Source organism: Salmo salar, chromosome ssa19 (genome assembly GCF_905237065.1).
Source record: "Salmo salar chromosome ssa19, Ssal_v3.1, whole genome shotgun sequence".
Classification (NCBI taxonomy): domain Eukaryota; kingdom Metazoa; phylum Chordata; class Actinopteri; order Salmoniformes; family Salmonidae; genus Salmo; species Salmo salar.
The window spans coordinates 854,485-998,663 of NC_059460.1; the positions used below are offsets into that span (position 1 = coordinate 854,485).

General features: G+C 43.7%; 3 protein-coding genes and 2 long non-coding RNA genes across 13 annotated transcripts; 3 read left to right on the forward strand and 2 right to left on the reverse strand.

Annotated features, from left to right (window-relative positions):
- Positions 1 to 15,589: 15,589 nt before the first annotated feature.
- LOC106578257 (rhomboid-related protein 1) lies at positions 15,590 to 89,435 on the forward strand. Its single transcript, XM_014156915.2, has 8 exons — positions 15,590 to 16,061; positions 31,358 to 31,516; positions 44,273 to 44,497; positions 46,177 to 46,325; positions 46,558 to 46,670; positions 77,044 to 77,144; positions 83,884 to 83,944; positions 87,999 to 89,435. Exons 1-8 carry the CDS (start codon positions 16,023 to 16,025, stop codon positions 88,268 to 88,270), a joined length of 1,119 nt encoding a protein of 372 aa, XP_014012390.1. The 5' UTR covers positions 15,590 to 16,022; the 3' UTR covers positions 88,271 to 89,435.
- A 10,842-nt stretch (positions 89,436 to 100,277) lies between these two features.
- Positions 100,278 to 107,473, forward strand: LOC106578258 (GATOR complex protein WDR24). 5 transcript variants are annotated; one of them, XM_014156919.2, is made up of 12 exons: positions 100,278 to 100,501; positions 101,212 to 101,334; positions 101,845 to 101,920; positions 102,265 to 102,748; positions 102,991 to 103,168; positions 103,362 to 104,034; positions 104,583 to 104,692; positions 104,796 to 104,917; positions 105,546 to 105,668; positions 105,857 to 106,194; positions 106,474 to 106,658; positions 106,817 to 107,473. In XM_014156919.2, the coding sequence occupies exons 4-12, from the start codon at positions 102,268 to 102,270 to the stop codon at positions 106,983 to 106,985; spliced, it is 2,379 nt and encodes a 792-aa protein (XP_014012394.1). In that variant the 5' UTR covers positions 100,278 to 100,501; positions 101,212 to 101,334; positions 101,845 to 101,920; positions 102,265 to 102,267; the 3' UTR covers positions 106,986 to 107,473. The 5 variants fall into 5 exon arrangements, with proteins under 5 accessions (XP_014012394.1, XP_014012396.1, XP_014012392.1 ...); XM_014156921.2 differs by having other exon boundaries at positions 105,564 to 105,668; XM_014156917.2 differs by having other exon boundaries at positions 100,279 to 100,501; positions 101,212 to 101,380; positions 105,854 to 106,194.
- Positions 107,474 to 107,755: 282 nt separating this feature from the next.
- LOC106578261 (uncharacterized) lies at positions 107,756 to 112,082 on the reverse strand. Of its 4 annotated transcripts, none has more exons than XR_001322397.2 (4): positions 109,275 to 109,764; positions 108,991 to 109,188; positions 108,766 to 108,861; positions 107,756 to 108,465 (listed from the first exon to the last, which is right to left on the reverse strand). It is a non-coding gene; the product is annotated as an uncharacterized lncRNA (long non-coding RNA). The 4 variants fall into 4 exon arrangements; XR_001322398.2 differs by having other exon boundaries at positions 108,412 to 108,465; positions 108,766 to 108,879; positions 109,275 to 109,769; XR_001322396.2 differs by having other exon boundaries at positions 108,412 to 108,465; positions 108,766 to 109,188; positions 109,275 to 109,773.
- Positions 112,083 to 136,591: 24,509 nt separating this feature from the next.
- Positions 136,592 to 142,309, forward strand: LOC106578262 (histone H3.3A). Of its 2 annotated transcripts, none has more exons than XM_014156922.2 (4): positions 136,592 to 136,764; positions 137,340 to 137,486; positions 137,567 to 137,720; positions 141,273 to 142,309. In XM_014156922.2, exons 2-4 carry the CDS (start codon positions 137,359 to 137,361, stop codon positions 141,399 to 141,401), a joined length of 411 nt encoding a protein of 136 aa, XP_014012397.1. In that variant the 5' UTR covers positions 136,592 to 136,764; positions 137,340 to 137,358; the 3' UTR covers positions 141,402 to 142,309. The 2 variants fall into 2 exon arrangements, with proteins under 2 accessions (XP_014012397.1, XP_014012398.1); XM_014156923.2 differs by having other exon boundaries at positions 136,601 to 136,764; positions 137,322 to 137,486.
- Positions 142,020 to 144,149, reverse strand: LOC106578263 (uncharacterized). The gene is made up of 2 exons (XR_001322400.2): positions 143,995 to 144,149; positions 142,020 to 143,152 (listed from the first exon to the last, which is right to left on the reverse strand). It is a non-coding gene; the product is annotated as an uncharacterized lncRNA (long non-coding RNA).
- Positions 144,150 to 144,179: the final 30 nt, after the last annotated feature.

Consider the following 144,179-nt stretch of genomic DNA (forward strand, 5'->3'; position numbering starts at 1 on the left):
TTCACGAAATCTGTCAATTTTCATAAAAGAAACATGACTGTCTGATATTTGACGGGGTATTCGCTCAAGTGTGAGTGCGACAACTATCTATATTTATCCACCCTATCATTTAACATAGGGCGCATTGATGACATTCTTTTGTTCATTGGCTGGTAGGCTATAGGAGAGCCGACTGAACGACATGACTAATTTACGTGTGGATCATCACATATTTCCCAGAGCTATACATGTATAATGCACAGTGATATAGGCTACATTTGTTACAACAGGAAACATTCCAATTGGTTGTTTTTATTTTAGATTTTCATCTGATATATTTCCCCTGTAGCCTAAACGCCATCTTGGATCCCTTAGTCAATCTCCTACTACTTTTTTTGTTCATTTTCAGCTATAAGGGCTTTATGACTGCTTACAATCAATTAATTTTGACCTGTCATTTTCATTATTCTGAATTTCACATCAGAGCCACGTTGCAGTTAGTCCATAACGTCGCATAACACTGTTCAAAAAGGTTTAGGCTAGCAGGAGATATTTCCAGTTTGAACAATTACTCAAGTCGTAGAATATCTAGTTATGCCAATATGCTGCTAGTGTAGGCTATGTTCTATGTCATTTGAAAATGTTTTCAAAATATTTTGGAATACCCTGCAAGAGGGGCCTAGGCTGTACAGTTTTGCTGTATGCGCTCCCTCCTTCCCCCTTCTGACCCGCTCGTTCTTTCCTTCTCCCTCTCTCTGATGAGTAGCCTATGTGTGCGAGAGTATGAGTGAGTGAGTGCTCATGAGGGGACGCGCTAAATGAACGAATGAATGCGCGCGCACTGTGGTTCGGTAATATATTGAACATTCCTATTCACAGTGTTGTTGACGAGTGCCAGCCATTTGAGAGCAGAAGTGGTCGACCTCTTTCATGGCCTTCTTAATCGATATGTGTTTATTTATTTTCATTATGGTCACATAACACTTAAAAGTGTCGGGAGAAGGGTAGTTCTTCAGTCGGTGGTTATGCCTATTTTGGTTTGGTGCTGAAAACAGCACCCAAACGCACTTCTCGCACTAACAGACCACTCCCTCCCTTCACCGACAGAGGGACGTCTTTAATTAACAATGGGCGGACCGTTGTTGGGTCAACAGAACCATCGCATTTTTTTCTGTTGATTATCTTAACACTGTAATGGCGGTACTGAATCAGCAGTCAAAGCGCCAACCGTAGGATTTTAGAATCAATTAATTGTCCAAATGGCAACTGTAAATATGCCTTTACATGAATCTGTGTAGCTTATCGACAGGACGTCCATTTGTAACACCTCGCAATCATTGCATAATAGTGCCATATTTCGGTCTTTGCTCCCGTTTCTGTGTCAGTTGTGATTGTAAGATAGTTAATTTACAAATATGAATTAATATAGGTGATGATTGTTAGAATTATCGAATTATTAATAATAAGTACATTATTAGCTATGATTAATTATTATTATCAATGCTTATTATTGAAGGTGTATGCTTTACTTCCAGACATGAGCCACTTTTCAGACAGTGCAGGCTACTGATAACAAAACACAATTGACTCGTTATTCAGCATTTCATATATGACAACTCCCTGTCATGCCCATATACTGTATATACATTGAACAGAAATATAAACGCAACATGCAACAATTTCAAATATTTTTCTGAGTTACAGTTCATATAAAGAAATCAGTCAATTGAAATAAATTCATCAGGCCCTAATCTATGGATTTAACATGACTGGGAAAACAGATATGCATCAGTTGGTCACATATACCTTAAAAAAGGTAGGGGTGTGGATCAGAAAACCAGTCAGTATCTGGTGTGACCACCATTTGCCTCATGCAGCATGACAGCTCCTTCGCATAGATTTGACCACGCTGTTGATTGTGTCCTGTGGAATATTGTCCCACTCCTCTTCAATGGCTGTGCAAAGTTTCTGGATATTGGCAGGAAGTGGAACACGCTGTCGTGCACATCAATCCAGAGCATCCCAAACATGCTCAATGGGTGACATGTCTGGTGAGTATGCAGGCCATGGAAGAACTGGGAAATTTTCAGCTTCCAGGAATTGTGTACAGATCCTTACGACATGGGGCGGTTCATTATCATGCTGAAACATGAGGCAAATTCTCTAAAACAACATTGAAGCCGGCTTATGTTAGAGAAATGAGCATTCAATTCTCTGGCAACAGCTCTGGTGGACATTCCTGCAGTCAGCATGCCAATTGCACGCTCCCTCAAAACTTGAGACATCTATGGCATTGAATAGCATTCAAGAAACTGATTAAACAGCATGATCTTTACACAGGTGCATCTTGTGCTGGGGACAATAAAAGGCCACTCTAAAATGTGCAGTTTTGTCAGGTGGATGGATTATCCTGGCAAAGGAGAAATGCTCACTAACAGGGATGTAAACAAATTTGTGCACACAATTTGAGAGAAATAAGCTTTATGTACATTTCTGGGATTTTTTTTTCAGCTCATGAAACAGGGGACGAACACTTTACATGTTGTGTTTTTGTTCAGTGTAATAGCGACATAATGCAGTGCCTGCATGTTCTTAAAATAAAGTTCACAATACTTTAAGAAGTAGGTAAGTGAGGTCTAAAGTTGCACATAAAAGCCTACTTCAATATATTCGTAGAGGAGAACCACACATGTCCGAAATACTTTGTCTTAGTTAAGTCTAAATTCATCCGTTTGCCAACTAGTAATTTTAGCTTTTTAAAACCTCTCTGGTCCTGGCATGCAGCATTATGAGAAAAGTTGTTCTCCATGTTGCTCAAAGCTTGTGTGTTTATTCTGGATTGTTGCTATGGAACCATTGTCTTGGGGTCCAAAGCAAATACAGCAAAGGATCTATGTAGCGTACTTCTTTCTCTCTATGAAAAGCTTGCCATCTGAAACCCTCTTAACTGCAGATACTGTGTAGGATTCCTGCAGATTAAGTGAGTACAGATGAAAGTGTAGATTAAATTAACCATTTACTGGATGTTGCTGAAGGTGCAAGGGATGTATGAGGGTCTGGTTTGGGTTCAGGGTCTGTATGAGGGTTGAGAGTTGATGTTATGGTGTCCTCTTTGTTACATTATTGAGTGTACTTCAAACCGTATGTATTAGAAGAGGTGTCTATCTTGTTGATCCAGGCAGAGACAGCAACCAATGCTGTTGTGACCCACCCCCATACACTGTGAAACTATTTTGTTGTAATGTTTTGTCCTTAAACAGTTGTAGTGTGTTCACTCACACACATGCCGTTAGTGTGTTCCCTTTGACAGTTGTGACAACACATGGTTGTGTCTCTGTATGAGCAGGTGACGGAGAACAAGTACTCTGCTGACTGCAGCACAACACTCAAACACACACGCAATGCCACACAATGAGGAGAGTGTCCGTCTGAGCCAACAGAAGCACAGTGGTTTGTGGCCCACGCCAAGTCTCTCTTTGAAACGCTCTACCCTCCTGCTCCATAACTTCCCCGTCTCTCCCTGAGCTCAGTATTTAGATCAGCTAATTATTTCCACTGTGACAGCTGTGACCCCCTCCTCTCCTGACAGCCCCCTCATTGGACATAATGCACCTGTGTGCCTTCAGTCAAGCCAACAGACTTTGTCTGATCAAGGCTATTAGAGGCTATGCCTTTGATACATATTAAGAGTATAACCATTAACTTACTCTTTATTGCTTTTGAGTTGATGTCGGTCACCAGAAGTATGTTTGTTTCATTTCAGTTTAATGCTTAAATTGACTGTATTAGGACTGCTTTCAATTTGATCACATGCTGTAGCCATTCTATCATGGTCCTCTGATGGTATCACGATTTGACGAAAGGCCTTTAATCCTTTCATCGCTCAGCAGGCTTCTTTTTTCTGTCTAGGGCAGCTTACATCTTAGCGTACATCTTAGCGATAAATCATGGGTATTAAATACATTAGGCTACATTTTCTCCAGCTCTCAGTAAATTAATGCAGTATAGTTGTGTGGCTGAATGGTGTATTGTTTTTTAGACCAGCAGAAGCTGTCCAATACTTTTTTAAAGCTGGTCATGCAGATGAAGCCTACCTCTTTCTGCTCTGATTCAGTGTTAAGGTTAGATATTTTGGTCATATTTCACTGGAGCTTGAGGGATTATAAAACCATTATAACCTTTATAATTATTTTATAAACCTGTAGTTATTTACAGAGCCTAACAATGTCATGATGTGTGAGCATTGGTTAAGGTTCATACATGAAGCTTGTTTGGTGACTGACAGACTCACGACAGGTTTTAAATTGTAATTTATTTGTTTTCTTTCAAATACTTGAGGTGCACTTGATTCATATACTGTAGCTTCCTGATTTAATGGAACCAATGGGAAAAGTCCAACTCCGCCCATGCACCACAGGTATTTGAAGGAAAACAAATATTGTTTGGTCCCGGACTTTTCTCTACAGTTGGTCCTTGACGTTAACCCTTTTCACCAACAGATCGCAGCAGCCCCCTAATAGGGGCACCAGAACAGTAATTTACCCTAAGCCTACATATTGCTTACAGTACAGTCTAGGGTTCCCTTGCCACCTATATTATTCTCACCTGGGCAGTCCGGGTTTTAATCTTGTGCTAGAAGGAAGATGTGAGATAAACCAGTGTCTAGTTTTAGATAGGTGGCTCTATTTTCAGCTGGCGGTAAACTAGCCCAATTGTCAAAAGCACGTCTGTTGGCAATTTCAACCTTTTAAAGCCTGCACTCTGCTGTTTTCCAACATGTGCGCCAGGATTGGTAATGTAGGCTACCTGTTTTATATGAGCTGGCTTGCGCCGAGGTGGGAGGGGTGGCAATGTCTGAGGTGTGTCCTTAAAAATGTAAACCAAAGTGCCAATTTCAGACAGCACTGGTGGGGATATTTAAGACCAACCAAAAGCTGATCTTAGCAGTAACGCGGTTAGTTATGTTATGGCATGGATTTTGACAGCAGAAGCTCAGCCTATCCAACTCTAACGCACAGTGCCCATGTGCACACAGAACAAGAAATTTGCTTTTGGTGCCAGTAAACATAATATTTACAAACATAAAATACTTGTTTTTTCCCATTTCGTTTCATTTGATATAAAACCAACAATAGCCTCCCCTCCTCTCAGTGAGAGGAATGCATTGCCAAGTACTTAAGATAAAGGGTTTGAAATAGTTCTTAACCACCAAATCTTTATTAAAATATCAAGTTTGGGAGCAGAAAAACAGTGAGCTGACATCCGCTTTTTATCTATGTATTGTAGTGCCTACATTGTTTTAGCCAGCTCCCATTTTTTTTTAACGTAAAACCCCTCCAAAAGCTACATGTGTCTATATGTCCATCATGAAACGAAAGATGGTGACCCTTGTAATTAGAAGTTATTTTCCTGTAACAATTGCTTGTCTAACGTTTCATATGATTAAAAACCAAGCCCTCCGTAGGCTACTCTTGAAGACGATTTATGCTTGATCTGGAGGCGAAATCAAGCTCCATGCTGCAACGCCTTGCGCCCCCACCATTTTTTTTAAGACTGTGGAGGGCTCAGTATAGCTCCTTATAGCTCTGCATTGACATGATTGGTGGACAGTAGGTGGGCAGGGCCGGCTTATGGGCCTTAGGTGGCATGGACCGCCCTACCATACCTCGGTTGAATTCCAAACACTTAAAAGACACACCCTATCCCCTCAGCCCTCAAATTAAGTGGACTCTTCTGATGACATTCATGACGTCTGACGAGTATACACGTGCAGGGTAATAATGGGCGAGGGAGGAATGATTTTTAAATGGACCGCCCATACCCGGAAATTCACTCGTTCATCCCGCGATGATTGTGTTTTCAGCCACCAGCTTGTGGGTGCTTTATATGTGCTACAGTCAATTATGATTGTATGTCTACTTATATTAACTATATAATTATTAATATATGCCTACTGTATGATAGCTTGCAAATTAGCCTGCCTAGCTACTTCTGAAGAAGGAAAATGTTTTATTTGTACAATTTCCAAAAGCTAACCAAACAAAAACATCAATACTTTTATGAGATGTGTTTTTGCGTTAGTAGCACAATTTCTAACTTATTTACATACATTTTTACTTACACTTGTATGTTGACTCCATATTGATGGTGTCACGGGTGTCGTATAGAGTAGACCAAGGCGCAGTGGGTTGAGTGCTCATTTTGACGTTTATTTTAAATAACCACGAACACTTCACAAAACAAGAAAACGGACGACAACATAACAGTTTGCAGGCTAACCCTAGCAGTGCAAAACAACTACCCACAATACCCCATTTCAAATTACCCCTATACATAGGACCTTCAATCAGAGGCAACGAGGAACAGCTGCCTCCAATTGAAGGTCACATCAATAAACTGAACATAGAAATATACAACCTAGAACAAACATACACACATGGCCCAACAACCCCGAAACACTCTAAACAAATACCCCTTCTACATAAACACATAATCCACCAAACCCCGAAACACTCTAATCAAATACCCCCTGCCACGTCCTGACCAAACTACAATAACAAATAACCCCTTTACTGGTCAGGACGTGACAGTACCCCCCCAAATGCGCATACCCCGGATGCACCTCACAAAAAAAATAAACTACAAAAATGAACCCCCCAAACTAAAGGGAGGGAAGGGAGGGTGGCCACCGTCACCGACGGTTCTTGTGCTACACCCCCCCCCCTCCCCAACCCACCTATTATGGAGGTGGATCAGGCTCCGGCTTAAGTCCCCAACCTAACCTGTCCACCCCCACTGAAGGCTCAGGGCTAAGATGCGTTGCTGAAGACCTCGGGCTGATGCGCGTCTCCGGAGACCTCGGGCTGATGAGCGTCTCCGGAGACCTCGGGCTGATGAGCGTCTCGGCAGCCTCAGGGCTGGTGGGCGACTCGGCAGCCTCAGGGCTGGAGGGCGACTCGGCAGCCTCAGGGCTGGAGGGCGACTCGGCAGCCTCAGGGCTGGAGGGCGACTCGGCAGCCTCAGGGCTGGAGTGTGACTCGGCAGCCTCAGGGCTGGAGGGCGACTCGGCAGCCTCAGGGCTGGAGGGCGACTCGGCAGGCTCAGGGCTGGAGAGTGACTCTGGCTGCGCTGGTTCCGGACTGTAGGCCGTCTCACTCGGTTCCGGGCTGGAGGACGACTCGGCAGGCTCAGGGCTGGAGGGCGACTCGCCAGGCTCAGGGCTGGAGAGCGACTCGGCAGGCTCAGGGCTGGAGAGCGACTCTGGCTGCGCCGGTTCCGGACTGTAGGCCGTCTCACTCGGTTCCGGACTGTAGGCCGTCTCACTCGGTTCCGGACTGTAGGCCGTCTTACTCGGTTCCGGACTGTAGGCCGTCTCTCTCGGTTCCAGACTGTGGGCCATCTCTAGACAGTCTGGTACTGGAGATACCAGACTGGAGACACGCACCCCAAGGCTAGTGCGAGGAGCAGGAACAGGACGAGTTGGACTGGGCTGACGCACTGGAGGCCTGGTGCGTGGGGCTGGTACTGGAGGTACCAGACTGGAGACACGCACCCCAAGGCTAGTGCGAGGATCAGGAACAGGGCGTACTGGACTGGGCTGATGCACTGGAAGCCTGGTGCGTGGGGCTGGTACTGGAGGTATCAGACTAGGGACACGCACCACAGGGCTAGTGCGAGGAGCAGGAACAGGATGTACTGGACTGGGCTGACGCACTGGAAGCTTAGTGCGTGGGGCTGGTACTGGATACACTGGGCCCTGAATCACTACTGGAGGTCTGGAGCACACAACCCCTACTGGCTGATTGCTCACTCGAGCATGACACTTGCGAGGGGCTGGAATCACTCTCACCGGACTGTGCGTGCGCATGGGCGATGTCGTGCCCACTTCCGCATAGCACGGTGCTCTTCTGATCCGCTGCTGCCCATAATAAGCATGGGGATTTGACTTAGGGCTCACCCTTGGCCCAGCCAAACTACCCGTGTGCCCCCCCCCAAAAAATTATTGGGGTGCCTCTCGTGCTTCCCAATCGGCGCATATAAAGCTTCATACCGGCGCCGCTCCGCCTTGGCTGCCTCTATCTCCTCCGGTGGGCGACGGTATTCACCCGCCTGGTGCCATGGTCCAGCCCCGTCCAGAATTTCCTCCCATGTCCATGATTCATTGTAGTCAACATAATTCACCTGCTGCTCCTTCCCCCGCTGCTTGGTCTGTTGGTGGTGGGTAGTTCTGTCACGGGTGTCGTATAGAGTAGACCAAGGCGCAGTGGGTTGAGTGCTCATTTTGACGTTTATTTTAAATAACCACGAACACTTCACAAAACAAGAAAACGGACGACAACATAACAGTTTGCAGGCTAACCCTAGCAGTGCAAAACAACTACCCACAATACCCCATTTCAAATTACCCCTATACATAGAACCTTCAATCAGAGGCAACGAGGAACAGCTGCCTCCAATTGAAGGTCACATCAATTAACTGAACATAGAACTATACAACCTAGAACTAACATACACACATGGCCCAACAACCCCGAAACACTCTCAACAAATACCCCTTCTACATAAACACATAATCCACCAAACCCCGAAACACTCTAAACAAATACCCCCTGCCACGTCCTGACCAAACTACAATAACAAATAACCCCTTTACTGGTCAGGACGTGACAGGTGGAGGTTTTTAGTTTGGGCAGACTTTTCATAGCGGACGTACAATCATCATTTCAGGCAACGTTGCAAACTTCCCTTGCTTGGCTAATCATTTGGACCGACGACAAATATGGCCGCGGGGATTCCATCCAAAGGCATAAGGCCGAGGGCTGTCTACTTTGAGTTTGAACTGCAGCCCTCCTTGCCCATCCAAATAAAATATTGATGATTTATTTGACCTAGATAAGCTGCGACAGTAAAAGGCGCTGCATGGTCATTCTGACGTCTACATTGGCCGTGCAGCATTTATGATAATACAGCCTCTACCAGACGTCAGGGCATTCAGTGAGTTTGTTTGTATACAGGACCTCCCGCCCTCACCTACAGTCAACCAATAATCTCGATGCAGAGCTATATGGAGCCCTTTGTTAAAACATTTGAGAGGGACACAACAATGAGTACCGAGCTCAATTTGGCCTCTGCTTGCCTCTGGAGACTCCGCAATTGTGTCACACCATCCATACAGAGCTCCAACCACATTTTCGGTTTGGATCAAGCGTAAGAGTGAATTTATGCTTGATCCTAAAATGTGGTCGGAGGCGCCATATGGATCACCGTAAATGCTGTACGGCCAATGCAGAATGCAAATTGACCATGTAGCGCCTTTAAATTGGCGGAAAGAAGGAGTGAGGCTTGATTCAACTCACTAAACAAACCACTTTGGCCTGACACCAAAATGTTGAAACGTAGCATGATATTCTTAACAGTTCAGCACATCATTTGGGACTTGAACATTACAGAGATGTTACAGAGCAACACATATTCCATGTCTAAATCTGGGTGGTGGCAAAACCTCTCAACCATAGGCAATTCTTCATCCTGTAAAGAATAACTTCAATGCACTTTATGCTGCAAGAATGTGAGCTCAATCTCTCATCTGTTTGTGCTCTTCCTCCCTGTCACGTCCTGGCCAGTATATAAGGTTAATTGTTTTGTAGTTTGGTCAGGGCGTGGCAGGGGGTATTTGTTTTATGTGGTTCGGGGTGGTGTGTTTTGTGTAAAGGGTGTTTGATTTAGTAATTCCGGGTTTTGGTTTATGTTTAGTATTCTATGGTTAGTCTAGGTTGTGTGTTTCTATGTTTGGTTGATTGGGGTTGGGACTCTCAGTTGAAGGCAGGTGTTGTCTATCTGCCTTTGATTGAGAGTTCCATATATTAGGGTGTGTTTGTATGTGTGATTTGTGGGTGATTATTCTGTGTATAGCCTTGTGCCTTACCAGACTGTTTTTGTTGATCGTTCGTGTTTTTTGTTATTTTGTATGTTCGTTTTGAAAGATAATTAAAAATCAAGATGAGCATTCACGTACCTGCTGCGTTTTGGTCCTCATTCACCGACAACAGCCGCGACAGAATCACCCACCACCAAAGGACCAAGCAGCAGAGGAAGGAGCAGACGGAGTTCGAGTTGGACTGGCGGGAGAAGTGGACTTGGGAGGAAGTTCTGGACGGGGCCGGACCCTGGCATCAGGCTGGGGATTATCGACGCCCGCAGGGGGAAATTGAGGCAGCCAAGGCAGAGAGGCGGTGGTACGAGGCCAAGTACGCGCTGACGGAGAAGCACGAGAGGCACCCCCAAGAAAATTTTGGGGGGGGGCACACGGGTAGTTTGGCTAGGCGTAAGAAGAGCCGGAAGCCAGCTACTCGTGGTTATATGGAGGAGCGTATGGGGTGGAGAGCGCTATGTTTCGCTGAGGAGCGCACTATCTCACCCATACGCACGCACAGTCCGGTGCGCGTTATTCCAGCCCCTCGCAGGTGCCGTGCTAGAGCGGGCATCCAGCCTGGTAGGAGGATGCCTGCGCAGCGCATCTGGTCGCCGGTACGCCTCCGAGGACCAGGCTACCCAACTCCCGCTCTACGCACGGCTACCATCAGGCCCCTGCACAGCCCAGTCTGCCCTGTACGAGCACCCCGCTCGTACAGGGCTACTAGTTCCATCCAGCCAAGGCGGGTTGTGCAGGAGGTAAGATCTAGACCGGCTGTGCGCCTCCATAGCCCTGGGTTTCCAGCTCCTGTCTCTCGTGCGGACCCGGAAGTGCGTCAACCCAGTCCGACTCGTCCTGTTCCCGCTCCCGCACTAGCCTGGAGGTGCGTGTACATAATCTGGTAATCCCAGTACCAGCACCACGCACCAGGCTACAAGTGCGTCAACCCAGCCTCGCCAGTCAACAGTCATCATCAGAGCTGCCCGCCAGTCAACAGTCATCATCAGAGCTGCCCGCCAGTCAACAGTCATCGTCAGAGCTGCCCGCCAGTCAACAGTCATCGTCAGAGCTGCCCGCCAGTCAACAGTCATCGTCAGAGCTGCCCGCCAGTCAACAGTCATCGTCAGAGCTGCCCGCCAGTCAACAGTCATCGTCAGAGCTGCCCGCCAGTCAACAGTCATCGTCAGAGCTGCCCGCCAGTCAACAGTCATCGTCAGAGCTGCCCGCCAGTCAACCGTCATCGTCAGAGCTGCCCGCCAGTCAACAGTCATCGTCAGAGCTGCCCGCCAGTCAACAGTCATCGTCAGAGCTGCCCGCCAGTCAACAGTCATCGTCAGAGCTGCCCGCCAGTCAACAGTCATCGTCAGAGCTGCCCGCCAGTCAACAGTCGTCAGAGCTGCCCGCCAGTCAACAGTCGCCAGAGAGGTCAGACTGCGCTGAACTGCCGGAGTGGTCAGACTGCGCTGAACTGCCGGAGTGGCCAGACTGCGCTGAACTGCCGGAGTGGCCAGACTGCGCTGAACTGCCGGAGTGGCCAGACTGCGCTGAACTGCCGGAGTGGCCAGACTGCGCTGAACTGCCGGAGTGGCCAGACTGCGCTGAACTGCCGGAGTGGCCAGACTGCGCTGAACTGCCGGAGTGGCCAGACTGCGCTGAACTGCCGGAGTGGCCAGACTGCGCTGAACTGCCGGAGTGGCCAGACTGCGCTGAACTGCCGGAGTGGCCAGACTGCCCTGAACTGCCGGAGTGGCCAGACTGCCCTGAACTGCCGGAGTGGCCAGACTGCCCTGAACTGCCGGAGTGGCCAGACTGCCCAGACTGTCCCGAATTGCCAGACTGCCCAGACTGTCCCGAATTGCCAGACTGCCCAGACTGTCCCGAATTGCCAGACTGCCCAGACTGTCCCGAATTGCCAGACTGCCCAGACTGTCCCGAATTGCCAGACTGCCCAGACTCTCCCGAATTGCCAGACTGCCCCGACTGCCCCCGGCGATGCCAGAGTGGCCCGACAGCCTGGAACGGCCGGAGCCAGAGCCACCTCCAGAAATAGGTGGGTTGGGGAGGGGGTGTAGCACAGTGCCGTCGTTGACGGCAGCCACCCTCCCTTCCCTCCCTTTAGAAAAGGGGACTTTTTGTTGGTGTTGCTTGGGATTATTTTTTTGTTAAGGTGCTTCTGGGGTAGCACCTTTAAGGGGGGGTACTGTCACGTCCTGGCCAGTATATAAGGTTAATTGTTTTGTAGTTTGGTCAGGGCGTGGCAGGGGGTATTTGTTTTATGTGGTTCGGGGTGGTGTGTTTTGTGTAAAGGGTGTTTGATTTAGTAATTCCGGGTTTTGGTTTATGTTTAGTATTCTATGGTTAGTCTAGGTTGTGTGTTTCTATGTTTGGTTGATTGGGGTTGGGACTCTCAGTTGAAGGCAGGTGTTGTCTATCTGCCTTTGATTGAGAGTTCCATATATTAGGGTGTGTTTGTATGTGTGATTTGTGGGTGATTGTTCTGTGTTTCGCCTTGTGCCTTACCAGACTGTTTTTGTTGATCGTTCGTGTTTTTGTTATTTTGTATGTTCGTTTTGAAAGATAATTAAAAATCAAGATGAGCATTCACGTACCTGCTGCGTTTTGGTCCTCATTCACCGACAACAACTGCGACACTCCCCCTCTCTCACTTTCTTTCACTTGTTTTCACTTTCTAATCTTCCCCCCCATTCTCATCTCACTCTCTCCCTTGGTCCTTTTCTCTTTCCCTTGGTTTCACTCTCCTCTACTGCATCCTATCTCTCTCCTAATATCTCTCTCTCCCTCCATATTCATCCCTGGACATTGCATAAAATAGAGCACTTTGGACTAAAACTATGTCACATAGTGACCCGATTAATTTGGCTGTCATTTTCATCATACGGGTTATTCCCCACACTGCCCACTTACCATTGCCGGACATCTGAAGGCGAGATGGTCAAGCATTATCTACTGTACAGTACCAGTCAGAAGTTTGGACACACCTATTCGTTCAAGGTTTTTTCTTTTTTTTAAACTATTTTCTACATTGTAGAATAATAGTGAAGACATCATAACTATGAAATAACACATATGGAATCATGTTAAAACCAAAAAAGTGTTAAACAAATCAAAATATATTATCTATTTGAGATTCTTCAAAGTAGCCACCCTTTGCCTTCATGACAACTTTGCAAACTCTTGGCATTCTCTCAACCAGCTTCACCTGGAATGCTTTTCCAACATTCTTGAAGGAGTTCCCACATAAGCTGAGCACTTGTTGGCTGATTTTCCTTCACTTTGCGGTCCAACTCATTCCAAACCATCTCAACTGGGTTGAGGGTCGGATGATTGTGGAGGCCAGGTCATCTGATGCAGCACTCCATCAATCTCCTTCTTGGTCAAATAGCCCTTACAAGGCTGGAGGTGTGTTGGGTCATTGTCCTGTTGAAAAACAAATGATAGTCCCACTAAGAGCTAATCAGATAGGATGGCGTATCGCTGTACAATGCCGTGGTAGCCATACTGGTTAAGTGTGCCTTACATTTTTTTAAATCACTGACAGTGTCACCAGCAAAGCGCCATCACACCACCTCCTCCATACTTCACGTTGGGAACCACACATGCGGAGATCATCCGTTCACCTACTCTGCGTCTCACAAAGATACATGGTTATAAGTCCAAATTTGAGATTTTTGTTTATCAGGCAAAAGGACAGATTTCCACCGGTCTAATGTCCATTGCTGGTGTTTATTGGCCCAAGCAAGTCTCTTCTTCTTATTGGTGTTGTTTAGTAGTGGTTTCTTTGCAGCAATTTGACCATGAAGGCCTGATTCACGCAGTCTCCTCTGAACAGTTGATGTTGAGATGTGTCTGTTACTTGAAATCTGAAGCATTTATTTGGGCTGCAATCTGAGGTGCAGTTAACTCTAATGAACTTATCCTCATGCGGCAGAGGTAACTCTGGGTCTTCCTTTCCTGTGGCGGTCCTCATGAGAGCCAGTTTCGTCATATCGCTTGATGGTTTTTGCGACTGCACTTGAAGGCACACCTGTTAATTGAAATGCATTCCAGGTGATTACCTCATGAAGCTAGTTGAGGGAGTACCAAGAGTGTGCAAAGCTGTCATCAAGGCAAAGGGTGGCTACTTTGAATAATATAAAATATATTTGTTTAACACTTTTTTGCTTACTAAATGATTCCATATGTGTTATTTCATGAGTTTGATGTGTTCACTATTATTCTACAATGTAGAAAATAGTAAAAATAAAGAAGACCTTGAATGAGTAGGTGTGTCCAAACTTTTGACTGATACTGTATTCACCAAGACCTGGAGAGTCACAGTGTGTGGTGCAATTATGAGACAAACAGACAGAGAGCATCTGTCTTGTCACTGGGCCAGAGGCAGAGCATCATAGAACCTGGGAGTTGGCACTGGATCTGAGAGGGGACAGTGGACTAGACGGAGAGGGGATCCTGACCTGTTGTCACACATTGATGGCCTCATACACTGTCAGGTCATAGCTGAGCCACAGCAACCTTACTACAGCTTTCAATTGGAGCGAATACACCAGCTCACTTTATGAAGCAGGATTTACTGTATCCCCAGCCATCCTCATTGTCCTTAAGAGAAGTGGTTATGATGTATATGTAACAGTGTAGGTTCCGTCCCTCTCTTCGCCCCAACCTGGGCTCGAACCAGGGACCCTTGCACACATCAACAACTGACACCCCACGAAGCATCGTTACCCATCGCGCCACAAAAGCCGCGGCCCTTGCAACGCAAGGGGCAACCCTACTTCAAGTCTCAGAGCGAGTGACGTCACCGATTGAAACGCTATTAGCGCGCACCACCGCTAACTAACTAGCCATTTCACATCGGTTACATATACATGCATATGGAATAATAATGTGTTCTCTTCTAAGGAAATAGGTCTGGTAATGGCACTGCTCCTACCAGGGCTGCCCACACCAGGGGTTACGAGACGCCATTCAACAATCTGATGTTCTGACCTTATGTTCAGGTCCCCATACACCAGTTTCTTCGTAATTTACATTAATTATGCATGGGATTAACATAAAGGCTTTGTACTGGTTTTACTTATAATGATCAATTGTACACCAGGGATTTTTTCCCAAATGTTATTGCAGTTGTAGTCATTTATGCGATACCATGGCGGTGGAATTGGTATGCCATCCAAACTGTCTCTGTCAATAATGCATGCGTGTGTGTGTATGATTGCATGTGCTACAATATGTCTTCGTTTGTATGATCAGCGTAAAGGGGTACACAGGAAGGGTATTTCGTCATGGTTCTGTAAGTGTGCTTTAGTGTAATATTTGTGTGGTTCCTGTGTGCATCCGAGAGTGATGTATATTCCCGTTTCTGTTACAATGTGTGATAGGCCTGCATGTACTGTACATGTATGCATATATTCAGTCTGTTCACTAGTAGCTTCAGTGTTTTCTCTCTCTCTCTCTATCCGTGTGTATGTGTGTTAGATGTGCCTACGTGCATCCCTATCTGAGGCTGTGGTAGGCACACAGCCGCAGTGGAGCTCATCTTCTCTTCCTCTTCAAGACGCCCTCCTTGCAGTGTGGAAATGAGCTGCAGCCAGTTGCCCCTCCTGTTCCGGTTCCCATTGGCCGAGAGGAGCCACCTCCCTCCCCAGCCTCATTGGTATGCAGGCAGTGCAGTGTCAGTGAGGAGAGGAGAGAGGAAAGAGGGAGCAGTCAGTGCTGCAGGGCAGAGGTTAGCGAGGAGAGTGAGTGAATGAGAGCTGCTGAATCTGCTGTTTGCTTGTTTTGCTGGGCTGCCTCCTTTCCACACAACACTTGCACCACAGAATACCCTGCCACCACTACAGACGCTGCTGATTACCACGCTAGTTAGCCACGGCGCTAACAGGAGAGCAAGGGGCCACCAGGAATCAAGCTAGCCGGGTTTCTCCATCCTTTGAGCAGGGGACGTAGCCGTGTCGTGTAGTGGAGGGGGCTGACGCTACGATTTAGTCACCCGCTCCTACCTCCCCCAACCCCACTCCCCGTCCCCTTCTCCCCAACCACCACCGGCAGCCTGCTTGCTCCTCCCTATGCCCTTGTCCTCGGCGGGTCCTCTCAACTCCCTGGCCAGTATATGGATAGAAGCTCCCTGTTTCAGCTCATACAAGAGCAGGTAAGCGAGCAAAGCAGCGGCGAGAGGTTTCTATGGTTACCGTCTCCTGCCAGCAGCCAGCCGCACTCTTTCTATCTAGGGATGAAAGACAAGAGGCAGGTGTTAGAACTGCTGCTAGGGGAGGGGGGAAGGGGCATGTGGTATTGTGTTACTTTCAAAAATAATTTGTACTTTATTTTATTTAGTAATTATTGACTTTATTTATTGAATTGCGTTGTTGGTTAAGGGCTTGTAAGCATTTCATGGTAAGGTCTACCTACACCTGTTGTATTCGGCGCATGTGACAAATAAAATTTGATGTCGGCATCAAATCAAATTTTGTCACATGCGCCGAATACAAACCTTACCATGAAATGCTTACTTACAAGCCCTTAACCAACAATGCAGTTTTAATAAAATAGTCTTAATAAAATATTTACTAAATATTTTTATTTATTTAAATAAGTAACACAAAATAACCGAGTCGATACCGAGTCGATGTGCATCGGTACAGGTTAGTCGAGGTCATTTGTACATGTAGGTAGGGGTAAAGTGATAATAAACAGCAAGTAGCAGCAGTGTAAAAGCAAAGGGGGGGGGGTGTCAATGCAAGTAGTCCCTGTGGCCATTTGATTAATTGTTCAGCAGTCTTATGGCTTGGGGGTTGAAGCTGTTAAGGAGTCTTTTGGACCTGGACTTGGCGCTCCGGTACCGCTTGCCATGGGTGACTTGGGTGACTGAAGTATTGACCATTTTTTGGGCCCTTCCTCTGACACCGCCTAGTATATAGGTCCTGGATGTCAGGAAGCTTTTTTTTAATACTTTTACCCATTTTCTCGCCAATTTTGTGGTATCCAATTGGTAGTTACAGGCTTGTCTCATCGCTGCAACTCCCGTACGGACTTGAGAGAGGCGAAGGTCAAGAGCCTTGCGTCCTCCGAAGCACGACCCAACCAAGCCGCACTGCTTCTTGACACAATGCCCATTTAACCCGAAAGCCATCCACACGAATGTGTCAGTGGAAACACCGTACACCTGGCGACTGTGCCAGCGTGCATGCGCCCAGCCTGCCACAGGAGTCGCTAGAGGGCAATGGGACAAGGACATCCCTGCTGGCCAAACCCTCCCCTAAACCAGGCGACGCTGGGCCAATTGTGCGCCGCCCCATGGGTCTCCCGGTCGCGGCCGGCTGCGATAAAGCCTGGACTCAAACCAGGATCTCTAGTGGCACAGCCATTAACTGCGATCCAGTGCCTTAGACCACTGCGCCAGTCGGGAGGCCCTGTCTTCAGCAAACTTAATGATGGTCTTGCTTGGCCACACAGTTGTGGGTGAACAGAGAGTACAGGGGAGGACTAAGCACGCACCCCAGAGGGGCCCCCATGTTCAAGATCAGCGTATCATGTGTTGTTGCCTACCCTTACCACCTGGGGGCAGCCCATCTGGAAGTCCAGGATCCAGTTGCATAGGGAGGTGTTTAGTCCCAGGGTCCTTAGCTTAGTGATGAGCTTTGTGGGCACTATTGTGTTGAACGCTGAGCTGTAGTCAATGAACAGCATTCTCATGCACAGTACCAGTCAAAAGTTTGGACACACCTACCCATTCAAGGGTTTTTCTTTGTTTTTACTATTTTCTACATTGTAGAATAATAGTGAAGACATCGAACTATGAAATAACACATATGGAATCATGTAATAACCAAAAAAGTGTTCAACAAATCAAAATATGTTTTATATTTGAGATTCTTCAAAGTAGCCACCCTTTGCCTTGATGACAGCTTTGCACACTCTTGGCATTCTTTCAACCAGCTTCATGAGGTAGTCACCTGGAATGCATTTCAATTAACAGGTGTGCCTTGTTAAAAGTTAATTTGTGGAATTTCTTTCCTTAATGCGTTTGAGCCAATCGGTTGTGTTGTGACAAGGTAGGGGGGGTATACAGAAGATAGCCCTATTTGGTTAAAGACCAAGTCCATATTATGGCAAGAACAGTTCAAATAAGCAAAGAGAAACGACAGTCCATCATTACTTTAAGACATGAAGGTCAGTCAATACGGAAAATGTCAAGAACTTTTAAAGTTTCTTCAACGCAAATACCCTCAAGTGCTGTGATGAAACTGGCTCTCATGATCGCCACAGGAAAAGAAGACCCAGAGTTATCTCTGCTGCAGAGGATAAGGTCATTAGAGTTAACTGCACCTCAGATTGCAGCCCAAATAAGTAACCGACACATCTCAACATCAACTGTTCAAAGGCGACTGCGTGAATCAGGCCTTCATGGTTGAATAGCTGCAAAGAAACCACTACTAAAGGACACCAATAATAAGAAGAGACTTGATGGGCCAATAAACACGAGCAATGAACATTAGACCAGTGGAAATCTGTCCTTTTGCCTGATATGTCCAAATTTGAGATTTTTGTTCCAACCTCCGTGTCTTTGTGAGACGCAGAGTAGGTGAACGGATGATCTCCGCATGTGTGGTTCCCACTGTGAGGTATGGAGGAGGTGGTGTGGGGGTGCTTTGATGGTGACACTGTCTGTGATTTATTTAGAATTTAAGGCACCCTTAACCAGCATGGCTACCACAGCATTCTGCAGGGATACGCCATCCCATCTGGTTTGGGCTTAGTGGGACTATCATTTGTTTTTCAAAAGAACAATGACCCAAAACATACCTCTAGGCTGTGTAAGGGCTATTTGACCAAGAAGGAGATTGATGAAGTGCAGCATCAGATGACCTGGCCTCCACAATCACCCAACCTCAACCCAATTGAGATGGTTTGGGATGAGGTGGAAAAGCAGCCAACAAGTGCTCAACATATGTGGTAACTCCTTCAAGATTGTTGGAAAAATATTCTTCATGAAGCTGGTTAAGAGAATGCCATGAGTGTGCAAAGCTGTCATCAAGACAAATGGTGGCTACTTTGAAGAATCTAAAATCTAAAATATATTTTGATTTGTTTAACACTTTTTTGGGTACTACATGATTCCATATGTGTTATTCCATAGTTTTGATGTCTTCACTTTTATTCTACAGTGTAGGAAATAGTCAAAATAAAGAAAACCCTTGAATGAATAGGTGTGTCAACTTTTGACTGGTACTGTAAGTGTTCCTTTTTTCCAGGTGGGAAAGCTCTGCGTGGAGTGCGATTGAGGTTGTGTCATCTGTGGATCTGTTGGGGTGCTTTGCGAATTGGAGTGTGTCTAGGGTTTCCAGGATGAAGGTGTTGATGTGAGCCATGACTAGCCTTTCAAAGCACGTTATGGCTACCGACGTAAGTGCTACAGCGCGGTAGTCATTTAGGCAGGTTACCTTCGCTTTCTTGGGCACAGGGACTATGGTGGTCTGCTTGAAACATGTAGGTATTACAGACTCGGTCAGGGAGAGGTTGAAAATGTCAGTGAAGACAGTTGGTCCGTGCATGCTCTTAGTACATGTCCTGGTAATCCATTTGACTCTGCGGCCTTGTGAATATTGACTTGTTAAAAGGTCTTGCTCATATCGGCTACGGAGTGCGTGATGAACAGCTGGTTCTCTCATGCATGCGTCACTGTTGCTGGCCTCGAAGCGATCAAATAAGGCATTTATCCCATCTGGTAGGCGCAAGGCACTGGGCAGCTCGCAGCTGGGTTTCCCTTTGTAGGGTGTAATAGTTTGCAAGCCTTGCCACATCCGACGACCGTCAGAGCTGGTGTAGTAGGATTCAATCTTAGTCCTGTATTGACGCTTTGCCTGTTTGAAGGTTCGTCTGAGGGCATAGCGGGATTTCTTATAAGCCTCCGGATTAGTGTCCCGCTCTTTGAAAGCGGCAGCTCTAGCCTTTAGCTCGGTGCGGATGTTGCCTGTAATCCATGGCTTCTGGTTTGGATATGTATGTACAATCACTGTCGGGGCAACGTGGTCAATTCACTTATTGATGAAGCCAGTGACTGAGTTGGTATACTCCTCAATGACATTGGATGAATCCTGGAACATATTCCAGTCTGTGCTAGCAAAACAATCCTGTAGCGTAGCATCCGTGTCATCTGACCACTTCTGTATTGAGCTAGTCACTAGTACTTCCTGCTTAAGTTTTTTCTTGTACGCCAGAATCAGGAGGATAGAATTATGGTCAGATTTTCCAAATGGAGGGCGAGGGAGAGCCTTGTACGCGTCTATGTGTGTGGAGTAAAGGTGGTCTTGAGTACTCTGCCTCTGGCGAGCAATACCTCGAGACTACCTTAATATTAGACATCGCGCACCAGCTGTTATTGACAAATAGACTCACACCCTCACCCCTCGTCTTACCGGATGTAGCTGTTCTGTCCTGCCGATGCACGGAAAACCCAGCCAAATGTATATTATCTGTGTCGTCGTTCAGCCACAACTTGGTGAAACATAAACTATTACAGTTTTTAATATCTCGTTGGTAGGATAGTCTCGAACGGAGCTAATCCAGTTTATTCTCCAGTGATTGCACGTTGGCCAATAGAACGGATGGTAGAGGCGGGTTACCCACTCGCCAACGAATTCTCACAAGGCAACATGATCTCTGCCCCCTGTATTTATTTCCTTATTTTCTTCATGCCATGGGCCTTGTATGGGAGCAACATTATATCCTTCTTGTCACTCATTAAATAAAAAATCTTTGTCTAGTTCGAGGTGAGTAATCGCTGTTCTGATATCCAGAATCTCTTTTTGGTCGTAAGAGACGGTAGCATCAACATTATGTACAAAATTAAAAAAGGTCAGATCATGTGTCACAGTTTGTAGAGGTGGAAATGGCATGTTTTCCTGGTTTACCTGTGCAGCAGTGATAAGAATGAATGGTTAAACTCTGGATGAAATAGATTTAGTGTGAATGAATGGATTGTAGGAAGCAGTGGTCACGGGGTAATTTATCTGTAGATGGTTGGTCCTAACCTGATGATTTTACTGTAGTCAGTAGGGCAATCATCTGGGCACTAGCTTGTACCTATGTTGTTGTGTGCCATAGGTCTGTCTAGGTGTCTGGTATTTTTCCTATTCCTTGTGTATCTCAGACATATTGACAGATTTTCCTCTTGGTTACATAACAACCCAGGGGCAATGCTGTGCTTTGCAGTATCAAGATCCAGCACCAGTGGTGTAAAGTACTTCTTAAGTAGTTTTTGGGGGTATCTGTAATTTACTTTACTATTTATATTTGTGACTACTTTTACTTAACTACATTCCTAAAGAAAATAATGTACTTTTTACTCCATACATTTTCCCTGACACCCGAAGTACTCGTTACATTTTGAATGCCTTGCAGGACAAGAAAATGGTCCAAATCACACTTATCAAGAGAACATCCCTGGTCATCCCTACTGCCTCTGATCTGGCGGACTCAATCAACAAACATGTTTCGTTTGTAAATTATGTCTGACTGTTGGAGTGTGCCGCTGGGTATCCATAAATGTAAAAAAACTAGAAAATGGTGCTGTCTGGTTTGCTTTATATAAGGAATTGGGTTATTATATATATTTTTTTACATTTGATACTTAAAGATGCACTATGCAGAAATCGTTCTGCCATTTCCTGGTTACTAAAATTCTAATAGTTCGCCTAATTTCGGTTTATGTGACAAAACAAGCAGTCATTGTGTAGAAAATCATTATTCCATCTAAACCGCTGTGAAGTATATTTTCCATAACCAAAAATATTGTATATTCAGCAGTTAGAAGCTGGTGTAAATGACGCAAAAACTAAATTTCAGAACGGGAAGCATAGAAATAGGACACATTTCTTAGACTTGCCTTCAACTGGAATTAAAGGTCTATAACTCACATTTCTATATGAATTTGGTCAGGTCACTGAAAAAGTTATATATTGTAGCGTTATATTTTAGCAATTACATTTAGTTTTGATACTTAAGTATATTTAAAACCAAATCCTTTTAGACCTTACTCAAGTAGTATTTGACTTTCACTTTTACTTGAGTCATTTTCTATTAAGGTGTCTTTACTTTTACTCAAGTATGACAACTGGGTACTTTTTTCCACCATTGTCCAGCACAGGCTACAGCCTCAAGCACTCTTTTCAGGTCTCTCAGGAAGCATTTATTCAACTTTGAACATTTTTCAATTTTTTCAGTTTTAGTATTTAAAGCGTTTTGCTAGTTAAATCAAAGACTACTTTAATGTTTTTTTTTATCAATGTCTAATGTGCATCGTATCAATGTCTAATGTGCATCGTGCCACCCCCTCATCCCTCATTCACGTTATTGGCTGGCTGGACCAATCCACTGTTCTGTGGCACCAGCTGGGGATTTGGCTGATTGACAGATTGGGCACCGAGAGGGAGGCATCGATTATCTGCTGCAGGGTCTAAGGGTCACGAGTGGACCATCAGTAACACATTGATCAACAGACTTAGAGGTGCGTGCGTTTGTGGGTACCTGAAGTTCTCACAAGGATAGTAAAACAAGGAGAATTTGGACGTTAGTACATTTTGCCGATAACCAGGAAAATGTATTTTTTAGGCTTAGGGGTTAGGTTTAGGGTTTGGGATACAATTAGGGTTAGAATTAAGGTTAGGCCGGGCCTCCCGAGTGGTGCAGCGGTCTAAAGCACTGGATCGTAGTGCTAGATGCGTTACTACAGACCTGGGTTCATTCCCGGGCTGTGCCACAACCGGCCGTGGCTGGGAGTCCCATAGGACAGTGTACAATTGGCCCAGCGTAATCTGGGTTAGGGGAGGGTTTGGTCGGGGGGGCTTTACTTGGCTCATCGAGCTCTTGTGGCGGGCCGGGCGCCTGCAGGCTGACCCCATCGTCAGTTGAACGGAATTAAGGTTAGAAGTTAGGGTTAGTGGTTAGGTATAGTTTTAAAGTTAGGGGTTATGGTTAGGTTTAGGGAAAATATGATTTTGGATGGGAATCAATTCTTTGGTCGCCACAAGGATAGCAATACAAACTGGTGTGTGTGCGTGCTTGTTTTACCCTACCTTTTTTTCAATATTTGTGTGTGTGTGTGTGTGTGTGTGTGTGTGTGTGTGTGTTTATGTATGAGAAGAAGGTGAAAAGCCACCAAGGAATATTGTGTGAATATCAATGTGGTAAAAGGATGTCCTGTGGTCATGGTGGTGGTTTTCAAAGTTTTCGAGCAGCAGCATGCATAGTGAATCATTTATGAGCAATTCATTGAAGGTGCACAGGTAGAGGGAATTCTTTAGCTTTAATGTGTCTGGTTTCAATGGAGAAAAACTGTCTTTATGTTAGCCCGGGAAAGCAACGAAGTTGTGTGCATGTCAACATCTATTTATCCATAATGTGTGGCAGACCTCAACTTGAAAGTAGAGTAGACCAATATTTTCTCCCCTAAGAGATACTTGTTGTTCTTGTCTCCTCAAAATATCTCTGAAGGCTATATTTTCATAGGCTCAGATGTGTAGACATTCATGTAGGCCTAGATCAGCAGGTTGAGTTCATGTTGGTCTAGTCTCCTTTCACTCATATAGGGCTATGAGTGGAGTTGTGCTACATGTAGCTAGTTGCATGTACCTCTCATATTGGGCTGCTACATCAGACTGCAGCACGAGAGAGAGAGAGTAGCTACACGAGTGAGTTTTATTAGTCTTTGTCTGCAGGAGGTAGCAGCGCTGAGCTCAGGCTATTTCTGTCCCATGCAGGCACATACACTCACTGACTCAGACTCAGACTCATACTCTTAGCCTTGACAAACACAGACACACTCACACTTAATAAGGAAATTGGCAGCCAAAGCTCGAGCTCCACCATCACTGAGCCATGCAATCGTTAGTTGATTAATATCTCCTTTGCAATTCCCCTCTTTATCAGAGCTATTTTCACCTGCTAGATAAAGACTGATGATCTGAGGACAGTGTTATACAGTTTTGACGTGTATATATGCCAACCATAGCAAGGATGAGGTTCTTATTTTCCCTTTCATCGAGGTCTGATGCCATCAGCATGGTGCTTTTCATGCATAGCATTTGAGAAATGTCTCCTGCTGCTGTTTGTGTGACTGTGTGTCAAAGGGAGAAAATGTAGTCATGGATTCGACATGAATCAAGGAGTTTTGCTCTCTCTGTGTAGAGCGAGAGTAGAGACTAGAGAGAGAGAGAGAGAGAGAGAGAGCTGTTGTCGTGGCCTGACTGACACCATCTTGCAGTCAGTGCCACAGTAGCCTAGAATGCTGCTGATGTATAATAATTAGAGGGCCCAGTTGTCAAAGAACAGCAGTGGATCCTGGGGGCACTGGAGCTGATTCACTGCTTAGCTCAGACGCTGTCGCTATGGTAATACACTGCCACGCAAATATTACTGCAACACTGATACTACTCTCATACTACAGCAATACTCAGATGCTACATGTATACTACTACCGTGCTATCCTTGTACTCTGGTATGGAAATTAAGGATTTTGGGCACTGGCATAGCAGGCTAGTAGACCACAATTTTTACTAGCCCAGTCTGAAAAGTACTAGCGTTGCTTATACTACCCTGCTTATACTACAACACTACTACACCACTCTGATACTACTACATTACTTAAAATATTACTACACTTCTACAATGCTACATTACTACACTCATGCTACTACAGTACTACACTCTTACTACTACATAGATAGGTACTGCACAAATACTTACTGAAAGTACCTAGATTTGCTGTGTGACGTACTGTAGGCACACACAGACCCATCCATTTTAGTCTGGATGTGAGGATGTAGATCTTGCAATGTGGACAAACAAAGCTTCCTTTTTATTTAGGGCCAAGGTTCCCAGGTCAGGGTTTCCTCCCCCTCCCACTGTAGTGCTGGCCTCAGTTAAGTGACACCTGCTCTGGGGTTAGCCTCAGTGGCTGGTTGTCTGCTGACGGTAATAGTCTTGAGGGTTAACGACGTGATCTTTCCCCTGCAGTCAGCACAGCCGTCTCCTCCTCCTCCACACTATTTCATCCCCTTATCTTCATCCATCCCCTTCTACTTGCTCCCACCCTATTTTCTTCACTCCATCTTGTTTTTCTCTATTTTTGTTAACCCATTCACCCTCTTCATCCGCAGGTCCTGCTGTCACCCCCCCGACCCCTTAGCCCTCACCTCTTTCATCATCCCTTTTTCACCAGCCCATCCTTCTATCCATTCCTCTAATTATCTCTCCATCCATCTATGTCCTTCTTTCCCTACTCCAGTGCTCTCTACCCCCTCCTCTCTCAATCCCCCCTCGTAAAAGGGAAATGGGAAAGCTGTGACACACAGGAAACCCGTAACCATGGCGACGATGTGGCTTGTCAACGCATTATTATTCTCACACACACACACACACACACACACACACACACACACACACACACACACACACACACACACACACACACACACACACACACACACACACACACACACAGTCATGGACCCCACTACCCTTACTAAGAAAAAAAGGTGAAGCTTATAACCTAACGTTCATTCGTCTCTGTTTTCCTCACTGAATGTATTGATTGTTAATCATCATAATTACCAACAAGGACCAATCTTTCTTCACCTTCATTCTCAGCTCCCGTACTTGTGTAACACCCTTCCAGTAGAAGGTTAGGCAAATACTGTCTCTATTTACAGTATAGGCTACAGTTCAATTTGCAGTGTAAAACCCCACATGGTAACCGTGGCGATGTGACAATGACATATGGGGCCAGACAGTGATCAGACTTCGTGGCTCCTCTGTGTGCCCGGGTGAGAGATGGTGGAGAGGATCCTATTAGAATCTTGTGTGTGGAACTGTGGATGCAGAGCACCGGAGTGTGTCACAGACTTCTGATAGACTTGGACTGTTGGAGTGTGTTAGAGCCGTCTGACTGACTGAATGCTACACAGTGGTTGAGCAGTCTCTGACGTTCTCTCTTTTCCTCTATTTCTCTCGCTCTCCTCGCTCTCTATATACAGTGGCAAGAAAAAGTATGTGAACCCTTTGGAATTACCTGGATTTCTGCATAAATTGGTCATCAAATTTGATCTGATCTTCACAAACAATAAACAAACATAGTGTGCTTAAACTAATAACACACATATTATTGTATTTTTCTTGTCTATATTGAATACATAATTTAAACATTCACAGTGTAGGTTGGAAAAAGTATGTGAACCCCTAGGCTAATTGGAGTCAGGAGTCAACTAACCTGGAGTCGAATCAATGAGACGAGATTGTAGATTTTGGTTAGAGCTGCCTTGCCCTATAAAAAACACTCACAAAATTTGAGTTTCTATTCACAGGGAGCATTGCCTGATGTGAACCATGCCTTGAACAAAAGAGATCTCAGAAGACCTAAGATTAAGAATTGTTGACTTGCATAAAGCTGGAAAGGGTTACAAAGTATCACTAAAAGCATTGATGTTCATCAGTCCACGGTAAGACATTGTCTATAAATAGAAAAATTCAACACTGTTGCTACTCTCCCTAGGAGTGGCCGTCCTGCAAAGATGACTGCAAGAGCACAGTGCAGAATGTTCAATGAGGTTAAGAAGAATCCTAGAGTGTCAGCAGAAGACATACATAAATCTCTGGAACATGCTAACATCTCCGTTGACGAGTCTACGATACGTAAAACACTAAACAAGAATGGTGTTCATGGGAGGATACTACGGAAGAAGCCACTGCTGTCCAAAAAAAAACATTGCTGCACGTCTGAAGTTTGCACAAGTGCACCTTGATGTTCCACAGCGCTACTGGCAAAATATTTTGAGTTGTTTGGAAGGAACACAACACTATGTGTGGAGAAAAAAAGGCACAGCACACATGATGCTCCCTCCACCAAGTATGGTGGAGGGAGCATCATGGTTTGGGGCTGCCTCAGGCCCTGGACAGCTTGCTATCATCAACGGAAAAAGGAATTCCCAAGTTTATCAAGCCATTTTGCAGGAGAGTGTTAGGCTATCTGTCTGCCAATTGAAGCTCTACAGAAGTTGGGTGACGCAACAGGACAACAGCACAAATCACAGAAGTAAATCAACAACAGAATGGCTTCAACAGAGAAAAAAAATACGCCTTTTGGAGTTGCCCAGTCAGTCCTGACCTCAACCCGATTGAGATGCTGTGGCATGACCTCAAGAGCAGTTCACACCAAACATTCCAAGAATATTGCTGAACTGAAACAATTTTGTAAAGAGGAATGGTCCAAAATTCCTCCTGACCGTGCAGGTCTGATCCACAACTACAGAAAATGTTTGGTTGAGGTTTTTGATGCCAAAGGAGGGTCACCCAAATTGTATGACCAATTTATGCAGATATCCACATATTTCCAAAGGGTTCACATACTTTTTCTTGCAAATGTATCCATACCCCTCCCTCCCTCTCTCCCCATCCTATCATCCTAGCGCCCTACACTCAGCCTATGCAAAATGTTGGCCTTATCTGCAACCCTTCTTTCTCTCCCCAGGGGCAGAATAGGCTGTGTTTAAACAAACCTCTGTGAACACACAGTAAGGGGATTAAGTAAAAATAGATCTGGGACATTTTTTCTTTCTTGGTTCATTCTCATCCATGCATTTGCTTTAGCCGCATTTCAGGAAGCCACTTCCCAAGCTCAAGACTGTCAGGCCCAGCCAGCGAGGGGCCCCGGCATTCAGCCAATATTACTCAGTGTGTGATATGTTCGCGAGATGACTGAGAAGGGAGATGGCTCAGATTACTGATGTGTGTGTGTGTCCATGTGTGTATTTGTGTTCGTGTCGGTGTGTGTGTGTACTTTTGTATGGGCCTGTTGGGATGGAAAATGACTTCACAACAAAGTCTGTGATTGTGAAAACACAAGAATTTACAGTATTTGCTGTTAGCTCCCTACCATTTCAGAAGGCTGATAACATTTGGTTGCTTGCATCAACATGGCAAACATGCAGGGCCGGTTCCAGGCATAAGCGACATAAACGGTCACTTAGGGCCCCGGCCGCTAGGAGGGCCCCGGCCGCTAGGAGGCCCCCATCCTGAGAGTAAGAATAGTAGAACACACAAGGTGCAATTTCAAAATTTGTTTGTGCATCAGCAGTTTTTCTCTTATGTCAGTCACTGACAGTCACTCAATTAGCCCTGTCCGCTAACCATTTTTAGATTGGTAGTTAGTCTAGCAAGCTATCTAAACTTGTAGTAATCATGGCCGAATACTGACTGGGCACGCAAGGCACGTGCCCAGGGTCCCTGACCTCCAGGGAGCTCCATTTGATTTTGTTAGTCATTCTCACTCGGATATCATATTAACATGGCATAAGTCATTACAAAATGTGTAGAATTGCAGGAAAATAGCTTTTAAACCTGCCAACATTTTTCTCCGCCCATAGCAAAATGTGTACAACTTTCAAACAAAAATATGTCTCCCCATCGTCAAGAGGGGGGTCCACAAAAATGTTTTGCTGCGAGGTGGAGGGCCTCTCAACCAAATCTCGCTTAGGGCCTCCAAAAGGCTAAAGCCGGCCCTGCAAAAATGCTAGCATCTGACTCGAACCATGTTCAAAGCTAACACACTAGTATTTGACTGCTAATACCCCGCCCCTGACTAATAAATAAGTAACAAGAGACCTTGGGAGGGTGAGCAGTAGAAATGGAATTAAAGAGCTTCTTGTGTTCAATTAAACAGCCGTAAACGTTGCAGAAATCAGAGGAAAAGAACTCCACAAAGAGAGAGGGATCGACACACACACAAACACACTGTATCAGACACTCCCAGGGATTTTCTGATGAATCTTCTTTGTTCATGAGTTGAGCTGGCGAGCTGTAAACCTTGAGACTGCTACAGTAGAGACTGGCACTAGCAGGCTCAGTGTTTAACAGAACTACTCTACCCTCCTGAGGCAGCCAGGGAATGGCCTCTGCCTACTGAGTCATGGAGCCATCTATATTCAGAACGAGCGGATCTCCTCCTCCTATATTTACACAGACCAGCATGATACACACTGTGGGTGACTCCAGAGTGATGCAACTGCTGAAAGACCACTTTTCGGCCCTAGAGCAACAAGGAGCTGTTGGTTAACTCTCTTTTATCATTATATGAAACACAGAAATGCAGTAAAGACACAGCTAGACAGCCTAAAGAGAAACTAGAACAGGATATTAATGCGCCATCAAACAAATTAAATCTAATATAAAATAAATAAATAAATAAGAGACAATGGATAGATACAGTACAAACACAAAAACATACTAGAATGCGGGCTCACAGACACTGTACACCACACACACATACACACCCTATACTTAATGGGCCATTTTTAACCAGGCACTATTTCAGACTGCTAAACTCTGGCATTTTTATGACACTCCCTGCTTAAATCAATTACGGGGAGGCCGAGGCATGCAAGCATCAGCGGTAATAACCCATGGGGGCCTCACAGTGAGAGTGGTGATTCATGAAAACCACAATGATTTGTCCACAAATGCAAATGCAGTAGAACCCAACTCACTAACTCCAAAATGAAAGAAAAAGAGAATACAATGTATGTACAATGACATATGGTGTCAGCAGTGGGATTTCAGTCGTACAGATCACGGTGTACCAATAGAATGACCTGTTGGCCCATCTTTGTTATCAGTCCTGCCAATGCCTGTTGTTACCAGTCTGTTATTTTCTTTAGGCCTGCCCATTTAATTAGATAAAAACAGAACACAAGCCAGCTGTATTTTTGTCTAAGGCTCGTCTGATTCTTCTAATAATGTTCCCACTGACAATATGGTTTAATTAATGCTGCTCTTATTGACATTTTCTTCTCTCTTGGCTCTGTTGCTCGCCATTGTCCTGGCATGTCTGTGTAACCGATGTGAAATGGCTAGTTAGTTAGCAGTGGTGCGCGCTAATAGCGTTTCAATCAGTGACGTCACTCGCTCTGAGACTTGTAGTAGGGTTTCCCCTTGCGTTGCAAGGGCTGCGGCTTTTGTGGCGCGATGGGTAACGATGCTTCGATGGGTGTCAGTTGTTGATGTGTGCAAGGGTCCCTGGTTCGAGCCCGGGTTGGGGCGAAGAGAGGGACGGAACCTACACTGTTACATCTGTTGTGTCTCTGCTGTCGACTGTTGTCTATGGAATAGTTCAGCCCTACTCAATAGGTGACCTCCTGGATGAAATTGTATATATTTTTAAGATCCTGTCTGGCTTTTAATTTACTGTTGAGAATTGTAATAGTTGAATGCAGAAGGTGCAATTTTGAAATTTGGTGGTACATTAGCAGTTTTTATCATATGAACACACAAGACATGGCAAAATGTATAGAATTGCATGAAATTAGCTTTAAAACTGCAAAATTCTCTCTGCTAACGAGAGGTGTGAACAGTTTTTGTCATGGACAGTGTGTGTGTGTTAAAATTAGATGTGGCGCAGGTTGCTGAGGGGGCTGATCATTTCTGGGGGGGGGTCGCATGGGTTTCAAGGTGGGGGTTTGTTACTACGCCAATAAATGACTATATATCCATCCGGACATGGTACTGGTACCCTGTGTATATAGCCAAGTTATTGTTATTGTGTAGTTATTCCTCATTATCTTTCTATTATTTAAAAAAAATTCTCTCACTGTTGGGAGAGACTGTTTACAAAGCATATGACAAATAATATTTTACTTGATTTTACCTTTGCCACCTAGGAAATTTGTGTGACCAGGTGATTACTGATGCACTCATGAAGATTCATTCATACAGTATCTCTCTACATCACTGTCATAATCCGTGTATGTAGGTGGCAGGGAAGTCAGGCGCAGGAGAAACCAAAGTGGTTAAAAATTGAGTATTTCTTTTTTTTTAAACTAACTCCAAAACCAACGTACTCAATAATCCGGGTAAACAATAACCCGTCGCACACCGATACATAATCAACACGTACATAACATAACAAACAATCACCGACAAGGATATGAGGGGAAACAGAGGGTTAAATACACAACATGTAATTACTGGGATAAGAAACAGGTGTATAAGGAGACCAGACAAAACCAATGGAAAATGAAAAACTGATCAATGGTGGCTAGAAGACCGGTGACATCGATCGCCGAGCACCACCCGAACAAGGAGGGGCATCGACTTCGGCAGAAGTCGTGACAATCACTGCAGCGTATTGAGTGCAATGTGCTTTAAAAAAGTACAGCACATAAGATGCATTATGATTATGTATAACGGGAGGTAAAGAAAGAGAATCACTAATACTCAGGGATGAGGTAAATTCCCTTTTAAATAACAAGAATTTAAAAAATCTTCCATGAAAATAAATTCTGTGAATTTAAATGGAATTGAGCCCATTCTTGCTAATAGGCAATACTACTATCATCATCAACAGCAGCACTATTCTGGTCAGCCTGTACTGAGTGTTTGTTGTGTTGTGTTTTCCAGCTGGACCCAGACAACACCGGTTTCATCGCAGTGGAGAACTTCACCAGTTTGGTGGAGCACCATGAGCTGCAGCTGGACCCCTCCAAACTCGACATGCTGTTCGCCCTGGTGCAGAACAACGAGGATGGACAGGTGTGCTACCAGGAGCTCATTGAGCTGGTAAGTGGCTGAAAGGGTACACACACAGAAGCATGCACACACACACACACAGAGGCACATTCATACAGAAGAAGGCATAGTACACACACACGCAACAGAATTATTTGAGAAAGGTTAGATTTGCACACTCAAATTATTTAATGATAATACACACAAACACACAAGTGCGCCTCACACACACACACGCATACAGACATTCAAACTCATAATTCATAGCATGAGAATATCATGCACTTGTAGCGTAATGTACTGTATTATCTGGTGGTGGAGCAGAGGAGAAAACCTTGCCTCGATGTCTTCTGCTGAGCAGGGTTCTGAGTCTTGTGATGCTGCTAGGAGATCATAGACATCATTCTTATTCATTCCTCTCTACCTAACCTGTCTGTGTTTAGACCTGGTGTTCCTATTATGAATTAATGCAAAGCCTTTTAAAGGGGCTGAGGTGATTCTCAGCCCTGTGTAGCCACAGACCAGAGCATGTGTCTGCTCCTCCTCACAGCATACGGTGTAAGCAGCGGGATTAATTAAACGCAATGCAATTCCTGACATTTTCCCTTCTTTCCCACTGTGTTGCTCATGGTTTGTAATGAAAGCTTGAATTTCAAATTTTCAGGTCTCGCTTCTAGTGTGTGATCAGCAATGCAGATGCTCTCGCTGACATTTGAACCCATCCTTTACTTTACTCTCCTCCTTCTACCATCCACTCTTCCCTTTATGGATCTTCACGTCTATTCCTTCTGTTACTCCATCCATCCAAGGTGTGATACTCTTTCCTCCGACTACTCCCTTCTGCAGATATTATCCTCCTTTAATTGAACCCATTTTTTCTCAACGTGATCATACACCCCAGGGAGATTTATAGGGGGGACATCATTGACAGAATGTGACGGAGGACATTGCAGTGTTGTGTTCAAGACCACCTAAAGTGAGACCAAGCCAAGACAAAGACGGGAGCTAATCGAGTCTGAGTCAAAACCATGATTGTAATTGTCAGATCACCACAATAATAAGAGCTCAAAATGTACAGTATTTCAGTGTTAATATTTCAGTCGAAGATATAGATTCTTAATCCATTCAAATTTGTAAAAAATTAATTTAGCACTACAAATTATCACTAAACAAAACTGGTGTCAAATATATGTAAAAAAAATGTTACATTTTCTCAAATTTGCCCCAGTCTCCCCTACTAGTGGAACAAGAACATTTTGACAAGTGCAACAAGGTTTGAGGATATTTTTCAACAAAAGTAAAGGACAGTAAAGTTATGAGTAAAGTAGGAAGCATACTTTATAAATGTAGCATGAAAGAAGTGTGTATTTGGCCTGGCGAAGCGGTTTTATGTGTTGACTGAACTGGGGTTGATAATTATGAGTTTACTGCTCCGCTGGTCTCGTGAAGAAATGATGATCTTTGAATTATCGTTGCCCAAGACCGAGTCAAAATGTATCCGAGTCCAAGACAAGACCAAGACACTCAATATGTGGTCTCGAGACCGGACTCAAGACTAGTCTGTCTTGAGTATTTCCAGTTTAGGTCCTGAAGATAAAACCATAAAGGAAGGTTATGGCTATGGAGGCCAGGTCATCTGATGCAGCACTCCAACAATAAACCTAACCTCAACCCGATTGAGATGGTTTGGGTTGAGTTGGAAAAGCGCCAACAAGTGCTCAACATATGTGATAACTCCTTCAAGATTGTTGGAAAAATATTCTTCATGAAGCTGGTTGAGAGTGTGCAAAGCTGTCATCAAGACAAATGGTGGCTACTTTGAAGAATCTAAAATAGAATTTGATTTGTTTAACACTAAAATGTAAATGTTAAATGGTATTTTTTTGTTGGAAATTGCACCACTGCCATTATATTATCTCATCAAACGAATTTATTTCAATCAATCAAATTTATTCATAAAGAACTTTTTCCATCAGCCGATGTCACAAAGTGCTGTACAGAAACCCAGCCTAAAACTCCAAACAGCAAGCAATGCAGATGTAGAAGCACAGTGGCTAGGAAAAACTCCCTAGAAAGGTCAGAACCTAGGAAGAAACCTAGAGAGGAACCTGGCTCTGAGGGATGGCCAGTCCTCTTCTGGCTGTGCCGGGTGGAGATTATAACAACATGGCCAAGATGTTCAAACGTTCATAGATGACCAGCAGGGTCACGTGATGATGATAATAATAATCACAGTGGTTGTAGAGGGTGCAACAGGACAGCATCTCAGGAGTAAATGTCTGTTGGCTTTTCATAGCCGATCATTCAGAGTTAAAGACAGCAGATGCGGTAGAGAGAGAGTCCAAAACAGCAGGTCCGGGACAAGGTAGCACATCCAGTGAACATCTAGCCTGAGTTAAGACTTGAACAGGAAGATAGAACAACCTTGCCTAGGGAGATTGAGCAGTGTGTATGTGTGACAGTGTTTCTTTCGTGCTGTGTGTTTTCACATGTTTATTCACTGTACACTCTACATATAGTGCATTCGGAAAGTATTCAGACCCCCTGACTTTTTCTACATTTTGTTCCATTACAGCCTTGTTCTAAAATCGATTTAAAAAAATTCTCATCATTCTACGCACAATACCCCATAATTACAAAGCAAAAACAGGTGTTTGGAAATGTTAGCAAATGTATTAAAAACGTTATGCAGAAATACCGTATTTACATAAGTATTCAGACCGTTTGCCATGAGACTCGAAATTGAGCTCAGGTGCATTCTGTTTCCATTGATCATCTATGAAATGTTTCTACAACTTGATTGGAGGCACACACCTATCTATATAAGTCCCACAGTTGACATTGCATGTCAAAGCAAAAACCAAGCTATGAGGTCGAAGGAATTGTCCGTAGAGGTCCGAGACAGGATTGTGTCGAGGCACAGATCCGGGGAAGGGTACAAAAAAAAATGTCGCAGCATTGAAGTTCCCCAAGAACACAGTGGCCTACATCATTCTTAAATAGAAGACGTTTGGAACCACAAATACTTTTGTAAATAAGGTATTTCTGTATTTTTTTTTATAATGTCGTGACGGGACTTTCATTAACGTGATGACTGTTATTTATCGAATCAACTATGTTTAATTGCCAGCTGATTTCAATTAATTATGTAACAATTAACTCATTAGGAATTTTGGGCACCACGGGAAAAGTTGTTTAACAAGTTACCATCTCCCGAATTAACTCTAGAAGATATGTAGATATCTCTTACATCAATACGTCACCTGTTAATCATTACCTCATCAGTCTCATTCTGAACGTCGCAGACTTCTTGAATCCACAAGAACCCCAGCCTTTCTGATTATTCAGTACTACACAAATTGATTTAATCATTTATTTACTAACTAACTAAATAATAACACAGAATACACATTCACAATTCCTTTAGACAAAGTCCCTAGTGGACTGACAAGATATGACAGCTTGTTACACACATGGAGAGGGAGGGGTAGATAAAGAGAGGGAGAGACAAAGAGAGTCAAACTTAACGTACATTTGGAATCTACCCTTAAAGTAATAGTAATACTTTGCTCACGATCCATCGTCCATTTGGGGTAAGGAATGTAATGTATTTACGTGTAGATGTCTTTGTCCTTCGTCTCTCTGAAACCAATCGATCCTTCTATGGAAGTGGCTTGATGAGTGTAAGGCTCTGGTTGTCCACCAGAGGTCACAATGTCCTTCTTAGTTGTTCTGGTTTATAGTGGATGTTTCTTCAGATGCTCAAATGATTGTCTGAGATGGGATCTTCTCCTTCCTTTCTCAGGTAGATAGTCAAGTTCTAGTCAAGACCACTTTACATGTACAGCTGCAGACTGTGAAATGTTCTGGGCTAGTCTTTATCTTCACTCGTGTTGAGTTTCAGAGTTTCTAACCATTTCAACATGTGGCCAACACTCCACGCTTTTCTGGTCTGATAGATGAGCTTATCTTCTCACCTCGTGTTGAGTCTTAGAGTTTCAACCATTCGTAATGTTCAGCTCACACTGTCCATCTGCTGGTCTGATATGTTAATTCTTAGTGAATCCTTTTAAGCACTCTGGTCGGAAACGCAGTTCCATCACACTGACACGCTCTTCTGACCTCATTAGGGGCGTGAAAAACCATTATCTCATTAGAAAAACAAAATCAATATGTTAACAAAAATAGTTTCATCGTTCTTCATATTATATTAACATCATATTGGATAGAAACTTGAAAGCTTGAATGTGTTTCCTTCCTAAGTTACAGTATTTTCCTTATACAGTTTTTAATGCCATCACAAAATGAAAAGCAATATGACAGGATTATTCTTTAGATCCCCATGGACCATTCTTAACATTCCTATCTTATACATATTGTTCCAAAGTTCACTCTTTGGGTGTTATAGTTTTGGGCAGCAAAATGTCTCTGTAAAAAATACATTCCTTTCCCAATACTGAGGAGCAAAGGGAGAGATTCCCCTCCTGCCTAATTTATGACCAAGTGTTAAGGTGTCAAAACCGGCCCACCCTCCCTTCTCCTCTTCTGTGGGTAAGAGGGTCTGGTTGTTGTCAGCTATTTACCAAGCTGATCTGAGGCCTTTGATCCTCGACCAGGAGATTCATGACAATACATTTGCTAAAATGTAAAAAAAACAGTTTTAGCTCTGTCATTATGGGGTATCGTGTGTAGCTTGATGATGAAATAAGGCTTTTAGAATAAGGCTGTAATGTAACAAAATTGGGAAAAAGTAGTAGTTTGAACAGCACACTATAGCTCACTACCACTTCCACAGTCCATTCCCCAAGGGGGCACCAGCAACTTTGTCCAGGTGCTGAGCCTGGTTGATAAGCACATCAGGTGTTGCCAATTAAGGTGATTGTCAGTTAGTGTCCCAGCTTCAAATCAAATCAAACTTTATTTGTCACATGCTCCAAATACAACAAGTGTAGACCTTACAGTGAAATGCTTTCTTACAAGCCCTTAACCAACAGTGCAGTTCAAGAAGAGTTAAGAAAATATTTACCAAGTAAAGAAAATAAAAATAAAATAAAAAGTAACACAATAATAACAATAACGAGGCTATATGCAGGGGGTACAAGTACTGAGTCAGTGTGTGGGGGTACAGGTTAGTTGAGGTAATTTGTACATGTAGGTAGGGGTGAAGTGACTATGCATAGATAATAAACAGCAATGTAAATAGTCCAGTGGCCATTTGATTAATTGTTCAACAGTCTTATGGCTTGGGGGTAGAGGAGCCTTTTGGTCTTAGCCTTGGCGCTCCAGTACTACTTGCGGTGCGGTAGCAGAGAAAAGTCTATGACTTGGGTGACTGGAGTCTCTGACAATTTATATGGGCTTTCCTCTCCAAGCTTGCACCTCCAAGCTTGGAGGTGGCTGGTTTTGTTTGGTGGTCATGAGGTCTTTAGTGTTTGAGTCATTGTTTGGGCATGCCTTTGGTATTTTTTCCTTTTTGTAAATGTATATTTCTTCACCCACTGAGAAAATACTAATCCGCTTAAACTGGCTGAACAAGAAGTCATGAGAGAGAGCTGGTTCTGGACCAAGGTAAGATTGCATTTGAGGACCGTGTTGGATGCACATGTTCCCAGGGAGACAGCAGAGTTCTCACATAAATGCACACATTCATTCAGGTTACAGACCATGTAACTAGGCCTAGGACCCCTAATATCCATAGGCTAGTTATGGGTTTCGTAACAATTGATTTCACCTCATTAACAGAGTGTGCCGGTAGTTGCTATCATGTATTGTTGTTAAATTAAATACATCTGTCATTCCTCTCCTTCAGGTGGCAGTTTAAATGATGCTCTGAGAACATTCAACAGCTCCCATTCTGTAGGTAGGATCATTGTCAGGTGACTGTGATCATGAAAAACTCCTTGCCTTAGTCATTTTTCCTCCTTAATGGGAGAGATACAGCAATACGGATCCCACCTCTGCCACCATCTGGCAATGTGCTTTGTGTTGTAGTCATGACACAGAAATATATACAACGTTAGGAAAACTTTACTGGGCATGCTTCAGTTACCTACAGTAAATAGTCAAATAAGAATATTTCAGTTTCCTGTGTAACACAAATATTGCTCCAGGGATTCTCTGGGTTTCTGCTTCACTTGATGATGGATGAAGTTGACACCATAAGCCCAGAGAACCGTTTGCCACCTGTGACCTGACTGAAGCTCTCTTGGGGAATGTTTGTGTCCCCAGCAAGGCCATTTTGGGATATTTAGTGACTCCAGTGTGGTCATTATATTGTTTAGAGGTGTCAATGGGGTCGTCTGACCGTGTTTAGTGCCCACGGTCCATCTGTCTTCTGAGTGGAAGACCAGGGTCTCACTGAAGGGAAAGACAAAAAAAGATGATAGATGCACCCCATCATCCCATCCCTGCACCCCATCATCCCACACACACATACTGGCTGCTCGTCGTACACACACGTACACGCTCCACACATACAAACACACCCTCGCAACACACCACAAACTCAGGCAGGCACCATTTATTTTTTACTTGGATTGCTGGCTCCAGAATGGTGCACAATGCTTAAGTGTCCATGACCAAAGGTTTTTCCAGTTTAGGTCCTGAAGATAAAACCATGAAGGAGGGTTATGGCTATGGGCTTATGGGGAGATAAAGGTGGGCTCTCATTTTAAAAGGATTTTGCTATAATAATGTGTGTTTGCATTTATTTAATAGCTTAGTAATGGATTATAAATTACCAGTAAATGTGTAGTAAATGGCGTGCTGATCCTGTTTAACAGAACTAAGTGATGGTGAGTCATTTACTGTATGGTAATTCAGGGGCATTCAAATTCCAACCTGGTTCTTCACAGTATGTGGTAGGGCTTGAAAACTATTCCATACTATGAAGGGAAACCCAGCTGCGAGCTGCCCAGTGATGCAAGCCTACCAGATGAGCTAAATGCTTTTTATACTCTCTTCGAGGCAAGCAACACTGAAGCATGCATGAGAGCACCAGCTGAGCAAAACCTTTAAACAGGTCAACATTCACAAAACAGCGGGGCCAGATGGATTACCAGGACGTGTACTCAAAGCATGCGCGGACCAACTGGCAAGTGTCTTCACTGACATTTTCAAACTCTCCCTGACCAAGTCGGTAATACCTACATGTTTCAAACAGACCACCATAGTCTCTTTGCCCAAGAAAGCGAAGGTAACCTTCCTGAATGATTACCGCCCCGTAGCACTCACATCTGTAGCCATGAAGTGCTTTGAAAGGTTGGTCATGGCTCACATCAACACCATCATGTCAGAAACCCTAATTTGCATACTGCCCCAACAGATCCACAGATGACGCAATCTCAATCCCACTCCACACTGCCCTTTCCAACCTGGTCAAAAGGAACACCTATGTGAGAATGCTGTTAATTGACTACAGCTCAGCATTCAACACCATAGTGCCCACAAAGCTCATCACTAAGCTAAGGACCCTGGGACTAAACACCTCCCTCTGCAACTGGATCCTGGACTTCCAGACGCGCTGGCCCCAGGTGGTAAGGGTAGGCAACAACACATCTGCCACGCTGATCCTCAACACCGGGGCCCCTCACGGTTCGTGCTTAGTCCCCTCCTGACAATTTTTTTGGCACCCCCGCCTCTGTCTTTACACTGCTGCTACTCGCTGTTTATTATCTATGTGCATAGTCACTTTACATATTACCTCGACTAACCTGTACCCCCACACATTGACTCTGTACCAGTACCCCCTGTATATAGCCTCGTTATTGTCATGTCATTTTCTTGTATTACTTTTTGATTCTATTTTATTTTTTTACTTTAGTTTATTTAGTAAATCTTTTCTTAACTCTATTTCTTGAACTGCATTGTTGGTTAAGGGATTGTAATTAATCATTTCACGGTAAGGTTTAGACCTGTTGTATTTTCTTTCTATTTCGCAACAAAGCCTCCACTCACGCCGCCAAACTTACCCTAGTAAAACTGACTATCCTGCCGATCCTCGACTTTGGCGATGTCATCTACAAAATATCTTCCAATACGCTACTCAGCAAACTGGATGCAGTCTATCACCGTGCCATCCGTTTTGTTACCAAATCACCTTATGCCACCCACCACTGCGACCTGTATGCTCTAGTCGGACCCACTGGCTCCAGGTCATCTATAAGTCTATGCTAGGTAAAGCTCCGCCTTATCTCAGTTCACTGGTCACGATAACAACACCCACCCGTAGCACACGTTCCAGCAGGCATATCTCACTGATCATCCCCAAAGCCAACACCTCATTTGGCTGCCTTTCCTTCCAGTTCTCTGCTGCCAGTGACTGGAACGAATTGCAAAAATCTCTAAAGCTGGAGACTTTTATTTCCCTCACCAACTTTAAACATCAGCTATCTGAGCAGCTAACCGATTGCTGCAGCTGTACAGATAGTCCATCTGTAAATAGCCCACCCAATCTACCTACCTCATCCCCATACTGTTTTTATTTACTTTTCTGCTCGTTTGCACACCAGTATCTCTACTTGCACATCATCATCTGCTCATTTATCACTCCAGTGTTAATCTGCTAAATTGTAATTCTTCGCTACTATGGCCTATTTATTGCCTTACCTCCTCATGCCTTTTGCACACGCTGTATATAGACTTTATTTTTTATCTACTGTGTTATTGACTTGTTTATTGTGTTATTGGCTTGTTTATTGTTTATTCCATGTGTAACTCTGTGTTGTCTGTGTCACACTGCTTTGCTTTATCTTGGCCAGGTCGCAGTTGTAAAGGAGAACTTGTTCTCAACTAGTCTACCTGGTTAAATAAAGTTGAAATAAAAAAAAATTGGCGCATGTGACAAATAAAATTTGATTTGGTAAATCATTTAGTAACATTAATTGAATAATTTATTAATCGAGCTAGCTATCGTTTAGCAGCAGGACTCTCTGACTCTACGCCTGGAGGGCTCTGTGTGTAAGAGCGCGAGGGCTGATGCTCTCCCAATCAGCTATTAATTAAATAAATGAGATTAGCTAAATTTACCAAACTTTGTTTGGAAAGCATCAGGACCAATTTTGGAAATGTAGTGGAATGGCACGTCTGAGTAATTTAGAATGACTTGATACCAAACTCAATACCTCCTAATATACATCTATATAAGGAAAACTATGGATCAAATAGCATCTTTGTGTTATTATATATGTGTTATTTGTGTTATTATATATTCAAGCTATATTCGACAAGTACAGTCGTGGCCAAAAGTTTTGAGAATAAGACAAATATTAATTTCTACAAAGTTTGCTGCTTCAGTGTCTTTAGATATTTGTGTCAGATGTTACAATGGAATACGGAAGTATAATTACAAGCAATTACAAGCATAAGTGTCAAAGGCTTTTATTGACAATTACATAATGTTGATGCAAAGAGTCAATATTTGCAGTGTTGACCCTTCTTTTTCATGACCTCTGCAATCCGCCCTGGCATGCTGTCAATTAACTTCTGGGCCACATCCTGACTGATGGCTGGCCATTCTTGCATAATCAATGCTTGGAGTTTGTCAGAATTTGTGGATTTTGTTTGTCCACCCACCTCTTGAGGATTGACCACAAGTTCTCAATGGGATTAAGGTCTAGGGAGTTTCCTGGCCATGGACCCAAAATATCGATGTTTTGTTCTCCGAGCCACTTAGTTATCACTTTTACCTTATGGCAAGGTGCTCCATCATGCTGGAAAAGGCATTGTTCGTTACCAAACTGTTCCTGGATGGTTGGGAGAAGTTGCTCTCGGAGGATGTGTTGGTACCATTCTTTATTCATGGCTGTGTTCTTAGGCAAAATTGTGAGTGAGCCCACTCCCTTGGCTGAGAAGCAACCCCACACATGAATGGTCTCAGGATGCTTTACTGTTGGCATGACACAGGACTGATGGTAGCGCTCACCTTGTCTTCTCCGGACAAGCTTTTTTCCGGATGCCCCAAACAATCTGAAAGGGGATTCATCAGAGAAAATGACTTTACCCCAGTCCTCAGCAGTCCAATCCCTGTACCTTTTGCGGAATATCAGTCTGTCCCTGATGTTTTTCCTGGAGAGAAGTGGCTTCTTTGCTGCCCTTGACACCAGGCCATCCTCCAAAAGTCGTCACCTCACTTTGCGTGCAGATGCACTCACACCTGCCTGCTGCCATTCCAGAGCAAGCTCTATACTGGTGGTGCCCCGATCCCGCAGCTGAATCAACTTTAGGAGACTGTCCTGGCGCTTGCTGGACTTTCTTGGGCGCCCTGAAGCGTTCTTCACAACAGTTGAACCACTCTCCTTGAAGTTCTTGATTATCCGATAAATGGTCGATTTAGGTGCAATCTTACTGGCACCAATATCCTTGCCTCCGAAGCCCTTTTTGTTGAAAGCAATGATGATGGCACGTGTTTCCTTGCAGGTAACCATGGTTGACAGAGGAAGAACAATGATTCCAAGCACCACCCTCCTTTTGAAGCTTCCAGTCTGTTATTCGAAGTCAATCATAATGACAGAGTGATCTCCAGCCTTGTCCTCGTCAACACACTCACCTGTGTTAACGAGAGAATCACTGACAAGATGTCAGCTGGTCCTTTTGTGGCAGTGCTGAAATGCAGTGGAAATGTTTTTGGGGGAATCAGTTCATTTGCATGGCAAAGAGGGACTTTGCAATTAATTGCAATTCATCTGATCACTCTTCATAACATTCTGGAGTATATGCAAATTGCCATCATTCAAACTGAGGCAGCAGACTTTGTGAAAATTTATATTCTTGTCATTCTCAAAACTTTTGGCCACGACTGTACACTATTGAGAAAACACCAGAATGAATTAAGTCATCATGAAGAACAGAGGCTGGAGCTGAGCTGAAACCAGTATGTACTGTAAGCTCACACTGTTCGCAAGGAGGGGAGTGTGAGCATTCTGCTGTTCGGAATACACACAAACGGACGCACACACACACACACGATGTCAATTAGGTCTATCCCGGTCTCCCTAAAAGGGAATTCTATCTTCAGCTCCATCCTTAGCCTTTAATATCAATTATTGTCCCTGGCAGACATCATCTTGCTTCTTGTCAGGGGAATTTTAGCTGTGGACCTTGTTGATGCCAGAGTCTGAGGTTCTCCTGAGTACGGAGTAGTGATGCAATGGGATGTGATACTAGCACACCCTGCTAGAATGCTCCTGCTGTGTTTGTCAGGGCTCACCAGTCAAGTCGTCAGCTCTCGTGCTCACACGCCTTATTGTCTGCCTCCTTGTCTCATATCCCAAACTTCAAAGGCCTCTTAATGCTCACTTTAGAAGCGGCAGTCCCACATGTCAGAGGAGAAGGCAAGGCAGAATGACAAGTGTGTCTAATTGGAAACGTCTCCCGGGAACGTTCAGGAGCACAACTCTCAGAGAGGGAGAAGAAACGCATCGCTAAGAGGAAAGGCAGTAGGTGTTTTCGGATAAAAAAACTTTGTTAAAACACTGGAAACACAGGCATCGTTTAGAGAAGAAAGCCCACAGAGAAGAACATTTTTATTTGTGTGTACATCCCCCAACCTCCTTTTCTCCTATTCAGTCTCTTAAAGACATTGGTAAAGACAGGTGGAAACCATTCACTTCCGCAGTTGTGCTTCCCCGGAGCTAGTAGATCCACGAGGGCATCTCATTTTCCTTTCCTTCCTTCCTTCCTAATGTGCTTTCCTCTCCCTCCTAAAGCTTGTACAGTATAATTGCATTTCCTGGGCCTGATCTCCATGCTAAAATATGCAGTGGTGCAGCCACGGGAGGGCCGGCAGCCCCTCTCGTCTTCATGCTGCTTATCGGTGTGCCACAGGCCCACACTCGTTCATTGTTCAACCCTGGCATCATAATTACCTAATCTGTGTCTCACGGCATCCCGCTCGACTATACTTCACCACGATCCACTACCGCTCTACAGACTAACTATATATTTCTGTTATTCCTAAAAAATAGAAAATAAATGTTAATAGCCTCAGACGACTGGGACTCATTTGTATGTGATAGTTCTTAGTTTATATATTTATTTGTCTCCTTGTTTTGTTTATTTCATTAGCACCATGTACATATTGCACCCGACTACTTTCATTATTATGCTCCCCACAGTGTCCGGATGTAATGAGCCTGCACACAACAGCACCTAATGAATTATGGTTGGTTTGCTTTAGCTGCCTCCTTGGTGGGGTCTGTGGGGACTTTGACGACTGTTGCAGTATAGATGGATACAGTACGAATATGGCTTGACATATTGTCTATGTATCATCTTGGATTTAAGCATCATTCTCTCTATGGCATAGGCATACACAGATCCATATACAGTGAGATGTGACGTTCTTATCTCCGCCCTTGTAGGACCTTTCAGATTTATTGTCATCATATGAGAAAGTTAATTTTCTTCCAGATTCATTGTACAATCTGTCCCTTATCCTTGTCAGTTGTGGTTGCACCAGGGTGTTTCATCAAGACGTCCTACTAAAGCAGCAGACATCAGGGATTCCATGTACCAAGTCATGCTAGCCCCAGCTGTGCCGTTCCTGCTCACTAAACAAACCTGGAGTCTCAATGATAACAGAAGGCTGTCACCGGTCTCCCCACCGCATGCCCCCCCCCTTTGTTTGAAGTTGAGTGCAGTTGAAAAGTCAACTTCTAAAAGCAGTTGCAGCCATTTAGCATGCCAGTTCATCTATCAAATGATATATTTCTTCACTCTGTCAGTCAAAGGAATACTAACTTTGTTCTCGTTCTCTCTCTTTCTCCTTTCTTTTTCTATATGTCATCCATCTCCCGCCCTTCTCTTCAGATGAGCAGCAAGCGCTCCAGCAGTTTCCGACGGGCCATCGCCAATGGCCGCCGTACGCTGCAGCGAGAGATCCTATTGGATGAGACGGGCCTGGGTGTGTACAAGCGCTTTGTGCGCTACGTGGCCTATGAGATCCTGCCCTGCGAGACAGACCGGCGCTGGTACTTCCACCAGAACCGCCTTTGTCCCCCGCCCATATTCATGGCCATCATTACCATTGTCCAGGTGAGAGGGAAGAGAGAAAGAAGACCCTTAAAATAAGCAGAACAATGTTTATGGCATAGAAAGTCTTTAGCTTTGTCATATGTGGGCACTGACCAACTATTTGGTAAACAATGGTTAAGGAGGTGCAATCGATGCCTGTCCTCAAAGGCAACACTGTATTGGCTTTCATGATTGAATTTCATGATTGAATGTAGAACTGGGAAACCAAGCCAGTGGACTAGTCTCTGGCCAAGTCATTGACATTATTGGAACAATTTAGTGAGAGGAAAGAAAATATCCACTAGACAGCTTTAGCCCCAGAGGCCTTGGCTTGAACAGGCAATGCTATAAAACCTGCTGCTCCTCAGCGAAGCAACAGCACTTTCTGTTCTAACTCACTGCCATTCTGAAGAAAGCGAATGAAGTGCTCTTACACTGAACTAAAATATAAACGCAACATGCAACAATTTAAAATATTTTACTGAGTTACAGTTCATATAAGGAAATCAGTCAATTGAAATATACTTAACAAAAATATAAATGCAACATGTAAAGTCTTGGGCCCATGTTTCATGAGCTGAAATAAAAGATTTTCCAAATGCAGAAAAAGCTTATTTCTCAAATTTTGTGCGCAAATTTGTTTACATCCCTGTTAGTGTGCATTTCTCCTTTGCCAAGATAATCCATCCACTTGACAGGTGTGGCGTATTAAGAAGCTGATTAAACAACATGATCATTACACAGGTGCACCTTGTGCTGGGGACAATAAAAGGCCACTCTAAAATGTGCAGTTTTGTCACAACACAATACCCCAGATGTCTCAAGTTTTGAGGGAGCGTGCAATTGGCATGCTGACTGCAGGAATATCCACCAGAGCTGTTTCCAGAGAATTTTATGATAATTTCTCTACCATAAGCCGCCTCCAACGTCATTGGACGTACTGACAAATTCTCTAAAATGACGTTGGAGGCGGTTTATGCCACACCTGTCAGGTGGATGATTAGAGCTCCTGAGTGGCGCAGGCTGTATCACATCCGGCGGTGATTGGGAGTCCCATAGGGTGGCGCACAACTGGCCCAGCATCGTCCAGGTTTGGCCAGGGTAGGCTGTCATTGTAAATAAGAATTTGTTTCTAACTACCTTACCTAGTTAAATAAAGGTTCAATTCAACAACAACAAAGAAAATCTAAAATCTTGGCAAGGGAGAAATTCTCACTGACAGGGATCTAAACAAATTTGTTCACAACATTTTAGAGAAATAAGCTTTTTTTGCATATGGAAAATTTCTGGAATCTTTTACTTCAGCTCATGAAACATGGGACCAACACTGCGTTTATATCTAAATGCTTCACAATGGCGGTGAATGGTCTGTAATGACAATGAGGCTATGATAATGACTATTTCCTTTCATTCAAATTCATGGAGATTATGTTTTATGAAAGGAGCAAATGGAATCGGTCCAGCTCTGTGTCTCTCTGTATGTGCATCTCTTGTTGGTGCCAATGGAAGTCTTCAACCGACGCAAGGCATACGGCGTTCGAAAAAAGACGACATTCATGGCATTTATTAGCAAAATCACAATTCGTATTGGCACTGCAATTTCTTGGCTCTCATAACAGAAATCTTTATTATATGATATCAATGAGTGTCTGAATGAAGAGACGTGGGTGTGAACCAGCGTGTGTCGTCTCTCCCGTCAGATCATCGTGTTCATGTGTTATGGCATCATGCTGAATAAGTGGGTGCTGCAGACGTACCAGCCAGACTTCATGAAGAGCCCCCTGGTGTACCACCCCAGACACCGCCACCAGGTCTGGCGCTTCTTTAGCTACATGTTCATGCACGTTGGGTAAGAGACCACCCCTCCTGATTCACACACACACACACACGCAGTGTGAAGCAACATTAATTGATACTGGAAGGCATTGACCGATAATGCATTAGATAGGATTGATGGTGATAGATGACTACTGTAGTTAACATTGATGAAGTGTCTAGACTAAAGGAGCTGATTAAAACTATATGCATAATTAATCTGTTATTGAGACCAGAATCATCCTCCTGTTCACTGTGTCTCTCAGGTTGGAGCAGCTGGGGTTCAACGCTCTGCTCCAGCTGATGATCGGCGTTCCCTTGGAGATGGTCCACGGAATCCTACGCATCAGTCTGCTGTACATGGCCGGTGTTGTGGCAGGTGAGTGTCAGTGGGTTTGCAACGTTGGTTGATGTGATAGTATCGTTGTTTATTGTGTTAGTAACCCTGTATTTTAGTGCTGATAGTACTGTATCTTGGTACTTTGGTGTTTTAGTATATGAATGTGTTGGTGTATTAATATTTTAGTTCCTTGGTGTCTGTTCCACATGGCTGGTAAGTTGGCCATAAAATGTACACTACCATTCAAAAGTTTGGGGTCACTTAGAAATGTCCTTGTTTTTGAAAGAAAAGCAAATATTTTGTCCATTTAAAATAGCATCAAATTGATCAGAAATACAGTGTAGACATTGTTAATGTTGAAAATGACTATTGTAGCTGGAAATGGCTGATTTCTTATGGAATATCTACATAGGCGTACAGAGGCCCATTGTCAGCAACCATCACTCCTGTGTCCAATGGCACGTTGTGTTAGCTAATCCAAGTTGATCATTTTAAAAGGCTAAATGATCTTTAGAAAACCCTTTTGCAATTGTTAGCACATGTTGTCTGATTAAACAAGCAATAAAACTGGCCTCCTTTAGACTAGTTGAGTATTTGGAGCATCAGCATTTGTGGGTTCGTTTACAGGCTCAAAATGTCCAGAATCAAAGAACTTTGTTCTGAAACTCGTCAGTCTTCTTGTTCTGAGAAATGAAGGCTATTCCATGCGAAAAATCGCCAAGAAACTGAAGATCTCGTTCAACGCTGTGTACTACTCCCTTCACAGAACAGCGCAAACTGGCTCTAACCAGAATAGAAAGAGGAGTGGGAGGCCCCGGTGCACAACTGAGCAAGAGGACAAGTACATTAGCGTGTCTAGTTTGAGAAACAGACGCCTCACAAGTCCTCAACTGGCAGCTTCATTAAATAGTACCTGCAAAACACCAGTCTCAACGTCAACAGTGAAGAGGCGACTCTGGGATGCTGACCTTCTGACGCGTAAAACCCTTGTTTCCTACTACTGTATCTCTTTTATCTCCACTCTGCATGATTTTGTTTTCTGACGTTGCAAATCACTTTCTCTCTGACTTGTACTTGTATCAGAAGCTCAAGCCTAATTCCAATTGAGCGATATTCATTCATTTTGTACTGTTTTTCTATTGTCTACTAAAAACATTGATTCTTTCACTACCCTTATTTCCCTGCTAGCGTAAGATGGTGTAAATGTCATTCAACTCCTCGTGCTCCCTGAAATTTACACACACCTGCACGTGCACACACACACACACACACACACACACACACACACACACACACACACACACACACACACACACACACACACACACACACACACACACACACACACACACACACAGTACATGCTCATGCTTTTATTTATTTTTGTGATGATGACAGACCTTGGACAGGTCGCAGTTATAAATGAGAACTTGTTCTCAATTAGCCTACCTGGTAAAATAAAGGTGAAATAAAGTAAATTAAAAAAAGAATCAGAGAAAGGCGGAAAAAGAGAAAAAAAGTGAGCCAGTGAAACAGAGGATTTTAGTCCTCCTCTCTCGGGTATTAGCCTAAGTGCAGCCGAAACTGAAGTAGGAGGAAAAGCAGTGGAAGGTCTGTTTTCAAGCAGGTAGATCAGCGCCAGGGGAGTTTGGGGTCTACAGGCTCAGCCAGGGGTCAAACTCACAGGTTTCAGGCATGGTTTTAGGGCAGCTAATGATGAGGCACACGTAATAACGGGAGTTATGAGAGACCGAGGATTCACGTCCAGGTGAGAGGTCAATGGGGCCAAACGCCCAGGCTCTAGGCACAGTGAGAAAGTAATAAAGACCCAGATCCCTGAGCCCTCCTGCCTTCAGCTAACATTTTACATGAAAAGAACAGGCAGACATCAAAGAGAGAAAAAGAGGGGGGACAAGTAAGTGAGCAAGTGGTGCTGACTTCTGTTTTGACTCTTCCACTGGAGTTTTAGTGTGGCTCATTTAATGCCAAACGCCATATAGCAAGGTTTATAGCTTTATGCTGTTGGAATGAATTGTCTGTTTGAGTTAAGGCCGAGTAGCAACTGCCATTAACATAAATGTTCTACTGTGCTTTATATGGTTTCATTCGTGTGTGTGTGTGTGTATGTGTGTGTGTGTGTGTGTGTGTGTGTGTGTGTGTGTGTGTGTGTGTGTGTGTGTGTGTGTGTGTGTGTGTGTGTGTGTGTGTGTGTGTGTGTGTGAAGGGGGGGGGTTATGTCCGAGTGTATATATGTCTGTCTTTGTAAAGTTACTGCATAGCTCGGGGAGAACAACCCTGTCCGTTTCCCAGAAATCTCCTGTCTGATTGTTTGTGGATGACGTAAGCCTTGTATTACCAGACTGATTACCGCTGCGCTAGACTTACCGTTGTGCTAGCAAAACAGAATGTAATCTCACAAGACTTCTGGATGGATGTACCAGGTTAATAAAACTTGCCCAGGGATACAGATGACTTGGGATAACTTTTTTTTCTCTTTCCATTTTGTAGCCTTTGTCTATCTCATGTTTATATTCATGTTCTGTTCAATCATGTCAGGGTTTGTTTGTTCTTGTAAAACAGTAGAGCTCACCGGGTTTAGTTGCTGCTGAAGGTCTCCCTGAGGATGTAGTGTGTGTGTGTGTGTGTGTGCGTGCGTGTGTGTTACAGGGCGGTACAAGAGTTAAAGGGATTAGATTATACACAGTAAACATCTCCGACCTATGCATAGTTCTTTTCTGGTTTCATTTTTGAGTAACTATACCATCAGATCTTCATGATATAATGTGGAGGATGAGGAATCCTAGCTAGGTCATGAGCTGCTCTGCGTGGTGCTGATTTTCAGTGTTCATGAATTAATGTAATAGTCGGTTACTGGACATGGCCTAGTATTTGCAAGAGTAAATATGCTTTAACTTGCATTAGTGTGTGGGTGTTGACAGAAAAGCAGTTGATCCTGTAGGCTTATAGGGACCCTAGCCAGTTTCAGTCATTGTGTACTGCTACTGTATCCCACTGTAATCCCCCAAAACCTGTGAAAATCCATATCCATACTGTTGCTCCCATATCAATACATTCATTCAAAATAAGAAATATGGTTGGCTTTGCGATGATGCTGATTATCAATTCTAATAATGGTGTCAGTCCATCATTGAGTTCACTCTTAATGGGATCGATTCAGGAGCATTCAGTTGGTCATCAAGTTGTCAATGTGATAAAAAATAAAGCCTGTAAGAATGATGAAAACCTGAGACCAGGCTAAATCGATTTTTTGTTTGCTCTGTTCCTCGGTTTTGGTGAAATGGCTTTAATAGGTTTAAAAATTGCCTTGTATTTTTTTGATAAAATATTGTCACTTGTTTTGTAAGCCCAGGAGGTGTGAGTGTTTCACTGCAATACAAGTTAAGGGAATGCTATAGGTAGGCAAGTTGTTTTACATTTGTCTCAGTTTCATCAGGTCGCGGAGACCCAATAAATCTGTATTAAGGAGTCCACATTGTATTTCTCTAATGGGAATTTTAAGACATGGGAATTTGATGCACCATTATGTGAGATGGATTAGTTATCCTTTGTATTTTAACATTTTATTCTGATAAAAAAAATAGAGTCCTCTGCCCTCTTTAATCTCTTTCCAGGAAGTTGATTTGCATGAGTGTCATTATGGCCATGATGGAGTAGAGGGGTCCGATCAGACAACAAGTTGGGAGGTATTTTCCCTTCCTGCTGTGCAATGTAGAACAACTTTGAGCCAGCCTATAGGCAAAGGGAGAATGAGAGCAGAGGAAAGTAGAAGGGGGGGGGTTAGAGGAGGATAGAAGAGGGTGCAGAGAACACAAGGCTAGATAAATCACCTCAGGTGCCAGGGAGAGGTGACTAACACCCTGACCCTAACTCAGGCTCTGACTCCTGGTGGAAGGATATTTATTATTCACTGTGGCCCTGAGGGAGGAAGAGAGAAGACAGATAGATATAGAGCGAGAGATGGAGGAAACATGAGCCACTCTTCTAGCTTATGTACTTGTCGATTTGGCTTTGCTTCAGCTAGTTGAGTCACTTGCTTCATTATACTTCTTGTTTTTTTGGTTCATTGAATGCATGAATGGTGTTGTGTGGACTCAGTTGTCACTAACACTACATTAGCAGTATAGCCTGTATGAACTGAGTTCTGTTTGAGTGCATGTAACCCTTTAATATTAGCCATGGAGCCCTGTATTGTGTATAGATCCTGGTGTTGCATAAAGCCCCTGCCTTGTGTGCGGTTCTGTGGCTGTAAGCCCCTCTGATGTAGTCTCTTGGCGGTGGGGTAGTGTGAATGTGCATTGAGGAGGCAGGCAGGGTGACCTTGGCGTCGTGCAGCTGGCTCATTGGCTGCCGGTGTGATTATGGTAATCCCCCAGCCAGTCCTCCATGGGGCCCTCCTCACCGTCAACCTCACCACACGATGTGGCACCATGCAGGCTCACTTCCTCTCCCAGCCTTTCTATCCTCTCATCAATCTACACACAATACCCCGTACTGACAAAGCAAAAAGAGGTTTTTCGAAATTTTAGCAAATTAATAAAAACAAAAAAACATCACGTATTCAGACCCTTTACTTAGTACTTTGTTGAAGTACCTTTGGCAGCGATTACAGCCTCGAGTCTTCTTTGGTATGACGGTACAAGCTTGGTACACCTGCAGATCCTCTCAAGCTCTGTCAGGTAGGATGGGGAGCTCTGGCTGGGCCACTCAAGGACATTCAGAGACTTCTCCCGAAGCCACTCCTGCGTTGTCTTGGCTGTGTGCTTAGGGTCGTTGTTCTGTTCGAAGGCAATCCTTCACTCCAATCTGAGGTCCTGAGCGCTCTGAAGCAGGTTTTCATCAATGATCTCTCTGTACTTTGCTCCTTTCATCTTTCCCTCGATCCTGACTAACCTCCCAGTCACTGCTGCTAAAAAACATCCCCACAGCATGATGTTGCCACCAGCATGCTTCACCGTAGGGATGGTGCCAGGTTTCCTCAAGATGTGACGCTTGGCATTCAGGCCAAAGAGTTCAATCTTGGTTTCATCAGACCAAATAATCTTGTTTCTCATGGTCTGAGAGTCCTTTAGGTACCTTTTGGCAAACTCCAAGCGGGCTGTCATGTGCCTTTTTACTGAGGAGTGGCTTCCGTCTGGCCACTCTAACATACAGTGGGGCAAAAAAGTATTTAGTCAGCCACCAATTGTGCAAGTTCTCCCACTTAAAAAGATGAGAGAGGCCTGTAATTTGTCATCATAGGTACACTTCAACTATGACAGACGAAATGAGAATTTTTTTTTCCAGAAAATCACATTGTAGGATTTTTAATTTATTTATTTACAAATTATGGTGGAAAATAAGTATTTGGTCACCTACAAACAAGCAAGATTTCTGGCTCTCACAGACCTGTAACTTCTTCTTTAAGAGGAATCTCCACTATGGCCAAGACCAAAGAGCTGTCAAAGGACACCAGAAACAAAATTGTAGACCTGCACCAGGCTGGGAAGACTGAATCTGCAATAGGTAAGCAGCTTGGTTTGAAGAAATCAACTGTGGGAGCAATTATTAGGAAATGGAAGACATACAAGACCACTGATAATCTCCCTCACTCCACGCAAGATCTCACCCCGTGGGGTCAAAATGATCACAAGAAAATGGAGCAAAAATCCCAGAAGCACACGGGAGGACCTAGTGAATGACCTGCAGAGAGCTGGGACCAAAGTAACAAAGCCTAACATCAGTAACACACTACGCTGCCAGGGAATCAAATCCTGCAGTGCCAGGCGTGTCCCCCCGCTTAAGCCAGTTCATGTCCAGGCCCGTCTGAAGTTTGCTAGAGAGCATTTGGATCATCCAGAAGAGGATTGGGAGAATGTCATATGGTCAGATGAAACCAAAATATAACTTTTTGGTAAAAACTCAACTCGTCGTGTTTGGAGGACAAAGAATGATGAGTTGCATACAAAGAACACCATACCTACTGTGAAGCATGGGGGTGGAAACATCATGCTTTGGGGCTGTTTTTCTGCAAAGGGACCAGGACGACTGATCCGTGTAAAGGAAAGAATGAATGGGGCCATGTATCGTGAGATTTTGAGTGAAAACCTCCTTCCATCAACAAGGGCATTGAAGATGAAACGTGGCTGGGTCTTTCAGCATGACAATGATCCCAAACACACCGCCCGGGCAACATTTACATTACATTTACATTTACGTAATTTAGCAGACGCTCTTATCCAGAGCGACTTACAAATTGGTGCATTCACCTTATGATATCCAGTGGAACAACCACTTTACAATAGTACATCTATATCTTCTTTTGGGGGGGGGGGGGTTAGAAGGATTACTATATCCTATCCCAGGTATTCCTTAAAGAGGTGGGGTTTCAGGTGTCTCGGAAGGTGGTGATTGACTCCGCTGTCCTGGCGTCGTGAGGGAGCTTGTTCCACCGTTGGGGTGCCAGAGCAGCGAAAAGTTTTGACTGGGCTGAGCGGGAACTGTGCTTCCACAGCGGTAGGGAGGCCAGCAGGCCAGAGGTGGATGAATGCAGTGCCCTTGTTTGGGTGTAGGGCCTGATCAGAGCCTGAAGGCATGGAGGTGCCGTTCCCCTCACAGCTCCGTAGGCAAGCACCATGGTCTTGTAGCAGATGCGAGCTTCAACTGGAAGCCAGTGGAGTGTGCGGAGGAGCGAGGTGACGTGAGAGAACTTGGGAAGGTTGAACACCAGACGGGCTGCGGCGTTCTGGATGAGTTGTAGGAGTTTAATGGACAGGCAGGGAGCCCCGCCAGCAGCGAGTTGCAGTAATCCAGACGGGAGATGACAAGTGCCTGGATTAGGACCTGCGCCGCTTCCTGTGTAAGGCAGGGTCGTGCTCTGCGAATGTTGTATAGCATGAACCTACAGGATCGGGTCACCGCCTTGATGTTAGCGGAGAACGACAGGGTGTTGTCCAGGGTCACGCCGAGGCTCTTAGCACTCTGGGAGGAGGACACAATGGAGTTGTCCACCGTGATGGCGAGATCATGGAAAGGGCAGTCCTTCCCCGGGAGGAAGAGCAGCTCCGTCTTGCCGAGGTTCAGCTTGAGATGGTGATTCGTCATCCACACTGATATGTCTGCCAGACATGCAGAAATGCGATTCGCCACCTGGTTATCAGAAGGGGGAAAGGAGAAGATTAATTGTGTGTCGTCTGCGTAGCAATGATAGGAGAGACCGTGTGAGGATATGACAGAGCCAAGTGACTTGGTGTATAGCGAGAATAGGAGAGGGCCTAGAACTGAGCCCTGGGGGACACCAGTGGTGAGAGCACGTGGTGCGGAGACGGATTCTCGCCATGCCACCTGGTAGGAGCGACCTGTCAGGTAGGACGCAATCCAAGAGTGAGCCGCGCCGGAGATACCCAACTCGGAGAGGGTGGAGAGGAGGATCTGATCGTTCACAGTATCAAAGGCAGCAGATAGGTCTAGAAGGATGAGAGCAGAGGAGAGAGAGTTAGCTTTAGCAGTGCGGAGAGCCTCCGTGACACAGAGAAGAGCAGTCTCAGTTGAATGACCAGCCTTGAAACCTGACTGATTTGGATCGAGAAGGTCATTCTTAGAGAGATAGCAAGAGAGCTGACCAAGTACGGCACGTTCAAGAGTTTTGGAGAGAAAAGAAAGAAGGGATACTGGTCTGTAGTTGTTGACATCGGAGGGATTGAGTGTAGGTTTTTTGAGAAGGGGTGCAACTCTCGCTCTCTTGAAAACGGAAGGGACGTAGCCAGCGGTCAAGGATGAGTTGATGAGCGAGGTGAGGTAAGGGAGAAAGTCTCCGGAAATGGTCTGGAGAAGAGAGGAGGGGATAGGGTCAAGCGGGCAGGTTGTTGGGCGGCTGGCCGTCACAAGACGCAAGATTTCATCTGGAGAGAGAGGGGAGAAAGAGGTCAAAGCATAGGGTAGGGCAATGTGAGCAGAACCAGCGGTGTCGTTTGACTTATTAATAACCTCTTACATCTAGACGTTCCGCTAGCGGAACACCTGCTCCAATATCCAATGATGGGCGTGGTGCGAAATACAAACTCCTCTAAAATCCGAAAACTTCCATTTTTCAAACATATGACTATTTTACAGCATTTTAAAGACAAGACTCTCGTTAATCTAACCACAATGTCCGATTTCAAAAAGGCTTTACAGCGAAAGCAAAACATTAGATTATGTCAGCAGAGTACCCAGCCAGAAATAATCAGACACCCATTTTTCAAGCTAGCATATAATGTCACAAAAAACAAAACCACAGCTAAATGCAGCACTAACCTTTGATGATCTTCATCAGATGACAACCCTAGGACATTATGTTATACAATGCATGCATGTTTTGTTCAATCAAGTTCATATTTATATCAAAAACCAGCTTTTTTACATTAGCATGTGACGTTCAGAACTAGCATACCCCCGCAAACATCTGGTGAATTTACTAAATTACTCACGATAAACGTTCACAAAAAACATAACAATTATTTTAAGAATTATAGATACAGAACTCCTCTATGCACTCGATATGTCCGATTTTAAAATAGCTTTTCGGTGAAAGCACATTTTGCAATATTCTCAGTAGATAGCCCAGCCATCACGGCTAGCCATTTACACACCGACCAAGTTTAGCCCTGACCAAACTCCGATTTACTATTACAAAAGTTTGATTACCTTTGGTGGTCTTCGTCAGAATGCACTCCCAGGACTGCTCCTTCAATAACAAATGTTAGTTTGGTTCAAAATAATCCATCGTTATATCCAAATAGCGGCGTTTTGTTCGTGCGTTCAAGACACTATCCGAAGTGTAAATAAGGGTCACGAGCATGGCGCAATTCGTGACAAAAGATTTCTAAATATTCCATTACCGTACTTCGAAGCATGTCAACCGCTGTTTAAAGTAAATTTGTATGCCATTTTTCTCGTAAAAAAGCGATAATATTCCGACCGGGAATCTGCGTTTAGGTAAACAGACGAAAGAAAACAAGGCATGGGGTCGACGCGGGCACGCGCCTGAGTCTCACAGTACTGTAACCATCCACTACCCAAACGCGCTACTTTTTTTCAGCCAGAGCCTGCAAAGCCACGATTCAGCTTTTTGCCGCCTTCTGAGAGCCCATGGGAGCCGTAGGAAGTGTCACGTAACAGCAGAGATCCTCTGTAATGGATAGAGATAATCAAGAAGGGCAAGAAATTGTCAGACAGGGCACTTCCTGCATGGAATCTTCTCAGGTTTTGGCCTGCCAAATGAGTTCTGTTATACTCACAGACACCATTCAAACAGTTAGAAACTTTGGAGTGTTTTCTATCCAAAGCTAATCAGATTAAATCGGGTACGTTTTTTATCCGGCTGTGAAAATACTGCCCCCTAGCCATAACACGTTAACAAACGAGGATCGGATGTCGTCGACCTTCTTTTCAAAATGGTTGACGAAGTCATCCACAGAGAGGGAGGAGGGGGGGAGGGGGAGGAGGATTCAGGAGGGAGGAGAAGGTGGCAAAGAGCTTCCTAGGGTTAGAGGCAGATGCTTGGAAGTTAGAGTGGTAGAAAGTGGCTTTAGCAGCAGAAACATAGGAGGAAAATGTAGAGAGGAGGGAGTGAAAAGATGCCAGGTCCGCAGGGAGGCAAGTTTTCCTCCATTTCCGCTCGGCTGCCTGGAGCCCTGTTCTGTGAGCTCGCAATGAGTCGTCAAGCCACAGAGCAGGAGGGGAGGACCGAGCCGGTCGGGAGGATAGGGGACATAGAGAGTCAAAGGATGCAGAAAGGGAGGAGAGGAGGGTTGAGGAGGCAGAATCAGGAGATTGGTTGGAGAAGGATTGAGCAGAGGGAAGAGATGATAAGATGGGAGAGGAGAGAGTAGCAGGAGAGAGAGAGCGAAGGTTGCGACGGCGCAATACCATCTGAGTAGGGGCAGAGTGAGTAGTGTTGGAGGAGAGCGAGAGGGAAAAGGATACAAGGTAGTAATCGGAGACTTGGAGGGGAGTTGCAGTGAGATTAGTAGAAGAACAGCATCTAGTGAAGATGAGGTCAAGCGTATTGCCTGCCTTGTGAGTAGGGGGGGACGGTGAGAGGGTGAGGTCAAAAGAGGAGAGGAGTGGAAAGAAGGAGGCAGAGAGAAATGAGTCAAAGGTAGACGTAGGGAGGTTTAAGTCACCCAGAACTGTGAGGGGTGAGCCATCCTCAGGAAAGGATCTTATCAAGGCGTCAAGCTCATTGATGAACTCTCCAAGGGAACCTGGAGGGCGATAAATGGTAAGGATGTTAAGCTTGAATGGGCTAGTGATTGTGACAGCATGGAATTCAAAGGAGGTGATAGACAGATGGGTCAGGGGAGAAAGAGAGAATGTCCACTTGGGAGAGATGAGGATTCCAGTGCCACCACCCCGCTGACCAGATGCTCTCGGGGTGTGCGAGAACACGTGGTCAGACGAGGAGAGAGCAGTAGGAGTAGCAGTGTTTTCTGTGGTAATCCATGTTTCCGTCAGTGCCTAGAAGTCGAGTGACTGGAGGGTAGCATAGGCTGAGATGAACTCTGCCTTGTTGGCCGCAGACCGGCAGTTCCAGAGGCTGCCGGAGACCTGGAACGCCACGTGGGTCGTGCGCGCTGGGACCACCAGGTTAGAGTGGCATGCGATGTGAAGCGTTTGTATGGCCTGTGCAGAGAGGAGAGAACAGGCATAGACATAGTTGATAGGCTACAGAAGAGGCTACGCTATTGCAAAGGAGATTGGCATGAAAAATGAACTAAACAACTGGGGAAGCGAGAGAGCAGGGCCTCCCTCACTAACAATTCACTGAAACACTAAAACGCTAAAATATAACTTTTCTAGCTACCACTAGAAATTAAAATTGATGTAAACTACAGTGATTCAATGTTTCCACGAATAGGCTCAAACTTAGTTTATTCCGCTAGATAACTTGGTACAGTATTCTTCTGTGAAAACCCACCTAGTGCACCGTGTCCTATGACGCCGTAGCTAACTAGCATGCTAGCATCCTATAACATACGGTTAGCACCAATACTTGGTAACAACAAGCTACCAATGGATCATTCGTGTCCGTGTCTAGTTCATAACGCAGAAGTAATTAAACGTTGGCTAGCTAACACTAAGTCAGTCCTGCTAGCTACACAAGTGGACTACACATCTCGAATGTTCAGAAAGTTAAGCTAACGTTGCAAAAATCTTATTGACTAAAAATGATACAGCTAGCTAGCAGTGGGTGCGTTGTTGACTATGTTAGAGAATGTAGCTGGCTAGCTAACCTCGATAGTTACTCTGTACTACGCCTTTATCTTGATACAAAGACAGCAGATACAACTATGTAGCTAGCTAACAATACACTAATCAAATCGTTCCAATGTAATGTAATGAAATGTAATATAAGTTGGCTAGCTAGCTGTGGTGTTATGGTGTTGACGCCGTTTCGAAAACGGCGCGAACGAACGAATACAGCTGGCTAGCTAACCTTGTTAGTTCCTCAGAGCTACACCTTTATCCTTGATACAAAGACAGCAGATACAACTACGTAGCTAGCTAACAATACACTAATCAAATCGTTCCAATGTAATGTAATGAAATGTAATATTACCCGGGGAGTGATGTGCAGCACGACCACTCACTCCAGCATCCAGCAACGAAGGAGTGGCTTCGTAAGAAGCATTTCAAGGTCCTGGAGTGGCCTAGCCAGTCTCCAGATCTCAACCCCATAGAAAATCTTTGGAGGGAGTTGGAAGTCCGTGTTGCCCAGCGACAGCCCCAAAACATCACTGCTCTAGAGGAGATCTGCATGGAGGAATGGGCCAAAATACCAGCAACAGTGTGTGAAAACCTTGTAAAGACTTACAGAAAACGTTTGACCTGTGTCATTGCCAACAAAGGGTATATAACAAAGTATTGAGATAAACTTTTGTTATTGACCAAATACTTATTTTCCACCATAATTTGCAAATAAATTTGTTAAAAATCCTACAATGTGATTTTCTGGATTTTTTTTGCTAATTTTGTCTGTCATAGTTGAAGTGTACCTATGATGAATATTACAGGCCTCTCTCATCTTTTTAAGTGGGAGAACTTGCACAATTGGTGGCTGACTAAATACTTTTTTGCCCCACTGTAAAGGCCTGATTGGAGTTCTACAGAGATGGTTGTCCTTCTGGAAGGTTCTCACATTTCCACAGAGCTCTGTCAAAGTGACCATGAGGTTCTTGGTCAACTCCCTGACCAAGGCCCTTCTCCCCCAATTGCTCAGTTTGACCGGGCAGCCAGCTCTAAGAATAGTCTTGGCGGTTCCAAACATCTTCCATTTAAGAATGATGGAGGCCACTGTGTTCTTGGGGACCTTCAATGCTGCAGAAATGTTTTGGTATCCTTCCCCAGATCTGTGTCTTGACACAATCCTGTCTCTGAGCTCTATGGAGAATTCCTTCGACCTCGTGGCTTGGTTTTTGCTCTGACATGCACTGTCAACTGTGGGACCTTTATATAGACAGGTGTGTGCCTTTCCAAATCATGACCAATCAATTGAATTTACCACAGGTGGACTCCAATGAAGTTGTAGAAACATCTCAAGGATGATCAATGGAAACAGGATGCACCTGAGCTCAATTTCGAATCTCATAGCAAAGTGTCTGAATACTTATGTAAATAAGGTATTTGTTTTCATTTTTATAAATTAGCAAACATTTCTAAAAACCTGTTTCGCTTTGTAATTATGGTGTATTGTGTGTAGATTGAGGGAAACAAATAATTTAATCCATTTTAGAATAAGGCTGTAACGTAACAAAATGTGGAAAAAGGGGAGGCATCTGAATACTTTATGAATGCACTGTATATTCTATTTCTGTGGGTTATCCTGTCCAGTCTAGTCCAGGTGCATTCTGTTTGCTTTCTAGAGCACAGGAATGTATTTCATTTTTTATTTTTTTTTAAACAGTGAATCATTTTCTCCCAAGTGTCTTTTGTGTCTGTTTGCTGAAAAGCTGTTGTGACTGAGGACGAGATTGGTCGTGACCAGAGTCTATTCGGACACATAGCAGTAACCACTGGTATGCATTCGCACACACACACACACACACACACACACACACACACACACACACACACACACACACACACACACACACTATAATATACACCACACTTACTCTCATTTGCGCTAAACACACACACACATCCATGTGCACACCCAGGCGTCAGATGTGATTATATCTGGCCTCTGATGCCTGGTGCTGTGTTGAATGGGCTCTCCTCTCAGCAGCTCTGAGGATGTGACTGCGGGAGACTATAGATTTTTCTTGACGGCCCCTGTGCTCCCGGGAAAACATACATATTATCAGGTTTTTCCCTGCCTGGCAAATTTGGCGGAGCAGAACACTGCCTGTGATAGAATAAACTGACTCAATCTCCGAGGAGACCAAGGGCAAAGTGTCTTTGGACCGGGTGTTTTAGCACAGTGCAAAATGTATGAATTTTATATACTTGTGTGATTAAGCGCTGCTCTCAGGGCCCTGATGTTGATATTACTGCTTTTGTTTTGACAGTGTTTTGGAAACCCTTTGATTCTATGGAACTCAGCTGTGTGTTTTGACTAGGCTTTTGTGTTGTGTATTGACCCTAAATGTTGTCTGTCTGGTGTATAGGGTGGTTTGTTTTGACTGGAGATTCAGGTGGGAGTGTTGTTTATCTTTGTTTTCTATGGGAATTAGTGTTTTTATCCCATGGTGGCCTTGTGAACTGGGGCTGATGATTAAAAGGCCTCAGTCTCCTCTTTCCATTAAGGTCATTCTAAGGTTTAATATTTTCCTCTGTATTCGTACTCTACACCAAGCCAGAGAAATGGATAGTGGTGGCAGATTGAAAGTGGACTGATTGTAGATGGTGCGGCTCCCCTTTGAAGAAAAGCCACAGATAGTAGAATGAGGATATATTCCTTATGTCTTCGTGCCGTCAGGGAGAGGAAGCGTTCATCTCTATCCCAGGTGTACCATCATATTTTAAACAAACTTCCCCAGACTGACAGGACCATTATAGTTCAAATGGGACTAGAAAATGGGCGCCCATTCGAATAATGACCTTTAGAGTTATGAGCATGTCAAATAGAGGATAGGGTAGACAAAAGCCCATGTGACAGATGGCTAGCCTCCAGTTATGTCACCCCCGCCACCCTCTACCACCCTCCCCTCCCTTCTACCTCTCAACATCAGCAGAGTTCCTAGATGCCCTTGTCTTGATGTGTATGACTCTTGTTGTGTAATTACTGCAGACACCACTCAAACACAAATCTATTTGATAAAGGAACAAAAGCACATGTCTTTACAGATCTAGGCTGTGTAAGCTTGAAAGGAAAATACCACTCAAACTATATTTTAGCATTGGTTTCATTAGTTCTGTCTTGGAAACTTGATTGCTGACATCCAAAACATTTTGGGACTTTATCAACAGTGGAATAATGAAATAGATACCAAATTATTGTTTTGGAGTGGTATTTTCCTTTAAGGTTAGGTTTGGGATACAGGCGTTCCATTTGTGTTCATCCCAGTGTAACAGAACAATGTGTTGTTGACCTCCTGACCCAAGCTCAGTCCTGTCATGTGCACCACTTGTGATCCTTCCCCATTGCAGTAAACTTGTGTTAATTTTACATCATCAAGGTTGCTGATTAAGATCTCCAACTCATGTTTAATGTGGCTGCCTACTCTGCTGCACTGTAAAAAGCACACAAATGAATCTATGTCTCGTTAGAGGCTGTCAGTTTCACTTTACCTGAGGAACATTAGATACTCCTCCTACTCTGGGTAAACCCCCACCCCTTTGAGAAAACACGCATTGAAAGGCCTCCCCGGCCTTTTAAGTTTCTTGCCCTCTCTGCATTAACAGTATTTGTTCCTGTAGACCTACTCTCTCACGCCTTCTTTCTCTCTTGCTCTTTCCCTCTCCCTCCCTCCATTTCTGATTGGTAAATAAATCTGATGAGGCATTTCCCCAGTTTATTAGCAAGGCGAGGCAGCCTTTGGAGAGGGACAGTGCTGACTATAGCGCACATCTTGCTTAGATGACCAGGAGATTGAATACATACAGGATAGATCTCCCAGCTAGCACATAATGGTCTGAGCACCATTCCCACAACTTTCTGGGAATGGTGCAGGGTAGTTGTTTGGCATTGGAACATTATCACATTTAAGGAACTTGACAAAAAAAAAGTTATTTTCTTTCACAGAACGTTTCCTAAAAGTTCAAACATGATTTCATTTTAATTTTGCTAATGTTCTAAATCTTCAACTGGTTTGACTTTGGGAATATTCTCAAATAGCTCAGAGAACATTCAGAAACAACATTATTCTGTGGGAATTTCAGTACTTCATCATAATGTTTCTTACGGGTTTCCTCATGGTTCTATTTAAAGTCATGTTCTCAAATAATTCAGAGAATGTTAAGAAAACCTTGAACCTTTTCACACGTACCAACATACGGGTGTGATCATTCTACAGTGGTCCCTGTAGCATATGATCAAACCGGTGTGATTAGAACACTTATTTAGAACGTCCAGTTTCGGTATGACGCAACAATCAGCATTTGAGCTGGCCATACTGTTTTTTCAGAAACATTTTGCACAAACCCAGTCCTTACAAAGTTATGTCCAGAATGTGAGCAGTTTATTTTTGGATGCAATGTTCAGACATTCACAGAAGTAGCTACAGCATAACACAATCATCCAAACCGGAAAAATGTAGGCTACATTTGTCCTAGCACTAACTGAGGAAAAATTGATATAACACAAGCAGTCGAATTTGTATAACTCTCAGCTGACAGAAACTACAATATGAATTAGCTAATAGCAATTACTATTTATAATTAATCACATCACGTGTGAGCTCACCATTGATCAAAATAATTCAGTAAAACACTTTCTAAAAATCAAAAGTAATCCGCCGATGGGTAGTTTCTGCACGCCGTCATGTTTGTTTTTTCACAGAAACCAGAGATAAGAGGAGACAAGATGAGTTTGGTCTGTTCATAGTATGCATGTTGAAGGGGGTGTGTCATCTACCATCGTTCACATCCCACCATTCACTTCTGGAAGTTCTCGAAAAATTAGTGAACCTTTACTCACCTAATTTTGTTATAACATCTTTGGTCCGACAGACGATTACTTGAAACCCAGAATGCACTGTATGTCAACAAACATGGCTCCACACACAGCTGGAATTAGCTTAGCTCATCATAATCAGTACAAAACTTTAAAAAAGTATTTTACACACGTGTCATTACAATCTATGCAAGAATTGGAATGCATGTTTTGTCACCAGTACTTGAAAACATGCGAATAAAGCAGTAAATATATAAGTAATTACCACACAAAACATTTTCTGATAGTGATTTATTGATACAAGTGGCGTGTGCAGGCAGTCATTCACATAATCTCTCACTCCCACTCTGAGCCATTCAGTGTTGTTGTTTATGTATGTAGCTAGTGAGCTAAGCTGTAGCATTAGCAATGTCTTTCAAAAGGAGACAATTCATAAATGCGGAAATTCTGTAGATTTTTTTAAATTCTGACAATGAGTCTGAGTATGAAAGTCAGGAATCAGATTCTGCCAGTGACAGTGAGGTGGTGCCCCCCAACCTTGTAGCCATTAAGAACCCTGAATCTGAGGACCCCTTGTCCACTGACAAAGTCCCAGGTCCATTTGAAGATGCTGGTGGTGATGGAGGCAGACCGACAGTGGACGAAGTACAGGAGTGCTGTGGTAGCTGGAAGGTCGCCAGCCATTTCACCCCTCCTGGCCCTGCTGTTTGCTTTGATGAGTCCTAGTCTGGAGTGCAAAGCCCCTTGCCAAATCCATCTCAGGCAGAGTGCTTCAAGTTGTTTCTGATAGAGGAGCTGGTGGAATACATAGTAGAGGAGACCAATCGCTATGCCTAGGAGCTACAGGAGAAGAGCTAGCCAGGAGTGAGAGAGAGGGAAGCTCGCTAAATGGGTGACAACGAGGGTTGCACATTTTGGGGAATATTCAGAGGTGGAAACCTTCCGTGGGAATTAACGGGAATATATGCAAATGGATACCATTTAAATGTAGATGTTTTTTGCGTTGGATATATTTACCATATCATATGGAGACATAAACCTTTTACGTTATCATAAGTAGACATAATTGCAAATGATTAAATCAATCTTTCCAATAGAAATAAAAAAATCTATTTAGTTATTTAACTTTAATTAAGTGAGTTGACTCTTCACATGGGATGATTTCACTGAACAACAAAAGAAAGGGAATATAGAATGATCCCTAATGATCAATCGCATCTCCCAAAAACGTTTTCAACATACATCTGTGAAATGATAGTCTAGAAACTTAAGCTTTGGTTGTCTTCCTCTCAGGCTTCCATGTCTCTCCCTGGACCTCCTCAATGTCCACCTCTTGAACATCAGATTCTGAGGCCTAATCATCACTGTCACTTTCCAACCTTGTTGAGGATGTCTCGTTATCAGGCTCAAAAAGCCTCAAATTTTCTCGGATGGCCACCAATTTTTCAACCCTTGTATTGGTCAGCCTGTTGCATGCTTTGATGTGTGTGTTCTCAAACAAGGACCAATTGCGCTCTGAGGTGTCTGATGTTGGTGGGATTTGAAGGATGATAAAGACAACAGGGGAAAGCCACAAAGCCACAAAGTCCCTTCCACCAGGTGGCTGATGAGATATGTTGGCATGACTGCCAACGCTTGGATGTGTACTTTGCCAGACTGCCAAGAACCTTGCCCTCATCCAGGCCAAGGTGGTGATGACACCATAGGCCTTGTTGATCTCTGCAGCATACAGGATGCTCTTGCCAGCATACTTGGGGTCCAACATGTACGCTGTGGCATGTATGGGCTTCAGGCAGAAGTCTTCACACTTTATGATGCATTTCAGAACTGCAGTTTCCTCTGCATGGAGCAACAGTGAATTGGGCAGGGCAGCACGGATTTCTTCTCTTACATCTGCCGGCAGTCTGAACATCAGACAGGATGGCATTGTCTCCCTCAATCCGTGCAATGGCTACTGCTATAGGTTTCAGGCTGCTTACCACTCTCTCCCAAAATACTTAATCCAGGAGGATCCTCTTGATGGGGCTGTCCATATCGGCAGACTGTGATATAGCTATTTCTTGGAGAGACTCCTTGCCCTCCAGGAGACTGTCAAACATGATGACAACACCACCCCAATGGCTGTTGCTGGGCAGCTTCAATGTGGTGCTATTATTCTTCTCACTTTGCTTGGTGAGGTCGAATGCTGCTATAGCCTGATGACCCTTCACATACCCAACCATTTCCTTGGCTCTCTTGTAGTGTATCCATTGTTTTCAGTGCCATGTCCTTGAGGAGCAGATTCAATGCATGAGCAGCACAGCCAATGGGTGTGATGTGAGGGTAGGACTCCTCCACTTTAAACCAAGCAGCCTTCATGTTCGCAGCATTGTCTGTCACCAGTGCAAATAACTTCTGTGGTCCAAGGTCATTGATGACTGCGCTCAGCTCATCTGCAATGTAGAGACCGGTGTGTCTGTTGTCCCTTGTGTCTGTGCTCTTGTAGAATACTGGTTGAGGGGTGGAGATGTAGTTAACCTCTCTGGGCTAGCATCCCACTAGCCAACAGCCAGTGAAATAGCAGGGCGCCAAATTCAAAACAACAAAAATCTCATAATTCAAATTTCTCAAACATACAAAGATTATACACCATTTTAACCTCTTACAGCTAGACGTTCCGCTAGCGGAACACCTGCTCCAATATACAATGATAGGCGTGGCGCGAATTACAAATTCCTCAAAAATACAAAAACTTCAATTTTTCAAACATATGACTATTTCACAGCATTTTAAAGACAAGACTCTCCTTTATCTAACCACACTGTCCGATTTCAAAAAGGCTTTACAGCGAAAGCAAAACATTAGATTATGTCAGCAGAGTACCAAGCCAGAAATAATCAGACACCCATTTTTCAAGCTAGCATATAATGTCACAAAAAACAAAACCACAGCTAAATGCAGCACTAACCTTTGATGATCTTCATCAGATGACAACCCTAGGACATTATGTTATACAATGCATGCATGTTTTGTTCAATCAAGTTCATATTTATATCAAAAACCAGCTTTTTACATTAGCATGTGATGTTCAGAACTAGCATACCCCCCGCAAACATCCGGTGAATTTACTAAATTACTCACGATAAACGTTCACAAAAAACATAACAATTATTTTAAGAATTATAGATACAGAACTCCTCTATGCACTCGATGTGTCCGATTTTAAAATAGCTTCTCGGTGAAAGCACATTTTGCAATATTCTCAGTAGATAGCCCAGCCATCACGGCTAGCCATTTAGACACCGACCAAGTTTAGCCCTGATCAAACTCCGATTTACTATTACAAAAGTTTCATTACCTTTGTTGTCTTCGTCAGAATGCACTCCCAGGACTGCTACTTCAATAACAAATGTTGGTTTGGTCCAAAATAATCCATCGTTATATCCGAATAGCGGCGTTTTGTTCGTGCGTTCCAGACACTATCCGAAATGGTAAAGAAGGGTCGCGCGAATGGCGCAATTCGTGACAAAAAAATTCTAAATATTCCATTACCGTACTTTGAAGCATGTCAACCGCTGTTTAAAATCAATTTTTATGCCATTTTTCTCGTAGAAAAGCGATAATATTCCGACCGGGAATCTCCTTTTCGGCAAACAGAGGAAAAAAATCACAAAGACGGGGGCGGTCAGGTCACGCGCCTAAGCCCACAGTCCCTTGATCGGCCACTTGAGAAAGGCGATAATGTGTTTCAGCCTGGGGCTGGGATGACGACATTCAGGTTTTTCCCGGGCTCTGAGCGCCTATGGACGACGTAGGAAGTGTCACGTTAGAGCAGAGATCCTTAGTAAAAGATAGAGATGGCAAAGAAGTTCCAGAAATGGTCAGACAGGCCACTTCCTGTAAAGGAATCTCTCAGGTTTTGACCTGCCATTTGAGTTCTGTTATAATCACAGACACCATTCAAACAGTTTTAGAAACTTTAGGGTGTTTTCTATCCATATATAATAAGTATATGCATATTCTAGTTACTGGGTAGGATTAGTAACCAGATTAAATCGGGTACGTTTTTTATCCAGCCGTGAAAATACTGCCCCCTAGCCATAAGAGGTTAAAAATAAACTTCTCGTTAATCCAACCACAGTGTCCAATTTCAAAAAGGCTTTATGGTGAAAGCATACCATTAGATTATGTTAGGACAGCACCTAGACAAGAAAAACCACACAGCCATTTTCCAAGCAAGGAGAGGCATCACAAAAACTAGAAATACAGCTAAAAACATCCAATGAATTTACTAAATTACTCACGATAAACGTTCACAAAAAACATAACAATTATTTTAAGAATTATAGATACAGAACTCCTCTATGCACTCGATATGTCCGATTTTAAAATAGCTTTTCAGTGAAAGCACATTTTGCAATATTCTCAGTAGATAGCCCAGCCATCACGGCTAGCCTTTTAGACACCGACCAAGTTTAGCCCCGATCAAACTCCGATTTACTATTACAAAAGTTTCATTACCTTTGTTGTCTTCGTCAGAATGCACTCCCAGGACTGCTACTTCAATAACAAATGTTGGTTTGGTCCAAAATAATCCATCGTTATATCCGAATAGCGGCGTTTTGTTCGTGCGTTCCAGACACTATCCGAAATGGTAAATCAGGGTCGCGAGCATGGCGCAATTCGTGACAAAAGATTTCTAAATATTCCATTACCGTACTTCGAAGCATGTCAACCGCTGTTTAAAATCAATTTTTATGCAATTTTTCTCGTAAAAAAGCGATAATATTCCGACCGGGAATCTCCGTTTAGCTAAACAGAGGAAAGTAAACAAAGCTTTCGGTCGACGCGGGCACGAGCCTGAGTCTCACAGTACTGTGACCAGCCACTACCCAAACGCGCTACTTTGTTTCAACCAGAGCCTGCAAAGCATTTTGCCGCCTTCTGAGAGCCCATGTGAGCCGTAGAAAGTGTCACGTAAGAGCAGAGATCCCCTGTAATTGATAGAGATAATCAACAAGGCCAAGAAATGGTCAGACAGGGTACTTCCTGTACAGAATCTTCTCAGGTTTTGGCCTGCCAAATGAGTTCTGTTATACTCACAGACACCATTCAAACAGTTTTAGAAACTTTGGAGTGTTTTCTATCCAAAGCTAATAATTATATGCATATTCTAGTTTCTGGGCAGGAGTACTAATCAGATTAAATCGGGTACGTTTTTTATCCGTCCGTGAAAATACTGCCCCCTAGCCATAACAGGTTAATTATTCCTTGCCTACGAACATTCGACCACCCATCAGAGATGATTGCAATACAGTCTGCTTTCTCTATAATTTGCTTGACCTTCACTTGAGCTCTGTGGAACTCTGCATCCAGCAAATGAGTAGATAAAGCATGTCTGGTTGGAGGTGTGTATGCTGGGCGAAGAACATTCAGAAATCTCTAACAATACACATTGTCTGTGAGCATCAGAGGTGAACCAGTTGCATACACAGCTTGAGAAAGACATTCATCAGCATTTCTCTGACTACGTTCCTCCATTGAGTAAAAAAAACTTCTGATTCCAGGAGGACTATGAGCTGTTGCTATCGATAAGGTGTCTGATTCATCATTTTCACCTCAAATAGAAGTAGAGAGACTTTTGTCAGAGGTTGCTTGTTGTGAGCGCTGAGGGAACTTTATGCACTTGGCCAGATGATTTTGCATCTTTGTTGCATTCTTCACATATGATTTGGCACAGTATTTGCAAATGTACATAGCTTTTCCTACTATATTAGCTGCATTGAAATGTCTCCACACATCAGATAGTGCCCGTGGCATTTTCCTGTAAAGATTAGAATAAAATTAGTAAAAACACAACATACAATTCCATGTACAGATAAATTGTTAACCCCTGTGCGGCCTCCGTCCCGTATGCGGACATCCAGCGAAAAATCATATCGCCATTAGCATAACAAAATGTAATAATTAAAAAAAAAAAAAAATATCTAATTATATAGTTTTATATATACACCTCTCCTGAATCGAACCACGTTGTCCGATTTCAAAAAGGCTTTACAGCAAAAGCAAAACATTAGATTATGTTAGAGGAGTATATCGTAAAAGGAGCCACATAGCCATTTTCCGACCAACCACATGCATCACAAATAACCAAAAAACAGCTAAATGCAGCACTAACCTTTGACAATCTTCATCAGATGACACACCTAGGACATCATGTTACACAATACATGCATTCTTTTGTTCGATAAAGTTCATATTTATATATAAAAACAGCATTTTACATCGGTGCGTAACGTTGACTAACTATTTTCCCTCAAATGCATCCGATGAAACAGAGCTACAATTTACTAAATTACTATTCGAAAACATTTTAAAAATGTAATATTGTCATTCTAAGATTTATAGATGAATAGCTCTTGAAAGCACCTGTAATGCCAGATTTAAAAATAACTTTACTGGGTAATCACACTTTGCGATAAAAGGGGATGCGATACTCAGAACAATAGGCTAGCAATAGCAATAGGCTAGCCATCTTGGAACAATTGCATATCACATCTAGTCTTGTATACTATTGTCAATAATCCCTTACCTTTGGTTGTCTTCATCAGAAAGCACTTCCAGGAATCCCAGGTCCACAACAAATGTATTTTCGTTCGAAAAAATTACTCCTTTATGTTCCAAGAGCTTGTTCTTGTTAGCGCGTCTGAAGGCTGATCCAAATGCTTCGTCGGCCACGGGACAGCCATTTCGACAAAATGCATTTTTCCCCCATTTAGGTTCGTTCAAACATGTCAAACGTTGTATAACATAAATCTTCAGGGCGTTTTTCAACAAGAGAGCCAATAAGATTCGAGGGGGACGATTGCATTGTGTTTCAAAACGTTTCGAAAGGGGAGGGTAACCAGGGGCGCCGGCGTCATAATGGTGATGGCCCTCTCCGTGTGACCACGTTCCACAGCGTCTCATTCATTCAATTTTAACAGTAGAAGGCTCAAACCAATTTGTGAAGACTGGGGACATCTAGTGGAAGCAATAGGAAGTGCTCAATGAACCATAGCTCACGGTGTGATTAATAGGCAACGTGATGAAGTTGAGTTCGCAATTCAGAATTCCACTTCCTGTTTCCATCTGTCTCGGGGTTTTGACTGCCATATGAGTTCTGTTATACTCACAGACACCAATTCAAACATTTTTTGAAACTTTAGGGTGTTTTCTATCCACAAGTATTAATTATATGCATATCCTAGCTTCTGAGTTTGAGTAGGAGGCCGTTTAAAATGGGCACGAATTTTTTTCAAAAATCGCTTTAGCGCCCCCTATCCTAGGGGAACGCCAAGAGGTTAAGCAGTTAGATTAAACAACTCCTTTGTAAGATAAATGTTTTAAAATGAAACATGTATGGAAAAAGGTGATTTAACACTCCTCAGTTGGCAGGCTCAAGCAAGCTAAAACCCACATGGTAGCAAAAACTAACTAATATATTCACCCCACCCAGTATTGTAATCAAAAGTTACCATAAAGCATGTAGTCCTTGGCTCAGACAGTATAGTAGTGTGGGCTCAATAGCATCTCATTAGTGTGCAAGATCTTGAGAATCAGCTGTACATGTGATGGAAGAATGCACTGTGCATGCAGAGGGTTGCAATTCCATTGAATTGGGGATAGTTTAACCACAATATGCCACACAACCTAGAATTGCCTTATGTGTATCCTACATAAAAGGTTCACTGTTATAAGCTAACTTTTTTGATGAATTTAAGCAAAATTCCCAAAATTCCAGTGCTTAACTTCCCATGGAAAAGTTTCAGAAAAATTCCGGAAATTTACCGGAAAGTTCTGACCCTTTGCAACCCTAGTGACAACCACAATTTATGAAATGTATACCTTCCTGGTGACAGTCCTTCTCATGGGAACAGTAAAGGAGAACTCCCTAAGAGAATACTGGAGCATCCATCCTGTTTGCAACTCCCTTTTTTTGCCACCCTCTTTTCCCAAGACTGATTCCTAGTTCTGCTGCGATGCCTGCATTTCGTCAACAATGCTACTGCCAACCTAAATAATCCGTTATACAAAATAAGAAATGTTCTTATCAGCCTGACATCAGCATTTGGTCGGGTCTTTGTGCCATACAAGGACCTATGCAATGATGAGTCCCAGATGTTATGGAAAGGTAGGCTGGCATTCTGTCAATATATTCCCTCCAAAAGGCACAGGTTTGGGGTCAAGTTCTTTGTCATGTGCCACGTGAAGACAGGATTTGTCCAGGACATTATAGTTTATGCAGGGTCCACCACTGACATCCAACTTTACCACACCGCAATTCAAACTGTTCTTTAGAAAATAAAAACTTGTTAGAAAATCATTTGAAATTGACAAGTTGGAACAGCCTATAAATAAAAACAGTGCCTTGGTTTGAGGGCAGCGCAGATGAATAAAAACTACAACTTTAATAACGTTCAGAGAACATTCTAAGAATATTATTTTAAAACATACAGTCCATTTTCAGAACATTAAGAAAACGTTCCAGAAAAAAAACGTTTGTAACATTTAAAGAACTTTTTAAGAATGTTATTAAAAACAGTGTTAACAAAATTCTCTATCCTATCTTGTCAAGTGTGTTCAGGTGTGTTAGCCCACTAATTGTGCACACCTGATCTTAATGAGTGCTCGTTTCCTTTCTAAATGAGGTCTATTTGAATAGACTGATATGAACAGCTTTGTATGAGTTAAAAAAAAACATGGCATGCTAGCTCCGTATAAAAACGTTTGTTCAGTTTTACCAGTCGGAAATCTTATGGTTTCTTTCCCAGAACCAATGGGAAACCAAAAACATACGTTCACACAACTTACAAGGATCCAAATGTGCTAGATGGGCATGTACAAATAGGGCAGCAAGAACTCAAACTAAGCAATTCTCTAATAGGATAGAAATAGCCTCTATTGAAAAGAGTTCTGAAAGGGAGACTTTCAGAGCTCTGAGTTTGGTTTAAAGCACCTGAATTTGGTTTAAAGCTGAGGCAAAGTTCAGTGTTGTCATAGGGTTGAGACCAAGACGCAGCGGGAAAATGTATACTCATCTTCTTTTACTAACGGACAAAGAAGGAAAACCAAAATAAACACGTATACCAAAAACACAAACGAACTTGACAGTCTTGTCAGGCGCGCACGCACACGCACGCACACGCACACACACACACACACACACACACACACACACACACACACACACACACACACACACACACACACACACACACACACACACACACACACACACACACACACACACACACACACACACACACACACACACAGCTAAACAAGAACAATCTCCCACAAAACCCCATGACACACAAACTCCTAATTATAGGACCTTCAATCAGAGGCAACGATAACCAGCTGCCTCCAATTGAAGGTCCAACCCCAATTAACTAAACATAGAAATACAAAAGACTAGATAGAACATAGAAATATACTAACATAGAACAATGACTAACAAACCTCGGACTAATAAATCAAATACCCCCTCTACCTAAACACATACACAAAACACACCCTGAACCACATAAAACAAACACCCCCTGCCATGTCCTGACCAAACTACAATAACAAAATAACCCCCACACTGGTCAGGACGTGACAAGTGTAGTACATTTGAACTGTTGGTATTGATTTATTGTATGCAACTAGTGTAATTTCTCAGAAGTCGACACAATTTAGGATTATCCAAAAATATTCAAAAACAATATGCAGTCTGGGTAATGGCAAACTATGTGGGATCAGATATCAGACACGGTCATCTCTTTTCTGTGACTTGAGAGCGCTGGCAAAATAAAAGCCTTTCCTTCCTTTCACAGTGGGCTATCAACCTTAAAGGAATAGAAGCACTGAGCACTGTCTCATGAAGTGTGTGAATCACATTAATAAATCACCACTAATTGTCCTTGCAGAGTCCCTTCCTAATTGACTCACCAATCAGGAAATGCTGCTCAGTGCATGTCAGTGCTTTGGGTCAATCAGTCCTTTGGTGTCCTTGGCTGTCCTTACTGTTTGGGTCATGTAACAAAATAGGTTGAAAATCCTACATCTCTTAGCCAAATGATCTGTCCAAAATCACCTCTAATGTGTAACGAGACAACAATACTTAAACCTGTTGTGCTATAGAACTACTCTATAAGGCAACTATCCTTTTGAAAACACTAGGCATGTTTGCTCTGAAAGCACTCAGGTGGATGCAGAGGCTGCTAGATTTGCCATGTTTTCTTGTCCTCTTAAGAGTAGAATGATTTTTATTGTATCATCTTTTGTTCTCTTCTGTAGCTACCAGTTGAGCCACTGGAGTGACTTAAGATAAATGTAGCCTTAGGCATTCAGCACTGGTCTTGGATCAGTGTCCCCTTCCCACATCAGAACCTTATCCATGATAACTCAAATGTGCATGGTTAGCCATTGCTTAGGGGCATAATCTGCTAACATCACTGCTGTGCTGCTTGGTTTAGTTTGACAGGCAGAACCAGAGACAGTTCAGTTCTCCCACAAGAGGATTATAGCCACTGTAAATGTGACCCTGAGTGTGTGTGTGTGTGTGTGTATATATATATATATGGTAAAAAAATGCACTTTCTATACATAACAAGATGATTCATACTGTAAACACATACTGCACACACACACATACAAAGAGCGGGGGGTAAACTTGATGATGCTTAGAAAATCGGCCCAACAAATAAATCTGTGCATGAACGGTAAACACAGAAAAAAATTATCTGAGACCTCACCTCTGGGCTCCTGCTGAGTGAGATATCCCTACATCTCCAATTACCTGTAAGCAGGAGAGCCCAGATGACAGGCCCTGGTTAATATTCATATCCGAAGCCTTTTAACCAGAGCTGTGCTAGCAGGAAGAGGGAGCCGTGTGAAACACTTCTGTCATCCCCACAGACTCCTTTGCTTCCCCTTCCTGCCTGCTCCCCCCACTTAACTACAGATGGAGCGTCCCATCAGCGACTAGAGTCAGGTGGCTGCTTACTGGGATGTAGCCATGGCGTTGTGGCTGCTCTGGCCGCTATAAACACTTTTATGTTATGACAGCATGCCAGTTTAGCTGCAGTACAACGTGAAGACTGTGCTGTGTTTCATGGAAACTCATGCATTTGTTCTGTGAATTCACTTTTGCAGTTCAAATAAACATCAAAGCTTCACTTCCAGCTAGTCTCAACTTGAAAAAACGGGGGGGGGGCGTCTAGGGAGAGATCTCCACATTCGATAAATGCTGTATTGGAGTTATAATTGAACCACATTGACTTAATTTTTTTAGGCTTTGAGGAAGACCTAAAAACATCTGAGAGTAGTCTGTGTTAGGGTGACCTACGTCCCCGATTTCCGTGGAGAGTCCCTGATTTTTATTGGGGAGCCTTCCCCGGAAATGTCCCTGATTTAGCAATCAGAGAGAAAAAAGTAACTCTGAAGTTAAATCGCAGCTCATATTTCAATAGTCAAACGGATTTACAGTGCATTTGGAAAGTATTCAGACCCCCTGACTTTTTAAAAATGTTGTTACATTACAGCCTTATTCTAAAATAGATTAAATATTTTTTTTCCTCATCTACACACAAGACCCCATAATGACAAAGCGAAAACAGGTTTTTAGAAATGTTTGCAAATGTATAAAATTTTTTAAAAAATAACTTATTTATATAAGTATTCAGACCATTTGCTATGAGACTCGAAATTGAGCTGAGGTGCATCCTGTTTCCATTGATCATAATTGAGATGTTTCTACACCTGTGGTAATTTTAAATTGATTGATTGGAGTTAGGAGAACCTTCCAAAAGGACAACTATATCTGCAGCACTCCACCAATCAGGCCTATATGGTAGAGTGGCCAGACGGAAGCCACTCCTCAGTAAAAGGCACATGACAACCTGCTTGGACTCTCAGACCATGAGAAACAAGATTCTCTGGTCTGATGAAACCAAGCTGGAACTCTTTGGCCTGAATGCAAAGCGTCACGTCTGGAGGAAACCTGGCACCATCTCTACGGTAAAGCATAGTGGTGGCAGCATCATGCTGTGGGGATGTTTTTCAGCGTCAGGGATTGGGCTACTACTCAGGATCAAGGGAAAGATGAATGGAGAAAAGTACAGCGATCCTTGATGAAAACCTGCTCCAGAGCGCTCAGGACCTCAGACTGGGGCGAAGGTTCTCTTGACTTCCAACAGGACAACGACCCTAAGCACACAGCAAAGACAACGAAGGAGTGGCTTCGGGACAAGTCTCTGAATGTCCTTGAGTGGCCCATCCGGAGGCCGGACTTGAACCCGATGGAACATCTCTGGAGAAACCTGAAAATAGCTGTGCAGCAACGCTCCCCATCCAACCTGACAGAGCTTGAGAGGATCTGCAGAAAAGAATGGGAGAAACTCCCCAAATACAGGTGTGCCAAGGTTGTAGCATCATACCCAAGAAGACTTGAGGCTGTAATCGATGCCAAAGGTGCTTCAATAAAGTACTGCGTACTTATGTAAAGTACTGAATACTTATGTAAATGTGATATTTCAGTTATTTAAAAAAAAAAAAAATGTTTTTCCTTTGTCATTATGGATCTGTACAAGTCTTGAGCTGCTGCACCCACTTCATCAAGCGTTGTATCTTCCATAAATCTATGTAAAATGGACGTGTGAGTGTCGGGGGGATAAATGACTCAGGAAACGCACTCCGATTACCATCTGTCATCAGATGATGATCACCACCACAGGTTTGACAGGGCACTCTTTAAGGAGCTGTTATAACTCTGTGGTCTCTGCGCGCACACATAGAATGCCAATGGAACATGTATTATGGATCTGAGATCAGAATGCCGGCACACCCCTGCTGTAATTAAAAAGTGACTTTTGTTTTATCAGCCCTTTTTCATTTCTGTTATCTGCTCATTTGCATACTTAAACCCGATGGTTGATGGTGTCCTTGTGAGCAACTGCCACTGTAATTTACTGCTTAAGATTATTTTCTACTTCATAGCGAGTATCACTAAAACTATATTTACATTGTGATTGCATTGGCGGGTCAGTAGAACAACAGTGTGACACGTTGTAGAATGATTGCTATATCTTTATGGCTTGCACAGTTTCAGACTTGAAAACACATTTGCGACAAAGCACTTAATTTTCACTGCGTGATTTGAGACAATAATTAGAGTGGAGGTTTTCATAAAAATTCCTTATGTAAGTGCTGTGACAATTGGGTTCCTGCACAACTAGACAGTACCTGCTACCCATATAATTACATATAAATATAGTTAAACTGAAGAGATACTTCAACATTTTTCCACTCCAGTCTTTGTCTGGCCACATTAGCTGTTTGCCCCATCATTTAGTTTGCCAGTGTCTGAACCACCTTAAATTAAGCAATCGTTTTAAGTTCAGTCTTGCAGAAGAATTGGCCCATAGCCATGCTATGCATATTTCTGATTAGACTTTTCTCATGAATACAGACAGTCTTATATGGAATTGATGAAATCATCCAGCTGACTGGTCTGAGTAGCATGTCTATTTTGGGAACCCAATTACATTTATCTTCCAGAGTAGTCATACTAGGCTTTTGTTGTCATATTAAATGTTGTATAAGGTCATTCATTGGTGTTGGGCATTCATTGACAGTTTTCTTTAGCATCCTAAAGAAATTACAAATCTAATTCAATTCTACTCTACTTATTTCTATAACAATTTCAGTCATTTGTGACAGAGAATGTTTCAAAAGCCAATGCTCAAAGTTTCAGTATAATCTGCATGGGATCAAGAGGACTTCATAGTATAATGGCATTATAGCACGACAACATCATAAATAAACCCTTTTATGGGTCTGTGTAATGTGTAGATTATGGTCTTTGTAGCTGCCCATGAGGTTAATATGTGTCTAAGTATATAAAATTACATTTTATGACTATGGTCTGTTCTGTTTAACATGGCTGTTCTATTTTATGGGCCTGGTGGTGGTGCTGGGACCTGCACTACAGTGTAACCAGCTCAGAAGAGAAAAGCAAAGTATGTGGGTGTAAAGAGGGCAAGTCGACTCATGCCAGACAGACAGGATGTGTTATTTTGGGTTCTGGGGGATGTTGGAAGAAAGGTGACTGAAACTGCTGTTTGATGAGTAAACTAACCCTCTCTTTTTTTCCTCCCTCCCCGAACATGTTTCTCTTTCCTCCCTCCCCGAACATGTTTCTCTTTCCCTCATGCTTTCTCTCTTTCTGAACGTCTTCTCTGACTCCCGCCATTTTTCTCTGTCTCCTTCTCTCCCTCCCCTCTTTCTCTCTCCATCTCTCTCTCTCGTCAGGTTCCTTGACGGTGTCAATCACAGACATGCGTGCTCCAGTGGTGGGGGGCTCCGGTGGGGTCTATGCTCTGTGCTCGGCGCATCTGGCCAACGTCGTCATGGTAACTGCCGTCATTATTGCCTCCATTGTTACGCTTGATAACAGTATCAATGGAGACAAAATGTCAGAGCCATCCCCTTGGAGAGAGCTCCTCCACACAACATCCTCCTGTTTTTATGTGGGCTCTGCAGGTGTGAGTGGGATCTTCAATGGAACCGATGAGTTTTACTAAGTGTTCCATGCCCACGAGTGCAGATAGAGAGTGGGTACCTATCACAGGAGGTTGATGGCATCTTCATTTGCGGAGCACGGGCTCGCAGTAATAGCTGGAGTGGAATGGTATCAAACACATGGTTTCCATGTATTTGATGCCATTCCGTTTGCACCGTTTCAGCCATAATAATGCGCTGTGCTCCCCATCAGCAGCCTCCTGTGGTCCCTATCAATATGATGAGATAAGGACTTTTTATAACTGACTAAGAAGTGCTTTTTTGGATAAGCGCCATTAAATATTCCAGAACCCCCATGATCACAGCTTGTCAGAAAGGCCCTCTGCAGTGGGTGCATAGACTATTGACTTGACTTAAAAACACCTTAGCTACTCTCCACTATTTTTCCGACAAAGGATGTTTTTATTCCACCCTTAATCTGTTATTCATTGTTTTCCTTTGTAATGTATTCTTATTTCCTTTCTATTTAGAGCCAAATCCGATGCATATGGGAATATTAAAGTAAATCTGTTCCTCACTACTCTCTGGATGACTGGTCTGCCAAATGTCCCTGCAACAGAAAACATCAAATGTGTGATCACAGTGTTTGTGTGTGTGTGTGAAAGTCAGGATCAGTGGGTCTGGATGTGTGATGTCTCATCACATTCTGTCAGAGGACTCAAGGCTGTGTAAGAGCTGATGAATCACTCTTAAGTAGAGTAGGCTTTTACTACGGGCAAAAGACATGCCAACAAAAATCTAACTCAAAATGCATCAGCAGCCCCAGAGCAAAGAGTTTAAACTTTGGTCCCTGCTCCCGGCAAACTAACCCACTGGTCACACACTGGTTGACTCATTATTACGTCTTGTACTCTTGATTTTTTTTTTTTTTTTTCTGATGTTCTCAAAATGTTTGGGTGAGTTTTGACTCGTTTGTGTCTCAGGGGGTGGAAGTCTTTTTACCCCAGTAGACCTCATCTGTCTGTCTGAAGGCTTGTATCATTGGTTATGTGGATCAGACGATTAAACTGAGGTTTTGACTCACTGCTGTCAAGGCCATCGCAATTTCCTGTTAAATCGTCCGAATGCCTCTTCATTAAAGTTCAGACTGAACAAGAAATCTGCACCTCCGCAGCATTTACTTTTTATGTATGTTGCTCTTATATTTTATAGGAAGCTTTTTTCATCTACTCATCCAAAGTTAAAGTGAGAAAAACTTTCAATTTTATTCACCCCATTGTGGGTGTGTGCCCCCCATATGGAGAAAAAGAAAGACTATAGTAAACTATGGTCTAAATACTGCAGCATTGCTATATTTATATACTATAGTGTTCACTGTAATGCTTTTGCGGACTGAACTATAGTATTCACTGTAGTGTTTTTGCGGACATGACTGTAGTGTACAATAGAATTCACTGTAGAGTTTTTGCGGACAGACAGTGCTTGACTTGGGCCGGAACTGTCCGGAGCGCCTTACCGGCATACCGGCTCCACTATAAAGTACCCTATCACCGGGCCAGATTCACACACGGAGGCAAAAAAGGTTGCTCAAAGCAGAATGAAGATGGGATCTGCATTGACTAGCAATGGAGAGTGGGCATTAATTTCCAGATTCCGCTTTGTTGAAGTTTATTTGCCGCTAGTCTGTGAATCTGCGTGATAGTAGGCTGTTCGATTGAAAATGAAGGCACACTTTTAAAGATTAATGATCACTTACATATCAGCCATTATCAGAATGACCTGTGTGTGTGTGTGTGTGTGTGTGTGTGTGTGTGTGTGTGTGTGTGTGTGTGTGTGTGTGTGTGTGTGTGTGTGTGTGTGTGTGTGTGTGTGTGTGTGTGTGTGTGGTGCTATTGCCCGAGGAGAGAGAATGCGACATTTCAGCAGCAGGTATTAAATACTGACAGACAACAGACTAACTAAATAGCTAAGTGGAAACAGGTTCTCTGGAGTGATGAATCACGCTTCACCATCTGCCAGTCCAACTGACGAATCTGGGTTTGGCAGATGCCAGGAGGATGCTACCTGCCCCAATGCATAGTGCCAACTGTAAAGTTTGGTGGAGGAGGAATAATGGTCTGGGGCTGTTCTTCCTGGTTCGGGCTAGGCCCCTTAGTTCCAGTGAAGGGAAATCTTAACGCTACAGCATACAATGACATTCTAGATGATTATGTGCTTCCAACTTTGTGGCAACAGTTTGGGAAAGGCCCTTTCCTGTTTCAGCATGACAATGCCCCATGCACAAAGCGAGGTCTATACAGAAATGGTTTGTCAAGATCAGTGTGGAAGAACTTGACTGGTCTGCACAGAGCCCTGACCTCAACCCCATCAAAGACCTTTGGGATGAATTGGAAGGCCTAATCGCCCAACATCAGTGCCCGACCTCACTAATGCTCTTGTGGCTGAATGGAAGCAAATCCTCGCAGCAATTTTAATTTTATTTATTTATTTATTTATTTAAACTTTATTTAACTAGGCAAGTCAGTTAAGAACAAATTCTTATTTACAATGACGGCCTACACCGGCCAAGCCCTAACCAGGACGGCGCTGGGCTAATTGTGCACTGCCCTATGGGACCCCCGATCACAGCCGGTTGTGATACAGCCCGGGATCGATCCAGGGTCTGTAGTGACGCCTCTAGCACTGCAATGCAGTGCCTTAGACCGCTGCGCCACTTGGGAGCCTAAATGCAATGTTCCAACATCTATTGGAAAGCCTTCCCAGAAGAGTGGAGGCTGTTATAGCAGCAAAGGGGGGACCAACTGCATATTAATGCCTATGATTTTGTAGTGAGATGTTGGACAAGAAGGTGTCCACATACTTTTGGTAATGTAGTGTACCTTGCTTTGAAGTAGCCAACCTTATTCATTTGATCCCTGATTCATTGAATGAGGGAATAATTTTACAAAGAAAAAGTATTTGGTTATGTCGCAATATTTTATATCAACGGTGGCAACCTTCCTCCAGGATAGCTACTGGGTGTACAGGCTTTTTTTCAAGCCCTGGTCTAACCAAATTGTAGCCTAAACATCAGCTGCTCAACAGGACTTTGATAAGCAGTCTTGGGTGTTTCAGGGCTGGATCAAAAGCTAAGCCTGCACACCCAGGAGCTCTCCAGATGGAGGGTTGACCACATGTTGACAACATGTGACTAACAGTGCAGTTCTACTTTGTGGGGGGGTTAAGTGCCTTGATCAAGGGCACAACGGCAGGAGATGGTAAGCCTACATGGGATCAGAAACAGAGGCCTTCTAGTGTCAATAATGCTACTTTTACATGTAGGCTATAATAATAGTCATGAAAATGTTGTTAAAAGTCATGGAGAAGTCATGGAAAATGTGTATGAACCCTTAAGTGGATAATCAGATGTCTCTATAGCATAATGTAATTTGTGAATTTCGGTGAACATAGTCTAATGGACTGACTTCTTTCATCCCAAGTCAAGCACTGCTGAAATGACTGTAGTGTACATTAGCATTTACTGTAGTGTTTTTTGCTGACATGACCGTAGTATATATACTATAGTATTCACTGTAATGTTTTTATTGACTTTACTTTAGTATTCACTAGTGTTTTGCAGACATGACTCTGCAGTATTTACTGTAGTACTCTGCAGTATTTACTGTAGTGTTTTTTCGGACATGACTAGTAGAAGAAGAAACTGTATTAGGAAGCCAAGATCAATTATATGAGAAAAAACAATTTGGAGTACTTTAAATGAAGTTATGGGCAGAAAGACATTCAACTCCATCTTTCATTGAATCAGATGGCTTATTCATCACAAAACAATTTGATGTTGCCAATTATAGGGGCGGCAGGTGGCCTAGTGGTTAGAACGTTGGACTTGTAACCAAAATGTTGCAAGATCGAATCCCTGAGCTGACAAGGCAGTTAACCCACTGTTCCTAAGCCGTCATTAAAAATAAGAATTTTGACAGTGAAGAGGCGACTCTAGAATGCTGGCCTTCTAGGCAGTTGCAAAGAAAAAGCCATATCTGAGACTGGCCAATAAAAAGAAAAGATTAAGATGGACGAAAGAACACAGACACTGGACAGAGGAACTCTGCCTAGAAGGCCAGCATCCCGGAGTCGCCTGTTGACGTTGAGACTGGTGTTTTGCGGGTACTTTTTATTGGTTATTTAATGAAGCTGCCAGTTTAATGTGCTCAGAGCATTTAATGTGCTCAGTTGTGCACGGGGGCCTCCCACTCCTCTTTCTATTCTGGTTAGAGCCAGTTTGCTCTGTTCTGTGAAGGGAGTAGTACACAGCGTTGTACGAGATCTTCAGTTTCTTGTCAATTTCTCGCATGGAATAGCCTTCATTTCTCAGAACAAGAATAGACTGACGAGTTTCAGAACAAAGTTATTTGTTTCTGGTCATTTTGAGCCTGTAATCAAACCCACAAATGCTGATGTTCCAGATACTCAACTTGTCTAAAGAAGGCCAGTTTTATTGCTTCTTTAATCAGAAAAAGTTTTCAGCTGTGCTAACATAATTGCAAAAAAGCTTTCTAATGATCAATTAGCCTTTTAAAATTATAAACTTGGATTAGCTAACACAATGTGCCATTGGAACACAGGAGTGATGGTTGCTGATAATGGGCCTCTGTACGCCTATGTAGATATTCCATAAAGAATCATCCGTTTCCAGCTACAATAGTCATTTACAACATTAACAATGTCTACACTGTGTTTCTGATCAATTTGATGTTATTTTAATGGACAAAAAAATTGCTTTTCTTTCAAAAACAAGGACATTTCTAAGTGACCCCAAACTTTTGAACAGTGGTGTATTTTTCGTTATGTGTCGGAACCCAGTAAGACTAGCCATTGGCTAGTCTTAATAAATCAAATAATAAATCAAAACACCTGCTGACTAGGGTTAGCTAAAATTTCCCAACTACCAGACTACGCCAGTTACTGTTTAATTAGGGGAACACCTCGACCAGAACATAAGACACACATGTTCGTAGCAGGCCACCTATTGAGTTGGGTCAACAGTTCTGAGCAATGCAACAGACCAGACAACACCTAAGCAAAAGTATAACATGTTTATTACAATTGTAACACCTAAACTTTAGACACGGGTTCTAGGCCCATTAAAGGGAAACAGTACAGAGGCAGATATAAAGAACGAGCTAAGTTTATTAAAGCTTGGAGGATTAGGTTTGCTTGTTTGACAGATAACACACATTAACAAGAGTACACCAAAATGACTTATTAGATTTGTTACTTCCACTAGTATCCCCACAATCGAGAGATACTACAGTGTGTAGTATATGATTTTCCAGTATACTACAAAAATCTATAGTAAGCACTACCCGATCGAGGGATACTACAGTGCGGAGTATAGGATTCTACAGTTTACTACAGAATTCTATAGTAAACTGTAGTGTTTGTTGTGGGGGTGTGTGCATGCATTATCATTAAATTATGTTTGTGTGCAATTCTCTAATTTAAATCATTCTGTAGCGTTTGTGTATATGTCACTCATGTTTTTATGTTTGTGGTGTTCAAAAGATTCCTCTCCCTGAACGACAGGGCTCACACAAGTACAGTTACTGTGCATTCCCGAGATATCTCCGACTCTAAAAGCTAGTGATGGAAGTTTGTTCGTGTATAAAAGTGGAATACAAGTCTTTCAAGGAGAGCGTATAAAAATAATGTCGAACTGTCTTTACCTATAGTGTAAAAAAATAAATAATATTGAGCGACAAGCTAAAGACAATAATAGGATGAAATGAGATTAGCATTGCTCATAAGAATGAAGACATCTAAAAAGAGACACTTCCTTTCAGAGCGGACAGTGTCTTTTGACATATTTAGAAATGCAAAGAAAAGTATTCAGCTTTCAGAATATTGTACTATAAGCACCCTATTATCCCCTTGTCTCTGTGGAGATACAGCTTCAATCAAATCCGTAAGCTTGGTATTGAGACAGTCAAAATGGAGGATACACTTCTCTCACAGTCATGTAAAACAAACCCTACTTCAGGAAGGAAAACACTCATAATTTATTTGTGATATTATTGCACTTTTTTGAGGCCCTGCCGTCCCACAGGCATATCAATCATACGAGCAGAGTCATGTTTATAGGACTTTCTTTAGTATCTTTAATCTTGCAAGGTGCTCAGCTCTGCCTGCCTGGCTTCCTCTGCATGGAGAAAAACACTGCTGCTCCCTCCGGTTCTCCCAGGACCCAGAGGACATGAAGAGGGATGTGATTGGTGCAATTCTTTATCCTGTGGAATAAATATGTTATTGTGAGGCAGAAGTCTTTTGTTTTATCCCAGGAGGAACACATGCTTTTTTATTGGGCCGTTCTCATCCTCCGTTAAGTTATCTTAACCCTGATTTAATAGATCGTTAGCGAGGTGAAACCACCAAATGGAGACCAGCCAGGTGTATAATTATTTCTCTGTCTAGTAGGCCTATCCTCATCCTGCCTGTATTGAAATGGATTTCTGATCGCTCTGTGGTCTACACACATTCCTTACAGAATACAGAGATGGTGAAGATACTGTGTAAGCTGTAAATATGCAGGTCTTTGGAACTGACTGTTTGATTTGCCTCTTTTGCTCTGTGTTGCAGAACTGGGCCGGCATGCGTTGTCCATACAAGCTCCTCCGCATGATTCTGGCGCTGGTGTGCAGTAAGTTTCATTCTATATCCATTCCATAGCCACACTATATTCATTCTCGAGAGCCATTGGTGTTATGGTCATAGCTGCATCCAGACATAATTCGTGTGCGTATAACACCCCTTAACTTTAAGCCTTCCTCATGTCCACACAACTGCTGACAGTATAATTTAATTGTGAGCTAATTATAACTTGAGTGGGATTTATTGGCCTCCTAAAATTGAGATATTTTTCCAGTGCAGTCGTTAATTGGGAGGAATGAGTGGTTGCATGTTGGTTATGTTGTATTTTGTTCAGATGATATTCCTCATGCTGTATGGCAGCAACTTTTCCCCACATGGGGGTCAATTCACTACGACTTTTGTTACTGTTCAATATGTCCCCTCCGTCTGTCCCTCGTCTGACTCTATACCTCAACCTAGTCTATGCTTAGCCAGAACCCTATCTGTTAACATAGCCTTAGCCTTATCATAGCCCTAGTTTTGGCCAGAAGTGTAACTCTTATGTAATCTGCACCCTGGCTTTTGTTTTCAACTGAACTGTACTCAAAACCATAAATCTATCTGCCAAGTCCCACATTTCAACTGATATTGATGACTTACGATACAATATGCTGTCATAATCTTCGTCGTCTGAAGGGGAGAAATCATCGGACCAATATGCAGTGGGTATATTGCTCATCTTCGTATTTATTGAAGGAAAAAAAAAAAAACACTTACACAAAACAAATGACGAAAACAGTCCCGTAAGGTGCTCAGACTATACTAGGTAACAACCACCCACAAACACAAGTGAAAACACACACAACTAAATATGGCCTCCAATCAGAGAAAACAACAAACAGCTGCCTCTGATTGGAGGTCATTGACAAAACTGACATAGAAAAAATGGAAAACCACATAGAAATAGAAAACATAAACCAAAAACCCCGAAACACACTAAACAAACACCCCCTGCCACGCCCTGACCAAACTACAATAACAAATAACCCCTTATACTAGTCAGGACGTGACAGTACCCCCCCCCAAAGGTGCAGACCCCGACTGCACCTAAACACAAAAAAAACACAAAAATAACCCCAAACTTAAAGGGAGGGAAGGGAGGGTGGCCACCATCACCGAACGCTCCTGTGCTACACCCCCCCTCCCCAACCCTCCAACTACGGAGGTGGCTCAGGCTCCGGCTTTAGTCCCCATTCTAACCTGCCCACCCGCCTTGAAGTCTCATGGCTGTAGACCACTGCTGAAGGCTCTGGGCTAAGGTGCGTCGCTGGAGACCTCGGGCTGAGGTGCGTCGCTGGAGACTCAGGGCTGAGGAGCGCCGCTGGAGGCTCAGGGCTGAGGAGCGCCGCTGGAGGCTCAGGGCTGAGGAGCGCCGCTGGAGGCTCAGGGCTGAGGAGCGCCGCTGGAGGCTCAGGGCTGAGGAGCCGTCTCTGCAGGCTCCGGACTGTGGGCCGTCTCTGCAGGCTCCGGACTGTGGGCCGTCTCTGCAGGCTCCGGACTGTGGGCCGTCTCTGCCGGTTCCGGACTGTGGGCCGTCTCTGCCGGTTCCGGACTGTGGGGCGTCGCCGGAAGCTCTGGACGGGGCACTGTCGCCGGAAGCTCTGGACGGGGCACTGTCGCCAGAAGCTCTGGACGGGGCACTGTCGCCAGAAGCTCTGGACGGGGAACTGTCGTCGGAAGCTCTGGATGGGGAACTGTCGCCGGAAGCTCTGGACGGGGACTGCGCACTGAAGGCCTGATGCGTGGGGCTGGCTTTGGAGGCGCCAGACTATTTAACACGCACCTCAGGGCTAGTGTGAGGAGCAGGAACAGGACATACTGGGCTGGGCAGGCGAACTAGAGGCCGGATGCGTGGGGCTGGCTTTGGAGGCGCCAGAACAGTAACACGCACCACAGGGCTAGTGCGAGGAGCAGGAACACGATACACTGGGTCTTGAATACGCACTGGAGGTCTGGAGCGCACAGCCTGCACAACCCGTCCTGCTGGATTGTCACTGTAACCCTGCACGGGCGGAGTGCTGGCACAGGGCGAACTGGACTGTGCTGAGGCATGATTGCTGCCGTGCGTAGAGCAGGCGCAGGGTAGCCTGGGCCTAGGAGACGCACTGGTGGCCAGATGTGCTGTGCCGGCGCACTTCTCCCTGGTTGGATGCCCACTCTAGCACGGCACTTGCGGGGGGCTGGTATCAACCGTACCGGACCGTGCGTGCGGATGGGCGAGACCGTGCGCACTTCCGCATAGCACGGTGCTCTCAACGCCAAACGCTCCCCATAATAAGCACGAGGAGTTGGTTCAGGCCTATTGCCTGACTTACTCCAACTTCCCGTGTGACCCCCCAAAAAATGTTTTGGGGCTGCCTCCTCACCTCCTGAAATGGAGGATATAGTGCCTCATACCTCCGATGCTCAGCCTTTGCTGCCTCCAGCTCCTCCTTCGGGCACCGGTACTCCCCTGCCTGCCTCAAGGGTCCCTTTCAATCCATTATTTCCTCCCATGTCCACGACTCTAAGTAGCTCCTCTGTTGCTCCTTCCTCCGCTGCTTGGTCCTATTTTGGTGGGTGGTTCTATCATAATCTTCGTCGTCTGAAGAGGAGAAATCATCGGACCAATATGCAGTGGGTATATTGCTCATCTTCGGATTTATTGAAGGAAAAAAAAAAAAACACTTACACAAAAAAAACGACGAAAACAGTCCCGTAAGGTGCTCAGACTATATTAGGAAGCAACCACCCACAAACACAAGTGAAAACACACACAACTAAATATGGCCTCCAATCAGAGAAAACAACAATCAGCTGCCTCTGATTGGAGGTCATTGACAAAACTAACATAGACATAGAAAAACTAGTGTGGTGGCTAATTTCCGCATTACCAAATGAGGATTTACAAACACACCAGTCCGAGTTAAAACTACATATTTAATGCTTAAGATACTTTTGCAAAAGTTCTTGACCCCCAATAATGCATTCTCTCGAATGAATCATTTAATGAGGTGATTGCAGAATGGCTACAGGGATCTTTTATAGCAACGATACAGCCCCTTCAACGTACATTGACAAACCACAGATACTTAGTAACAGTTCACAAAGGTTACATTTTGTATGACAGATATCCATAAAACACATCAGACAGTAACTGCTATGTCAACAGGGTTAATGGTATAGCCCAGTATCTGGTCTCCTTAGAACTGTCCCTCCCTGGTACGGTATTGAACAGAACTATTTCATCCAATGGCATATATCAATTGTCAACTCTAGATACTCCCATCTCAAGCAAACCCCCTCTTGACCCCACTCCTGGACAGGCTCACTGGAGGGAGTGAGCCTCTAGGCCATATATTATCACAGGATAAGTGTGAGATCTAAGAGACCATGGTCCCAGACACTGCCATAAACCTCCCCACAATAAGGAAAAGGAGCGTGTGACTTGCTCACAGACATTGTGGAGACAAGTCATTGGTTCCCCAGTAATCACGCCATCCCTTCACATGGTTTAAGCATAGGTAAAGACACATTCCCATGACGACAAGTCTGACCTCTCCCCTCTCTGGGCCCCAAGTGTCTGAGCCCCAGCTAAGGTAGACATGCAACTGAAAAGACACCAGAGTCCAATGGACACTTTCTGATGAAAAGTACCTCAAATAAGCATATTATACTAATAAAACATCTTAATTATCTATGTTACCCAACTAATTCTGATTCGTCCACGACACTAGAAAACCACATAGAAATAGAAAACATAAACCAAAAACCCCGAAACACACTAAACAAACACCCCCTGCCACGCCCTGACCAAACTACAATATCAAATAACCCCTTATACTAGTCAGGATGTGACATATACTTTATTGTCCATTTACATGGAAGTTCATTTTGTGATGTCAGCACACAAATACACAAACACAATACAATATATTACATGCAGTAAGGAAAACTGGAAAGTTAGTACACAAGTCACAAATGTACATTTTCACATATCAAATCTGAATCTGAATCTCTTATGTCCCACTGTTCAGTAGCCTAATGGAGGAGGAGATTAAAACTTCCTCTCCTTTCCATTGCAGTGAGTTCGGAGGTGGGCCGTGCAGTGTGGCTGCGCTTCTCCCCGCCCTTGCCCTCCTCAGGGCCCCAGCCCAGCTTCATGGCCCACCTGTCGGGGGCAGTGGTAGGCATCAGCATGGGCCTGCTCATCCTGCGCAGCTATGAAGAGAGCCTGCAGAAGCAGTGCTCCTGGTGGGTCATCGTCTTCTCCTTCATCACGTTCCTTCTCTTTGCCATCTTCTGGAACATCTTCGCCTACGAGCTGCTAGGGGTGCAGCTCCCGCCCGCTCCCTGACACCAAGAAGCTCCCTCCCACTCCATTACAATGTCCCTCTCAATGTCATATGTCAAGACCCATCCACTTTACCATATCCTTTTCCTGTCCCCTCAGCCAACCTCCCCACAACACCATTCAAAACACAATACGGTTTTTCATTTAAAACTGTACAGGGCAGGAATTATTCTTTCCATGTACCCATATCATAAAAAAATTATATCTGTTTTGTGGTGGGAGGGAATTTGGTAGCAACATATGCAGGTGAAACCTGTGTAGCTCTCTTCATATTCTCATTGTGGAGCAGCTATGTAAAAAGGTAATCCCTTTTGTCTTTTGTGTTGAAGCTTTACCCACCTCAAGGTTGAACCCGTCAGCGAGCCATTTTGATTAATACCCATACAGCTTCAGTTCTCCTGTGTTCAGAGTGGGTTCATGACCCTCTAGGTGCTTCTTACTGGACAGGTGTGCGTTCTGTCAGTATCCCTCACTGCCCCTTTTAAATCCATGAGGCAGTAGGGCACCAGTGTTCTTTTGCTCATCATGCATGTAAACACAAGATCTACACTGTGGAATAATAATAGGAATTCACAGGAATAGGTATTACATGTAACAAGGCATGCAGCTAGGAAGTATTGAGGTGGAAAAGACAAGAGGGGAGAGGAAAAAAAATAAATGCTGAAACTGTGACATCCTTTCTCCTCACCGTCACCACCGTGGTGCTCATGTCCCTAGTAGCCATTGACACTCCTTTTCCACCCAACCTAAATGCTTCAGCAGGTTAGCATAATCTCTACCAGTACCATATGCTAACTTGCTAAGCACCAGCATCTCATCTAGCTAATGCTATAAGGTCGTAACTAAAACGCTTGCCCTGTGCACCCTGGACACACCAGCCCTCACCCTTCTGTGTTGCCGTCTCCAAGAACAACCACTGCCTGATGCTGTATGTCGGTGTGGGAACGCAAAGAGAGAGATGCACACACTGACCTCTGTCAATACTCACTCTAACAGACTGAACTGGGGAGGGCAACGGACATGTTCTCATCGCCTGACCTCTGACCTCTGTGTCCCAGCGGGCATTGGGGTCGGTCTGTCAAGGCCCAGTCTATACCTCAGTGTCTCATTCTTAGGGACTGTACACTTTTGTAAAGGAATGTAAGCATAAAAAAGTGTTAATAATTTATTTCTGTTTTTCCTTTGATAGTGGATGTGGATATTATATGTTAATAATTAAGAGTATATTTACTTGTATTCTTTCCTTGTTTGGGAAAACAAAAGAAGAAAAAGTTTCAAACGGTGCAGACTTAATGCTATGATTGTTCCAAATCACCCCAGTGTGGTGATGCCTGACTAGTCTTTTTTGGTTAATGACAAATTTTGGATAGAGGAACATGCCCCAAATTAGCTCATTGTCTGAACCAAGCATTTGCTAAACTTGAAATTAAATTTACTTATATGTATTCTTTTTTTCAGTTTGTAAGCTAATTCATGTGAAAGGTTTCTTCTGATTGCTTTAGAAAAGTTTTAGTTTCCAATGTTGACAGTTGGTCTCAGACATAATCCTCAGCATACGTGATTGTCACTGACAGATGATACTCATAAACTATAGAATCCATAGGACATTAACACAGAAAAGGCAATTGGGCCTACATAAGGGCTAGAAACTAAATATTGATAAAACTGTTAATAGGAGTAGGAACCTTCCCGAAAATGAAAACTAAATTACTAAAGGGGATGATAAAAGCTGAAGTACAAGGTACAAGCTTCTATTTCCCCAACCTTAAAAACACACCCAGGTCTCAGTTAAGTTATTTGTCAACCGTAGTTGTTCTTAAATTAATGTGTGATCAGTCTCAAATAAGTCTCCAATTCTGTATTCATAGATATGTTCATTTTTTCTCTCTTTTTACCATGGCATATGAGACAGCCGTTGGAGGAATTAAGAAGTGCATATATCTTAATTAAGCAGGCAGAGAAGAGTCGACGGGAGTAGTTTATTACCCGTCTGTAAGCCAAATTACTTCACCTTGGGCTGCATCCAAACACAACAGTACTAACAACACATCTTCTACAAAAGCCAATCCAATCCCACTCTCGTTTGGTTGAGATGCCTCTGCTTTGTCCAGACATCCGAGGATCTGGAGGGAGAGGCATAAATGCTGTGATGAAGGAGCAAGTGTCATCTACAGGCTGACATATGTGACCGCTTTAGATGGTGCCAATGTGTGCCTGTGAGCGATGGTGGGAGAGGGGGAACAGAGGAGGAGGATCGGAGATGGCACCACTCATAAAACACTATTGGGGTCAAAGCAACTGTGTGTGCCTTCATATCTTGTCTTATACCCATCACAACGCCTCGGGCGTCAGAAATGATGTATGGCTGTTACGTGGGGCTCTGTTCTACCAGGACCCGGGGCTCCACCACTGTAAACATGATCTCTTTTTCTTTAAGTAGATGTGAAAGGCTGCATGATGTTGATTTAATTGCTGTCTTTTATGTGACATGTTTGTTTTCATCGACATAGGGGGACCTGGTGAAGAAAAGGATGAGTAGGATAGGGGCCAGCCAACCGTACCATGTGATCCATTATATAAATTATGCTGTATTGATTAGAACCCCACCACCACCTCTTTAGTGAGTGGTCTACTGACCACGCCCCTCCCCCTTCACATTCACTATATAAACAAAGCTATGCGGACACCCCTTCAAATTAGTGGATTCAGCTATTTCAGCCACACCCGTTGATGACAGGTGTATAAAATTGAGCACGTAGCTATACAATCTCCATAGACAAACATTGGCAGTAGAATGGCCTTACTGAAGAGCTCAGTGACTTTCAACGTGGCACCGTCATAGGATGCCACCTTTCCAACAAGTCAGTTCCTCAAATTTCTGCCCTGCTAGAGCTGCCCTGGTCAACTGTCAGTGCTGTTATTGTGAAGTGGAAACATCTAGGAGAAACAACAGCTCAGCCGTGAAGTGGTAGGCCACACAAGCTCACAGAATGGGACCGCCAAGTGCTGAAGCGCGTAGTGCTTAAAAATCGCCTGTCCTCGGTTGCAACACTCACTACAGAGTTCCAAACTGCCTCTGGAAGCAACATCAGCACAAGAACTGTTGGTCGGGAGCTTCATAAAATGGGTTTCTATGGCAGAGCAGCCGTACACAAGCCTAAGATCACCATGCACAATGCAAAGTGTCGGCTGGAGTGGTGTAAAGCTCGCCGCCATTGGACTCTGGAGCAGTGGAAAACACATTCTCTGGAGTGATGAATCAGGCTTCACCATCTGGCAGTCTGACGGACGAATCTGGGTTTGGCAAATGCCAGGAGAAAGCTACCTGCCCCAATACATAGTGCCAACTGTAAAGCTTGGCAGAGGAGAAATAATGGTCTGGGGCTGTTTTTTATGGTTCGGGCTAGGCTCCTTAGTTCCAGTGAAGGGAAGTCTTCCATACAGAAATGGTTGGTGCAGATCGGTGTGGAAGAACTTGACTGGCCTGCACAGAGCCCTGACCTCAACCCCATCAAATACCTTTGGGATGAATTGGAACACTGACTGTGAGCCAGGCCTAATCGCCCAACATCAGTGCCCGACCTCACTAATGCTCTTGTGGCTGAATGGCGGCAAGTCCCCGCAGCAATGTTCCAACATCTCGTGGAAAGCCTTCCCAGAAGAGTGGAGGCTGTTATAGCAGCAAAGGGGAGATCAACTCCATATTAATGCCCATGATTTAGAATGAGATGTACAACAAGCAGGTGTCCACATACTTTTGGTTATGTAGTGTATTTGTCAGTGTCCATGCATAGCCTAACATTTTGAAGGAAGGAAGGATCGTTATTGAACCACATCACCATTTAAAGGACGTCACTGTTAAAACCAATGATATATATAAACCCTTGATTGCTGATGCTTATGTATGTATTGGCCAATGACAGGCATTGAAGCCACTGGTCGGCCATATTGGCAGTCCTCAATAAGAATGAATGGAATTCTAAATCTTCTCTAGTGTATATATATAAATCATTGGTTAAAACAAAAAGTGGGACCAACATACCACCTTGCCATGTGCCCTCCATTTTCCTTGGATGCATCAACTCCATAGTTGACATCATTCTATGTGGCCGTTCTCAAACCACTTTCCCTGTTCATCCTTTCTGTGTTCATGTCTAAATGCAACATAACTTTTGTAGCAAGCATATTTGAGATTTATACTGTTATTAGATACTCCAAACTCTTGTGTTTTGACATGAGTGAGCTTTTTTGCACTTGTTGTAATGTGGTAAACTGACATGTCATCGTGCCAATATGTTATAGTGCCATTTTGTTCTTTATGCTTTCATTGGTATTACCTCCTTACCCCAATTTGTTGTGCTCTTATGGATAATGCCTTGTTACAACTAGTGCATCTACATTCTAAACTTAGCAATGGGAGAGGGGGCTTGGCTTTTGCGTATGTATGTGATTAAAGGCATCAGGTTATGAGGGTCACTGCACTGCGTCACTGATCTGATCTTTATATAGTATGGATATGTAGATCAACCAACCTTAATTATATCAATATGCAGTACTAAGTACTAAGCTGATGCTTGTGAACAAGCAGGTTGCCTTCTCCCAGTACGTGTCAGTGGTGTACAACTTGAACATGGGGTACTTTAATGCTGTACTGTATGAGGCAGGCTACTGTAGCTCATTAGACAGATAAACTGTTATTTTAAATAAAAATCAAAGCAAGCAAACCAGCGATTTACTTTTCCAGGATCAACTTCTAATATTAAATAATTTGAGCGCAGTGGAATCCACACATGGTTTGACCAACATACAACAATCACCAGTGCTGAATAGTTATCCAATTTGTTTTCATCTATCTCTAGACCATTAGAATACCAGTATATGGAGGTTTTGAATGCAGCATATGGTACAGCAGTTATGGATAACTGAGGCAGTTTGGTTTATGGTCATATGTGTGCTGCTGTGGTAGTTTTCACTGGCTGTTCTCTTGCATTGATAAAAATGTTGCCAAGCTTAGGAGGTTAAGTCTCCAAATCCAGCCCAGAGGTTGTACCAAAACAGCGTTTACAAAAAAAGAAAAAATGAATAGAGAGGCTATTTTTCTCTGGGTCACAAAATGTATGTAAATATGGATAGTTTATATTAAATTCCTCATTAATTATTTAATGATGTATTGTACTTTTTAAATGTTCTGAATTGAACCCTTTTATATTGTATATATTTATGTTTTATTTTGTACTGTTCATTGTACTTGCTTTAATTTCGGAACAATACGAATAAAGAACAATACTGTGGAAATGTCTCATCTTCCCACTGCTATATTACTAGCCTCCTTGTCCTTGTACATATTATCAAGTGGGCACTGAGCACTACACATTGTGGGTACATGGGGTGAGTTAACCAAACACAGTGCCAGATGCAAAATCAATCCTGTTTAATATCAAAGATTTATTTGCAAGTTACACTATACAAATCTACTGTAGACGTAAAGACAAAATACTATATTGTCATGATGTTGAGGTAGCCTTCTTTCATCAGTCATATTCTCCATAGTTAAAGGCTTAACAAGGTTGTTTGTTGAAGTAAAACAGGGTTTACTTTGTCCTCTGTCTCTTAGCTGGCCTGTCATTGGTCTCTGGGTCTGTCTTATTGCTGAGGCTGCTCTCTAGATTGACGTCCTTCATCAGGGGAAGCTGCAGCTGATTGGCTACAGCCCATGCCCACAAACACAGCTCCACCCTATGGGGCGTCCATTCCTGTTCGCTGTTCACTGAGCGAGATGGAGGAGGCGGGTCAACAAACAACATCAGCATAGACTACAGCACAGGGTTTTCACATCCTCATGTCTCTCACACAAACAAACCAGGAGCAATGGACATGGAGCAATACTACAATGTTGCAGATAGATCATATTTTCACCCACTGAATATGTATCCACAAATGTGCATTCCAGAGCACAGGTTCACACTCTAACCAAGTTGCTATCTCACCTTTGTTAAGTGTTTAACTTAAGTGTTTTACTTTTAAACTCGGACAAAACAGAGATGCTTGTTCTAGGTCCCAAGAAACAAAGAGATCTGTTGAATCTGACAATTAATCTTGATGGTAGTACAGTCGTCTCAAATAAAACTGTGAAGGACCCTGATCTCTCTTTTGACGAACATATCAAGACTGTTTCAAGGACAGCTTTTTTCCATCTATGGAACATTGCAGAAATCTGAAACTTTCTGTCCAAAAAGGATGCAGAAAAATTCATCCATGCTTTTGTCACTTCTAGGTTACACTACTGCAATGCTCTACTTTCCGGCTACCCGGATAAAGCACTAAATAAACTTCAGTTAGTGCTAAACACGGCTGCTAGAATGACTTGACTAGAACCCAAAAATTTGATCATATTACTCCAGTGCTAGCCTCTCTACACTGGCTTCCTGTTAAGGCAAGGGCTGCTTTCAAGGTTGTATTGCTAACCTACAAAGCATTACATGGGCTTGCTCCTACCTGTCGTTCCGATTTGGTTCTGCCGTACATACCTACACATACGCTATGGTCACAAGACGCAGGCCTCCTTACTGTCCCTAGAATTTCTAAGCAAACAGCTGGAGGCAGGGCTTTCTCCTATAGAGCTAAATTTTTATGGAATGGTCTGCCTACCCATGTGAGAGACGCAGACTCGGTCTCAACCTTTAAGTCTTTATTGAAGACTCATCTCTTCAGTAGGGCCTATGATTGAGTGTAGTCTGGCCCAGGAGTGTGAAGGTGAACGGAAAGGCACTGGAGCAATGAACCGCCCATGCTGTCTCTGCCTGGCCGCTGACTTACTGGTGCTCTTCCATGCCGTCCCTAGGAGGGGTGCGTCACTTGAGTGGGTTGAGTCACTGACGTGATCTTCCTGTCGAGGTTGGCGTCCCCCCCCCCTTGGGTTGTGCTGTGGCGGAGATCTTTGTGGGCTATACTCGGCCTTGTCTCAGGATGGTAGGTTGGTGGTTGAAGATATCCCTCTAGTGGTGTGGAGGCTGTGCTTTGGCAAAGTGGGTGGGGTTATGTCCTGCCTGTTTGGTCCTGTCCAGGGGTATCATCGGATGGGGCCACAGTGTCTCCCGACCCCTCCTGTCTCAGCCTCCAGTATTTATGCTGCAGTAGTTTATATGTCGGAGGGCTAGGGTCAGTCTGTTATATCTGGAGTATTTCTCCTGTCTTATCCGGAGTCCTGTGTGAATTTAAGTATGCTCTCTCTAATTCTCTTTCTTTCTCTCTTTCTCTCTCTTTTTTTCTTTCTCTCTCTCGGAGGGCCTGAGCCCTAGGACCATGCCTCAGGACTACCTGGCCTGATGACTCCTTGCTGTCCCCAGACCACCTGGCCGTGCTGCTGCTCCAGTTTCAACTGTTCTGCCTCCGGCTATGGAACCCTGACCTGTTCACCGGACGTGCCACCTGTTCCAGACCTGCTGTTTTCAACTCTCTAGAGACAGCAGGAGCGGTAGAGATACTCTGAATGATCGACTATGAAAAGCCAACTGCCATTTACTCCTGAGGTGCTGACCTGTTGCACCCTTGACAACCGCTGTGATTATTATGATTTACCCTGCTGGTCATGTATGAACATTTGAACATCTTGGCCATGTCCTGTTATAATTTCCACCCAGCACAGCCAGAAGAGGACTGGCCATCCCTCATAGCCTGGTTCCTCTCTAGGTTTCTTCCTAGGTTCTGGCCTTTCTAGGGAGTTTTTCCTAGCCACCGTGCTTCTACACTTGCATTGCTTGTTGTTTGGGGTTTTAGGCTGGGTTTCTGTACAGCACTTTGAGATATCAGCTGATGTAAGAAGGGCTTTATAAATACATTTGATTGATTGATTGATTGATTTGTGTGTGTGAAGCCATCTTGTTCAGATAGAGTGCATAGTGTCTGGCTGTGTACTGGAAGGGCCTCAGTCCAGGGACACTTTCAACAGCCTTGTTGGCCATGAACGCTGCCTGCTCCGGAGCTCCTGGTGCCAAAACAGCTGGAACAAAACGGACTGTCAGCGATAGGCCAAGTTAATGTGGCCCCTGGCCAGATTTCTGATATTTCCTGACTATTAACTACAGGGTAGGGAACCCCGTCTATTAAGGCTGCAGTGTGAGCTCTGTTCAGCTTGCTTAATCCGATTGAGAGCGCCACTGAACCAACTTTGGCGAGGTTACTTTTTTTCTACTCTTGATAAGAAGAAAAAATATCTGCCTTATTTGTAAGTATTAGATAGTGCCTAAAAAAGCATTTTCCACTCCAGACCCCTGCCCTGGCCCTTAGTTGCTGCTGACCTGAGGCGGTGGCTGGGCCCAGGGCTTTGAGAGAGCTGAGTTCTGTGATAGCTGCCTGTATGTCAGGGAGGAAACTGAAGGCCTTTCTGGAGCAGTTCTCCATATCTCCTCACTGTTAGTGGCCACCAGCTGCTGCAGCCACGGGCGGAACTTCCCCCTCTGCAGGGGATAAAGTGCCAAGACATTTCACAACCAGTCAGGGAGCAGGGAGTTTAAAGAGATTCCTCTGCTCATGCAAAGTAAGTAAAGCACAGCTTTATTTATCTTAGTAGGAGATGTTTTCATTTCACATTATTACCTTGAATTTCAGAAACATCGAAAAAATGCCATGCACCACTTACTATTGAGTCAATAAGGCTCTGCATCTATCTGCACTACAGTACTTACAGTGAGAATCCACTCCATCAGTTTCACCAGCTCTGGTTGGGTGATATTTGTAAGGACACACAGCGATGGCTGCATGCAGCTCTTGATACTTGGCTGGAGACAAGTCTCAGACTCAATATCCCATGTTAACTTACATCAATCAAAAAGCATGGCAAATAGTGCTCCATTCATTGCTGTACAGGGTTAATGGTGGGCTGAAACTACCTCAGACCTGGGGAGTCAGCACACACAAGGGAATGTTGTTATTACCCAAAACTCCTGAGGGGGTGCTTTTTCCCCTGACACACACTGCGAGGACTGCCGCTGTCTAAACCTTCATGCATTGGAGAACAGAAACCAGTGTTGACAAGCCTCATTCTCAGTTCAGTACTCTCTGTATTGATATTAATTTTGGCCAAAAATAGCATATTCAATGGATGCCCATGAACTGAAACTGTATGAAAGAACACGAAAAATGTATTCAGCTGCAACTTCAAAGACAGTCATGATGCCAGAATAATAAACATTAGACAAACACTTACCATGTGTGGCTGCAACCTGGTCTCAGAGCATTTCGTATTATTCTGTATGTAAATCCGAGACACTCCATTTAGTATGATATGTTGCATTCGCATCATTCGCCCAACCACCCTACTTTCGCGTTATATGCCTGCCCACCCTACTTTCTTTAAGTAACCATCTGTCTTATGTATGGAGGAGAGATTTGGAAATGGTGGCGAGTAGTGCGGGCGAAATGGAGGAAATGGATAAAAAGTTGGTGAAGCAACAGCTGTGCTGGAATGCAACCAATATTGGTGTCAGTTCGCATAGTATGGAGTGGGAGGATGAGGGTCAAGGACCGTAATGGTCAGTAGTGGAAAAACATAGGAAGAAGAGAGATTGTGATACAGTAAGCAGTGGAGCATCTAGTAAGGAAAGCATAAAGACGGCCAAGGTAGGAAGCAAGAGTATTGATGTGTTAGGGTGGAAAGTGGTGATTGTGTTTGATGAGACCACATGGCCTCATTTACACCCTATCTAACTAACTATTGCCATAGAGAAATAGGTAGGTGAAGTCAAATTAGTTTGGTTCATTGGAAATGGTCAATTGTTCATATGTTGTGGTAGCCAGGCTCAGTAAGAGAAGATTCTGAAAATGGAAAAGCTTAATGGGAAGAATATAAAAGCCATGTTCCTGGTGCTTATGCTAGACTGAGGGGAGTCATCACTGGGGTCCCAATATCTATGTCCGTAGATGATACTAAAGAAAATGTGAAGGGGGGAAGAGTGATTGAGACCAAAAGGTTGATCAGTAGGAAAGAAGGTCAAAGAAGTGAAAGCCTATCAGTGCTGCTGAGGTTTGAGAAGGTTAAGTACAGAGAGGATTCCTTAGTTTCAATGTCAGAGAATTTGTCCCATCTGTATTGCGGTGTTTTAAATGCCAAAGAATGGGACATGTAGCTGTTCAATGTAAAGGAAAGAAAAGATGTGCCAAGTGTGGAGGGGAACATGATTACGGTGAATGTGGGAGCAAAGTGAAGGTTAAGTGTTGTAATTGTGTGGGGGAACATTGTGCATCATTTGGTGAATGCCAGGTGCAAAAAGAGGCTAGAGAGGCTCAGGGATATATAATTAGTCATGCTGTATTGTATGTTGAGCCTGTACGACAGATTGGTGGAACTACAGTGTGGAATGATGGAGCTTCCACGGCTGCTCCTGTACTAAGAGGACCTAATGTCGGTTCTGGGTCATTCCTAGTAAGAGGTGCCTTTTAGAAGACTCTTGTAGACACGGTGTATGGGCTGAAGGATGAAATAAAGGAGCATGGCTTTTAATTTCTTCCCATTAAGCTTTTCCATTTTCAGAATCTTCTCTTACTGAGCCTGGCTACCACAACATATGAACAATTGACCATTTCCAATGAACCAAACTAATTTGACTTCACCTACCTATTGCTCTATGGCAATAGTTAGTTAGATAGGGTGTAAATGAGGCCATGTGGTCTCATCAAACACAATCACCACTTTCCACCCTAACACATCAATACTCTTGCTTCCTACCTTTGGAAACGTTTGGAAACCCAAACGACTCTTTGTCGGAATCCTGGGATGCTTCAAGAATTCTGGAAACTTTGGTGACAGAGGCAGCCATAAGGCAGCCACTTATGGCAGCCACAGAGGCAGCCATAAGACTGAGCCACGAGAGAAAAGCATTTGAGGAGGACCGCGCCACATTGCTCAAACATCAGTTTTTAATCTGGTTGGATGGCAGACAGAACTCTTCAAAGGCGGCCTTAACAAAGGTGATGTATTGTGTTAGCACCTGCTCCAGGTCCCTTCCTTTAATTTCATGATTAATGTATTTATTTTATTTAAGATTTTTAGAAACAAATTATCTTACTGTCGACTCTATAGGACCAAAAAATATTGCGTTAAAGGACAAGGTTTACCCTACGACAGCTTATTACTGCGCAAAAACCAAAGGCTTTCCCCAGGAAATATCAGTTCTTATTTAGTGTAAAATGTGGATTCCAGAAGTCTTTAAAACACCAAATATGGATCCTGAAAGGGAATTTTATGCATTTTAAACACTTTTTGTCAGTGGATGTAGATGTTTTTGCCATGTCCCCAGGTGTTATTTATTTATTTTATTTTAATTTCACCTTTATTTAACCAGGTAGGCCAGTTGAGAACAAGTTCTCATTTACAACTGCGACCTGACCAAGATAGAGCAAAGCAGTGCGACACAAACAGCAGAGTTACACATGGGATAAACAAACGTACATTCAATAACACAATAGAAAAGTCTATATACAGTGTGTGCAAATGTTGTAAGATTAGGGAGCAGCACGTAGACTTCGGTATAAGCCTTAAAATAATAAAATGTTTCTTCATTATTTAATAGTGATAGTTAAAGTATCTTTCATCAATAATTTTTTTTCATGATTAATGCATTTATTTTATTTTATTTAAGATTTTCTGTTTGTCCCTGATACCACGTTCCACCCTGTTAGTTTGTTGTAATTCTCCATTGAAGAAAACAACCACTTCCTACAATGATACCATATTCAGGAAGTGTCATAATTTCTTTGGTGGGAAAACAATTGTGCGAAGCTAAATAAATATAAACACTCAGTTGTATCTATTTGTCATGTTTCATGTTGTTCGTCTGTATGTCCCACTCATACATTTCCACCCTACTATTCTAAATTATTGAGAAAAACATAATAAAATACAAAAAATGTAAATATGTTTGATAGAGAAGGTAAGATCCGGTTCAAGTGTTCACCATTATGCTAGCTCAATCTTGCTCACTCACAGAGCCATGGCTAATTTATTGATTGGTCGTACATTCCAGCACAGTACGTGGCGGCATGCACTTAAACGATTGTTTGTGGACCGCCATGATATCGAAGAAGAAGAAGAAAATGAAAACGTGATGATGAGTGAATTCCTTTTAGAGCATGTACTTCCGTTTTGTAATGCTTGTTTTTTGTTAAATTCATGTGAATGACACTTATAACTTCCGGTTCTCCAGTGCCGTGAATTATTTGTTGTTGTTTAGAAGCAAGGTAAGTCCTACAAAATTAGGGCCAATTATTGTGTGCTGAGAACATTTATGTAGAGAAATAACAGTAAATATCTCGTCACGCTAATGTTCTGAACCTGCTAGTGAAAGATTTAGCAACATTGGTTATCTGACTGTGATGTTGCAACTAGTTACTTTAACAAGCCAGCTACCTAGATTTGTATCTGGCTCCCAGGTGATTTCTACCTGCAAATTAGAAGACAAATGTTCGATATTGATGTGCACTCATTGGCTGTGTGTCTGTCATGTTGTGTTTGGTGTAAGGTAATTCTGAGAACATAAACACCAAAATTTGCATGACAGCCACCCTAGCCAGATGCTAGCTAGCTTAGCTCTATTTATATTAATACTTCAAATGACAATCAACGTCCCTTAACATTGCATAGTTTAGTGGCTACATTGTTTTAAGCAATTTGTGTATCTCAGGTTTATGCATCTTGATTTTAGGTAGAACTGGAATTATCACAAGGTTAACAGGCCATGTTTATGTTGTTAAACTCATGCTCACCCCTATACCAGACCTGACCATAGGTCATGGACTGTGGTCATGCTAATGTCATCATCAACAATTACTCTAGGCTTAGGGACCCAAATGACAAAGTATAGTGTGTGTTTCCAGACTGTCCAGGATAATTAGCTTTAGTATGGAGTAAAGCTGCATAAACCATAACAAGGCTCTCCCTCCTCTTTCAGCACCTTAGTGTGTCATTCTTTGCTGTGGTCCAACCTCAACCAGGGCCCCTCTGTTATAATCACTCTGGACTCTGGAGAGCTGGGAGCATTAAGCAGTCTGCCATTCACCTCTGGAAAATGGAGGTGAATATTCTCTTAAGCCATTTTATAGAAGACTATTGGGTTGTAGGTAAGCTGTTTTACTATAACTTAATGTGAATGTTCAATCTGGTTGCAATATTTGATGTATCAGTGTAGCTACTCTTGAGAGAACTTTGATCTTGAAGAGTTGCTATGACAGTCAAGCTTTTTGCTCCAGCTTGGACATCAACACCTGAACAGGAAGGAACATTGTCTTAGTAGAGACTGGTTAGGCCTTGGTTCTATCAGGTCGTGGCTGGCTGGTTGGAGCAAAAACCTACAGACACTTAAGTGGGTTACCTTTCTCAGCTCTACAACATGAACATAAGTGTGGATAATTGTTGAAGTGGATGATTTATTAATTCCATTTTTGTACTTTTTACATTTGTGTATATTGTTAGATATTACTACAGTGTTTGAGCTAGGAACACAAGCATTTTGCTACACCCGCAATAACATCTGCTAAATGTGTATGTGACCAATACAAAGTGATGATAATGTCCCTTTTCTCAGGTAACTTCTGTCAGGACTGTATGAGGAGGCCTCCGTGTTTCTTTAGAGGCAGAGAAGACCACCGCTGCTATTTGAAGTAAGTCCATTGGAATTAATTAGAGAGAGATTAGAGGGTCATATAAATATGTGACAGACCACTGCCAGCAGCACGGCTCAAGTACCAAACTGAGCTCACCTCATAGGTGTAGTGCCATCTTCTGGTGGAACTAGGGGCATTCTTTTAGAATTTCCCAATAAGCTAGAATGACTTTGTCCATGTATTAGAAATGTGGTGGTTGTTGAATGCTGTTCTGACTTTGCCATTGAAAAACAGTTATTTGGAATCTGCATAATCAATTTTTGTTTGCTTGTTGTGTACCTCTGCTGCTTTGAGTCTAGCACCTTTCCTGAACCAAACCACCCTTCTATGTCCCCAACCAGGCCATGGAGAAGATGTCTCGGGTCACTACGGCCCTAGGCAGCAGCGCCATCAGCGGGCGCACCATGTTCTGCCACCTGGACGCGCCCGCCAACGCCATCAGTGTGTGCCGCGATGCCACGCAGGTGGTGGTGGCCGGCCGCAATATCTTCAAGATCTACGGCCTGGAGGAGGAGCAGTTTGTGGAGAAGCTCAACCTGCGCGTGGGCCGCAAGCCCTCGCTCAACTTCAGCTGCGCCGACGTCATGTGGCACCAGATGGAGGAGAACCTGCTGGCCACGGCTGCCACCAACGGGGCAGTAGTCACCTGGAACCTGGGCAAACCGTCGCGCAACAAGCAGGACCAGCTGTTCACAGAGCACAAGCGCACAGTCAATAAGGTGTGCTTCCACCCCACCGAAGTCTACATGCTGCTTAGTGGCTCCCAGGACGGCTACATGAAGTGCTTCGACCTGCGCAAGAAAGAGTCTGTCAGCACCTTCTCAGGTATGTGTGTGTGGGGACTCTTTGCACTCTGAGGTTTAACACAGGAGTAACACCTTCAAAATACCTACCTGCTTATGTCCAGGAATGCCTCTGGGCTACAAAACAAACAGCATCTTATTTGTTACTACTGTCTTAAATGACATTTTTCAGACAGTATCTTAAACCGCACGTTTTGACATATGACATGGGAATGAACCTGGCCTGAGGACTTATTTTTTTTTTTCCTATTTTATTTCTCTCAGGTCAGTCAGAGAGTGTAAGAGATGTTCAGTTTAGCATGAAGGATTACTTTACTTTCGCTGCTTCCTTTGAGAACGGTAATGTTCAGCTGTGGGACATACGGAGGCCAGACCGGTATGAGAGGATGTTCACAGCCCACACCGGACCTGTGTTTTGCTGTGACTGGCACCCTGATGACAGGTAGGGAGAGACTTTAGAGAAAATTTAGTGAAAGACATGTCAATACATGTTGAAAAAACATTGATGTTTGCATTGGTTGACCATTAATCTAAAGTGAATTTTCTTTAGATGCAGTAATCATTCTTGCTTACAGTGTGGCTGTTAATTCACTTAAATGATTGTGCATTGCTAATGTATTGGTCTCTGTCTGCAGGGGCTGGCTGGCCACTGGTGGCCGGGACAAGATGGTGAAGGTGTGGGACATGACCACCAACCGGGCCAAGGAGATCTATTGTGTCCAGACTATCGCCTCGGTGGCCCGGGTCAAGTGGCGTCCTGAGAGGAAGTGGCACCTGGCCACCTGCTCCATGATGGTGGACCACAACATCTATGTGTGGGACATCCGGAGGCCCTTCATCCCCTTTGCCACCTTCGAGGAGCACAAGGACGTGACCACAGGTATTGTGTGGCGCCACCAGCACGACCCCTACTTCCTACTGTCAGGTTCCAAGGACAGCACGCTCTACCAGCACATGTTCAAGGATGCCAGCCGGCCTGTGGACCGGGCCAACCCTGAGGGACTGTGCTTCGGCCTGTTTGGCGACCTGGCCTTCGCTGCCAAGGAGAGCCTCATCAGTTGCGACGCCAACAGGAAGCCGTACCCGGGTGGTGACCGCCGCTACCCCATCTTCTTCTTCAAAAAGCCCGACCTGACAGAGCAGTTTGCCCACGTCTCCAGCGCCCTCAGTGTGTTTGAGTCGTCTTTGGAGTGCAGGCGCATGGACTGGTTTGTCAAGACGGCACGCCTCTACCTCCTCAGCGGCAAACCCTTTGCCGAGTTGTGTGACCACAATGCCAAGATGGCCAAGGAGCTCAACAGACCTCAGGTCAGTCAGACTGCCCTTAAGAGATGAGCTGCATTCATTGGGGGGAATAATATATACACTACCATTCAAAAGTTTGGGTCACTTAGAAATGTCCTTGTTTTTGAAAGAAAAGCAAAAGAAATTGTCCATTAAAATATCATCAAATAGATCAGAAATACAGTGTAGACATTGTTAATGTTGTAAAGGACTATTGTAGCTGGAAATGGCTGATTTTTATGGAATATCTACATGGGTGTACCATCAGCAACCATCACTCCTGTGTTCCAATGGCACGTTGTGTTAGCTAATCCAAGTTTATAATTTTAAAAGGCTAACACAACGTGCTACAATAATTATTTACAACATTAACAATGTCTACATTGTGTTCCTGATCAATTTGATGTTATTTTAAAGGACAAAAAATTAGCTTTTCTTTCAAAAACAAGGACATTTCTAAGTGACCCCAAACTTTTGAACGGTGGTGTATATCTAATTCAACATTTGAGGAACTAAGTCGAGTTTTGATGATCAATAGCAAACCTCTTTCATATCCCCCCCCCCACTTGAAGGTTTCCACTACATGGACGATGCTTCGGATCATGTTCTCAGACCCAGCGAACCTCTCAACGCCGGGTCCAAATCACATTGGCAAACTGGGCACCCTTCCTTTAATGAACAGGTACTTCCCACATGCTTCACATAAACGCATAGGCTGTACAATTGTGTGGACAAACTAAAGACTTAAAAGTAAAATCTTTAATCCTTTTTTTTGTCTGCCCTAGTTTCAGTATGAAGGAGATGGGCATGGGGACGGAGAGCAGGCTGGACCGCAGTAAAGGAGAGAGCAGACAGGACAACATTCACCTAGAGCTTGGGAACTCCCTAATCAACAGCAACAACGATGGTGAGTGAGCTCTAAACTCAAGCTGCTCCCACTTCACTGAAGAAATTAATAAACATAAACAGTGTACAAAACATTAGGAACACCTGCCTAATATTGAGTTGCACCCCTCTTTTCCCTCAGAACGGCCTCAATTTGTCAGGGCATGGACTCTTCAAGGTGTTGAAAGTGTTCCACAAGAATGCTGGCCCATGTTGACTCCAATGCTTTTCACGGTTGTGTCAAGTTGGCTGGATGTCCTTTGGGTGGTGGACCATTTTTTTTATACACACAGGAAACTGTTGAGCGTGAAACCCAGCAGTGTTCTTGACACACACAAACCGGCGCCCCTAGCACCTCCTACCATACCCCGTTCAAAGGCACTTAAATATTTTGTCTTGCCCATTCACTCTCTGAATGGCACACATACACAATCCATGTCTCAAGGCTTAAAAAACCTGCCTCCAACCCTTCGACACTGATTGAAGTGGATTTAACAAGTGACGTCAATAGCTTTCACCTCGATTCACCTGGTCAGTCTATCATGGAAAGAGTAGGTGTACCTAATGTTTTGTACATTCAGTGTAGGTGGTTCTTGTGAACTACATTTAGTAACATGTGACTTACTATGCTAGATGAGTAAAAAATATAGATATTTGTCCCACTGCAGAGAATGAAGAGACAGAGGGAAGTGAGGGCCAGGCGGAGTACATGTTTGGTGATGCTGAGCTGGACGACGATGACCTTTACTCTATGGAGCACGACAACCAGGCCGGTGAGTCTCTGACCCCTATATAGGTCCTATACATTCAACACTGACAACTTGGATGTAGCCACTAGCCACCACTAACCTTACATGTCTATTGTCATAAAAAATGTAAGTTACAGCCATGATTGAGGGCTGGACTATGATCTACCCCAAGTACTTTCTGAGCATGTTCTTCTCTCTGGTGTTTTCAGCAGAAGAGCAGGAGTACACGCTCCCCCAGGAGGCCTTCCCACTGCGCCACGAGATCATGGATAACCCGTTGGCGCCGGAGCACCTGCAGCAGGACAAGGCCGACTCGCCGCATGCCAGCGGAAATGAGGCAGAGGTCATGTGCTTGACGCCCATCGAGTCCTTCTCCCTGATCTCAATCTCCCAGCCACTGTTCAGTCCCCACCTTCCTGCCCACTTCTTCTGCCCTGTGGTCAGGGAGATGCTGAGCCATTATGCCGAGCAGGGCGATGTGCAGATGGCTGTCTCGGTGCTCATCGTCCTGGGAGACCGCATCCGCAAGGAGATTGACGACCTCACTCAGGTCAGAGCTAGGGATATAAGTTGTCATAGTGTTCTATAACACTATAATAATGTTAATCTATGGTCGGTTCCTGAAGTAGAATCCAGATTCTATGATTATGCGTTGCATAAAATTTATTGGGATGCTCTTGAGAATTCTATTTGAACGATTTAACATGGCTGATTGCTTGATAGAAAAAGTTATGATGGAGAGTAGTCTTGGTAATCTGAATATTCTCCAAGCTGGCAAATATGTTGTTCATTTCGGCATGTTCTAATAATAGAGGTGACCCTATTTCAGGAGCACTGGTACATGTCCTACATTGACTTGCTGCAGCGTTTCGAGCTGTGGAACGTGTCCAACGAGGTCATCAAGCTGAGCACGTGCAGCGCCATCACCTGTCTGAACCAGACATCCACCACTCTGCATGTCAACTGCAGCAACTGCAAACGGCCCATGAGCAACAGGGGCTGGCTCTGTGACAGGTATAACTTAAAACCATAACGTATAACTTTGACCCACCTGACACAGTAAAGGGAAGGGTTAATAACCTATTAGAAACAATATAGAGCTCAAAGTCAAGAGAACATTTGGAAGTTAGACCAATATGTCTTACCACTCGACATCTTTGCCCATTCTCCAGATGCCACCAGTGTGCCAGCGTTTGTGCCGTGTGCCACCACGTGGTGAAGGGGCTGTTCGTGTGGTGCCAGGGCTGCAGTCACGGCGGGCACTTGGAGCACGTGAAGAACTGGCTAAAGAGCAGTTCCCACTGCCCGGCCGGCTGCGGTCACCTGTGTGAGTACACCTGACCCTCCGCTCCACCCTTGCCCAGCTTGCTCTCTGTGTGAGGGAGCACCACACCTCAGTGCCTGGCTCACCCTGGCCTGGGTCTCACACTCCAGGCTGGCGTCTCCTGAGACTGGGGTCCACAAGGGTCTGGCCATGGTAGCAAAATGGCTACTATTGGAAGACAGGTGGGTAAGACTGGAGTCCAATCCACAGAACCAGTCTGAGAGGAGGACATGTATGGAGCACTGTTAAAAGTTTGATGGGCCCCTGCCCTACTCAGTGCTCACCTTGACAATGACAGAAACTTGAAGTTAAGTGAAAACAATCATTTGTGAAAATATGTATACATGTGTGTATGTATATGTGTACATATATATATGCTGAAATGGCCTTTTATTTGTAATTTCTTCAATGTATTGCTCAGCTGGTCTTGTCTCTCACACACACAGCTGGGCAGACCTCCATGTTCAGCAGTGTTTTCTATGGCAATAAAACATTTTAGACCGAAGCTCCGCTGTCTCTGTACCATTAACCATGTGAACTCGTATTACCGCTGTCAGTGACCTTTTGAATGGGACACATTGCCATAACAATTATTATGGAACTAATATTTTAAAAGGAATAAGTTACACTATATTAGACAGGTTAAATTGTGTTTACATCTTATTCATTAATAAGACTTGTGTAACTTTCATACTAAAATGTTGAGAAATTACTTTTTGTTAGGGATGAATAATAGCCTGGAAAGTTAAAATGTGCATTAGATTTGGTCATTGAATAGGTTCACTGACACGATGCAAAACATGGATTTATTGAGCTTATGATTACACACCCACACAGAACACTACATTCACTGTGGTCATGCTTAAAGAAAGATGTAAACATCAATCACAATAAAATGGGAAGTTTGTGTGGTTCAGAGAGAAATATCCCAGAAGAGACAAGTAACATAGGCGTAGTGAAAGATTAACACTGGAGGTTACGGACATTGTTTTCCTCTTTTGGGATTTTCTGTTCCAGACATTACATTCAGAAGGATGACACTTCCTAACATGAAACAGAATACATTAAGATATCTTAATTTAAAGACCACAACTGATTTTAGGGGATATCAAAAATGAATTTACATTTCTCTTCCTGTCAAAGATCAGGTTAGTTAGAAACATAAGTGATCTTTAATTTGTTTGGCTGCGTCACTGATCACAGCATGTGCATTCAGACAGACCCCTTCCCTTTTTCGACATTTTGTTAAGTTACAGCTTAATTCTAAAATATTTTTTTCCTCCCATCTACACACAATACCTCAATGACAAAGCGAAAACAGGTTTTTAGAAATAAATAAAAAATACCTTTTATAGAAGTATTCAGATCCTTTGCTATGAGACTTGAAATTGAGCTCCGGTGCATCCTGTTTTCATTGATCATCTTTGAGATGCTTCAAGAACTTGATTGGAGTCAATTCAATTGTTTGGACATGATTTGGAAAGGCGCACACCTGTCCTACAGTACCAGTCAAAAGGTTAGACACACCTACTCATTCCAGGGTTTCTTTTTTAAACTATTTTCTACATTGTATAATAAAAGACATCAACTATGAAATAACACACATGGAATCATGTAGTAACCAAAAAAGTGTTATTAAACAGAGTAGCTAATCTTGGCATTCTCTCAACCAGCTTCATGAGGTAGTGAAGCCAGACCCTGGCTCTCTGCAGGTGAGAAATGTGTCATTACACACCTCATGATTGAGTAGTTGGACATAGATTGTTGTGGTTGTATTCATTAACTGAAGATACTCACTTTACATTGGCATTATGGGCCAGCAGGAACTTAACCATCTGCTGATGCAGTGGAGCAGGGCTGTCCAGCCTTGAGTCTTCAGCTCCAACTCAGCACCTTGTTTTTGGGAGAAATCTTTCCATAATGTACAACACCATCACCCATTACACTAACGTTCAACCTAAACTTGAGGTTAATTTGCGTTACAAATTAAAACAATATTTGATTCAGAGAAGTAAATCTGACCTGCATTAGGAAGTATCCAGGGTTTTCATTCCCACAGCTCGCTGCCAGCATAAGGGGTGTCAGGCCTTTGCCAGTGGTGGCATTGCCCTTCACTTCAGCTTCCAGCAAGAGATTAGCAATGTTGACATGCCCAATCTATGAAGCATACATCAGCGGAGTCCAGCTACCAATGTTCTTTAATCCACGTTCACCTCCCCTCTAAAAAGACATAGTATCACATTACTATCAATGAATGTTGTGAGAAGCATCTCTCACACCAAATTCAACATTGATGAGGTACTCACTTTTTAATACACTGATGCTACATCATACTGGCTAATGTAGCAGGCAGTGTGGTGGTGGAGTGGAACATCCAATTCCTCAGGTCGTACTAAAGTGTTAATGTCCCCTAGCCACAGGGAGAGGCTGACACCAAACTGCTCCGATTCACTCGCATCATCGCTCTAGTCCGACATTCTTACCCCAGCACAGAGCTGCAATCTGCACACAGGTGCCCAACTAAGAAAGAAAGCAGTGGAGAAATTGTTTCTAGCTAGCCAACTTTAGCCTGGTCCCATACTGTATGTGCTGTAACCAACTCTTCTGTAGCTAGCTTACAAAACAGGCCAAGCTAATTTGTTGCGCCCTTTTTGGGGGATGGGACTAAACGCTACCAACTAGCTAGCTATTTGCAATAAGATACCGACCCCACCGTTACGCTTGTTTAAAGTGAGCTGCACTGGGGTCTGAACACAATCATGGTTACATTAAGACACTGTGGAGCCAGCGCGAGATATTGGTCGGAAAACATACCTCAATGCAGGGATGGGATATGCCACTGTACTCCAAATTGTACCTTTATCCACACTGCTCCGTTGAGAAGATTGAAATACTGCTAGTTTTCCCAGAAAACTGCCCTTTTCTTCTAGCTAGCTAGCAGTAGTCACCGTAGCCATTTTTGGAATGGCACGTGGCATTGGAACTGAGGAACTGATCCAGGGCGAGGGATCCTAAGAGGCTCCCTGTGAGTAGACAGAGGCAATAGAGAGTGATAAAAATGAACATGTATTTCAGTAAGGTTGGCTTCTTAGTGTTCATAGCCATGGTTATCAACTGTAACACAGAAATGGAAAGGAAATCACAGAAAATAGATATAGTGGTGGCCGCCACAGAGAAGTATTTAGCTGTACGAGATTTTACTGCAGAAGAGTTACAAGGTGTGTTGAATGATAGTGTCCCATCCTCCCAGGCAGCCAGCCTGGTGTAGGATCAAATAGGGCCAAGTAGTGGAATAGTGGTGAGGTTTTAATGGGTGTCATGTTAGTTGGTAGGGCAATTTTTCTTCCCTATCCTTTTTCCCTTCCCTTTGTGTCACAAAGTGTAATGATTTCACATTCTAGAACAGTAGGCGAAAACAAGTGGCGTAACGGGGAAGTTTTGTTAAGAGCCCTGACACTCAATCGAAACATTAAAACGTGTTGCTTGCAGTACGGTTTGGGAAGCATGAGGACCTTATCTTTCATATCAGCTAAAAGAATATATATGGTTAAATTGATGCACACCTTGATAGGGTTAGTGTTCCCACAGGGCCATATCTCCATGTTACAGCGCTTGTTTATGGAAGACAAGAGGCAGCCACCTGTGCTATTTAACTATTTAGCATGCTCCGAACACCTGTTTGTAAGTGTAATTCGGAAAGTGTAGCGGAAGTGTAGCTTTGTCGGATGGAAGTACCCATAGCAGTATGGATCTATGCAAAACTGCTACAGTAAGTATAATTTTTCGCTGATTAAAGATAAGTGCCATATATTTCGAAAGCCATATCACAAGCAATGATTTATTGAGGTTTCTAAACTTTAAAACACAGCGTTGGGAATGAAGTTCACATGAGGTTGTCGTGGGTGAAGATAGTGGCTGAAAACTGTAGGGAGAAGGCCGCCTAGAGTTTGAGAGCTACGTGGGGGGGTGTTACGCCATTGGCAAAAACGCTTGGCTAGATAAGAGAAATAGATTAATAGTTGTTTGGCAAAAAAAAGACACGTGCACAACTATAGGGCAAAACAGACTGTTGGCTTAGTTGACAACATGTAAACTATATTTTGTCTCCAATGTTTATTGACAACAAATATATCAGCCAAAACACCTCAAAACAATACATTGTATCAAGAACAAGATGAAAGGAGTAATTTACGATAACCCACATGGCAGTTTCTTGTCATTGTTCGTAGCTATCTGGCCATCCAGAAATCACAACAACAACGGACTTCTGACCCATTGAAGCATGCTCGTGACGTTTTCACCTAACCCATCTATAGGGAGACCGGCCTCACACTCCAGTACAGTAGGTGGCGGTGTATGCACCGTTCAGTTGGATATGATCTGCCATATAAATTTAAAGAAGGAGGAGGAGCTGATTGGGAGCTTGTAACAGTAAACATGGATCGAAAGGGTCTTAGCCAGAAAAAAATGATTGAGGATGAAAATGGCATCTAAGAATGAGATATGTAGAAGTGCAATATTATCATAAGGAGATATATACTTGGAATACAGAAGAGGAATGGAGGGAAAAAGAGGCAGAGGAGGTCAAAGAGAGAGTGGGAGGAAGATGGTATGTCAAAGAAGAATGTTAGAAAGTGTAAGCAGAGTGAGTCGTACGCTGGATTGAGATCTGGAGGAGAAATGGAAGTGAGTGAGGGCGAATTATCGGAGGTGGCAGCTGTGTTAATCCTTGGAGCATGAGGTTTGCATCGATGGTCAGGATAAAGATGAGTCTGTGACAGTAGGAGTGACATTTTTGAAGGTGGGCTACTGCCTTTTGGCTGATCCATTTGTGGTTTCAGGGTGGGTGAAAACGGAGTTGGGTGCTGTGGAATCGCTGAAGGTAACCCAAAGTGGTCTTGTGATGATTGTTTGTGCTTCTGCTGGTCAGAGGGAGTAGGTGCTTCGCGCCAAACGAATTGGAACAAGAGATGTGACTTGTTTTGCTCTCAAGAAAAGGGCACCATTGAAAGGAGTGATTACTGGGTTAGCGGTAAATGTGAAAGTGCTGTTTCCTAGATTCCTGGTGTTTGTGATGCTCATCGTTTAGTGCAACGCAGACAGGGTGGCGTGAATGGTGAAACAGAAAAGTCATTGTCTGTTCTTTTGAGTCCCAAGGAGTCCGGAAAGCACTGACCGATACAGTCTGGCCACGACCAGATCAAAGACAGTATAATATGAAGATAGGCTAAAAATTGCGTATCCAATAGAAATCCCCCATCACACTTGTAGGCAACGTTGGCTAGCTAAGCTCATGCTTAGAAACGATAAGGGTGCAACTCGGGCCTGCAATTCGGGACATTCCTGCATGTGGAAGCACTCTTTTATACTTCTATTGGAATTGCGGGCACTGTTTCCCCGCAGATCTGTTAAAGGCATTTGGAAGGGCAGGAGCGAAGGACACTGTGCTAGCTTAACCAGCTAGTCCTAAGGAGGACTCCGGTACACTGCAGATGGGGCAACAAGTGTGCTAACTAGTGTTGGGTTATATTTCGTTAAACTAGATGTGTTGCATAGCATATGAATACATTAATGTTAAACATAACAGGTTTGTATTGCATTAACATAGAATAGACGTGACTAACTGGAGGGTTGCTGGGCAGCTAGGGTGTAGGCTGAGTAGACCCGTGACACACACACACACTGCCTGGTTGTGGAACCACTCAAGGACATGTGTACGTGAGGGACTGGTAGAATGGAAGATAGCTGTAGCACAAAAGCAGAAACTGTCCTAACTGTAGCATAAAAACAGACACTGTCCTTGGGTGTATGACTCTCGGGTACACACACGAAGATAAGCTAGAAGACAACTATGCTTGGCAACAGTGATGCGCCAGGAGGCTGGGACCAGCCTGTGCGCCTACGATAGGCTGAGTAAGTCTAAACCACACTCAGCCTCTAGTCTGACAGGCCCGCTCCGAGCGGGAACTATCTCTGTCCGAGTATTTTAAAGAAGAACTTTGTGTTTGAACAGTTAGTTCTCTGTTTTGCCCTGCGTAGTGTCACAGTGAGCCCGTATATACGAACATCAAACTTACCATTTATAAATCATTGCATTAATTAAAATACAAAGAAACAGAAGTTGCTCTGTGCTGACTGTTTTTGTTCTAATACCAGATTCGAATTGACGCAACCTAACACTAGCAAGCAGTGTCGCTCCCACCTGCTATGTTTTTTAATTATTATTATTACATTTTACCTTTATTTAACTAGGCAAGTCAGTTAAGAAAAAACTCTTATTTACAATGACAGCCTAATGGGGAACAGTGGGTTAACAGCCTTGTTCAGGGGCAGAACGACAGATTTTGTTTTACCTTGTCAGCTCGGGGATTCGATCCAGCAACCTTTCGGTTACTGGCCCAACGCTCTAACCACCAGGCCACCTGCCACCACTATGTACCTGAGTAGCTAGTAGTAGCTGTCATTCGCCCCCACATGTTCAGGCAGGGTTTTCTCCGGTACACAGCAGGCGGGAGGAAATGTGTCGCTAACTAGGATGTGGGGGTGACCGGTAGACAGTGTCCTTTGTCCCTGTCGGGCACGGTTTTCTCGGGTACACAGCAGGCGGGAGGAGAGGGCGACACTGTGTGCAGCTAGCACAAGATGTCACTAACTAGCAAACTAGCTAGTTAGCTAGCACACGGTGTCGTCCCAGCGTCCCGCCTGCTGTGCTAGTGGGAGGCGGGGCTACCGGTAGACGTGTCCCTTGCCTTTATTTCCGTAGTACTCTGCGGAAAAGTGAGGGCAGGTGTTCGGCAGGCGGTAGCGAAGCATACTGTCTACCGGGAGGCGGGGGTGAAAGAACTCATAATACTTTCTTTTCCCTTTTTGACCCACATTCAAAAGTGGCACACAAGCATGAAGATGGTGGGGGGGGGCGTTCATGCATGAACCAGTGGGATGCTCGGGGGGACGTTCAGGAATGCCCACATGCAGGAACGCCCCGAATTGCGAGCTGCAGTTACACACTATTGGTAGAAACACGTCATCGGGACTAACGGTCCTCTAGCGCCGTCAAATCAAAAGCACTCCTATAAAGTTGTTTTTGACTAAAATGAAAAAGTGCCAGTTTCACAAGGTTGGAGTAATAACATGTTCAACTACTTAAGACATTGGCTCTAATCTAGGATGTGTCTTTTAGATTTAGAGAAAATTAACAACTAAGGAAGAATTTTTTTGTTTCTTTTTCATTGACTTCTCAAACTTCGGTTGGGTCTGTTTCGCAAGCGTTCCCGTAAGTCTCGCAATTTTGTGGCACTGGGTTTAAAGAAACTCAGTGACCAGATTCAGCCCCTCGTTTCCGTATGGCCGGACCAATTAACCTCTATGGGCTAGGTGGGACGCTTGCGTCCCACCTACTCAACAGCCAGTGTAATCCCGTGGCGCGTTATTCAAATACCTCAAAAATGCAAAAACTTCAATTTTTCAAACATATGACTATTTTACACCATTTTAAAGACAAGACTCTCATTAATCTAACCACACTGTCCGATTTCAAAAAGGCTTTACAACGAAAGCAAAACATTAGATTATGTCAGCAGAGTACCCAGCCAGAAATAATCAGACACCCATTTTTCAAGCTAGCATATAATGTCACATAAACCCAAACAACAGCTAAATGTAGCACTAACCTTTGATGATCTTCATCAGATGACAACCCTAGGACATTATGTTATACAATACATGCATGTTTTGTTCAATCAAGTTCATATTTATATCAAAAACCAGCTTTTTACATTAGCATGTGACTAGCATTCCCACCGAACACTGCCGGTGAATTTTCTAAATTACTCACGATAAACGTTCACAAAAAGCATAAAAATTATTTTAAGAATTATAGATACAGAACTCCTCTATGCACTCGATATGTCCGATTTTAAAATAGCTTTTCGGTGAAAGCACATTTTGCAATATTCTCAGTAGATAGCCCGGCATCACAGGGCTAGCTATTTAGACACCCAGCAAGTTTAGCACTCACCAAAGTCAGATTTACTATAAGAAAAATGTTATTACCTTTGCTGTCTTCGTCAGAATGCACTCCCAGGACTTCTACTTCAATAACAAATGTTGGTTTGGTTCAAAATAATCCATAGTTATATCCAAATAGCGGCGTTTTGTTCGTGCGTTCAAGACACTATCCGAAAGGGTAAATAAGGGTGACGAGCATGGCGCAATTCGTGACAAAAAAATTCTAAATATTCCATTACCGTACTTCGAAGCATGTCAACCGCTGTTTAAAATCAATTTTTATGCCATTTTTCTCATAAAAAAGCCATAATATTCCGACCGGGAATCTGCGTTTAGGTAAACAGACGAAAGAAAATAAAGCATGGGGTCGACTCGGGCACGCGCCTAAGCCTATAGTACTCTGATCGGCCACTTGCCAAACGCGATAATGTGTTTCAGCCAGAGGCTGCCTCGATATCGTTCAGCTTTTTCCCGGGCTCTGAGAGCCTATGGGAGCCGTAGGAAGTGTCACGTTATAGCAAAGATCCTCAGTCTTCAATAAAAAGAGCCAAGATGAAACACAACTTGTCAGACAGGCCACTTCCTGCATGGAATCTTCTCAGGTTTTGGCCTGCCATATGAGTTCTGTTATACTCACAGACACCATTCAAACTGTTTTAGAAACTTTAGGGTATTTTCTATCCAAAGCCAATAATTATATGCATATTCTAGTTACTGGGCAGGAGTAGTAACCAGATTAAATCGGGTACGTTTTTTATCCGGCCGTGTCAATACTGCCCCCTAGCCCTAACAGGTTAAAGAAAGTCCTCTGATAATCTTTGGGGGTGGTTTAGTTGATGAGCGCCTGCCTGTACTGGGTGCAGAAGTTGAAAATCATAACTATGGCTGTTGATTCAGGAGAGAAGCTGATGGTAAAATGTGGACAGGGAAAAAAGGAGGACAATTGAACATATGAGTAAATATGTAAATATGGAGTGGGGGATTTCACAAGCCTTCTGGAAGATCTGATGAAGGAGAAGATGGCAGACAAGGAAAAAAAGGAGAAAAGTGGAACATGTTTTGAGTGAATATGGAAGAGGATCACACAGAACTTTTGGAAGAGTTACAGAAGAAAATTGAACGTGATGAGTGAGGATTAATTAAATGCGCTAGCAGGTGCGGTGGTGACCGCCGAAAAGCAGCTGAGTGTAGACTAGAGGGAAGCAGTGTAGTGAGGAAGGTTGGCGTCAAGGCAAAAAGAGGGAAACGTGCTCCAGAAGCTCAGAGATAGAACCTGACGAGAGAGAGGATGGAGTACATATGGTGAGGACCGTTGAGGTTGGGTGGAGAAAAGGTTGTGCACCGTTGAGTTTGAAAGTAACTCAAAGTGGACTCGTGACTTGTGGGCGCCGTTGAAAGGAGTGATTAATGTGGGTGCAGTGGCAATATTAGCTTGTAAATCTTGGTGGGCAAACATGGATGAATGCCAGCAAAGCCGCCACATAACACAACACTAAACAATACATTAATTAATCGCACTATAACCGTAACAAACGGTGCCAACAAACTGTTAGGGCCTACATAAAACTGTCCCAACACCTTACCACTGCTACACCTGGCTATCAGTGGAGCCTTGTCTGGCAGCGAAACAGTTAATTCAGGCTCATTTACTGCCTTTTAAAACAACATAGCTGATATGGTTGACTTGCTTAAACAAATGTGGTTTCTACTGACAATTGAGATGTACAAACTATGGCATAAGGGGACGACAAGCAGTTAAGAGGCAATCCGTAATTTTATTAGGACATTAATGAGCGAGCAACAACAAATATAACTATTTGTTCAGCACTTTTGAAATGTACAGCGACAGAATTCAGAACATGGGCCGTTCTTGCAGTGTAGTCCCTGTACACCAAGTCAGAACTGTAGGATAAATAAAGGGGGCATATAAGCAGACAATGAAAACTCTTACAATATTCAATGTCCAAAAAATACACGTCAAATAACACTATTTGACGTGTTAAATAAGCTTTTAATTTGACACGTCAAACTCAGCAAAAAAAGAAACGTCCTCACTGTCAACTGTGTTTATTTTCAACAAACTTAACATGTGTAAATATTTGTATGAACATAGCAAGATTCAACAACTGAGACATAAACTGAACAAGTTCCACAGACATGTGACTAACAGAAATTGAAAAATGTGTCCCTGAACAAAGGGGGGGTCAAAATCAAAGTAACAGTCAGTATATGGTGTGGCCACCAGCAGCATTAAGTACTGCAGTGCATCTCCTCCTCATGGACTGCACCAGATTTGGCAGTTCTTGCTGTGAGATGTTTCCCCACTCTTCCACCAAGGCACCTGCAAGTTCACAGACATGTCTGGCCCTAGCCTTCATCCTCCGATGCAACAGGTCCCAGACCTGCTCAATGGGATTGAGATCCAGGCTCTTTGCTGGCCATGGCAGAACACTGACATTCCTGTCTTGCAGGAAATCACACACAGAACGAGCAGCATGGCTGGGTGTCATTGTCACCCCTGGTAAGACAACCGCGACTCGTCAGTGAAGAACACTTTTTGCCAGTCCTGTCTGGTCCAGCGACGGTGGGTTTGTGCCCATAGGCAACTTTGTTGCCGGTGATGTCTGGTGAAGACCTGCCTTACATCAGGCCTACAAGCCCTCAGTCCAGCCTCTCTCAGCCTATTGCGGACTGTCTGAGCACTGATGGAGGGATTGTGGAGGGATTGTTTTTCCAACAATTGTTTACAGACTGATTATTTCACTTATATCACTTATAAATGTCCGGACCTCTGGCAGTCTCTATGGGGGTGCCACAGGGTTCAATTCTTGAGCCAACTCTCTGTATACATCAATGATGTCGCTCTTGCTGCTGGTGAGTCTCTGATCCACCTCTACGCAGATGACACCATTCTGTATACTTCTGGCCCTTCTTTGGACACTGTGTTAACAACCCTCCAGACGAGCTTCAATGCCATACAACTCTCCTTCCGTGGCCTCCAACTGCTCCTAAATATAAGTAAAACTAAATGCATGCTCTTCAACCGATCGCTGCCTGCACTTGCCCGCCCGTCCTGCATCACTACTCTGGACGGTTCTGACTTAGATTATGTGGACAACTACAAATACCTAGGTGTCTGGTTAGACTGTAAACTCTCCTTCCAGACTCACATCAAACATCTCCAATCCAAAGTTAAATCAAGAATTGGCTTCCTATTTCGCAACAAAGCATCCTTCACTCATGCTTCCAAACATACCCTCGTAAAACTGACCATCCTACCGATCCTCAACTTCGGCGATGTCATTTACAAAATAGCCTCCAATACCCTACTCAACAAACTGGATGCAGCCTATCACAGTGCCATCCGTTTTGTCACCAAAGGCCCATATACTACCCACCACTGCGACCTGTACGCTCTCGTTGGCTGGCCTTCGCTTCATAATCGTCGCCAAACCTACTGGCTCCAGGTCATCTACAAGACCCTGCTAGGTAAAGTCCCCCCTTATCTCCGCTCACTGGTCACCATAGCAGCACCCACCGGTAGCACGCGCTCCAGCAGGTATATCTCTCTGGTCACCCCCAAAGCCAATTCCTCCTTTGGCCGTCTCTCTTTCCAGTTCTCTGCTGCCAATGACTGGAACGAACTACAAAAATCTCTGAAATTGGAAACACTAGCTTTAAGCTCCAGCTGTCAGAGCAGCTCACAGATCACTGCACCTGTACATAACCCATCTATAATTTAGCCCAAACAACTACCTCTTCCCCTACTGTATTTATTTATTTTATTTTGCTCCTTTGCACCCCATTATTTATATTTCTACTTTGCACTTTCTTCTACTACAAATCTACCATTCCAGTGTTTTACTTGCTATATTGTATTTACTTTGCCACCATGGCCTTTTTTGCCTTCACCTCCCTTATCTCACCTCATTTGCTCACATTGTACATAGACTTCTTTTTCTACTTTATTATTGACTGTATATTTGTTTTACTCCATGTGTAACTCTGTGTTGTTGTATGTTGTCGAACTGCTTTGCTTTATCTTGGCCAGGTCGCAATTGTAAATGAGAACTTGTTCTCAACTTGCCTACCTGGTTAAATAAAGGTGAAATAAATAAATAAATAAAAGATAATTCACTATCACTATTCCAGTAGGTCAGAAGTTTACATACACTAATTTGACTGTGCTTTTCAACAGCTTGGAAAAATCCAGAAAATGATGTCATGGCTTTAGAAGCTTCTGATAGGCTAATTGGCATCATTTGAGTCAATTGGAGGTGTACCTGTGGATGTATTTCAAGGCCTACCTTCAAACTCAGTACCTCTTTGCTTGACATCATGGGAAAATCCAAAGAAATCAGCCAAGACCTCATGAAAAAGATTGTAGACCTCTACAAGTCTGGTTCATCCTTGGGAGCAATTTCCAAACACCTGAAGGTACCACGTTCATCTGTACAAACAATAGTACGCAAGTATAAACACCATGGGACCACGCAGCCGTCATACCGCTCAGGAAGGAGACGCGTTCTGTCTCCTAGAGATGAACGTACTTTGGTGCGAAAAGTACAAATCAATCCCAGAACAACAGCAAAGGAACTTGTGAAGATGCTGGAGGAAACAGGTACAAAAGTATCTATATCCACAGTAAAACAAGTCCTATATCGACATAACCTGAAAGGCCGCTCAGCAAGGAAGAAGCCACTGCTCCAAAACCGCCATAAAAAAGCCAGACTACGGTTTGCAACTACACATGGGGACTTAGATTGTACTTTTTGAGAAATGTCCTCTGGTCAGATGAAACAAAAATAGAACTGTGTGGCCATAATGACCATCGTTATGTTTGGAGGAAAAAAGGGTGATGCTTGCAAGCCGAAGAACACCATCCCAACCGTGAAGCACGGGGGTGGCAGCATCATGTTGTGGGGGTGCTTTGCTGCAGGAGGGCACTTCACAAAATAGATGGCATCATGAGGTAGGAAAATTATGTGGATATATTGAAGTAACATCTCAAGACATCAGTCAGGAAGTTAAAGCTTGGTCGCAAATGGGTTTTCCAAATGGACAATTAGCCCAAACATACTTCCAAAGTTGTAGCAAAATGGCTTAAGGACAACAAAGTCAAGGTATTGGAGTGGCCATCACAAAGCACTGACCTCAATCCTATAGAAAATTTGTGGGCAGAACTGAAAAAGCTTGTGCAAGGAGGCCTTCTGACCCACTGGGAATGTGATGGAAGAAATAAAAGCTGAAATAAATCATTCTCTTTACTATTTCACAATCGTAAAATAAAGTGGTGATCCTAACTGATCTAAGACAGGGAATGTTTACTAGGATTAAATGTCAGGAATTGTGGAAAAACTGAGTTTAAATGTATTTGGCTAAGGTGTATGTAAACTTCTGACTTCAACTGTACATATGAGATGAGTAATGCAAGATATGTAAACATTGCTAAAGTGCCATTATTAAAGTGACTAGTGATCCATTTGTTGAAGTGACCAGTAATGTCAAGTCTGTGTGTAGGCAGCAGCCTCTCTGTGTTAGTGATGGCTGTTTAACAGTCTGATGGCCTTAAGATGGAAGATGTTTTTCGTCTCTCGGTCCCAGCTTTAATGCACCCAGTGGCAACCCGTCATTCAGGGCATACAACCATGGTCTCTTTTTTTGTTTTCTTGACTAAAGCAGCTCCAAAACACAGGTGTTTCAGCCTAGCTCAGTGCTTTCTGTGGTGGTGGGGCGGGCCAGCAGAAAATAGGAGCATTGCACTGTGATTGGCTCAGTATTCTGTCACTCATGGGGACATTGCACAATGGCTTAGTTTCAGTCCTTAAGTAAAGGTAGACATCCAAAATTTCAGCCCTTTGGGTCCTACCATGGACTTATATTACAAGTGCCCTTCCAAGAAGGCTCAAGGTCATTGGCCACAAATGACATCAAATCATGCTATATGTACAGTAGCTTTGATTGGACTGATCAGGTCAACATCTTACTTTCACAATCAGTCATCATCGTAAATTAAGTCTACTGACAAATCCTTTTTAATCCTTGTCATATGAAGAGAAAATATAGATAAAACGTATCGGTGCTCATCGGTAATTGGACATAAACATTACACAACAAGTTGGCAATCGCAAATTCAACAATGAGTTGTTTGGAAGGAATCGGTGAAAGTGGCTAACCGCAAGCATTGCAACTGGGAAGTCAGACTGGGAAAATAAGTTTTGAACGGTCATGCTACTCGGAATTTCAAATATTTTTCTTTGATGACAAAATTTGCCAAAGAAGGACCGCCGCGCCCCACAAGGTGAGCCCAAAAATGTCTTATATGCTGCTGCATAAATGTTGTAATATGCCAGGGAGATATGGTCAGACATATCAGCTATGTTTTTTAAAAAGGCAATAAACAAGGCTGAATGAACTGTTTCGCTGCCAGACAAGGCTCCGTTGATAGCCAGGTGTAGCGGTGGTAAGGATTCACTCAATTGTGCTGGAAAGAAGCTCTGATGTTGGGACAGCTTTATGTGGGCACCGCTTGTCTACAAAAAAAAATATGAAAATGTTGAGTTTGTCCGACCAAGATTTGCATGCTAAAATCGCCACTGGATGCACCTGTACTGACCTCGCCTTCTGGATGGTAGCGGGGTGAACAGGCAGTGGCCCGGGTGGTTGTTGTCCTTGATTATCTTTTTGGCCTTCCTGTGACATCGGGTGTTGTAGGTGTCCTGGAGTGCAGGTAGTTTGCACTTCATGATGACAAATGTGAGTACTATGGGGCGATAGTCATTTAGTTCAGTTCCCTTTTCTTTCTTGGGTACAGGAACAATGGTGGACATGTTGAAGCATGTGGGGACAGCATGAATCTACTACCAAGTTTTTTTTTTATCAGCCGTGCTTCTAGACCGAACCCTGGCCCCTTGGCCATATTGCTGAATGGGGCTAAATCAAGGGGCCAGAGTTCTGGTCTAAAAGCACTGTTTCGACTGCTCCTACAGTTTTGCTTCGTTACTGCAGTTTAACTGATGCCGGCCCAGAAAGAGAATTTCCCTACACAGCCACATAGAGAAGTTAGATTTGAAAATTCCTAATAAGACACTTTAGTCATCACCTTTGTGCACAAAACATCCATTGAATTATACAGATAATTATCACTAAGGCCATATTTTTTTTAATCACTCACTCCCGAAGATATTAACGTTTTATTTTCATACAATGTCTGCCATGTTTTTGGTTGACGTGATGACGTCGTCGCTGCTACCGATGTATACTGAGTGCTAGTGTGCATGTAATGTTGGTCCGTATGAACCGGATGCAACCCGGACAAGATGGTTCATTAATCGGCGTATGCGAACGTGAGTAGATTACCTTGAAAACAACGGGCGGACATCCTGGACGCAGCCTCCAGTTCTTATTACCTGAATGGCACCAAAACATTTCTACGGATCATGGGGAAAGTGGTCATAACTAGCAAAGCATCATGGTCGATGTAGTCGTTTTCATTCTGCCCGAAGAGAGTCAACCGGGAACATCCTTGTACCCTGCTGGCCCGTGATTGGTCTGTGTCAGCACGTGGTCCTATGTGACGACAAATGTAGTAGTTAGAATGGATCACTATTTAATTAAATATCTCGATTTGCAGCAAACTTTTAAATAATTCACTGTGGGGGTTGAACTAATTTAACTAATTTAAGAGGCCAAAACAGGCGCCTATATATTTTTTGTTTGGCCGTTCTGGCGATCGTAATTTACATTGGTTTTCTAGGGCAAACCAGACACTGGGGGGCCTGCATTATTTACACTGAGCTGCATAGCAGTAATCCCCAGCTTCACAGCCTGTCTGATCTGGCGACCAACGGTGACACAACAATGAGAATTGGTTGTCTATCCGTCCCATTTTCTTGACTACCAGCAGAGCTAGCTGGGAAATCATGCTCTTGACGAACCCAGTCGGGAGAAGAATGGAAACCTCTTCTTCCCCCTGGAAAAGCCTTGCAGTTATTTGCTGTTTCAATTTAGTTATGCCTTCCAGTTCTGATATAACTCCTCCTATAGCAGCATCAACACCAACCTCCTCAAGAACAGCCATTGTTGTTGCGACTTCTTTAAATTTGCATTGGCGGATCGTAACCAACTGAAAGGTGCATACACCGCCACCTACTACACTGGAGTGTGAAGGCTCCCCATCACAGGAGGTTGGTGGCACCTCAATTGGGGAGAACGGGCTCGTGGTAATGGCTAGAACTGAATGAGTGGAACTGTTTTAAATACATGGTTTCTATGTGTTTGGTGCCATTCCATTTGCTCCGTTCCAGCCATTTTTATAAGCCGTCCTACACTCAGCAGCCTCCACTGCTCCCTATTCATCTATTTATTTCAGCTAGCCCCATTGTTCTGGAGTGTGAATTCATTACACTTTGTGACAAAAAAAGAGAGGGGACAAAGGACAGGGAAAAGGGAAGACAAATTGCCCTACCAACTAACCTCACACCTATTAAAACCTCACCACTATGCCACTTGGCCCTGTCTGATCCTACACCAGGCCGGATGCCTGGGAGGACGGGACACTATCTTTCAACACACCTTGTAACTCTGCAGCAAAATCTCGTACACCCAAGTACTTCTCTACAGCTGCCACCACAAATATTTTCTGTGATTTACTACGTTCCATTTCTGCTGTACAGTTGATAACCAGGGCTATGAATGCTAAGAAACCAACCGTACTGAAGCACATGTTATTCCTATCATTCTTTATTGGCCTCGGCCTACTCACAGGGAGCCTCTTAGGATCCCCGCCCTGGAACCATCTTCCTCTGCTACTACTCTTCACTGCCTCAGCATACGACACCTTCTGTAATACTCTGATCATGGCAACCTTAACCTGCCTTTCTCTCACCGGAAACTTCTGATCTCCAGCACCATTGGTCCCCACAATGGCTTGTATTCATGAATGGCAAGGAAGCCAGACTTCGCCCAAAAAATGTAAAAAAAACAAACAAAAAAACAATAATTTATCGTTTGTCTCTCTGTGTTTCATCATTTTTCTTCAGTTCACAAGAGGCTGAATGTATCTCACAGGAGAAAGCATCCGAGTGAGTGAAACAGCTCCCCTCTGTCTCTCTACGTGTAGGCCATCTATCTGATGCTGTCTGGTCCAAACCAGTATGAAATTATTCCCGCCCGTAGCATTGAATGCAAGGGAAGCCAGTGAGCATTTGGCCTTCATTGATTAAGAAAAAGTATAAAAAATTAGCCAATCAGCGTTGAGCTAAACTGAGCGAGCTATTCATCTATTTGGTCGACGCACCAAAAAAAAGTGTCAAGGGAAGCCAGCTTGGATTTTGGCCTCACTCCTATCAAATCCCTTTGAGAGCATACATCGTTGACAGAAACCCTTTAATTTTTGCATCTCGTTGTGTTGTTGTCCTCCGGTGGCTAACTAGCTAGCTAAAATTGGCCCTTTCCTAAATTAGCCATGGATGGAGATAGGGATTTGGACTTGTGGTTTTACTTAATTCTCCGTACTGGACAATTATTATAATGGCGATTATAAGCGTGTACTGTATGACAGAGTGATAGACCGTTTTGTCAACATGAAAGAGAGGAGGATAGCGTTGGTGTTTCTCTGCGAGTAGGGTGAGTCAATATGTTTTTCAACTTGCATGAACGCGCACACACATGCTCACGTACACACACACACACAAACACAGAAATCAGAACCATGGACAGCCATATCATGTTTAGTTTACGTTGATTGGACAATTGTTTTCGGTATCTTTTAGTTGTCACTGTATTAGACTAAGCAGAGCTGATTTGGTAATGTTGAAATGGTGCTGGAATAGTGGAGGCAGCTTTTTATTTCTTTGCGACTTACGGTAACTCTCTGTGGTTCTAAATCAACAGTTGTTTAGTGGTCCAAAAATGGCAGAAACATTAACTTGCTTGACCATGCTATAGGTCATGTTACTGTACATGAAATATGCTTTGTGGACTTCACTGGACAGAGGTTGCTACCTGGTTTTGTGATAAAACAAAGATGTGGTGGAATGTATTCTTCCACTGTGTCTTGGCTTCCCCAGTGATTTTACCCACACACCTCTACTAGGTTCCCCAGACAACTTTTTCCACCGATATTACACATTCCTTTGTCTCATGCCCTCCTGCACACTAATGACATTTAGTAAGTGAGGGGCTCAAACGGTTTGAATCTGGTCGTTGCCACTTGAATCCGTGTAGCGAAACTGTAAAAAAAAGCCCTTCAGCCAATCAGCGGGTTTGAATTGACATTTGAACTCTGGCTTTGCCCACTCTAGCTCAGTGTTTTTAGGCATTGACAAAAGAAGATGCAAGTTTGGCTGGCGACCGAGTTTACAGTGTTTATTTTAGAAGTGTTGTGCGTGCATCAGCAATAACCACAAAGATCACTTTTATGTGTGTGTGTGTGTGCTAATGTGTGGTGAACTAGAAAATAAAGCTCTTGATACAGAGACACCTGCCTGGTTCTTGAAGGACCGCCTCTATTAGGGTCAGACCAAAGTAGATTCAGAATTAAGTCACCAGCGGGTGAGGGCATCTACAGCCAACCGTTCAGTTCCAGATGGACGTTTTTACATGGTCCTTCGAGCAGGATTCTGACCTGGCTACAGTGAAGATGTTCCAGTACCCAAAAGAGAAGTTGTTTCTGCGCCCCAGGATGCAGATTAGTTTTCCTGCATTCCTAGGACATATGGGGCTGCTGTCACCAGCCAGAACACACACACGAAGCCGTCGCTTTCCAGAGGAAGATGAGCTGCTAGGTCTTACCCACCTTTCTCATCCTACAGTCGACCAGCCCGACTCCAGGCCTCCTCAGTGGTCAGCTCACCAGTGGGGAGCTGCTGAGGGAATACGAGGACCTGCGTCATGAGCAGCAAGAGATCAGGAGGGCGTACTCTGTGGGAGCACCAGTACCGCCACTACTCTCCAGGAGTACCACCACAGCCGATACTCCCCAAACAGACACCACTCCAGGCCTCCCCGGCCAGAGTATTCGCCACCTCCACAGGTGGCCCAGTTATTCACCAGCTCGTCGTCGCTCCAGGCCCACCTGGCTGGAGCCTATGCCATATCTACCAGAGCTTCGAGAGCGCCACATGGTTAAGGAGACACCCGCTTCAGTTGTGGAGCCACAGCCAGCCGATGCCATAGGGCTTGTACTTGCTGCCGTTTGTAGAGTGGTCCTCTCCTCCCAGTGGGGACCACCTGCTGGTCGAGGCAGACACTTGGGTGCCCAATCGGATGCCGGCCCGAGAGGGTGCCTGCTCTCTCTCAGGATCCCCTCCCTGCTCCTGGCCAGGAGCCTAAGCCTGTGGTGGATTATTTGCCCTCTCCTAGGATGGAGCCACAGCCTCCGGCTACTGCAGAGGTAAAGTACAGCCCAGACGTTGGGGCCCCTCCAGTCACGGCCTGGTGGGATCAGACTCTTCCGGTCTTTCAAGCCTGCGGCGACAAGGACTCAGCCCTTCCTCCTGGCTCCGTCAGCCCTGCCTGGTCCCAGGCCTGGGGTTCTTGTTTTCCCCGCCTGCTAGCAGCCTGCTAGCTCCAGCCTCAAGGACTCTGATACTTCCAGATCTCTCAGGCCCTCCAGTCCTCTCCTTGGGGGACCCACCAGAAGTCCCCCCTGATGTTCCCCATGACCTAGCTGTCCAGTTCCCTGCCAACAGGGTAGGGTTAGAGTTCCCTTCCTTCCCAGTAGGTTCAGAGTTTCCTTCCTTCCTGGTAGGATCAGAGTTCCCCGCCACCACGATAGGGTCAGAGTTCCCTTCCTTCCCAGTAGGTTCAGAGTTTCCTTCCTTCCTGGTAGGATCAGAGTTCCCCGCCACCACGATAGGGTCAGAGTTCCCTTCCTTCCTGGTAGGGTCAGGTTTAGAGTTCCGTGCCTCTCTGCTAGGCCTTCAGCGCCATGCCTCACAGGGAGGCTTTGAGTGTCCTGCCCCTCAGATAGGCTTTGAGTATCCTGCCCCCATGGTAGGTCTAGAGTTCCCTGCCTTCCCGTTAGGTCCAGTCTATCTTGGCCCCTCTGTAGGTTTTCAGTTTACGTTCGTACCTGGCCTTTAGTCTCTGGCCGTAGTTGCAGGTTCATACTGTTCTGACTTAGGTTCCTGGACTCCTGCCATACTGCTAGGCCCCCAGTCATTTGCCATTCTAGGTTTACAGTTCCCTGCACTAGTAGGCCCTAGGTATTCTACCCAGCCAGGACCCACGTTCGCATTGTTGTCAGGTCCACAGTATCCTGCCCTGAAGGGATCGAAGACCCCCGCCTTATTGGGTACACAGCGCCCTAGCCTGTCAGCCTTAGAGCCCCCTGCCCTGCCAGGCTCTAATTAGGTGTCCTGTCTGTAGGTCTGCAGTCTCTCTCTCTGCTCAGATTGCAGCCCCTTGCCTTAGTTGGTAGGTAGTTGCCTATCCCACCAGGTTTGGAGCCTCCTGCCTTAATAGGCCCCAAATTAGCTGCACTAGGATCGCAGTCTCCAGACACACAGTTCACAGCTCTCTAACTGGGCTTTGAGCCTCCTGCACTGCTAGGCCACAAGTAACCTGCACTAGCTTCTCAGTCCTCAGCCCTTGTCTACTCTCAGTCCCTAGTACTAGGTCCTCAGTCTCCAGCATTAGTCGGCCCTCAGTCCATAGCCCAGGTGGGTCATCAGGCTCCTGCCCCGCTAGGCTCAAAGGTACCAGTTTCTCCAGTAGGCCCAGAGCTCTACTGCTGTTCTAGCCTCTTTCAGTTTCCCTGTCAGGTCTAGAGTCAGTTTCCCTGTCAGGTCCAGATTTGCTGTCCCTGTCAGGCCCAAAGTTATCAACACTAGGCTCCCAGCCCTCAGCCGTTCTAATTTCGCTGTCTCCAGCACTAGTCGGCCATCAGTCCACTGCTCCACCAGGCTATAGGTTCTCTGCCCCACTAAGTCGGCAGCCTCTGCCCCCAGTTGGTCCGCAGCCCCCAGCCTCAATTGGCAAGTAGTCAGCTCCCTCAGTGCTACACGCTGAACCACCTACACTAGTTCTAAGCCCTGGGTCTCCTGTCCCACTCGGCTTTGAGTTATTTGCTCCTCTAGGTGTGCAGTCCCTGCCTCTAGCCAGTTCACAGCCCCCAGTCTCAGCCAACACCCAATCGACTACACTAGCGCTAAGCTACAAATTCCCTGCTCGGCTAGGTTCGCAGCCTCCCGCCATACCTAGTTTGCAGTCCTCAGTCTTAGTAGTAGGTTCCAAATCCTCAGCCCTGTCAGGCCCTAAGTTTCCTGCCCTGCTAGGCCCTCAGCTCCCTGACCTGGGGGACCCACCCTTCCCCAGGTCAGGTCTGGGTGTGTTGTGTGTGCATCAGCAATAATCACAAAGATCACTTCTATGTGTGTGTGTATGCTAATGTGTGGTGGTGAACTAGAGAATAAAATTCTGGATATGAATACATCTGTCTGGTTCTTGTCGGACTGCCTGTAGTGGGGTCAGACTCAAGTAGAGTCAGCATTAAGTCACTAGCGGGTGAGGGCATCTACAGCCAACTGCTCGGACGGCTACAGCTAGCCGTTTTTACAAAAAACAGAATGTTTGCAGATCAGGATGGTTCGTACGAGGCTATGTATTAACAGGAGTTTTACTGCAAGTTGTAACAGAAACTGTGGCATGAAATAGTATACTATTTTCCAACAACACACTTGTCTTGAGTCCAGGGCACATTATTAGTAACTGTTTCCACCTCCCTGAACAAGACAGGTGTGTTACTGGACAAGGCTGACTTGCCCACCTTTCAGTTTCAATAAAGTGTGGTGTACAGCAGGTTAGCCACCAGGGGGAGACTCGTCGAGGCCTGGTGACAGACGGAGTCCAGATCACGAGGCGATGGCTCCTTCTGCTGGACGTGCCAGGTCTCGAGGGGCTCGCCGGCCAGGACTAATTGGGGATGTTTGTTGTTTGTGAGTAATCAAGGGGCTGATTGCTCACGAGCTGGACAAGTCCCAAAAGCTGCCAGAAGGGCAGCACACGGGGAAGGGACTGGGGGAAGAGAGGTTACTCCCTTATAGTCCCTGCTCAGTCCCATGGATAAAGGAGGGAGCTCAGGTTTGTTCCCCATAGGATACAGCAAGACCCAGAGCCCAGAAGACAGTATCCCGGAGAGGGTCTCCCCCATTATTTTCTTTTGGTTTGTTATTTAAATTAACATCCTGGAAACCGAGCTAATCCAACTCTGTCCGTGTCTGATCTGTGTAAACGTCTTGACAAAACCCCCTGGTCTGCCACAAAAGGTAGAGATGGTCGTAGATTGATGCAACTTCAGTGAATTCATGCGAAGTGAGGATATTTATGCAAATAATACATTTTATTAATCAAACGGTTTACAATACATAGTCAAACCATGACCAATAGCATTATCACGACCAAAGCAAAGAACTTTATTTACATTTACATTTAAGTCATTTAGCAGACGCTCTTATCCAGAGCGACTTACAAATTGGTGCATTCACCTTATGATATCCAGTGGAACAACCACTTTACAATAGTGCATCTAAATCTTTTAAGGGGGGGGTTAGAAGGATTACTTTATCCTATCCTAGGTATTCCTTAAAGAGGTGGGGTTTCAGGTGTCTCCGGAAGGTGGTGATTGACTCCGCTGTCCTGGCGTCGTGAGGGAGCTTGTTCCACCATTGGGGTGCCAGAGCAGCGAACAGTTTTGACTGGGCTGAGCGGGAACTGTGCTTCCTCAGAGGTAGGGGGGCCAGCAGGCCAGAGGTGGATGAACGCAGTGCCCTTGTTTGGGTGTAGGGCCTGATCAGAACCTGAAGGTATGGAGGTGCCGTTCCCTACACAGCTCCGTAGGCAATCACCATGGTCTTGTAGTGGATGCGAGCTTCAACTGGAAGCCAGTGGAGAGAGCGGAGGAGCGGGGTGACGTGAGAGAACTTGGGAAGGTTGAACACCAGACGGGCTGCGGCGTTCTGGATGAGTTGTAGGGGTTTAATGGCACAGGCAGGGAGCCCAGCCAACAGCGAGTTGCAGTAATCCAGACGGGAGATGACAAGTGCCTGGATTAGGACCTGCGCCGCTTCCTGTGTGAGGCAGGGTCGTACTCTGCGAATGTTGTAGAGCATGAACCTACAGGATCGGGTCACCGCCTTGATGTTAGTGGAGAACGACAGTGTGTTGTCCAGGATCACGCCAAGGTTCTTAGCACTCTGGGAGGAGGACACAAGGGAGTTGTCAACCGTGATGGCGAGATCATGGAACGGGCAGTCCTTCCCCGGGAGGAAGAGCAGCTCCGTCTTGCCGAGGTTCAGCTTGAGGTGGTGATCCGTCATCCACACTGATATGTCTGACAGACATGCAGAGATGCGATTCGCCGCCTGGTTATCAGAAGGGGGAAAGGAGAAGATTAATTGTGTGTCGTCTGCATAGCAATGATAGGAGAGACCATGTGAGGATATGACAGAGCCAAGTGACTTGGTGTATAGTGAGAATAGGAGAGGGCCTAGAACAGAGCCCTGGGGGACACCAGTGGTGAGAGCGCATGGTGCGGAGACAGATTCTCGCCACGCCACCTGGTAGGAGCGACCTGTCAGGTAGGACGCAATCCAAGCGTGGGCCACGCCGGAGATGCCCAACTCGGAGAGGGTGGAGAGGAGGATCTGATGGTTCACAGTATCAAAGGCAGCAGATAGGTCTAGAAGGATGAGAGCAGAGGAGAGAGAGTTAGCTTTAGCAGTGCGGAGAGCCTCCGTGACACAGAGAAGAGCAGTCTCAGTTGAATGCCCAGTCTTGAAAACTGACTGATTAGGATCAAGAAGGTCATTCTGAGAGAGATAGCAGGAGAGCTGGCCAAGGACGGCACGTTCAAGAGTTTTGGAGAGAAAAGAAAGAAGGGATACTGGTCTGTAGTTGTTGACATCGGAGGGATCGAGTGTAGGTTTTTTCAGTAGGGGTGCAACTCTCGCTCTCTTGAAGACGGAAGGGACGTAGCCAGCGGTCAAGGATGAGTTGATGAGCGAGGTGAGGTAGGGGAGAAGGTCTCCGGAAATGGTCTGGAGAAGAGAGGAGGGGATAGGGTCAAGTGGGCAGGTTGTTGGGCGGCCGGCCGTCACAAGACGCGAGATTTCATCTGGAGAGAGAGGGGAGAAAGAGGTCAATGCACAGGGTAGGGCAGTGTGAGCAGGACCAGCGGTGTCGTTTGACTTAGCAAACGAGGATCGGATATCGTCAACCTTCTTTTCAAAATGGTTGACGAAGTCATCCGCAGAGAGGGAGGAGGGAGGGGGAGGAGGATTCAGGAGGGAGGAGAAGGTAGCAAAGAGCTTCCTAGGGTTAGAGGCAGATGCTTGGAATTTAGAGTGGTAGAAAGTGGCTTTAGCAGCAGAGACAGAAGAGAAGAATGTAGAGAGGAGGGAGTGAAAGGATGCCAGGTCCGCAGGGAGGCGAGTTTTCCTCCATTTCCGCTCGGCTGCCCGGAGCCCTGTTCTGTGAGCTCGTAGTGAGTCGTCGAGCCACGGAGCAGGAGGGGAGGACCGAGCCGGCCTGGAGGATAGGGGACAGAGAAAATCAAAGGATGCAGAAAGGGAGGAGAGGAGGGTTGAGGAGGCAGAATCAGGAGATAGGTTGGAGAAGGTTTGAGCAGAGGGAAGAGATGATAGGATGGAAGAGGAGAGAGTAGCGGGAGAGAGAGAGCGAAGGTTGGGACGGCGCAATACCATCCGAGTAGGGGCAGAGTGAGAAGTGTTGGATGAGAGCAAGAGGGAAAAGGATACAAGGTAGTGGTCGGAGATTTGGAGGGGAGTTGCAATGAGATTAGTGGAGCGTATTGCCTGCCTTGTGAGTAGGGGGGGAAGGTGAGAGGGTGAGGTCAAAAGAGGAGAGGAGTGGAAAGAAGGAGGCAGAGAGGAATGAGTCAAAGGTAGACGTGGGGAGGTTAAAGTCACCCAGAACTGTGAGAGGTGAGCCATCCTCAGGAAAGGAACTTATCAAGGCGTCAAGCTCATTGATGAACTCTCCAAGGGAACCTGGAGGGCGATAAATGATAAGGATGTTAAGCTTGAAAGGGCTGGTAACTGTGACAGCATGGAATTCAAATGAGGAGATAGACAGATGGGTCAGGGGAGAAAGACAGAATGTCCACTTGGGAGAGATGAGGATTCCAGTGCCACCACCCCGCTGGCTCGATGCTCTAGGGGTTTGCGAGAACACGTGGGCAGACGAAGAGAGAGCAGTAGGAGTAGCAGTGTTATCTGTGGTAATCCATGTTTCCGTCAGCGCCAGGAAGTCTAGGGACTGGAGGGTAGCATAGGCTGAGATGAACTCAGCCTTGTTGGCTGCAGACCGGCAGTTCCAAAGGCTGCCGGAGACCTGGAACTCCACGTGGGTCGTGCGCGCTGGGACCACCAGGTTAGAGTGGCAGCAGCCACGCGGTGTGAAGCGTTTGTATGGCCTGTGCAGAGGGGAGAGAACAGGGATAGACAGCTCTCAAAGTTGAGTTATCCTGGTTCTGCACACTTGTGTTTTGAGTTTGTGCCTGGAAAGTATCTTGTTGACTCTTTGCATCGGAATTTATTGGTATTTAAGTGTCTGTCTTATTTTCTGCTTTCCTGTGGAAAACGGACATCTTAGCAGGGTCTGCCACTGCTTTGACATGACATTGACATTGCTGAAAGAGAAAAAGAGAATGCTTAGTTGCCACATTTCTATGCCACATATTTCGATATATCATTGGTTGTATTTCTAGTCTACTGAATTTAGTGTACACTGCATGTTTATTTTTCACCTAAGCTTGGTTAAATTTGAACTTTTATTTGTCTTGCTGTAGGAGATAGTGGGGTAAGTTCACAATCAGAATTACTCTAACAAGGGAAATATAGTAATCTTTCAACAACAACAAAACGTTATCTACATACACTGAGTGTACAAAACATTAAGACTGACCAGGTGAATCCAGGTGAAAGCTATGATCCGATAATGAGGTTAAATCCACTTCAATCAGTGTAGATGATGGGGAGGAGACAGGTTAAATAAGGATTTTTAAGCCTTGAGACAATTGAGACATGGATTGTATTCAGAGGGTGAATGGGCAAGACAGACTTAAGTGCCTTTGAACAGGGTATGGTAGTAGGTGCCATGCGCACCAGTTTGAGTGTGTCAAGAATTGCAACGCTGCTGGGTTTTTCACGCTCAACAGTTTTCCGTGTGTAACTCAATATTAGGAAGGTGCTCTTAATGTTTTGTACAATCAGTATATTTGAGGATAGTGTGTATCCCTGGAAATAATCAGAATTCATGTTAACATTACAGTTTTGAAACGGAGCTTGTCCAAAAAGGTGGCATCTTGGCACAACTTACCCCCGGGTATGGGGTATGTTAAATCGTGGGACAGGGTAAGTTAAGCTGCCTGCCTACAAACTTCTGTACTGAATTAAATATTAACACTACCTTTTTAAAACCATGTCTATCTTTATTTCCCAAACACAATTCAACACAATCGCTTTTTTGTATTTTAATTAATCATTTTAAGCATCTTTTAACACAGGCTTAACATCTAACAAACACTTCGTTTTTTTAAACACTTTTAACATACACCATTGCCCTTTTGTTTCCTCATATCCCAGCGATAATGCCTTGCAATAGGCCTGGGAAGAAAACACTTACATTTGCTCAACTTGCCATTGGCTCAATCATTGGCTCAACTTACCCCATGGCCATGGGGCTGAACTTAACCCAAGGCAAACATTTTGACTGTATTAGCCCACACAGCTACCAGGATGCACTTTCATGTTAGGTTTAGGACATCATATTGAAGCGTATAGAGACCCCAACTTATATAACAAGCCTAAAATGATCTACTTCGGTTTTGATACAATCATCATGAAACCTATAACACAATAAATGAATTTAACATGGTGAAATCAGTTTTTTTGGACCTAACTTGCTTAACACTTTTTCCATGTGATTTCTTCCTTCACAGACTCCATGAAATAATGACCTCTTCCTAAGTAGTTAGTCAAATGATGACTTTAGTGTATGGTTTCCTAGAAACAAGGGTGGCTCAACTTACCCCTTTGGCTCAACTGACCCCATCTCCCCTACTTTCATATTTGAGTTTCTCTCTTTCCCCAATCACCAGCCTGAATAAGTTTGAACTGCTTGTCCTTCTCCACCTCCATCTTCTTCCGGTTTTCCCCAGACATGGCCCTCATCTGCCTCTTCTTGGCCAGGGGGGCTTTGGAGCTACGCAGCTTCTTAAGGGCACTAGAGGCCTCCTTTTCTACAGACAGGATAGACTCAAGATATAACTAACCCCATAACAAACTTTGTATGCATGGGGAATTTCACGATAATGGAATTACACTGATACTCCGATTTTACACTTTAATTACACTTTATGCCAACAAAAAAACATTAATTACGAAGTTTAACAAACTATATAGCTCTACACACAATGATTACTTAGAACAATTTACACAGTAAATTAAAAATAAATAAACTGTGCAGAGGCTAACTTTGGTAACAGAATAAAGGTCAAATCTCCCTCTTATGTTACTAAACTTTATCTGTACAGTTCTTCCTGTAAATGTGTTTTTGCAACATTCTCTGTGGAAATTGTTAAAAGTGGGGTAAGTTCACAATCAGAATTACTCTAACAAGGGAAATATAGTAATCTTTCAACAACAACAAAAAGTGATCTACATACACTGAGTGTACAAAACATTAAGACTGACCAGGTGAATCCAGGTGAAAGCTATGATCCGATAATGAGGTTAAATCCACACTATTCACACCGCTTGACTTTTTCCACATTTGTATGTCTTACAGTGGCATTAACATGGATTGAATTGTAATTTTTTGAGTGATCTACATAAAACACTGTAATTTCAAAGTGCAAGATAAATTATAACATTTGTAAAAAATAAATATATATATATATATATACCGTATATGACAAATAAAACACTAATATCTTGATTTAGATAAGTATTCAACTTCCTGACTCAATACATGTTAGAATCCCCTTTGGCAGAAATTACAGCAGTGAGACTTTCTGGGTAAGTCTGTAATAGCTTTCCACACCTGAAATGTGCAACATTTGCCCTTTATTCTTAAAAAAATTATTCTAGCTCTGTTAAATTGGTGGTTGATCATTGCTTGACAACCATTTTCAGGTCTTGCCATAGATTTTCAAGCAGATTTAAGTCAAAACTCTAACTCGGCCACTGAGGAACATTCACTGTCTTCTAGGTAAGCAACTCCAGTGTAGATTTGGGCTTGTGTTTTAGGTTATTGTCCTGCTTAAAAGTATCTGGTGGAAAGCAGACTGAACAAGGTTTTCCTCTAGGATTTTCCCTGTCCTTAGTTCCATTCAATTTATTTTTACCCAAAAAACTCCCCAGTCCTTAAGGATTAAAAGCATACCCATAACATATTGCAGCCACCACTATGCTTGTGTACAACGCTTTGTATTCAGGACAAAAAGTTAGTTGCTTTGACACATTTTTTGCATTATTACTTTAGTACCTAGTTTGCAAACAGGATGCATGTTTTGGATTTTTTACAATTCTGTACAGGCTTCCTTCTTTGCACTGTCAATTAGGTTAGTATTTTGGTGTAACTACAATGTTGTTGATCCATCCTCAGGTTCTCCTATCACAGCCATTAAACTCTTAACTGTTTTAAAGTCACCATTGGCCTCATGGTGAAATCTGAACGGTTTCCTTCTTCTCTGGCAACTGAGTTAGGAAGGATGCCTGTATTTCTAGTGACTGGATGTATTGATATACCATCCAAAGTGTAGTTAATAACTTCACCATGCTCAAAGGGATATTCAATGTCTGATTTTTATTCTATTTTACTCAATGTCTGCATTGAAAAACCTCCCTGGTCTTTGTGGTTGAATCTGTGTTTGTAATTCACTGCTTGACTGAGGGACCTTACAATTAAATCAAATGTTATTGGTCACATACACATGGTTAGCAGATGTTAATGCAGATGTAGCGAAATGCAATTATTTGTATGTGTGGGGTACTGAGATGAGATATTCATAAAAAAAAATAACGTTAAACACTATTATTGCACACAGAATGAGTCCATGCAATTTAAGTGACTTGTTAAGCAAATGTTTACTCCTGAATTTATTTAGGTTTGCCGTTACAAAGGGGTTGAATATGTATTGACATTTCAGCTATTCATTTTTTTAAATTCATTTCAAACATTTCGAAAAACATAATTCCACTTTGACATTATGGGGTATAGTGTGTACAAATGTGGCAAAAGTACAGAGGTGTGAATACTTTCTGAAGGCTTTGAAAAAATGCACAATGCTATTTCAAGCAGCCAAATTACTACTATGTGAGTCTTTCTTCGAATGCATCGACCTTTTTACACGTTTCCGTTATTCCGACAAGTAAAAGTTTCCAAAATACTTTTGTTTCCACTTATTCAGATTTTTGTTGCTAGATGCCAGTTTCTATATAGGAAATGAACCACAATGTATTATATTTATTAAACTACTTTATCATAGAAATCTCATATTTAACTTGGAAATGCCTTCTAGAAATGTGATTCAATTTGTAAACAAGTCTCGGCGTCGTAGGGCGTCATTTTGGTTTGACCAATACATATGCGTTTTGCTGGTGTTTGTGGGCAGGTCTACAAATTAGACGTCAAGAAAAGTATAAATACAAATACCATTTCTTGTTCAAAACTCTACGAAACTGTAACGGTGTATCTGGCATCTAAGAACATTGTAGTAGTGGTTTGTTCTCAGTTAAGATTTTACCAAGCTAAATACACTAGGTAAGTGTTTTGTGGTTGTTCATATTGAAATATAGTTAGCCAAAACTATTATTTTTATCCGTTGTTGGTAGCTAATTAACGTCGAGCGTTAACTAAAAACAGGTGGTTTGCGTGGGCACTAGTTTGCCAACCTGGCTTATTTAGCTATCCACGTTAACTAGTTACTGTAGGTAACTTAAACAAACCAGGCCTTGTAGGCAATTTTGAAATGCTGCTTGGCTAACTAAGGTAGCTAACGTTACATTCAGTTGAACCGCCATACCGGTTTAGAAAGCTGTCGCCCTGCGTCCAATATGTTTAAACATCCTGTGTTGTTGACTGGGTGGGTGGGGTCTCGGCTAGCATCTTGGCGCCATTAGCCTTATGAAGTTAGTAGTAGCCTTTTGGCACCTTTTTTATGGTGTAGTTGCATGCCTGCTGATATAGGTATCACCATTTATTTGGCTGTCTAATGCGACCACTACGATTGGTTTCAAAACTCGAGATATTAAATGTGCTGGCCATCAGTTACCTTGTTTTTTGAGTAGTGACGCCACGTGGTTTATTGTGCATTTTAGAATTTCACCTATTTTCAGATAAGTCTACAAGTGAGCTATGGCACGTACCAAGCAGACCGCCCGTAAATCCACTGGTGGAAAAGCACCCAGGAAACAACTGGCCACCAAGGCTGCAAGGAAAAGTGCGCCATCTACTGGCGGTGTGAAGAAACCTCACCGATACAGGTAACGCTTCTCACCTGGACCTTTCTCAATTTGCTGCAACGGGACACTTCTTGGCATGTGTACTGACTGTGTGTGTGTAGGCCGGGTACAGTGGCTCTGAGAGAAATTCGTCGGTACCAGAAATCCACTGAGCTGCTGATCAGGAAACTGCCTTTTCAGCGGCTAGTCCGTGAGATTGCCCAGGACTTCAAGACAGACCTCCGCTTCCAGAGTGCTGCCATTGGTGCTCTGCAGGCAAGTTAACCATAGGATTTGAGTTGAAACAGGTTGCTTATGGATGGGTGTAGTCCAGGGTTTCTGTTTTGCCCAAAAAGCCTGTTGTAGCTGAAAACAGAAAAACAAATAGCTAAATAGTGCTTTTCACTGCTGGCAATACCAGTTGATTTAAGTAAATTTGACTGTTATGCTTATTGGTCTACAGTTACTATAGGTTAATTTGCATAATTTATTGGTATTAAATTGGCCAGTATTTTCTTTAGTCATGGCTCTTATTTATCCAACACAACATGTGCACAGTATACAGAGCCTATTTTGCACTGGATCTCTTGTATGTCCTAAGCTGGTTGCTGCTGGAGTGAAATATAATTTAAAAACTAGTTGCACAATAATTCTAAATGCTATTGTGCGTTCAATTTTGGTGCGCAACTAAAGAGACTATATTTCTCAACTGGCAACTGAAGTGTGCCTCCCATTCAAGTAAATGCTCGCAGCCCATCACCCACCACCATTTCTCAAGACACTTATCTTGCTTCAAAGTAGCCTATAGGCATAATCTGACCATGGCAACATGGATGCAATAATTTTGTCCGTTTTAAGGTTGGGGAAAGCTAGCAATTTATCTTACCATTTCCTACTTTTTAAGGGGGTGGCAGGGTAGCCTCGTGGTTAGAGCATTGGGCTAGTAACCAAAAGGTTGCAAGTTCGAATCCCCGAGCTGACAAGGTACAAATCTGTCGTTCTGCCCCTGAACAAGGCAGTTAACCCACTGTTCCTAGGCCATCATTGAAAATAAGAATTTGTTCTGAACTGACTTGCCTAGTTAAATAAAGGTAAACAAGTGCAGTTAGGATTTTCATGTGCAGTTTTGTTTTCTTAATCGGTCATGTTAATCATAAACCTGAGTTCAAATGATAGAAATCTGAAAGTTAAGCAAACTTCAGATTTCATCACCAACCTCTGCCATATGGACACAGATACTAGAGGTTGACTGATTATTGGAGGACCAAAAAAAGCTGATGCAGACTTTTATTTATTTGTAATAATGACCATTACAACAATACTGAATTAACATGTTTATTTTAACTTGATATAATACATCAATAAAATCAATTTCATTTCAAATAAATGAAACGTGTTCAATTGGGTTTAAATAATGCAAAAAGTGTGGAGAAAGTAAAAGTGTAAAAAAAACTAACGTTTAAATTCCTTGCTCAGAACATGATATGAAAGCTGGTGGTTCCTTTTAACATGAGTCTTCAATATTCTCAGTTAAGTTTTAGGTTGTAGATATTATAGGACTATACCATTTGTATTTCATATACCTTTGACTATTGGCTGTTATAGGCACTATAGTAATGCCAGCCTAATCTCGGGAGTTGATAGGCTTGAAGTCAAACAGCGCTGTGCCTCAAGCATTGCTAAGAGCGGTTGGCAAATGTAGAAAAGTGCTGTTTGAATGCTTACGAGCATGCTGCCTACCACTGGTCTAGCAAATCATAGACTTAATTATAATATAATAAACACAGAAATATGAGCCTTAGGTCATTAATATGGTCAAATCTGGAAACTATCATTTCAAAAACAAAACGTTAGTTCTTTCATTGAAATACAGAACCGTTCCGTATTTTATCGAACGGGTGGCATCCCTAAGTCTAAATATTGCTGTAACATTGCATAACCTTCAATGTCATAATTGTGGCACATTAATTACGGTGTTGGCCTTCAGTTTACAACGAGCCAGGCGGTCCAAACTGCTGCTCTTACCCTGACTCTGCTTGCGCAGAATGCAAGAGAAGTGACAATTTCCCTAGTTAATATTGCCTGCTAACATGACTTTCTTAACTAAATATGCAGGTTTAAAAATATATGTGTATTGATTTTAAGGGCATTGATGTTTATGGTTACGTATATTGGTGCACCGGTAGTGCTTTTTTTCACAACTGCGCTTGTTAAATCATTACCCTGTGATTCGATGATAAATTAACAGGCATTGCGTTGATTATTTGCAACGCAGGACAAGCTAGTTAAACTGGTAATATCAACCATGTGTAGTTAACTAGTGATTATGGTAAGTTTTATTGCTAGCTAGCAACTTACCTTTGCTTGTTGCTGCACTTGTGTAACAGGTGGTCAGCCTGCCACGCAGTCTCCTCGTGGAGTGCAATGTAATCGGCGTCCAAAAGTGTTTATGAAAACTTGAAATCGGTCATGCCGATTAATCGGTCGACCTCTAACAGATACATTGATCCATTGGCAGCTAAATGAGTGCACAGAACTCGTAGCCTCTAACTTCTATTGCGTTTTCACACTGAGGCTTGATGGCGGTTGTTGGAAATATTTTTCTAATAGGTTACTGTGGAACTAGTTTTAATAAAATATAGTTCGCAGTGGATGTTCCTCTTTCCTACATTTCCACACAGCAGGCTAGGTACTTCTATGCATGCACGCTCCCTCAACATTATCAGGACTGAGAAACCAGACATGCTCATTGCTCACATGGAGCACTCCAAACAAAAGACAATGAGAAATTGACAAATCTCCTCAAATGGTTATGAAATAAACAAACTCACAAGTGTAGAAGGTTGTAAACTCTGCAAACAGTGTTTCTATTCAATGAGAACAGTAAAATGACTAATGCATGCATTAGCAGAAATTGTAACCAAATGACAGCTTAACGGTACATTTACTAAAATCAAAGGGCAAACAATTTACACTGAATTGGCGGGAGACAGCTGAGCAATTCTGTAGACTCGACCATCTTCGCCACACACCCCTCCCCTTGTCCCAACATTTAAAAATTCTACTCCAGACGGCTTCACACATTTTACATTTTCACGACACAAGCCGTAACTCAATCAGCTAGGTCTTATTGCCCTGCGTTTACCAAATTGCAGACTTCCCAAATGGGCATCGGCGTACGTGCTTGTGATTTTGAAACAATCCACAGCAACAACAAAAAAGTAAGATGCCAATGATCCTCGGTTCCTTTCTGGTGAAGTGTGTCGAATGGTCTTATTCCTCTATGGACAAGTACTTTTGACATGCATTTCCATTCCCTATTGGGCCCACCCCTATGCCATTAATCCCGTTCAATTAGTTTTCATGTTTACTTTATTTCGTTGTCCAGAAGCAAAAGGTACAATCCTAGTCATATTAGCAACCCATCCAAGTTCAATCTTTAGATTCTCCTGCTTTCTAACTTGAAAATAGTTTTATTGATTGCTGCGACAAATGCGTTGCTTTTTCTGTTAAGATGCATTGCTATATTCTGAGCACTGTGGGTTGATGCCCTAATGGTTTATGCATACGTGTCTGGTAAATTTCTCTCTTCCCAGTCACATTGTCTGGAAACTTATTCTACCCCCCCCCCCCAAATGGAAACCTTGGTTCAGTCCCATTGGCTGTTGCTCTAACATGGGCAGACAACCCAGGCAGTGGTGTGCCAGATTAGCCTTTGTCCCAATTATGTAGCAGGTAAATCATGACTTGGTTAGCTGCTGCTGCACTTAAATTAATATGTACTGATGCCAATAGATTCTGATTATGGGCTTTTCTCTCCCCATACAGGAAGCCAGTGAGGCATACCTTGTTGGCCTGTTTGAGGACACCAACCTGTGTGCCATCCATGCCAAGAGGGTCACCATCATGCCCAAAGACATCCAGCTGGCTAGGCGAATCCGAGGCGAGCGTGCATAATATGAACTTTGAACTCTTGGCGGGAAGGTGGGTGATATTGGCTGGGGTGTTCAACCATAAATTACTATGCTGGACAAACAACAATTTCATTGCCTTATGAACTCAGTAAAAGCAATCAGTCAATTTAAATAAATTCATTAGGCCCTAATCTATAGATTTCACATGACTGGGTACAGGTATGCATCTGTTGGTCACAAATACCTTAGAATGGGACTCAGGATCTCATCGGTTTTGAGCATTGAAGTTGCCATCGATAAAATGCAATTGTTTTCATTGTCTGTACATAACCCCACCATGGGGCACTCTGTTCACAACATGAACATCAGCAATGGTTGTGAGGCCAGTTGGACGTACTGCCAAATTCTCTTAAACAATGTTGGATGCGGCTTATCAGCTCTGGTGGACATTCCTGCAGTCAGAATGCCAATTTCATGCTCGCCCAACTTGCGACATCTGGCATTGTGACAACTGCGCATTTTAATTGGCCTTTGTCCCCAGCACAAGGTGTCCCTGTGTAATCATGCTGTTTAATCAGCTTCTTGATATGCCACACCTGTCAGGTGCATGGAAAATGAGAAATGCTCACTAATGGGGATGTAAAACAATTTGTGCACAAAATTTAAGATTTGTGTGTAAAATCTTTATTTTTTTTAATTTCAGCTTGAACTTGGGACAATCTTTGTTCAGTGTATGTAGTCATTTTTGTATGGTCTCATTAGTAAAATAAAAGCTTGGTATTTATAGTACATTAGTAGCAAGTTTCATGCAAAAACATTCCTACTCTTTTCTCTCAGGTTTTGAAACTTTTTTTTTTTTTAAATGGTAATACTTTTAGGTCATCTTAATGTAGTATGCATATCACATTATGGCCATTTGTTGTAAATAAAATTTCCACTACCTCACTTGGACTACATTGTTTATGACCCTAATTTATGCAAACTCTAGGCTGAGCTATAACTTTCTTAGCCATGGCTGAGGCAAAATTAACTATGCCCAGGATTGGTGTTTGTTGATTTAAAGTGAGGCAGTATGTTAAGTACAAGGCTCTGCATTAACATTTTAAAACCAACAGGCTACAAATACACAGCCAAAGACTACATCTTCTGCAAAATTACATCTAATTCATATTGTACACAACTTGGTTTCACCATATGTTTATGACTACTTGCCTGAAGGTTGGACGGAAGCATGGTTAGTGTTACCTTTCCCTCACACGATTGACAATGTTGAGTGAGGTTCATAAAGTCTAAATCTTGGATAGTAAACATTTTGTATGATAATTGCATTTTGCTCCTTAAATCCTTACAGGTGGATGGCCAGAGCATTAATACCTCAGGCTCACTGCTCATCGACATGGAAGCATACACAAATTGTGTATTCCAGACATTGCCTAATCTAGCTAAAATAACCTGAAATTAGACTTTCAGTTGCACAATATTAGCTAGATTTGCTTTGTTCTTCAAGTAAGCCAGGTAAATGTTCATAGATTCTTCTCAAGCTGTCCATCAAAGTCTGTCTCACCCCTCAGTGCACACCACAGCAAGAAGCTCACCCCAAAGAGACTGATGGGGAGGACTTTCCACCATGGCCGCTGATACTTGCTTCCAAGGGACTGGTCTACATCCCAAGTCTTGTGACTGGCTTTGCTGGTACTGAACTTGATGGGATGACTGAGCTCCTCACCATCCTCATCTGCTGTTGACTTAGCCAGCCTCTGGGAGGTAAGGGAGAGGGTCCGTGCATGGTTTAATCTAAAAAAAAATTAAAAAAAATAAAAAACAAGCCACCGTTACATTTCAATAAATGGCATTGAACAGAATGCCACTCCCCACCCATACAGTGACTTTACTGATCGCTACTTTGAGGAAAAACGTACTTTCTATGACAGATGTGCTACCACATCTGGACAAACACTGGATAAGAGCGTCTGCCAAATAACTAATGTACTATTTTTAGGAGCTTGGGCGTCTAGGATTTTTTTTGGCAACCTACAGAAAGCTGTTACGCAATATCGTATCCCCCCCTTCTCATATTTGATCGTTTGAAAAGGCTTCAGATATGCAGCTACTCAGGATCCTGGGGCGGCATGTAGCCTAGTGGTTAGAGTGTTGGGCCAGTAAACGAATGGTTGCTAAATCGAATCCCCGAGCTGACATGGTAAAAATCTGTTTTTGCCCCTGAACAAGGCAGTTAACCCACTGTTCTTAGTCCGTCATTGTAAGTAAGAATTTGTTCTTAACTGACTTGCCTAGTTAAAATAAAAACATGACCGTAGGAAATGTAGCTAGCAAGCATCACTGTTAGCTAATGTGAGTCAGTCGCTCCTGGTTGATCACGTGGGGTGCAGGAAGGTCGAAGAGCCCCTTAATCTAAAAGGTAAAATAACCAGCGTCACTGAACACTGAGTGATGGTTTTAAAACCTGAACCAAATGTGTACACCTTTGCTAGCTTGGTTTCAGTCAGGTTTGTTTGATTCACTGAACTACTCTGTCCATGATGAAACTGAACTGTATAGCTAGCCGCCTAAACGCAACTCCTGGAGTTTAATTGAGTACTGCACATGTAGCTGTATATTTATCATATTGTACATACCTCTGCTTCGTCATGTTAACATAAATCACAATCTCACGATAGTGTGACAAACTAGATAAAACACGTCCTACTCTCGACATCGTGAAGAATGGCCATCACAGGTCAAAATACTCAGTTCGAAGCAGATCATGTAACATTTCGTTGTGTAACACTGAATTGTGTTCGTCAAAAAAGCTAACGAGAAA

What these genes read in the sequence shown, in the direction of transcription:
- LOC106578258 (XM_014156917.2), top strand. Translation starts at nt 102,268, where the DNA reads ATGGAGAAGATGTCTCGGGTCACTACGGCCCTAGGCAGCAGCGCCATC. An exon ending in GACTGGCACCCTGATGACAG is followed by an intron (nt 103,169 to 103,361) that starts GTAGGGAGAGAC and finishes CTCTGTCTGCAG; the next exon opens with GGGCTGGCTGGCCACTGGTG. An exon ending in AGATTGACGACCTCACTCAG is followed by an intron (nt 106,195 to 106,473) that starts GTCAGAGCTAGG and finishes ACCCTATTTCAG; the next exon opens with GAGCACTGGTACATGTCCTA.
- LOC106578262 (XM_014156922.2), top strand. Translation starts at nt 137,359, where the DNA reads ATGGCACGTACCAAGCAGACCGCCCGTAAATCCACTGGTGGAAAAGCA. An exon ending in AAGAAACCTCACCGATACAG is followed by an intron (nt 137,487 to 137,566) that starts GTAACGCTTCTC and finishes GTGTGTGTGTAG; the next exon opens with GCCGGGTACAGTGGCTCTGA. An exon ending in CTGCCATTGGTGCTCTGCAG is followed by an intron (nt 137,721 to 141,272) that starts GCAAGTTAACCA and finishes CTCCCCATACAG; the next exon opens with GAAGCCAGTGAGGCATACCT.
- LOC106578257 (XM_014156915.2), top strand. Translation starts at nt 16,023, where the DNA reads ATGGATAGAAGCTCCCTGTTTCAGCTCATACAAGAGCAG. An exon ending in CCATCATTACCATTGTCCAG is followed by an intron (nt 44,498 to 46,176) that starts GTGAGAGGGAAG and finishes CTCTCCCGTCAG; the next exon opens with ATCATCGTGTTCATGTGTTA. An exon ending in ATCTGGCCAACGTCGTCATG is followed by an intron (nt 77,145 to 83,883) that starts GTAACTGCCGTC and finishes TCTGTGTTGCAG; the next exon opens with AACTGGGCCGGCATGCGTTG.